The following is a 120842-nucleotide window of genomic DNA, read 5'->3' on the forward strand; positions in this document are numbered from 1 at the left end:
CAACCACAGATTTTCTGTTTAATTAATGAAGCTTTTACTGCGTCACCAGCATTTTTTGGCCTGCAGCAAACACACACACACATGAGACACTAAAATACTGGGCTTTGTGAGTGTGTGTGTGTCTTCAGGCTATCTGAATGGGTGAAGGGGTTTTGAAGAAATCAATGACACGGGTGTCATAAAAGGAGTGTTTCTTTTCGGGAAAAGGGTTGGGAGCATATGCTGCAGCCTGAGGTCTCGTTCCTAACCCTGGGACTCTTGTTAGGCAGAAAAGTAATGATTAAAACATCTGACCTGCACAGATGCACCACAAAAAAGCAAAAATCTTTTAGGCTTATGCTAAACTCCAGATACACATCTTTGAACAGCTGCACTCAGATGTGTGTGTGTGTGTGTGTGTGTGTGTGTGTGTGTGTGTGTGTGTGTGTGTGTGTGTGTGTGTGTGTGTGTGTGTGTGTGTGTGTGTGTGACAGAATGCAGAAATCTAACTTTGAACATATTCCAACCCCCCAAAAAAGACAAATTATAAAATTTTCTGCAACTGAATATTTCATTAATTTTGGTTGGTCTTCCTTGAGTTTGGCCTCATTGGCTCAGTGGGCATTATAACCTACAACTCTTGCACCAATTTTGAACATAACAATGAAGCTGAAAAAATGTAGTTGTGCACCAACATCGCAATTCCATTACTTTTTATCATGGCTTACCTTGGTGAGGTTTGCAGAGTGCTTCAGAAAGATGAGGAAATCTGTTTCTTGCACCCATCCTGATTTATTTCCACTACCAGTAAGTCCTACTGGTCCATCTCTGACACAGTGGTCTGCATAATGTATGTGTGGGAACACAAACAGTGAAGTAATTGTGTTGCCAATGGCATTAACCGCATATACAAATGCGACCAGTGAACCTCTCTCTGCTGATGTCGTTGCCCCAACTTGTTTAATATAAGTTAAAGTAATAGTGTGGTAACATCTGCATTATTGTTACAACTGACCCAGACTCCTATAGCCATGAACTAGCTAACATTACAGCCAACGGCTAAAACATTAGCACTAAAGACTTACACAGAATATATCCCCATAGACATACAAATAACATAATTTAGGTTTGATGAGTTTAACTGCAAAGCAGATAATGCTATTACAAATTGAAATAAAGTAGAAAAACTTACTTTTTGGCATACAAATTACTTTTTTTCGTGTTAAATTGTCTGTGTTTGACGAAATGTGCTGATTTTTCACATGTGATAGCAGAACTGAATTGGGCATGCACAGGATGAGTCACATCATTTGAAACTTAGCCCTGATTGGAGAAATTGGAAGTGTTACAACTGACCCACGTTACAACCATCCCCGGTCTCCCCTACATTTTCTCGTCCATCGAATGAATCACAATCAGAGGGCGTTATGAATCCAAAGCGTGAATCGTTTTGTTACAGACACTCACGTAAAATGTAAATATGAAACAAAGAACAAAGACCAAAAAGTGGAATCTTAATTACAAATAATAAAAGAATTCCCGATGTCCAGTGTTGGGGAGTAACGGAGTACATGTACCGCTGTTACGTATTTAAAATACAAAATATGAGTAACTGTATTCCGTTACAGTTAGTAGTATGTAGTATTTATTTATTGTCATTGTCAAGAACAATGAAATTGCGTTTGGGGCTTCCATACAACCCAAAAAAAGAAGAAAATAATAAATACCCCTTAAAACCCAAGTGTACATATTTAACCCAGTGTGACTCCAATGCAATAAGACAATCCTTAGCAATAATGTTCGTAGAAATTCAGACAAAGACCTGAGAAACATGACAAAATACAACAATGCAACCCATTCAATATTATTGTACTGTGAGATATGATATCAGATATGATAGTTATCTATTTAAGAAAGAGGGGGGGGGGCAGGAGGGGGAAGAGAATAAAGATATGATGCACCAATGCAGACCAGTTCATTGCTATTAAGAAGTTGGATATGGTTATTGTCCGTGAGAGGGGGGCAGAGAGTTCAGGAGCCTCACAGTCTGGATGTTCTGGCCTGTATAGACCTGTACCTTCTCGTTATAGCTCCTCATATATAAAGAGGAGCTATAGCCTGGAGTTTAACGGCCACAGGTACAATGATTTCCTGCAGCATTCGCTGATGCATCGTGGGTGAATGAGTCTTCTGAGATGGAGAGGCTGTGGGGGATTTTAAACTTGTTTATTTATTTATCTAAGTCCTCACTCTTCTCAGTAACCTGGTATTTCTTTCTGTATGTGTACTTTAAAAGTCGAGCACAGTCTGTCTGAGGAGAAGATGTTCCAAACATTTGTCGATCGCATCAGTAAATCTGTAAATGTGAGAGAACCAGACTGACTGTATGTCTGCACAATCAGAACACCGCCCATCATTTCTACAGCAACACAACATTTGATTTCTTTTTAAAGCAAACACACACCGCCCCCTCTTTATGCTCTCCCTCCCGCTTCCACTTCTCACATAAGGATCCTATAAAGTTACTGCGGCCCAAAGTAGACGCATGCGCGTTAGGTAGCGTGTGTAGTAGTATTATTATTATTGTGAATGGGGGGATGGAGGTGTGGGCATGGGGTAGAGTGGAAATGGGATGGGGGTGGGTGGCTGAGGGGGGCGGTATTTTCGGTGTACAGTCACAAGAGCGACTCGACGGAGCCAGGAAGTAGACTGTTGATGCCTTCAAGTACTTTCTAAACTGTCGTAAATGTGACCTTTGACAGCGGCGCTAACGACCTGCCAAAGCGTTACCACGAAGGAAAAAAGGAGAGAAAGAGAAAACAAGAGCTCTGTTATTTTATGAGAAACTGAAGGAAGGACTGTAACAAACGGCTGCTTGTACTCCCGACTTCCACAATGATACTGCAGGCTGTTAGTGATGAATTGTAGCTATTTCCTTTTTTAAAATTCATTTTAACTCCGGGCATACTGCATTTTGGAAGCATTTTGACCTTTTGCTAAATCATGCTGATACATGAATGAAAATGCAAATTATGCTACACACCAGACAAATATTTCCTGTGCTGCCAGAGCATAAAACAGCTTTGTTCCCTGGCATCCCTGCATTTATTCTAATAGCAACTTTACAGACTTAAGCGCCTTTGTTTGGTGCTTTAAGGTTATCTGTATCCCAAAAATCCCTCTTGACCCACGGGTAGTCGGTAGGCCCACTGAGAAGAAGCACTTGAAAGTTACAGGTAGACTTGAGACGCGCTCATTTGTTGCCACTTGCTTGAGATCAGACGCTCGTCGGGAGAGGGAGGGAGGGAGGGAGGGAGAGCTACACGGTCAAACTGAGCTTTATCTGTCGCTGTGGGTCACTTAATAAGAGCCATTTGGAGCTAGAGGCGACCCGGAGCGCGCAGGAGCCGCAGGCAGAGGCAGATCATCAGTGTGTCAGCAGCAGTCACAATCACAGAGATCAACAGCACAGAGCACATTGCTCCACACAGGGAAGGAAAAAAACACAGAGAGAGAGAGAGCGAGAGAGAGAGACGCGGAAGAGAAGTGAGTGAAAGAGAGACTGAGTGAGGGACGGACTGCAGCACACTCTTTAACTTGTACTCTGCGCTGCGGGATAATTACCAAAAAAAGAAAAAGAGGCGAATCTGAAGTGGCCGCAAAGTGTTGGTGAAGATGCCGCGGGTAGTCCCGGACCAGAGGAGCAAGTTTGAGAATGAGGAGTTTTTCCGCAAGTTGAGCAGGGAGTGTGAGGTGAGTCTGCTGCGCTTCTACACTCGGCGGAAATAAAGAGAGAAAGGAGGCTCGTTAGAGGAGAGAAGCGTGCTGTAACAAACTTCACACTGTTGGGTAAAACTAATAAAAACTGGTAGCGCACAGAGAGGCTTTGTTATCAGTTGCTTCGACATTGTTACTCTTTGTTATTTTGCTCTTTCCCTTTATGTCGTTATGGATTTATTTGTGGTAGTAGTCCTGGATGAACAAAAAAAAATTATGTATTTTTTGTTTTTTTGTTAAAGGTACAAACCCCAGAGTAGAAAGAAGGATCTGTTTCTGACATCAAAAATCTAAATTCCTGTCGCTTATCTTCAAATTGCAGCTTACTGAATATCAATCAGTCCCATTCAGTGCAGATGCCAAATCAAATTCAGCTTTATGAACATGTATGTGTTCTTTTCTCTGTAGATTAAATACACTGGCTTCAGAGACCGGCCCCACGAGGAGAGACAAGCTCGTTTCCAGAACGCCTGCAGAGATGGACGCTCAGAAGTGGTGAGCAAAACAAACATTTTTACTCCTTATAGAAAATAACTGGATGGGAGGGCAGTCCTGTGTACCCATAATGTGACACAAACAGTGGGAAAAGTGCACCAGAAACTTTTCATTTCTATAACAAGCACACTGATGTGGATATGATGTACAGTGGCTGGATGGTGTGTCTTATTCGCGCTGTTGTGAATGGCACTAGTATATATGAAATTACAAAGACACGATCGCGGCACTAATACGTGACACTATGAAAGCTTATTGTTAAACTGGCTTTGTGCGTGTGCGGATATTTTGATGCGTCCCTGCACCAGGAAGTAGACCTGTTATCAGACATGCAGACCCACCAGACTTTACTTCACTCGCGGGCTTCTTTCCTCTGTGTTCTGCAGCTGCAGTCGTCGCATGTTATCACGCAGGCTTCACGGTTCCAACGAACGCTGTGCAGGAGGCGCGATTTGGGGCCTGAAAGCTGCCACTTAAGCTAAACCTCACCTTGCTTGTCTAATGTTGTTGTACACAGGATCCAGACGACAGTAACGATACAAAAGAGTATTCACTCATTTTTTTCAATAATCATGTAACTGATTAATACCTGGTAATTAGATTACTATTTTAGTTTAGATACTCAGTTGTGCTGGGCGGTCCCGTGCTCTGCTGTCGCCTGCGTCACACTGATTTATGTAAAAGTTTTTTCTTTATTTTCACTTACGGAGGAGCAGCCTGTGGGGAGCTGCGGCAGCAGGAGGTAACAGTGAGCTGGCTCTGCCATTTACCCGTTCCCCCGCCTCGCTGCGCTCTTCCAGTGCATCCAGTCAAACGTCCAGTTTGAAATGGATGCCTCCTCACACGAGCTCACTGTCACAGGATCACAATGTCAATTATAGTGCAATGCAGGTAAAACTGCAGTATTCTCCGGGGGACAGCAGTGCGCTCTCTTTGTTGTGCCCAAACAGTGTGAGCAGCATTTAATGTTGCTGTGTTGTGTGAAGGCTTTAAAACAGCTCTGAGTGGGAGATGAATCTGTGAACTCCAAAGTGCAGCGTAGAAGTTGCTCAGTGTCGAACTTTAACAGTCACACAAAGCAACAGTGTAACAGAAACGTATCTGCATATTTTACTGTCTTCACTTCTGTGGAAACACGACAAAGCTTTCTCCTTACAGTAAGCGCAAACAAACCCACGTGACCCGCTTTTGTTTCCTTTCAAACACACAGGGCGCAGTGTTTGCGATCAGCACTTTACCGCGTCAGAGCAAGTCTGGACACATTAATATTCTAATGAGGCGATTAGCCACGTCTGTTTCAAACTTTCTATATCACGCCTCCAATAAAAGGTGAGGTCAGACGAGAAAGCCTTCGGGCTGCTGGCGCAAACACAGAGCAACTTCTGCCGTCTTAGTCATCCTCGTGGTATTTTTCACAAACACGCTGTCATCATCGGGCAGCGGCGGTGAGCCTGGAGGGTGCAGGCCATCTAGTTTTACCATCTTTTAGTGGGCCGCGTTGCGTCTGTCTGTCTGTCCGCACTGTATTTATAAGCCTCTTCTGCCGTGAGAATTGATGGCCACGGTTTTAATGGTTTGACGGCAGCTGTGACATCATGCCTCTGATTTATCTATCGGCCTGACGCCGCTAAAGACCTCCTGCTATTTTAACGGTGAGCGTGAACAACTATTAGACACAATGTGCTGTCGAGGTTGGCCTTTTATGGACGAGACAAAGTCTTTTTAATACTTCTGGATTTTAAAGTTTGACCTCCAACGGATTGGGATGTGTGTGTAGCGACGTCACAACACGTTAACGTGTAGCTTTTAATAAAAGCTGACGTGTGTCAGCTCTGGCGCAGTCAGTCGATTATTAACTTTTAAAAACGATTGGGAAAAAATGACATCAGACCTTTTTCCAAGCAAAGACTTTTAAATCTCTGGGACTTTAAATAAATAGATTTCCAGAACAAACACGTAACTCACGGGCTAACTGTAGAATTCATTAGTGTGAATGCTTGAAAAGCATTCACAGTATTGTTCTTCTAATCTTTATTAGTGTGAATGCTTGAAAAGCATTCACACTAATGAATTCTACAGTTAGCCCGTGAGTTACGTGTTTGTTCTGGAAATCTATTTATTTAAAGACAATAATTCAAAGTAAATGATCTTCAGCTCAGCTCATTAGAGATGAGTCCTTTTCTAAACTACTATCGATTTTCCTGCTGCGCTGCTCTCTCTGTCTCTCTGGATGTTCATCTCCTTTGACTTCATTTTTTTTGCTCCTCATACTTCTCTTCATCTCACTTCATGTCCTCCTCCACCTTTGCCTCAGTTTCTTGTCTCCTCTCCTCCACTTCTGTCTTCTTTTCTGCTCCTTTGTCTCCGTTTCCCTCCATCTCTCTTTTTGCCTCCCCTTCCCTCTTTTTTCTCTCCTGCAGTAGTAGGCAGCAAATTAGTATCAGATGGTTGTAATCCAATACTTCAAATACAGCAGAAATGATGACTCGGGTGTTCTCTGCTCCCCTCCGCGTCGTTCTGTCCTTCTTCTCTTTCATTCAGTTTTTGCTCCCTCTCTGATGAGGGACAGATTTGAAAGGGTGCATAATTCATATGCTTCCAGTTTCAGTCGCATCACTAATGCCCTTAGTATTGATCTGTCTCAGCAAACGCAACACATCACACGGACACACAAAGACAGTGGGCGCACACGCACAGATTCGCATTATAAAAACGACATTTTCTAACCCAATTTTCTGCCTCTCTGTTATTCGTTGCTTTCTGACTGCAACGGAGAAATGCATTTTATTGATTTTCATTTCATTTGTGCTTCTGTGCGTTTGTGTGGAGGTACGTGCGCATATTCCGAGCGGAGCACATCCCATTAGAGCGAGAAGCTGTTTTACAGAAATCCGAACAGAAGAAACACTAGAGCCTGGTGTGATTATATGTTTGTGAGGAGAGCAGGCCGCTGTTTCAGTTGGAGCTTTTGTTCTGAGAGGAGAGCGGTTAGACCACGAAGAAACTCAGAAAGGCAAAAGGGAAAGAGGAGGAGGGGGCTTTGATGCATCGAACTTTAACATTTGTCACTTATTTTCAGCATTTCAGGTTTCCTGCTGAATGTGCTGGGATTCTTCTCATTTCTGGACGTTTTAAGAAAAAGGCCATTAACATTGATTAATTACAATAATGCCACTGAACTTCTAAATGCCAGCTTCTGGTTTGTTATCCAGTTTCAAGGCCCAAGCTGAGATATAACAGTAAGGTCGAGTAGATAAAAATGCTCATCCAGAGCCACAGCTGTGCAATATCCCCTTATTATCACTTATCACTCTGAGGTCAATATTAGCCCTCTTTACACCCTTTTAGGATTATTTTTTAATGTGCAGCCTGATAAAGTTCAATAAAAGTCACAAAACAAATAAAGAGCAAGCGACACTGTTAAATGTAACTCAGTTAGTTTGTCTTGTAGCATGTAACACATGAAAGTCCATGTTTGAATTATTGAACCAACCCAAGTAGGTTTTTTTCTTTTTGCCTATCTAACCAAACAGTGACAGAAAAGGAAAAGTGGAAGTGTAAATGCAGCCGTCCCAAACGGGCCTTCAGCTCCTCTCTTTGCTTGGACGTCACTGGCTTCCTAATACAGAATTTTGACAGTTGTGCTGTACTGGCATGTACACTGATGCTAAAGCTGTGTTCATGTGTGACAGCAGTAACAGCATCACCATAACTTCACCCGCTGGATAGTGAAGACCTGTGGTACCAAAGTCCTGCATAAAATATATTGTTATTTTTCTCAGAAGCTAAATGAAAATGAGCATTTTGAAGTCAAAACACCAGTTGTCTAAAAAGTTATGTGTTGACATCTGTTTTCAAAACTTCATGCACATTTCAAATGATCTCGTTTCACCTCTGACCGACTCAATTGTGCATTTTCCATTTCTCCACAGGCCTTCGTAGCGACAGGTACCAACCTCTCTCTCCAGTTCTTCCCAGCCAACCTGCACGGAGATCAGAGGCAGGTTCCTACGAGGGAATACGTCGACTTCGAAAGAGAGTCGGGAAGGGTAGGATGAGTGAAAGATGCACCAGCTCCAGCAAACACATTTCTTTCATTTTGTAGTGTGAAGGGCAGCAGTCAGTGTCAAGCAGCGAGACACACTGTTTGCACCTTTAATCACGCAAACAGCAAAACCTCCACAGGTTTGAAAACAGATGTTTAGTCATGTGTGCTTGATTCATATGACGTTGACATTGTGAAACTTTTAACAAAAAAAATAGAGAAATGGCGTCTGCCCCTTTGCTTTCTGTTCCGCTTTTATTCAAGAAATGAAAATGACACCAAAGACCAAAAAAAGCCTCATGTGAATTTCTGAGTAGACGTGTATCAGGACACATTTGACTTCAACTTTTAGCCAATAACAGCTGACAGAAAACACACTGATTTGGGTGTCAGGGGTCGTACAGGTGCCCACGATGGACTTGAAGGATCAATGAGCGTGTGGACGCATTTTGTCTTTTTTGCAAAGATAAGCTTTTAAACCAGCGTGGGCTGATTGTGACGCTGTGAACAGGATCTTGTTCTCAGAGGTGAAATCGCTGCCGAGCTTCGTCTCTCACGACAGCAAATTGATGAAAACCTTGTTTGAGGCCTGAGCCTCTTCTAACTTCAAAGAAGTTAAACAACTTAGAGAGCTCAGAAGATGTTAGTTTGCTGCTGTTTCCAAAGTAATATCCACTGCTCGGGAAACCGGCGCTGCCCTGTTTATGTGTATGTTAATTGTGTCCCCTGGCGCCAAGCCTGGACTCTTCCTATGGTTGTGTGTGTGCGTGTGTCAGAAGACCCTCCACGGACACTGGCCAGCTGAAATGAATGCCGGCTGGCGGCTCATTAAAAATGCATTCTGGGGAATCGATGGACCTCCGTGCCCTGAGGCTGACGGGCTAATCTCACACTGTTAATTATTTAGCTCAAGTGCCCTGACGTTGGGAACTCGTGTGTGTGTGTGTGCATGCACTCGTGTTAATGGGTGATTAGCATTTTGCAGACTTTGTGTTTAGTGTCAGACAAAAGGATGCATGCGTATACGGCCGAGGCACAGTTTGCGTGTAAGACTCTCCTCTTCTCTGTCACCTTAATGGTGCTCACAGATCTATGAAGTTTTAATGAGGCCAGCACTTGTCAATGTAAAGCAGCTCAACAGTTGTTTCGTAGCACCAAAGTCGAGGCCTCGCTTTCTGTGTCTCCCTCGTGAGACGAACAATGCTGACGCTCGTGCTGACGCTCGTGCTGACAGCGTGGCGTTTGACTCCATATTCATGTTTTAAACTGAAACACAAACGAGTCCTTCTGCTCGCTGTCCGGCTCCTTTCATGCTTCTCCAACAAAAGACAGAACGATTTCGGTCTTTTCTTTGATGTAAGATTCATTTCCATTAAAAAATACAGGAGGGCGTGGTTTCCCGAGCGCAAACAATTCCACTCTGCCGTATCAGTGCAGAACCTTTGTTCGTGCACTCGGTGTACAGTTTCTGCAGCGTTACTCCACCAGTATCCCGTCTTTAGTTTCACGCACACAAACACACAAACACACACTCACAGCCTGCCTCGCTATCCCACTGGACCTTCCTGCAGAAGATGACTGTCAGGCCAGGCCAGAGATCTCGTGTACGTTGCAACTTCTTCTCTTAATTACTGTCACGGCTAACCCACACAGAGAAACCCGATGCTTGGGGATCGTTGGGGGTTTTAACTGCTTGCAAAACAATTGGTGCAGGCGAAAACTTTTCAAAATGAAATTACAGCACAGGGTAACTTTAGATATAAATGGGGTTATCGTTCTTGTAGTTCTCCTGATCCTTTCTCTGTTCGTTATTCTTTTGATTTTATGCCAACATCCATACTGCATCTCCTTTTTTCACTCTGCCAGCTGGACTTAGATCCAGATCCTTTGGGTCCCTAAGTTAGATAAATGGTAAAGAAAATGGGTCCACCCAACCCTCCGTCCACTCCCGGTATGTTTTGCACATATCCTCACTCCCACGCTGTGGGCTTCATCCCCCACTCCTTTACTCACTCTCATCCTCACTTCATTGCTCTACCCCTCCATTTCTCCCCTTTTCCCGCCTTCGTTTCCAAACACTGATGGTGCCAAACCAAAAGAGTGGCACAGCCAGGTTAAACTTGGCGACTGAGCATATGGTGTGTGTGTGTAAGAAAGAGGGAGAGAGGCAGGGAGTGTAGAAGTTACAGGCTCTCTGTTTTGCTGCAGGCTAATGGGAGCCAGCTGTGGAGGAGGTTAATTTTAGTGTTAGCTGCTAAGTTGCTAGCAAGCCTCTGAACAGGAACTGTAGCGCCGGCAGCAGCTTCGTCTGAAACAGACTACAGCACGGTTCTTATTTTAGAGTTTTGGAGCATTTAAAATGTCAAAACTTCCCCGGTCACTATGTTTCGGTTTGACTTTGCGTCGCGCTCAGCGTTGGATTGGTCTATCTGGGTCAGCCGTGCCTTGTTCAGAGGCAGGTGTGACCTGAAAATTAAACCCATTTCTAAATAAATGTTGGCTGATTAACGACAAAACAACTACACTATTATATAAGTTTCAAATACTGAGTGGTGCTTTCTTCTGTAATCAGAGTAGTACATCGTGTTTAAGCACATTACCTTTATCGTTATTCACATAAATATGTGATTTGTTAGATGCTTGTTAAGTCATTTTTTTGTTCATGAAAGTCCTTAAAAATCGCTTTTCCCCTTCGTTGATTCTTTCGTGGGAGTAACCACGTTTCTAAAATGGATATCTGCCTTTCTCGCCACATTCCCATCCTCCTCCTCTACTCCTCTACTCTGCAGCTTTTAACAGGACAGCTCGAGACACCGCCTTTTTCATTGACCCAAAAGAATCGAGGTGAAGAGGCCATAACACCGTTGGGTTGCTGTACTTGTTCGGACCCAAGGTGCTAAAGTAAAGGTGCTCTTTTGGATTGAGATGTGATGATTGTGCAGTCCACTTGTTGTCAGCAGTGTCACCAGTGTTGTGGCTTTCTGCTGCTGTAGTACATCTGTGTGAGGGTTTGGTGTATTGTTATTCAGAGATGCTCTTCTTGGTTGTTACAAGAGGTTTAATAGTGTGGATGCCCTCAAAGGCATCCACACTATTGAGTTCCTGTTTCTCTTTATTCTTTATTCCACTATAATCTAGTTGCTTCCGTATGTTTTTTGGCACTTAACTACTCCCTCAGTTTTCAGCCAATTTTCACCGTTCAAACTTTTAAAAATTCTGCTGTTTCTGCTAATGGGTACAATGACTTTTGGTGCTCATAACTTCTATACTTTTTGAGATATTGAATTTTTCTTTTTGCAATATTTTTGTCCATTTCTTCCGCATTATAAGTGGGGTCACTGATTTTCCTCACTGGGTTGACTGGTGTTTTAGCTCATTGAGATGAGCAGCTGTTCTCAGACTGGGAGGCCCGGGTTCAAATCCCGCTTATGGCAATATTTCTTTCAGTTAACAGTTTAACTTTTTTAACTCTTTTCAACACAAATTTCAGCTTTTTCACCAATTTATTTTCAGCTGTTTTCAGAAAAAAACTCTTTTGAGCAGAAATTCTGCTGATTCACCTCTTTTCTGCAAAGTTTTCAGCCTTTTCACCTCTTATCAGCACAATTCTCAGCCGCTTCTGCTCATTTCAGCAGAATTGTCAGTCTCTCCATCTCTTCGTTGTGAGAATAAGCTTGGCTCAGTGAGATGAGTAGCTGCCTTGAGACCAGGAGGGCCAGGTTCAAATCCTGCTCATGGCAACATTTTTTTTTTTCAGCAACAATTTTCTGCTTCTTCACCGCCATACAACTTTTTGCAAGTTTTCAACTTTTTCAGCTTTTTCAGCAGGCAACTTCAGCATTAAGGCATCCACACAGCATTTTCGCAGGAAATGCAAATTTTTCTAGTTGCAGTTGCCTTCTCCTCCTGACCTCAGCATCAGTAAGGTACTTTTGCCAAAGCTGCTGCTCACTGAATACTTTCTCCTTTCTTTACTTTTTATTGTGATACATTCGGATGCTCTTTTGCAGGATGTCCTGAGCATGTCTACGCGCCTAAATGCATTGATCTGCTGCCATGTGAGCGGCTGATTAAATATTAGCATTAAGCAGAAGTTGAACGGGTGTGCCTAATAGAGTGAATTTTTTGCGTGTGAAGACGCAGAAAAACTAACTGAAAACCTGTTCATGAACCAGGCCATTTTCAGTCATACGTGTATGAACTGTAAAGGTCTAGTTGTGTGAATGCTGTGTGATGGTTTTCAGCGCTGAGGCTCCGTCTCTGTTAAGTGTTCTGACTTTGATCCGGTACGACGAGCCTGCACTGACACTTTTTCTTCTGCTGTGAGAAGTAATCAGATCTGCAAAGTCGTCGAGCTTGCAACCCAAAAAACTTTAAAGGATCGTCAGTTGATAACTTACCGTTTGTCATGACAGCACAACTGATGGCAATTAACTCCACTTTTTATATTAATTCACACCACAAATATGTCGCACACCCAGTGGGCCTTACTTTCTCTTTGTTGGTGCCTCTCCGTGCCAAATGATTAGATACTATTATTGTGCCTGCAGATAAAAGTTGTTCCAGATCGATAGGAGTGAATAGAAAATATGGCAAATATGGACACAGCTGTTGATGTATGTTATTGCACCGTTGCAGCTCCACGCCAAGAGTAAACGGACAACTTTTGAGTCATCGACAGCTTTCAGAAGAAGAATGTTCGCAATCATAGTCACTCTGAAAATGTCGCTCTTTTTAGGTTAGATACACAACAGTGGTGCAAATCAGCTGCTGCAGAAAGTGGACATTTCAAATGAAGTCAATGTCAGAATTACACTGTACACTGTGATGGATGCAAAGTGCTTTGGCTTCTTTGATCAATGTGAGAAGACGCCAGCTGTGAACCTAAATGTGCATTTCAGTGTGTTTGTCTGCTTTGTGCTCCAACCTCAGAGTTGTTTTCAAAGATGGTGAAAAAGTTCTTCCAGATGGCAGCGATCTCTCTGACACACACAAGCCCTCGCAAATCATTTCTTATCTGACGCCTCTGCTGCCCTCTAATTTATTCATCGGCTTTAAGCCTCCAGGACTCTGTCACAGCAGCATCAAGTGTGCGTGCATGTGTGCGTGCGCGGTGTGCGGTGTTATGTTTCCCTCTGAACGGAAGCTGTGCCATCGGTGCGTGACTTGTCAGTGACATCATCAAAGCCAGACCACTAATTGGTTCCCTCTGCTACTGCTTCTCTTCATCCAAGCCTGTGTGTGTGTGTGTGTGTGTGTGTGTGTGTGTGTGTGTGTGTGTTACTTCTCAGACAGCCCGAGTGGCTTTTCCGTTCATTTTAATGAAGGTTGTTTGATTGAAATAAGTTAAAGTAAACTTTGATCTGAGCCCCACAGAGACACACATCCACACACACATCTACACACACATCCACACATCCACACACATCCACACACACATCCACACATCCACACACACATCCACACACACACATCCATGTGCTTCTCCTCCCACAGAGTATCATGTTTCCTGCTCAAGGGCTCAGATCAATGACCACACCCACTCCCACAATGCACTGTTCTGTCTAGTGTCCTCTGTTTGCATGCTCTTTGTGCGCGTCCCCGTGCTGCATGTTCACATCGTGTCTTTGTGTTTGAATGGAGCTCTCTTTCTGGACTCGGGCTTGAACAGAGCGCGAGCTCACTCTGGTGAGGAATCCAGCACGAGTGTGTCAGTCCCATTCCTCTGCTCTTAGTCCTTCTCTTCCAGTAAACGTGTGCTGAGCTGGAACAAAGTATGTGCAACAGTTCACCTGTGTGTTTCTGTCCCTGTGAGCCTCAGATGTCCTGACGCGATCGCACACTTTTCTCGTTCCCGTTGCTGTTTTTATTGTTTTCCTGCCTCTAAAGAAGGACAGCCAGTGTTCTGAGTGGAAATGTTTTATACGTTATGCAGTTTTATGTGTACTTTGTACCTCTGAGTTATTCTTCTTTTTTTAAGCTTAGGGTTCTCAAAATGTGGTCAGCGGGTGCACTGGCAGCATTTCACGTGCCCTGAAAGCACATCAAGGAAAGAATTCACTTCTGCTCATTTCATTCATTCATAATTCACGTTCAGAACGAGGACAAAGGTGAATGTGCTCTTTTGTTGCCGTCATCGCAGCTCCCTAAGCCTTCCTAACATTGACAAATACAGCTGGTTTTTCAGAAATCTCAGCATCAACAACAGTTAAAGTGTGAGCCAGCACAGAAATTTAGTGAGCAGTGTTGAACCACCATCCTCGTAAAAGACGCATTAACTAACTAAAGGCTTTTCGTGTGTTTGCTTTAGCTTCACACCCAAGCTCACAGAAAACCTTTAAAATGGTTTAAAGGGATATGTGTAGAAAACTCGCAGCACGTTGTGATGTGAACTACACTGTTTCCCCATTAACTTACTACACTTTGGTCTCCATCACCTTTGGTTTGCATGTAAGTCTACATGGGAAAAGGGAAACTGCTAAATACTGAGAAGATGCTGGATGAGCACAGATTGGAAGCTGAGCTTTGAAACACGCTGATGTTGGCTGAGCTGCTTCAAACCCGATGAACAGGATCAGCTGCAGTTTGTGGATCGGTGTAGCGGCAACAGCGCGTTTCTCCACAAGAGAACGACGTGCCAAACACAAAGCGATGTCTGCAACATCATTATTTCAAACCTACAAGATGCATCTGTTTTCCTGCATCACAGTAAACATGGCAACCTGTTGCTATTTGGAAAATGTTGCTGCTTTGCTGCGAAGTTTTTTTCTTTGCCTGATCAGATATAAATCATTTTCTTGTTTGGACATTAAGCTCCGCCCCCACCTCCCCATCCTTGACAAAATCAAGCATGATGAAAATAATAATGTAATGAGAATAGCGAGATACAAAAAACACAAATGATTTGATTCCTGCTCCAGTAGCTGAGTAAAGCAGACTTTCTCCAGGTCACATGACACGGGACGTAACCTTCATCTCCAGGGTTTCTGGCTTTGGACCTCCTCTGATGTCCTGCAGCTTCTCTTCAGTTGCTGGACTGAAAAAAAAACACAAACACAATGCTTTGGAAATCTGCAATCATATCAGGTAAACTGTGTCTGCAGAATATTTGGCAATGCAAAATGTGCTGGTTCGTGTCAGCACGTGTGAGTCTTTGGAAAAATATTTAGTACGAGCTCGTGCTCTCTCTTGTTTGTAAGTGCATCTCCAGCGTGTGGAAGGATTTGCATGATATTTCCATGAAAGCCATAGGAACATGCCACAGTTTCTGGCCCTCTGGTGCACACAGAAAGGACTTTGCATAGCAATGATGCACATTATGTGTCTCCGGGCAGTTAGAGATTCAGACTGGGGCAGGGCCAAGTCACTCACAATAGAGGCACCAACTGCCAGGAACAATTGTTTTGCAATACAAAGATATGACCTGAAAAAAGTTTCAACATTTTCGCTCTGTGAAAACTGAAAAGTGAGGCCTGTGAATCAGTTTGCACATAGAGAAAAGTTTCTTCTTCGTGGGTTCGTGTTTGTTTGTCTTCACCTTCCTCTCACATCTGTCTCAGATCATTTAGATGGAAGCTCAAAGTCCTATTTGACATCATCCAAGATGACCTGGCAGTTACTGTTTGTCATGTGGCGCGCGTGTGAGTGTGTGTGAGTGTGTGTGTGAGTGTGTGTGTGTGCGTGTGAGTGTGTGTGAGTGTGTGTGTGAGTGTGTGTGTGTGTGTGTGAGTGTGTGTGTGTGTGTGAGTGTGTGTGTGTGTGTGTGTGTGAGTGTGTGTGTGAGTGTGTGTGTGTGAGTGTGTGTGTGTGAGTGTGTGTGTGAGTGTGTGTGTGTGTGTGTGTGTGTGAGTGTGTGTGTGTGAGTGTGTGTGTGTGTGTGTGTGCGTGTGAGTGTGTGTGAGTGTGTGTGTGAGTGTGTGTGTGTGCGTGTGAGTGTGTGTGAGTGTGTGTGTGAGTGTGTGTGTGTGTGTGTGAGTGTGTGTGTGTGTGTGAGTGTGTGTGTGTGTGTGTGTGTGAGTGTGTGTGTGTGAGTGTGTGTGTGTGAGTGTGTGTGTGAGTGTGTGTGTGTGTGTGTGTGTGTGAGTGTGTGTGTGTGTGTGTGTGTGTGTGTGTGTGTGTGTGTGTGAGTGTGTGTGCGTGTGTGCGTGTGAGTGTGTGTGTGTGAGTGTGTGTGTGTGTGTGAGTGTGTGTGTGTGAGTGTGTGTGTGTGTGTGTGAGTGTGTGTGTGTGTGTGTGAGTGTGTGTGTGTGTGTGTGAGTGTGTGTGTGTGTGTGTGAGTGTGTGTGAGTGTGTGAGTGAGTGTGTGTGTGTGCGTGTGAGTGTGTGAGTGAGTGTGTGTGTGTGCGTGTGTGTGTGAGTGTGTGTGTGTGTGTGTGAGTGTGTGTGTGTGTGTGAGTGTGTGTGAGTGTGAGTGTGTGTGAGTGTGTGTGAGTGTGTGTGTGTGTGTGTGTGAGTGTGTGTGAGTGTGTGTGAGTGTGTGTGTGTGTGTGTGTGTGTGTGTGTGTGAGTGTGTGTGTGAGTGTGTGTGTGTGTGTGTGTGTGTGTCGCGTGTTGTTTTGCAGTCTTTATAATTACAGGGTGGAAAGGCAGAAGAAGAGAGAGTGGTCATACAGTAGAAGAGTACCCTGCTATTATACTTCTGTTGCTTTAGCAGGTGTGTGTGTGTGTGTGTGTGTGTGTGTGTGTGTGTGTGTGTGTGTGTAGGACAGACAGAGCAGGCTGTATTCAGCAGGGGATTAGAAACAGAAGGCCAGTAACGTGCTTTATCTACACCTGCTGCTGTCACACCTGGCACACACACACACACACACACACACACACACACACACACACACAGGTCTATGACTTTAATCTTTGAGGTGAAAACACTTATCGCAGTTTAACAGTTAAAGGCATGACAGTCAACCTGTACTTTATATGTAACATCATTACTGTCAGCTCTGAGTTTGAGCCTTTTCATAAGCACTGAGTTAGTCATTCATTTGCTTTACATTTTCCTCCATGTTTGAGCCAAAAGTGACCATATTTGGACATGAGGGTGGACTGTGCTAAGCTAGCTCTAGCTAGCTCAGAAAGTACACGTGAGCACATCACACAGTTTCCAGTTATTGCTATTAAAGGTTCATTCGCAGAGAAAAACTGCAGCACTCAGTTTTTACACAGGTTGTTAACAGTTAACCACACAGCAGCTGTATTATGTGTTATATTATTACATTAAAAGAGGTCTTAAAAAACACAAGACGCTTAGCTGAAACCAAGAACACAGCTAGAGGTCACAGCCAACTGCGTAAGCACCAGCCTCATTCGAAGTGGTCAAGCTCTTAATCACACATACTTTTAAGCCTTCGAAGCCTTTAAAGCAGGGGTGGGGAACTCCAGGCCTCGACGGCCGGTGTCCTGCAGGTTTTAGATGTGTCCTGATAAAATGGGTAAATGACCTCCTCAACATGTCCTGAAGTTCTCCAGAGGCCTGGTAATGAACTAATCATGTGATTCAGGTGTGTTGACCCAGGGTGCGATCTGAAACCTGCAGGACGAGGCCTGGAGTTCCCCACCCCTGCTTTAAAGTAAACCCCACAGAGTTGTCATGGAGCTGCAAGCTGGCTTTTTGTACCAGGCTGTAAGTTTGTCGATTTCTTTGTTAAAGTTGGAGGTCTTTAGGGACTGACTCAAGCATGAATCCAAGGACCTGCAGTTTTTGGCACGTCTGTGTAAAATGGTGTAGTTTTACACCTCTGGAGACGGGAAATTGGTTTTAAATCGTTTTGTAGTTAGAATCGATTTTAATGTTATTGCATGCATAACATGGCTGCAGGATCAGTCTGTGTGACTGTAACCATGAAGGTGAGCACAGCTGTTGTAGCGCTTTATGGTATTTTCCTTTGCATCATTATTAGCATAATGATTCTGAGTATATTTCAGTGGATTAACCATTTCTGTCTGGTTTCATTGACTGATCACTATGGTTTCAAAACGACCTACATCAGCGATATCACAGCGTGTTCATGTTGATAACCAGAGATGGGCAGTAGCGTTACTGTAATCCCATTACTTTTTTCAAGTAACGAGTAAAGTAAGGGATTACTATTGCAAAAACGGTAATTAGATTACCGTTACTTTCCCGTAGGAACGCTGCGTTACTGCGTTACTGAACCGTGATTTTTTGCGAGAGTGTCTCATGACAGTGACGTAAGCGAGTGCGCCGTTCGTGACAACAGCTGTGTGCAGATCAACAATGGATCATATATCGAGTGCGGGAGAGAGTATGAGCGTGCAGCGTTTACAGCGTGGAAGTACTGACCTTACTTTGAGTTTGATTCCATAAAAAGTGACAAAAACATTAGTGTCCGCTGTGCGTGGGAAGAAAACTTCTTTTTACAGCAAAAAAACCCCTAAACTTCCAAACAAGCACCGAGTAGCTACGACGTAATGGGAAACTCACAGAGAAACTCGCGGATTCTTCCACTGACCGCAGCACACCTGCACCAGGGTAAACCTCCGCCTGCTTTACAGGTGAAAATAGAGCAACAGGACCGCTGAGTCTTTGACTTTATTTATTTTCTGCTGTGTTTTACTTGCATCTATTTGAAAGACTGAGTGTAAACACAAAAAATATTTTATTTGATGAGCTGGAATGTGCAGAAAATAGGTTTAAATGTTAAACTAATTTCTTCCAGTCAGAGAATGGTGCATATAATAAAATGTTTGCTTGATGCATAAAGTTAAAAGATTAAAACTAATAAAACAAGTTTTAAAAAGAGACTTTTCCATCTGATTACATTTTGTATGATGGATTATGTAGAAAAAGTAGAATTGGGCTGAAAGATCTATCACTTTATCACCTACTCAGGTTGTAAATCGTGTTTTTAAAAAGTAACTAAGTAACTAATTACTTTTGAAAATCAGTAATCAGTAAAGTAACTGGATTACTTTTTGGGGGAGGTAATCAGTAATTAGTTACTGATTACTTTTTTCAAGTAACTTGACCAACACTGTTGATAACTATTGAGCTTCGATCCATCGATCTTTAGACTAAAATCCTAAATCTATATCTATATCACTAAAGCACTTCTGGATGGATGCAAACTGCATTTCGTTGCCCTGTACCTGTGCATGTGCAATGACAATAAAGTTGAATTCTATTCTATTCTATCCTAAACTCTTTCCAAACGTCTCCCTCAGCTTCTCTGCTTTAACTTCCAGAGATGAGAAAACGAGGTCTGCTGGCTGTGAAAAGGCCGTCGTGTGTGCTGTGGATGAATCAGGAATGATTCATGTGATGTGCACTTTATTATCCTCGCAGCTGTCCTGAGACTGTTTTACAAAATCCCTCCATTCTTCAGAGCAGTCCGCGGTCCTGTATCATACGAGGCGATCACATGGGTGATGAGATAAAAGGAGCGAACGGGGAAAGCAGGCAGAAAAGAAAGCATCTGGCTGCTGACTCAGACGCACACAAGGGCACGTGTTTATTGTGTGAATAACACACACACAGATTTCCACATAGTCACTACAGATTGTCTTTAATCTAAATCACACACACACACACACACACACACACACGCTGGTGTTTGAGTGACTCTTTGTAATCGACACATTCAACCCCCCAGACACTGATGTTACATTCTTCTGGATAATAACATAATTACTGCACTAAATCAGTCGGTGCCTCCAGCTTAGACAGTAGACACACACACACACACACACACACACACACACACACACACACACACTCACACACACACACACACACACACACACACACACACGCCTGAAAGCAAAAAAGTTATGCGCTGAATTGTGGCGGAGGAATTAAAGAAGGCACGTTTTTGTGTTACTCGAATGTGTTTGCGTGTGCATTGACATGTGTAGGAGAGACGCACTGCCACAACTCAAAGGGCTGAAACACAGATACCCATTGTGATCACACACACTTTGTGGGCACTGGTCTGTGTGTGTGTGCGCGCTGTAGTGGGTTGTTGTGCTGACTAGATGGTTGGCATCAGGCTGAATGAAGGGCAGTATGCCAACACATCTCCCTCCATCTGCGTCACGCAATGTCTGCCAACATATACTCTGCCTTTCTCTTTGTTACACACACACACACACACACACACACAATCTCAAAAGCACTTACAATAACCGGCGGCTCGGTGGATGTGTTAGCATGTGATACGTCTTTGCTTGGCTCAGTTTTTTCTGACAAAGTGGAAGAAAATACGATAATTAGATTTCTATTCTTTACACAAATGCAAATATTCACAGAAGAAATATAATTCACACTCATTCACAAACGAACTGGTTGTTCCTGTCACGTACAATCCTCATCAGCGGTCAATAACACATGAGGAGAATTAGTTTAAACCAGTCAGAGTAACATGTCACAGTGAGCAGAGATGATCCACAAACACACCTGTGAAGGTCACAACAGGTCAGTCAGGATATTTCACCAGCCATCCAATCACTGAGGCTACGTTCACACTGCAGGCGAAAGCGCATCAAATCCGACTTTTCTGACCCTCTGCGACCATCTGTCCGATCATGGTGTGACAGTGTGAACGGCACAAATCTGATATTTTCAAAGCCGATCTGGGTCACTTTGGTATGTGGTCCTGAATCCGATACATATCTGATGTTTCAGAAAGCGACTGCTGTTTGATGGTCATGTCGCATTAAATCCGTCTTTTATGTCACTGACACAAGACAGACGCCATTATCAGCGCCGGAGAAGACATCGCGAACGCTTCCTGGCCATCCAGCGTAGATGTCAGTGAAACTGTTGGGAAGACAACGTGAACATTTTATTTGTTGTGTATAATCTGCAGAGTCTGACAGAAATCTGCAGCTAGAAGCAGCGCTCCTCTCTTAAACAGCAATAAGGATCATTATTAGGTTATTTACATTATTATGTAAATATTATTATGTAAATTATTATGTAAACTGTCATTTACATTATTATGTAAATAACAAAATAATTTAAAGCAAAAAATTGGGAAACGTAAAGTCCGAAGTCTTTATATTAAAGGGCCATCATTCAAGCAATGCTGTTTGCTCTGGGTCTAAACAGAGCGCGTTTGCTGTCGCATTTTAGTTGTAGTGTGAACAAGCACACAAAAAAATCGGATTTGATCAAAAAATCGGAATTGAGCATTAAGACCTGCAGAGTGAACGCAGCCTAAGTGACCTCTTCGTGTCCATCATCAATCTAAGCTGTGTGAAGTACCAAGAGACAGACGAGAGCGAGCATGATGTCAACGTATGAGTGTGACAATGTTAGCCTCACTCATACGTCTGCATTTCTATGGATGGATAAGAAGCAGTACAAAAAAGATGCTGATTGTGACTCTATAATATCATCAGGAGAACCCCACCAAAGACCAACGCACACACGTGCACTCACACACTGGTTTAAAATAAGTCGTAATTACTTAGCAAGAACCACACGACACTGCACCTATTCAACCAAACGTTAAAAGCAATTTACAAAAACGGAAAGAAGACAAAATATTCACTTAAGAAATAAATATATATATATTCAGTGCAATGCTGCGAGATTCCTGTGTTGAGGATTTAATGTTAGAGTCCAAAGAGAAATCGATCTGATCGGAGAAAAAGACAAAAGAAGCATTTTGACCTCAATGGAAATAAATCCAACACATCTCAGATTGTCACAGGCTCCACTGGAGACTCGCTGGTATAAAATCTAACATTCGAATAATGAAAATGATGAATCATTTTACAACTACAGCTTTTACAGGCATCACAGCACAGATTTGCCTTTGCATTACAGCTCACAGAGATGATCCTATCAAAGAGATAGTACGATTTGAAAGGCCATGGACTCAAAATAGTGAATGATTTCTCTCACAAAATGCCCAAACTCCAAGTAAAAGAACAAAATCGAGCCAAGGAAACTGTTTTTCATGCTTAACATCACTTAATAGAAGTCTGTATGCACGCTCAGCCCTTTAACACAGAAACAGCAGCGGCGCCCTGGTAAATGCACGGTTATGGGAAACCATGTGAAATATATTTAACCTCAGTAAACTTCACGTGTGATGACGAAGCACATAGGCACATGTGGTTTTAGAGTCTGTTTGTTCTTACAAGTGAAAACGTGAAGTTTGCTTCAAATGTTGTTGTGAGGAAGACTCACAGTGGATGGTCGCACTTTATAAAGTATGTGTAACTCTTACCAGTTAAATCAGTACATACATAGTCTCTGAGACCAAGAATAAGGCAACGCTTCACTGAGTGGTTCGCATTTCCACTGGATTTCACTCTGCTTGTTTTTCATATTCACTGCAGTGTGTGAGTTCTCCTGTCTTCACGTGTGTGTCTCAGTAAATGGATGTGGGGGTTGACATGGTTCTCTCTCAAAAGGAAGTCTGTGGTCAGGCCGTTTCTACATATTTTCCCCTCTCACACACACACACACACACACACACACACACACACACACACACACACACACACACACACACACACACACAGACACACACACACACACACACACACACACAGACACACACACACACACACACACACACACAGACACACACACACACACAGACACACACACACACACGTGCGTTTTCCCTGTCAAGCTAAATGAAGCTTTCTTTTAAAAGCAATATGCAGCCCCACAGATGTGGAAGCCATTCCTCTTGCTCTCTCTTGCTTTCACACACACACACACACACACACACACACACACACACACACACACACACACACACACACACACACAGAAAAACATTCACTCGAATAAACACAAAAACCCACAGTCTCTTGGGGTGCGGTCTCCCCTGCAACCCCGGTGCAGTGTGGGTAGCTGTCGTAAAAGAGGTCCTGTGAGAGAGCGTCCAAAAATAGCCTGAGTAAAAATGCAGGACCATAAAGCTCACCCAGTGTCACTCAGAGAAATCCAGTCATCTGTGTGTCTGTGGATGTGTTTAAGTTTTGTTCATTCATACCAAAATACTTATTGATGTTGATAAAAATAGCCCCTCACAGCTTCCCACCCTGACAAATACACTCTCTGCATCTGTCAGAGGTGCTGCTTCATTGGGTTACAGACATCAGAGTAAAGAAAAGGACAAAGGCTGAGTGTCCTGCATCGTACATTATGAACTCTTTTGGCTGAAATAATTTCTTAAATCTTGTGAAATTCATTGTTTAGTCTGACTGTGTTTTAACTAACTGACTGTTTTTGGCTGCTTCTTCGGGGTTTTGCCTCAGTTCAGGGCGCTGCAAACAAGCTGATACTGATTTATTAGATATGGGTTTTTATTGATCTCTGAGGGCCTTTCTCAGGAGCACAAAGACTGGTAGAATGAGCCCAGTATGTTTTTGAGGAAGGGAGAAATGTGATCAAATATAAGCGTTTTTAAGGCATATTGAGGCAGAGGTATCTTTGGCCACAGCAGGCAGCTACACCCTGAATATGCTGCCTGCCCAGCAAGTCAAACAAAGTTAGACTAGACAGGAAATAAAGTGTAGCGTTTGAGCTATTGGTGTCGTGTGTTTTCTATTCCTCAAGTATTTTGATGGAACCCAAAAAAACTCTAATTATTTTTTTATGTATTGCCAAATACTGAGAAGTAGTTCAGTTTGCAGCTACTTGAACAGCAAATCCAAACAGAGAAATAGTTTTGTGATCCTACAGATGCGAACGTGGTCTAAACTCAGTTCGTGCATACATGCAGACTGTGGCATACGCACCCTGACCACAGCCTGATCCTCTCCCAACGCACTGTGCTGCTCAGCAAACAAGGGAGAGACGAGGGCTCATGAAATATAAGTGAGCGCTTCTAGTCCCTTTATTATCACAGCTATTTCACCTCTCTCACTGACGGAAAGACAAAACAGAGACAAAACAAGGTCAAAGAAGAGTGACGTGGACAGTCTACTATCGATCGGCTAATGTTGTTCCGTTTCTCTTTCTGACTTAACTGAAAACACGTGACATTTGAGGCAAGATTACATTTATTTTCAATGAATAATGAAAGGGATGAAAGCTGTGCAGTCTAATGTCTGAATGAGACCATTAAAGAAGCCGCAGACCTTTTCCAGAGGCTTTGAAATTCAAATGCCTCTAAAAACGAACACAAAGAAGATGTTTTTGATATGCGACACTCACGTTTGATCATTTTAGCTACACTGTATCAAAGGAGTGAAAGCATCACTCACACAAACATTCGTGTACATTCAACGACCTCGACCAGTCGCACGTGCACACATCTGTAATTGCAAGTGTGTGCGTGTGTGTGTCATTTAATAGTCCGACACTCAGAGTCTCTGGAGAGGCCTTGACGTACTTTGTGGTTTTTCTGTTTCACAGACGATGGAGCAGGAGGGGTCAGTGGCAGGAAGGCGTCCACGTCCCAAACTCGGAGCTTTAACAGCCGATAGATTCTGATTTAAAGCCGTCATTTCGAATGAACTCGTGTTCACATGAAGCTGCTGCTCCACCCCAGGGCCAAAGCACAATCCGTGCACGCCCAGTGTTTCTGTCGTGAGGAGCAGATAACACATCTTTGTGTGATTCTTACAGAAAGAACTGATGTACTTTTAATATGACTGACTGCCATCTGCCTTAACAGCTTAGATGTAACTGTGATTACATGAGAGGAGTTTGAACAACACCATAAGCGCCGCAAATACTTAACCAATGTCACAACACATATTGGTTGCTATTTAAAATGGCAAATGTGGACATTAATGTGGTTCTCGCGCTGTCCTTGCAGGTCTATTTAAAGGCCCCTATGATCTTGAACGGTGTGTGTGTGATCTGGAAAGGCTGGATCGACCTACAAAGGCTGGATGGGATGGGATATCTGGAATACGATGATGAAAGGGCACAGGTATCACCAGTTCTGCTTTTTACTCAAATGTCTTTTCCTCGTCAGGAAACCAACTACGATCTTTCTTTGTTGTCGTTTGTGCTCGCAGCACGAGGACGCTCTGGCTCAGGCCGCGTTCGAAGAGGCTCGACGCAGGACGAGAGACTTTGAGGACAGAGAGCGATCGCACAGAGAGGATCTAGAGGTGAGAGACGAGGGATCGCCGACTATTTATGTTGACTATTTATCTCAAATTTCTACTTTATCTTGAAATCTTTCTCAGTCTTGCAAAGCCGGTCCCAAATGATTCTGTTGTGGTGAACAAAACAAAAAAACCTCTCATATATGTAAAGGTTGGAAACGTGACTCGTGCAGTAGTGTTTCATGCTGGGCCTCTCAGTGATGGCTATAGTAGCTGTAAAGCAGTACAGTGAACACAAACTGCAGCTCTGGAGGTCGCAACAAAGCTTGACGTGTAATTATTTTTTACGGTGCATTTTAGTGTGAAAAAGAGAATTAAATGGCAAAAAGGCTCCTGCTCTTTTTGCCCTCTAACATATTTATGTCACAGACTGGCTTTGCAGGACTGGACAGAGCAAACAGCATCACCAACACAGCTTGCTTGTAGTGCAGTTTCTTGTTTGCAACTCTGAAAATAAATTGGCTCACTGAAAATGATTTTGATCCTCTGCTGAATTTTCTCACAGATGCTTTCAGACGCTGAAAGTAGAAAAGTATCAAAGTGAATTAAAAGTAGAAATGTATCAAGAGTGTAATATATATCTGCAGCATCAAATTTGTAGTATCGCTTTCCTTGCTTAGTGCTTGGGGTTGTGTGATGTGTGCTTGTGTTCTGTAGTTTGTTTTTAATTATTATTCTTTTTCTTTAAAGATTATTTCTGTAGTTTGAACCGTAGGTTTAGTGCATGATCAGTTTGGCGGTAATTCTAATCTGATAATTGATCTGACTTGATATTCATGAACTATTGAATGACTACAGTTTTGTCAGGTTTCCCAAAAGCCTCAGAAGGGAAAGTAGTTTGCTCATTCTGTGCATTCCTTTGAGAAGTTTAATTGATGCAAACTTGGCAAAACAAGGTGATGTGTTCATTTTAGTAGTTCAAATGTGACCTTTGAACTGCACGTAGATGCTATAAACTGATTTCTAAACTGAGATTCTGTAGGTTTGAAATTTGAAAGTGTCCCAAATGCATTTCATTGCTTGAGACAAACTCACTTTCCCAGCAAGGCTTTGGGGAGATCAGTGGCATCCTTCCTAAGCTGACGCCCTCCGAATGAACCCCAAATTGTTTATTTTTTAGGACCCTGTGGTTTCTAAAATCTGGGACTGATGACACACAGACAGCCAGCAGAAAAGAACAGGGTCTGTGTCCTTCATTTCTCACCATCTATCACACTGTCATGCACTAAACCACCTCGTGTGTGTGTGTGCATGTGTGTGTGTGTGTGTGTGTGTGTGTGTGTGTGTGTGTGTCCAGAGTTTCATTTGTGTATCTGCATTCTTGTTTTTGTCCATTAATGTCTGTGTGTGTCTCTCAGCACCTGCAGCATTTTCTATGTTTTTATTTCCACACCGTGTGTGTGTGTGTGTGTGTGTGTGTGTGTGTGTGTGTGTGTGTGTGTTCATGACTGTGCATGCTCTGCAATGAATTTTATTCCTATAATTTTACTGTGTTTGTTTAATGCTTGAATGGTGTGAGAGACTCGGTGAGCACAATGTGATGTTTCATAGCTAGTTTGCAAAAGGAGACACACAGCCGACTCAGGCACAGCTTTGTGGCACATGGTCCTGCAGAAATGAAAGAAAAGAGAGGCTGAATGTCATCGTGTGAAACAGAAAGAAAGATTTGATCCAGGTTGCCTTTTATGTGACTGAGCTCATGTGGCTTCCCCGAGGCTGCGGCAGAAAAAGGAAACCTTGTGTCTCTCACTAAATCAGTAGAAGCACCATCACTAGCTTCTTTAACACAATGTATAAACGTGTTGTTTCCATATTTAAAATGATTTTGGACACATCGGCAATCAGAGGATGGAAACTGTTCCACTGTGCAGTAAAGTAACCGCACGTGAAGGTCGTGTTACTAAAACGCATGTTTGAGATGGAGCACATGAGCACATTGTTGCTATCCTTATCAGTATATATGAATCATAACGTATAAAGCTTAGCTTCATACATATGGAGATCAAAATAATATAAATCAATAATAAAATGATAATAGCTCACGTGATTTTATATCAAAGAAAAAATGTGCACTGACCCTGAGGAAGAGTCATGGCTGTCTAAAAGCAACGGCCCCACAGATGATTTTACATTTCAATTCTTGTTTCATACCAAAAGAATCAGAGTTTGTAGAGTTGCTAGAAACAGCAGCCACAGCGGATCGCGCTATGAGCTTTTTGTTGTTTTCTCTGGGTGTGCCTGACGAGTGTTGCTGAATAGCTGCACAGATTCAGCCTCTGCATTTCTGTGGTCTGAACTCCACCTCTCCATCTGTCTCTCTTTCTCTGTAACTCTCTGTGTCTCGCTAGCTGGTGATCGAGTTATCTCTGTGTCCTGTCTGAGCTTCAAAGGCAAAGTTAATTTCTTCTTCTCTCCGACAGAAGAGAAAGAAAAAAATGAGCTGAGGCAAAATTCTCGTTTCTTTCCTCTTTTTCAAAATAGAAAGGGGAGGGAAATTTGATTGTTTCACCTGTACTGGAAAACACACATGACGATAAGAAGATTAGGCCGATTAGTAGGTTAAGAAAATTATGTTGCTCCAACTTTGGGTTGAGAAGTTTTCAAATAGATCAGCAGCAAAACGTTGACGTCTTTTTTCTCCTGTGAATGCTGATTGAATATAAAAGACCAGTCATTTTGGCAGACACAACATTTTTCATCCAAACGCAGCGATATTCCAGTTACTCAAGGTCAAAGGGTGCCTGTCACAATGATGGATGTATAAGCAATAGATGCATTTTTAATACTGCATGCATACACACACGTGGTGTGTTTAGCTATCCCTGTGAGTGCTCGCCCTTTGCTGCTCCTGCACAAATAATATTATTTTACACATGCGCCGTCCAAACACTCAGTGCTGACTTCTGTTTGAGTGAATCGATCGGAGCTCTGAAACTTTGGATGTACTGGACACTCTAATTGAACAGTGGGAATCGGGATCCTGTGAAATCCTGACGCACGCTGATCCATCTCCCAGTCCGGTTACATTATGTGATAAAATGAGCTAATGTACAGCAGACTAATGGGACAAGAGCAGGAGCGCCACAGAACTGACAAACATCCGGTTTTCTTCCGTGCACAAATGTGATTTTCCAAAATATAAACACGCTGCCAAAAACCCCACGCTTAGCTGATGCTGTCAGTCCAGGTGGTTGTGTGTTTGTGATTGTGTTTACTGATAAGAGGGACAGTTATTCTGCTGTTGTTTCAGATCAGTTCAAACAAGTAGAATTTAGTTTCAAAAGCAGAGTGAATCGAGCCAACCAAAAGCCTCTTTATGCAGTCGGCCTGTTTAGCCTTACGTACCGGGTGAGTGATAGCAAAACCTAAACATGCGATTTGCTCATGAGCACATCTGTTGCACCGGCCTCAGTGAAAGCCTAACCTCTATTCTCACTTTAAGGCAAACCTACACCCGACGTGTGAAAATGTGACGACTGGCCGAGGGTCCCCTTCGCTACGATGTCCTCACGTCAGCGGTTTAAAACTCAATCGGGTCCCCACTAGGATAGCTAGACAAGTGCATTCACACACAGTCACACGTGCACTCCAAGAGCAGAGAGATTTGGTGGTGAATGATGAGCTGCCACTAAAAGCATTAATATATCATTAGTATTGATTGCCATCAGACCCCCTGCTTTGACTTACACACACACACAAATACTGTACAGGCACACGTGCACAAACTCGCAGATACAGCACATTTGCTCCAAGTTTATCAAGACACACACACACAAACACGCACGTGTGCACACTTGACACACTATTGAGTTGTGGTTAAGCAGCCTATAGTGGTACAGAAGGCTCGCATCTTTACGTGGATCAATACAGAGAGCTCTTCTGGCCTTATGATTACTGAGGACCACTCCCTTCTGCAGAGACAAACACTCGCTCAAGCTCTCGCTGTCTGATTAAAATCTTGCTTGTTTCCTGAGATTTTGGATAAACGAAGGTGTGTTTAGTCACATAATTAACTGCTACGTGCTGTTAATGTTAGAGGGAACAGTTTGTTTGTTTTTCATTTTTCAATTTGACCACTGAGAACACAGAGCAGCAACATGTCCTCAGCCAAATAATGTGAGCACCAAAACAACACATTTCAAAAGTACAATTAGCAGTCTTCTTCCTTATCACACACACACACACGTAAACAAGCATCACGTCGTACCCGGTGCTCTTCTCAGAGCAGATTCAGTGAGAGAATTTCTGAAAATGACCTTTGCTTCATAGCAGTAACTATGATTGTAACTGGTTTTTAACTACCAACAAGCAGGTACTGGAAGCAAGTTGCATCACAACTCTGTAAGTAAACAGCTGGCCAAGTAAACGCAAAACACAAATACTTACATTATGTGCTCCGTTGTTAAAGGTGCTTATTATTCTTAATGTTTTACATCATCTTGCATCTAAAACACAAGACTGTCATAGTCACGATGGTTTATCTGTAATAGCTATCGAGTTCAACCCAAACCTTTTGCCTCAGTATCCCAGTTTTCTTTGGGTTTCTCCGATTGGCTCTGAAAAAAGCGACAGAATAATCCAATATGACATTTTCTGGGGAGTACATACGCACATGGCACAGATGGTGCTGTGTGATCAATTAACTCAGCTTTGATGCAAGTCAGTCTAAATGAGCCACGCATTAATATTTGATGGTTGCAGCATTGATAGAACAACAGAAAGCTTTCCAGAGGAGACTGACAGGGCCTGGAGTCAGTCTGGCTAAGAGGAGTTAAAATGGTAGCATGACATAGTGTGTGTGTGTGTGTGTGTGTGTGTGTGTGTGTGTGTGTGTGTGTGTGTGTGTGTGTGTGTGTGTGTGTGTGTGTGTGTGTGTGTGTGTGACTGCGTGTATGCTGCTATTATCGTGAGTCACTGAGATGACACAAACTACATTCCTCTTGAACTAAGCAACCCTTTACTATCTCTGTCTGCATTTCTGTCTGCTCTGCTCTCTGCTTCACCTCTCCCCCTTCTTGCTCTCAGTTGACCCCTGCTAAACTCCCCCAGCTATCACTTAAATGTAAACCTACAACCACAGGTTTTTTGGTTTTTACACCAAGAGACCATGCTACGGCGCAACAAACACGCGGACACTAAACCCACATATTTTTAAAGGCCTCGTCTCTCGACCCAATAATCTGCTTTGTTAGTGTGTTTGTCTGCGTCAGCCAGTTTATCTCTCTGCCTCTCCTGCCTGTCTGCCAGTTACCTCAACTAAAATATCAACATCGGTAAAGTGTATAAACAGCAGCACAGTCGTGCTGTAATGAAGCTCTCTGAGTACCTCTAATGGCAGTTTGGGGTATTGCAACTTTCTTTTGTAATTCTGTGTGTGTGTAGAGTCTTTTCAACATGAAAATCAGACTCTGTGTAAAGATTCTTACCTCAAGTGAAGCTTGGCATGTTTGCTGTTGCCATGGTGCTGGGGGCGGGTCAGAGGTGGCCATATTTGGATGAGAGCGGCTGAGTTATCAGATAATGTTAGCGAGCTGCAATCATAGACTGTATGGGTCCAGTATGCAGACACATGCCTTGTAATTAGTGCTACATAAAACACTATTATAAGTTAATTGGAGCCTCTGGCATGTCACTGCATTAGATGATTGCATAAATCACCAACAACACAAATGTTTACTGAGACGTCTCTGTGACTGGAATTAGCAGCGATGAAGGTGAACTCCTAACGTTAAGCCTTAATTAAGTGTTAAAGAAGATTTATAAAGAAAACTTTGCTCTCACAGTGGTCGTAGTGAAAGGCTGTAAATATGTTTACTTCTGTTTTAATTTGGGAGTCTGTGGGCATTGGCATTATTTTGAAGTTCGCCCCAGACTGGAGAAATCCTTACATTTGTTAACATGTGAAAATCTGTACTCAATTTATTGTCTTTTTTCTCTCTCATCCCTTCCTTGCCATCTCTTTCCTCCTGTCGTCTTAACATGCTCTTCTCTTTCCCCCTCTTCCATCCTTTTATCCCTCTCTCTCACCAGTCCAGACGACAGCAGGACCCCAGCCCTGGCTCAAACATGGCCAACGCTGACATGGAACACAAGATGCGCTGAGGAGGAGGAGGAAGTTATGCAAGGAGGAAGAGTAGAGAACCCGTGCCGGCTGTCCATTCACTTTCAATGCAATCAACTGAAAAAGAGTTGAATGAAACTGCAGTTGTAGATCAGTTGTTTCTAACGATGAAGGTTTCGCGTGATCATTTCTACATGCGACTCGTTTTGTTGTTTTCAATATTTGAATGTAGATGAAAATTGATTGAATTGAAAGTGAATAAAAACCCTCGAAAAAAGGGCCGAGGACACAAAGGACCTGGGCAAAAAGTAGTTATATGAATATTTAAATGTTGAACACGAGCAGTTAATGTTACAGGATATTGTAGATGTGACACGGCTTTCACGGATGTCATTCAGATTTAAAAGCTTTAATATTTTTTGTCCAGGTCTGAAAGAAAATCGATGGATAGGGCTAGTTTTGCATACCAAAATGTATTTTCTATTACTATTACTGTTAAAATAGAGCAAGAGTGGTTGTCAGAGGGCTTTAATGTCATTACGGGGGAGGGAGGGCAGAAGCTGAAAGAAGCAGTTAAAGAGAGTTTGTTGTGGCCTGAGGTCACAGCTTACCAGCATCAAAGGTGTTGGAAAAAATTCAAATAATTTTAAAAAAAGGTTTCTGCATTCTTCAGTGTTGTGTAACACTTAATATTTGTTAGCATGCCCTTGTTTACCCCTATTATACCTAGCTCACGTCCTAAAGCCTGCTGTTTTCTGAGACCAAAGTTCACTTTGCTGGAAAGGGGAGGGGGGGGGGGGGCGGAGGGGAGGGGGGAATAAAAGAAGAGGGAAACTTTACTTGCATTTACTTTTTTTTTTTTTAAGATAATTTTGCCAGGCTCTAGGGTTTAACAGCATTTGCTGTACTGTAATGGTAATTATCTATGAAAACATCACTATCATAAGATACCTGTGACGGTGAAATAACAGGTAATGTAGCAACAATCTGAAGGTAAGACAACAACAAATATGCTACAGTATCAGTGGCTCTGGAAGCAACTGGGAAAATTGTGTTTTTCTGGAGAGGGTTGGTCAGTCCGTGTGTCTTTTGTCTTCCAAGGGTTTCATTGATTGGGATACAATCAGTCTTGGCCTTTCTTTAGATGCATGAAACCAAACACAGGCCTGCCTACGCTCGTTGTTGTTCCCCACGTGGCCCGTCTATCATCAGAGCAATCGTTACAGTGCGTCGATTTGGAATAACAGGGTGATTCAAAACCATGTCATCATAGTGCTCCTGCTGCGGACCCCAGCAGGAGCACACAAAGGATCTGTGTCCTCATAGGACTTTTCAGATTTTCAAACCAAATGTCGCCTGTATGAACGATTTTTTTAAAAAGAGGTCGCCGTCTAATGAATCAGATGTATCTCCGAAACCTGGGATTTTTTCTTCTTCTCTTGGTTCATAAAAGATATATTCTATATATTGGAGATATGTGGTTTTCATCGGACAGTGAGCATCTGTCTGATCCATAACAGTTATATAACCCATCCATCCAGATCTGTCACCCAGATATTCCTTATCAGAAAAGGACAATAAAACCTAAATGCAGTCTAGCATCCCGTGTCCTGTTACTGCGTGATGAAATGGTATGTTTTTTGTTTGTTTTGTTATCATTTTTGTTTGTGTGAAAGTCATGATGTTTACTTTTTATATTACTTCTCACTTCTGTATATGTACTCGCTTTTGTTCAGCTTTCAGCTTTCTTATGAAGCAGCAGCGGCTGCTGTGCTTTTCTAGAGTTTAAAAGTACAAAATGTGTCCAGAAATTTGGGATGTTTGAGGACTTTGATGGATTTATTTTCCACATGTTCTTTTATTAATGTTATTATTTTTATTGCATTTGTTGTTATTTTATTTTAGTTTTTTTTTAAAAATCCACTTCCTGGGTTAAATACATTGACTGTGGATTAACTTATGTCCTGTTACCAGGCAACATATTTTTTTTATTTTTTGCAGCTGAAAGTTTATTTCAGTTTCCAATGTATTTTAAAGTTAGTACAGTCAACGTTTTCATTATAATTATTATAACCAAGAAAACTCTTTGTTCCTGCCTTTCTTTCTTCTCATTGTTAGCAGTTGTGTCGAGATTGACATAAAATTAGAAAACTCTTCTTTTTGTACATTGAAAGCCACGAGTTTGTAACATTTTACATGATGTTTTGAAGTAATGTTGTTGCTAAGAAATAATAGTTTAAATTAAAATAAAAAGAACAAAAACTTAAACTCAAACAACGAAAAGAGACTTGAGGAAGTCGTACGTTATTTTTAAGTTAAGGCCTCGGGATCCAAATGATGCCTTAACTTAAAATGATGAAGGACTCATTTTTAACCAAAACTTCACAGAGAGTCCATCCTCTGTTTCCCCTTGCTTCAGGTAAAACAAAATAATACATTCTGGTTTTCAGATATACATGAAAGGATTTAATAACGTTAACCTAAGGTTTTTTGTCTTCTCTCCCCCATTGGAGAATATTGAGAGCACAGAGAAATGCTTACCTTAGTCTCCTCATACCCTCCAAAGTCAGCTGGCCTTGTGACTCAGTGCTTGATAAGTTCAAGAACGTGGAAAATATATGATCTGTCTGAGGTTACCTTCAGTGGGATAAGTGGTGGATTATGTTGTCTGGGTTTAGCTCGGTGTTATGTTGAAAAGTTGAGACATAGCAATCAGATGCCACTGAAGACTTTGAATAGGGTGAGTGGACGAAGGGACAGAGTGAATGTGCATATAAAGCAGGTTATACCATAAGATGGGGTTAAAGTGATGCTGGTTTGAAGTTTTCATACTTTTACATGAATGCTAGCTGAGGTTTTAATGGGGCTGTAGCCAGTCTTGAAATTTTCAGGATTAAGGAATTTGATTTCATTCAGTGTCAGTGATGGTAAAAATGGCATTTTCACCATTTTTTGGTGGAAATTGAGCATTAATGAACCATTAATGAACCGGTACAGCACAATGAAGGGGTAAGAAGTAGGTGTTAAAAGCAGAATGGTATGAGGCATTTTCAACTAGGTTGTGTTTTTGTAAATTGATAGCATGTGTACCAAATTTGGATAAAGCATTCTGTGATAAATGTGGGATTTCTTCCACATGGTCAAATCTGAAATTATATATCTATGGATTTTAACAGCGTCCTCAGGTAAAGAAAAATTAGCCAGATAAGACTGGAACTTCATAACCAAGTCAAAGATTTAGGTTGTATTTAGTGAACATGCAGCCCTCATCAAATTATAAGCACGCCTCAGGTAGAGTCCATCCCTCAGTTTTCTTAATGCAGGCATTAAGGCAAACCATAAAACATTTTTTCTTCTTCTTCTTCTTTTTTTTTTTTACCTAAACTGTTTATGTTCTTAAGTGTTTAACTTATTTATACTTACAACAGCTCTGTGATATTTAACAGCTTGGGCATACTTTCAGTTTCTCCTGCCTGCTTGTGGTCTATGTTTCCCTCTCTTTTAGGGTTGAGCTTGTCCTCCCAAAGAAAATATGAGATACTCAATTTAAAATGTTGGATGTTTTTCAGAATAAACCTGTATTAATTCTTTGATTTGTTTATGTCTTTTTTTCAAACTAAATATAGCAGTTGAATGTCTTTGAATCAATGAAACTGGCATGTCAGTTTTTCCCTAGACTATATATGTATATCCAATTCAAATCAATTTTATTTACACAGCGCCAAATCATGACAGCAGTCAAGGCACTAAGGTCGACCCTACAATAATACAGACAGAGAAAAACCCAACAATCACATGACCCCCTATGAGCAAGCACTTTGGCGACAGTGGGAAGGAAAAACTCCCTTTTAACAGGAAGAAACCTCCAACAGAACCAGGCTAAGGGAGGGGCGGGGCCATCTGCTGTGATTGGTTGGGTCTCCTTTACCATGAGCAGTCAGATTACCTTGTAAAATAAACTAAAGTAGGACCTTTTCACTCCACACTTAGCACAGTGCAAAAACACAGTTATTACTAATAATATTAATAATATCCCAATTAGCCAAGACAGTATAAAAGGAATTACGGAGTTTAACCTTAAATTAGTTTTGTGACAAGTTGTGCAGCTTTTTTGCATTTATTCCTTTTGAAACAAAATGTCGGAAACTTTGATTAAAAGGGCTGTAATCTCTCTACTGTGTGGATCTGCCCTAGAACATCTTCCTGGTTGGACATCGCTGGAACACCTCACCCAGGAGGCATCTTAGTAAGATGCCTAAACCACTTCAGCTAGCTCCCTTCAATGGGGAGAAGTTACAGCTCTACACTGTGCCCCTCCTGAGTTACTGAAGCCTTTTTTCCATTAGTACCTGCTCAGATCGGCTTAATGCGACTCGAGGCGGTCAGACTCGGCATGACCTGTTTTCCATTACACTAATGTCTGTGGGGCCGTTTTGAATTTCTTGAAGGAGAAAAAAATCCATAGAAAGACAAAAAATGTCCTCGTAATTTTCTGCCAGTACATTTTGGGGGTTTTTACGGAGGTTTGACGGAGTTTTCTGTAAATGATAAAACGGAGAATTCTGTAGATTTACAGTATACTCTCTGTACTATTTACAGACGTTTCCTTCAGCTATAAAACAGAAAATTCCGTTCACAGTATATTTTCTGTATCATTAACTGATATTTTCCATTCATAGAAAAATTGAAATTTCTGTTTATATTACTATTTCATAGCACTTCTTTTCACTGTAACTCATTAAATATGGTTTTTATATCCTTACACGTACATTTTTATGCAATTACAACCAAGTGCACCATGTGCTCAAAAATTCATAAATTAAAACTTTTTAAATTAATCTGTGCTTAGTACACAACAACATTGGTACAATTAATGTTAGATACTCTTTTATCCTCCTCAACTCAAAAACTATACTAAGATAGAACAACAGAATCCATCTCGTCATAAAACACTAAACAGCTGATACATGAGCAAAGTAACTCACAAGCTTTCAAATTTGAGCATTTTTATTTCCTTGAAATCTGTTTGCCCTCATGTAAATGTGTTTACATACATTCATTCAGCTTTGGATTACTTAATATATTATCATGCTGTTTACAGCTACATGAATGTCCTATTGCTGTGTGATTTATTAGTATTACTGAAGGTCCGCGGCTCCGAACCATAGTAAAGGGACCTCTGGCTAATACGTCGGGTTCGTGTCGGGCTTGTAGCTGAAAAATAGCTTTACTTTGTTGTGTGGGTCGACTTTGCTAGTGAGAGACAGAGAGAGGCGTTGAAAGGCTGCTCCAACGGAACTTGTTGTTTTTGGAGGAAAACACGAACACGGTGTACAGTCGAGTCTTAATAGCTTACTTACAGCTGGGCTCGTCAGGCTCTCTTCTTGGCTGCAGTGGTTATTATTATATTTACATGCTTCCAGCTCCCGTTTCTGATCGGTGACAACTCGTAATTTTCCTTTCTCTCCCTCCTCGCGCTCACAGACACATAACAGGTATAGCAGTCCATTCTCCCTGCAGCACGGACTACACTGCTCATCAGGCTGCATGCTTTAGGGCAATGCCTGTAGCATTCTGCCTGTTAGCTTAGCACAACAACAAAAAGGCGCTCTCTCACCAGGAAACACACAGTCGCAGAGAGAGCGTCATGTATGTATGTACATGTACTCCGTTACTCCCCAACACTGAGTATACACATGTAGTCAGTTATAGCCAAACACATTTGTGTGAACATTTGTCCGAGATTAACTCTTTGGGGTCTTTACCTTACAACATGACATACTTTGAATCAAAATTTGTTGACTGTTTAAGTGGTGCCACATGAATAAAACTGAACAGATCTAAAGGTGTTCCTGAAATTTGGGTTTATTAGAACAGGACGGATGGATAACCACAGGACTTTTCCCCATATGAAAACTAAAACACAAAATAGATTAAGACAGATTACTGTTCCAAACTTAAAGATAAAAGTGCATTTACTGGAATTGTTTTGACAGCTCTTGCTTTTCAAAGACAGTGAGGAGCAAAGTACAAGTAGAAGTGCTTTTCCTGATGAAGAGTTAAACTGTAAACAGCAGCGTAGTGAATAAGGATCTGTGTCCACGAATCTTCAGCAGTGACAACACTTAAACATCATAGTTCAAAATCCTTAATGCACACCTTTTTCTCCACTGAGTTCAAATGCTCTTAGCTGTTTAAGTAGAGGAAAAAGTCATATTTCATGACAATTAAATGTTAGACAAGGCTCTGAAAACGAGGTCACGGTTACTTCCCAAGCAAAAACCTCTGCTTGTACGCACAGAACCTAAATTGCATCAAATAAGACAATAATAAAACAAATGACTGCAAAGTGACACCAGAAGCTGGAGAAGAGCAAGCATAAAGTGACATGTTATGTGTGCACAATTTCTCTTGGTACCACGCTTCATATACCAGTGTGACAAAGCCCTGAATGCAGCCTGCAGGTTAGTTCATCAAGTTCCAGCTGAGCTTTTTTTGTTTTTTTTTTGCCTGTCCCGTTTGGCTCTTTTGCATCAGAATTATTGTCTAAAGGCAAAGAAAGATGCCCAACGGATTTACTTTACCAAACTGACCATCCCAGCCTTGCCGTAATGGTCCATTTGATTCACCTTTTATTGTTTATTTTATTTTCACTTAATGAATACGGGACAGACTTGACTGGGGGAAAGAAGGGGAGAAAGAAAGAGGGAAAGAGAAACAGCTGAGAAGAGGGACGGGGGAGAAGGGCAAAAGACAAAAACCAACAGAACGGGCAGAAAAAAAAATGCATATATCAATCACCTGGATCACCTGCTGAGAAAGAAAAAAGAAAGCAAGCAGAAGAGAACAAGAGTAATAGAATAAACAACATCACAATGATATATGGGAATATGACAGTAAATACTAAATGTTAAACATTATTGTGCAGCACATAAGATCAACAGAACACAGTGTGCTTTGAGGTAGGAGCCAAAAAGGGTGTAGTTTGTGGGTGTGATCACCCATATGTACACCTGTGAGCATGGACGCGCTTGTTTTTTGTTTTTTACTCCGTGTATCGTGCCCACCCCCAAGATCCTATATGTATGTGTAATGAGAGTGTGAGTAATGTGAATGTCTAAGTTGTGGGATAAAATTGAGGCAGAGGCAGCCAGAAGGGGACAGAGGGGGGGGTAGCCTCCTCTGCACCCTGGTGACATACCCCTACTCCAAGGCCCTGCATGTGTGGGTGGTTGTGGTGGAGCGGGAAGAGGGAGGCAGCTGGAGATGGGGAGGGAAGGACGGGAGGGGCAAGTGACCCCTCCCTGGGGCCAGCTCCCCCGCTGACCCCAGTAGGCACCCCCATACTCCGCGACCCGCCAGGGAAAGGGGGCCCAGGCCCATCCAGACCGGGCCCAGTGCAGCAGCGCCGCCCGGCCCCACAGAGCCCGGGACAGTCCACCCGACCCCACCACAGAGAAAACTGCACCCACCCCACCATCCACTCATCTTCCAGACTACATAAGACAATAAACACCCAGGCTGAGATCTTCCTCCACCTCTCCTGTATCTCCCCCTCCTGCAGAGGGAGCTCCTGAGGAGAGGAAAGCTCCTGCAAGATGTGACAATCTCCCCCACCAGTTGAAGAGCCCCCCAGGTGGCTCGACGCACCGGCGGCACCCTGCTCCAGGGCTGGGCCCCCATGCACCCACCCGCCCACAACCCCGGCAACACACCAACCAGGACCCAAGCCCCCGAGGCCCGGTCCGGGTCCCAGCCCAGAGACGGAGCGCCCCCAGAACCTCACGCCCATCCCGGACCCACCCAGGGGCAGCCAGGCTACCAGGTCAGTAACCCACGTCCGTCAGCACAGACCCTCCCCTAGCCCCGCTGCACGCAGCCGCGAGGAAACAGTCACCGGAGAGCCAACAGAGCCCCTAACCGGACATGACCGCTACCCCGGGTTGAGCCCCCCAAGGAAGATGCCTCCGGGGAACCCCCCGACGCCCTAAGCCTGTCCCTACCCCCACACCAATCACAACAGTGAAGGCGGGACCAAACTATGACCCCCCACCCCCACTAGGTGATGGAGCTGATCAAAGGAGCCCAGAGCAATTGATCTGATGTGGTGGCAGAGGCTGTGTCAAGACTAATGTAATCTAATAGATAATTTCTATATTGGTTAGAATTAAGATTGTTTTTATTTTTCCAGTTCATGAGGACTGTTTTCTTGGCTATGCATAGGGCAGTGAAGATCATATGGGCGATATTCTTTTCTGAAGTGACATTATCTAAGCTGCCCAACAAACACACTAAGGGGGAAGTTGGAATGTTACATTTCAGACACTTCGATAAGTCTTCACATATCTCGCGCCAAAACTTCTGAACTGGTGGACAGAACCAAAGAGCGTGGATATAATTGTCCGGTGAATTGGTTTGGCAGTGTGAGCAGTTGTTGGTAGACGTAAAGCCCATCTTGAACATCCGATGACCTGTATAGTGCACTCTATGTAATATTTTGTATTGAATTAATTGAAGACTGGGATTTCTAATTAGATGAAAGGTTTTTAAGCAACTCTGAGACCAGAAGTTTTGGTCTAAGTTAACTGATAAATCCGCTTCCCATTTTGCAATAGGAAGTGATATTGATTCATCTGTTTTAGAAAGCATTCTGTATATTTTGGATAGTAATTTGGGGGTTTTAAGAGTAAGAAATTGAACCACACTTGGTGGTGTTTGTAGTTCAACTTGACCCGGTTTAAATTTCTTTTTTACTATGAATTTAATTTGTTGATATTCTAAAAATCTTTTCTTGTTGATCCCATATTGTGTAACTAGTCCGTCAAATGAAATAAATTCTGTTCCTTCTAGTATATGTTCTAAATATTTGATTCCTTTACCACTCCAATCTGAAAAGTTTATCATATTATTGTTTTGTAATATGTCAGGGTTGTTCCAGATAGGTGTACGTTTGCATGGGATTAATGAAGACTCCGTCAATTTTAGAAACTCCCACCATGCTGTCAGAGAAGAGCTGATGTTGATGCTTTTAAAGCATTCATGTCGTTGGATGTTTGAGCTGATAAATGGTAGGTCTGAGATCTCTAGATTATTGCAGAGTGCTTGTTCTACATCTAGCCAAGGTTCATCTAAGAGGGTGTGTTTTAGCCATCCTGAGATAAACTGAAGCCTGTTGGCTAAGAAGTAGTGCTGAAAGTTAGGCAGTTCTAGTCCTCCTTTATCCTTGGTCTTTTGTAGTGTTTTTAAGCTTATACGTGGGGGTTTATTTTTCCAAAGGAATTTGGACATACATGAATCTAGAGATCTGAACCAATCTTGTGGCGGTTTAGTTGGGATCATTGAGAATAAATAATTTATTTTTGGTAAGACCATCATTTTTATAGCGGCAACCCTTCCCATGAGTGATATGGGTAGACATTTCCATCTAGCCAGATCATCTTCTACCTTCTTTAAAAGTGGGATATGGTTTAATTTAGTTAGATCTGCAAGCTTGGGAGAAACATTAATACCTAAATATTTTATATTTCCCGATTGCAGTGGTGTAGAAGAGGAATTATGGAAGGAGCAATTAATCGGTAGGACTGTAGATTTTGACCAGTTAATTGAGTAATCTGATATTCTTGCAAAAGAGTTTATCAATTCAATCACCCCACAGATATTGGTTTGTGAATTTTGGAGAAAGAGTAACACATCATCCGCATAAAGGCTGATTTTATGTTCCACGTTCTTGCATTTTATGCCCTTAATTACTGAATTCTGTCTAATTGCTGCTGCTAGTGGTTCAATAAAAATTGCAAATAGTGAAGGGGAGAGTGGGCATCCCTGCCTGGTGCCCCTCAAGAGACAGAAGCTGGAGGATGTCTGGTCATTTGTTCTAACACAAGCTGTTGGGGAATTATATAATATTTTTAACCAGTTTATGAAAGAGGATCCAAAACCAAATTTGTGTAAAGTTGCAAATAGAAATTTCCAGTTAACTCTGTCAAATGCTTTTTCTGCGTCTAAAGAGAATATTGTAGTTTCTAGGTTTTTACTGTATGAGTAGTCTATCAAATTAAGTAATCTACGTGTATTTGTTGATGAGTGCCGACCTTTTATGAAACCAGTTTGGTCAGGATGAATTAAGAGGGGGGTTATTTTCTCCAGTCTCTTTGAGAGAGCTTTGCAGATTATTTTAAGGTCTACGTTTATAAGGGATATTGGACGATAGCTTGAGGGATATACAGGGTCTTTGCCTGGTTTTAGCAGGAGATTAATGTTTGCAGAATTCATATTTGATGGAAGTCTGCCCTTTTCTTTAATTTCCAACAACGTTCTGTAGAAAACTGGTGCTAGAATCGTCCAGAATTCTTTGTAGAATTCTACAGGAAAGCCGTCTGGACCTGGAGCCTTATTATTGGGCATACTTATCAGGGCTTCCTGGAGTTCACCTGGTGTCAGTGGTGAATCCAGTTCCATTGCTTGAGTGTCCAATAATTTTGGAAGAGTTATGTTGTCCAAAAACTGATCAATTTCTTTTTTAGATGGGTTTATTTGTGGTGAATACAACGTTTTATAGAAATCCCTGAAAATGTTGTTTATTTGTATCGGTTCATATATTGTGTTCCCAGATGAATCTTGAACAGCACATATAGTTGTTTTTTCTTTATTTATTTTTAGCTGGTTTGCTAGAAATTGACCGGATTTATTACCATGTTCATAATTTTGTAGGCGTAGTCTTTGTACTAAGAATTTTGTTTTTTTATCAATTATCTCATTTAATTCTAGTTTTGTTTTGCGTATTTTGTTCAGTGTTTCCTGATCTTGGTGGGACGCGTAGGCTTCTTCTAGTGATTTGATGTTTTTTTTCTAATTCCTGAATATTTTTGTTTTCTTTTTTCTTTTTATGTGATGAGAAAGAAATTATTTTACCTCTCATCACAGCTTTCCCTGCTTCCCATAGAACAGAAGCTGATGTTTCGGGAGTGTCATTATAGTTCAAATATGAAGTCCACTCTTTTTTAAAATATTTAATAAAGTCTTCATCTTTAAGTAGTGATATATTAAATCTCCAGTTTTTTCTTGGCGTAGTATTATTCTTGTGCATTAGTGTTAAAGATACAGGAGCATGATCGCTGACAGCTATAGGATGAATCTCAGTGTCTGAAATGTCGTTCAGCAGTGAGCTGCTGACCAAAAAATAATCCAGACGAGAGTAGGAGTGATGGACATGCGAGAAAAAAGTATATTCCTTACTGGTGGGGTGAAGGGAGCGCCATGCATCGCAAAGACCAAAGTCGCTCATATACTGTTTGATTATATTTGTGGACTGCCAATTACGCTGAGTTCCCGCTGTATTGAGCCTATCCATGTCTTCATTTAGTCCAAGGTTGAGGTCACCTCCAAGAACAAGTGTGCCATCTAAGTGTTCAGAGAGTGCACTGAAAAAACCGTGAAAGAATGAGGGATCATCAACATTTGGACCATATACACTTGCAATACATAGCTTTTTATCACGTATAGATAGTTTAATGATTAAGAATCTGCCCTTAATGATTAAGAATCTGCCCAGCTGAGCTTTAAATAAAGTACACTCAGCTTTTCCTTGGATTTTCAGAGTTGCTCAGTTCATACAGGAACTGCAGCAGTCGGGGTTAACGTGTCACTGTGTTGCTCCTCCATCTCAGTCATTGAGACTAGTCGCAATTTATTCTGAGGAAAAAAAGAGGAACAAAAAGATATTTTTAAAAAGTTTGTATATTTATTCTTTTTTTTTACCTTAAAATGTCTATCGTTTCATATTATACCCTATCGTTTGTTGCAAAATAAACTGTTTACAGCAATATTTTTTCATGGTTGTGATGGTCACTGTAGTGGCTATATTACTTTCTTAAAGTTCTCTCCTTCTCTTATACTTAAAATAACCAGACTATGGACGGACAAGCGACTGTTTCTATGCATACTATCGTTACCAACAATGACAGTAAAACCATCGTGTGGCTCCGCCGTCCGCTTGTTTATTTTCTACATAAACCTTTCACAATAAAGCTCAAGATCCTGTTGAGACTTTTCAAAATAAACTGACATGATATACATTATTCTCAAACATAAAATTTCAGAATATGCATCAAACAAATGACCTCAAATAAAAACATCAAGTAAATATAAATGGCGCTTACAGTCACCACGCGGATGCAGGCACAGAGAATACCAGCATGACCAGCGAGGATGAGGCAGAACCAGCTAGCTCCAAACTGAAGGACCAGTCAAAACAAATCGAGGGCCTTATTGCTAAACGAGGGGCTACCTCTGTAGCATGGACATGGTTTGGTTATGAAAAGTTTGACACGCCCCAGAAAACTGTACTATGCAAATTATGCCACAAACTGGTCCCCACCACCACTCAAACATGACAAACCTCTTTAACCACCTACACAAGAATCACATGAAAGAGTTTCAAGAGAGTTTACGAATGAAAAGCAAAAAAAGAGTCATCAGGTGCTCAAAATAAACCTTAGACTCAAACGTTAGAACAGGCTTTTCCTCGCAGCACGCCGTGTAATAAATACTCACAAAGAATGGCGGCCGTTTAAACTCATGTCTAAAAGTGTATAGTTTCATGCATCGGTCAAAACACTCGACTCCAGGTACACGACGCCCAGCTGGAAACACTTCACACAAGTTGAATTGCCCGAGATTCATAGAATTTACAGAAATGGCACTATTTTGTGATATATATCGTTATCAGGAGAGATATGTCTTATATTGGGATGACATATCACACAGCCCTACAAAGAATAATAATTCACGTGGAATTGCATACACATAGCAGCATTCTGTTGCAACATATGCAGTTTATAATCAAAGTGACATAAATACCTTGAAAAACTAATTCAACCACAACATTGAACTCACCTTGTTTCTGTAGAGAAGGTGATCAGGGTTTTTCTTCATTTCCTGAGACCAGCTGCTCTGGATCATCACCACCTTGTATCTTCATCTTTTTTTCACTGGGGGAAGTCTTTCCTTTTCATTGCTCTGCACTGGAAAACCAAAGTGTGTGATCACAGGTGAAATAAGTGATATTTTTACACTGCAGGATTTAGAGTGCTTCAAGTAGTGAAGCAAGTAGCTCTTGATCCATTTCTCAAAAAATCTCTAAGGATCTGAATTTTTAAGAAAGATACAAATATCTCTGCTTATATTTGGCTAAAAGCTTGATATAGACATAACAGTTTATAATATGTCAGCATCCCCCAAAAGACATAAAGCTCCTGCACACCAGCATTGCGCTTACAATATACTTCAGTCAAGATATAGTTATTATTGATTTATTATTGAATTTTTTTAGTAATAATTATTAGTATTTAATCACATTAGCACAGTGGGGTGACAAAAATATTCCACATACTAGAAATGCTGCTCAGCATTTCATAAATTACATTTTCAACAAATGTTGGAGTAAAAACACAGTTACAGGGGAAATGTGTCTGTCTGCAAATATTAACTAAACATTTTTATGTGCTACAAAATAGACATAATTGTAAATGTGCTGAGGTGAAACTATACTTTCAATAATATTACCACTACAGTCTGTTAACCACCAAATTAATCTATGCTGGTCAGCTAGCTAAAACTCTTTACTTTAGCAGCCCAAAACAGAGGCTAACATTAGCATTTGTTAGCGTCAGCCAGGAAGGTCTGAGACAAACTAGGGTTAGTGTAACTTTGCCTGAAACCCTTTAAAGTGTACAGTAGAGCCAATTGTAAAACACAGGTGATATAGTACTTATTAGAATCCTAAAATAATTTCTTCCTCTCTGTACATTAGTAGAACCATGAAGTTCTCCCTTTTCTGTGTTTGACTTAAGAAAGCTTAAGTCATGTTAAACTTAAACAACGATTATTTTAAAAAATGAGTCAGCAAAATGTTCCTGACTTGTCTGGAGACAGCAGAAACCAGTTAACAAATAAATTAACAATTCTTTCTAAATAAAAACACGGAGTCTTTTGAAAAACATTATTTTAATAAAAGAACATATGAGTTTAAATATTTACCACAGAAATGTGAAGGCAGTTTCTCCAACTCCAGAGTCCAAAATCCAGATGAAGTCTAAAAGAAGTGTAATGGCTGCTCTTACTCTGACTTTTCCCTCCTTTTGGGGTTCTTTTTCCCAAAATGCATTGCAGTAGTTGAGAAATTCAGAAAAATACCTGTAAATGACTAATACGGAAAATTCCTTTACATTTATACTGTAGATTGTACTGTACTTTTGAATTTTTTTTACAGTGCAAGTGATGCCACTAATTAGCCAATCAGTGGCATGTTGATATCACATTTTCAGTTCACTTGGAAAACCAGTCAAGTAGGTACTAAAGAAGTAACTGGTACCAGGTACTGTCACCTAATGGAAAATCCTAAAAACCATGTCGAGCCTATAAACTATAAACTACTCACCCTGTCTCTAAGGGAGAGATCAGCAACACTTCAAAAACAGCTAATTTTTCATTCTTTTAGTCACTACCCAAATTCTATAACCATAGATGAGACTAGAAACATGGATCAATTGGTAAATTGGCACCGCAGGGTCCCAATCCATCTGCCAATTTCCCGCTGCCCCTCACCTCATTTGTGAACGAGATCCCTCCACTTGGGGCATTCTGCCCTTTTCCAGCTGAGAACCATGGCCTCAGACTTAGGGGTGCTAATTCTCAGTCCTGATGCTTCACACTTGGCTGTGAATCCTCTGGTGTGAACTGGAGGCCTTCACATGACAAAGCCACATCATCCACAAAAAGCAGCGATTAGATTCTGAGACCACCACAATGGAAGCTTTTTGGACCACTCATCATCAGGCTGTGATCAGTTGAAAGTTTGGCTCCTCTCTTCAGTTTGACACCATTTCTCCCGTTCCCGTTTCCCCAGCTCTCTCTTGCTGCCCACATGACTGTTGAAGTGCCTCGCCCCATAGGGGTTTTTGAATCCCTCTTCATCTTGCCACTGAACCACAGCCTTGGGAAAGCCCATCTGTGGATTTTGCTCCTGGCAACATAGCCCCTAGGATCCTGGGACACACAAACTCCTCCATCACAATACGTTTGCAATCCACGGAGGGGAAGTATAAAATTATTTTAAAAATAAAGAGCTTTAACCTCCTAAGACCTGAACTCTTCCACAGCATGCATTTTTAATTTCTCTTTGATATTTGGGCAGATTGGGACCTGATGAATGTAAAAACAAAGAATTATCAGAATTTTCTTTTATTCATATGAGGATATTCGTTTAAAATTTCGATAGAACAGTAGCAGTATAATGTCTTCGTATGCGGATACCAGGCTCTTGTAGAGCAAAATTGAGTATTTTGGTCTAAACAACCCAAAATGTGATGTCCACATATGTGAACGCCAGGTCCTAGGTTAAGTCAAATCATGTTATTGTCTGTGAAGGTTCTCAGTCATCTTATTATCTTATTATTATAATATGATTAAATAAATGTAATTTATGATTAATAAAGTATGCTGATTCTGATTCTGAAAAATGACATGGCTACACTTTGCTGACCAGTTAAAGCATTTAGGAAAGTTTGAAGTTAGAGTTGGTCAGTTTCTTAAAAAAACTGTAATAATTTAGCACATGATTGTCTCATAAAGGCACAGTATGCATTCATTTTCAGGGTTTTACTCCTTGAAAATAAAGAAGAAGCTGGATGAAAACTTGCACCAACTTTATTTCCTCTTTGTTCTGAGTAGACCACTAGCTTTCAAATGTAGCATCTACGGGGAACATGAGCATCAGAAGAGTGTTAAATGTTGCTTAGTTTAGTTCTGGTATATTTTAAAAATGTGAAAATTGTTTAAATTCAAGTGGCTGATAGGATTAAAAAAACAAAACATTCACAGCTCTGGAGGGACAAACAAACGAATGTTTGTGCTTTTATCCACTTTTGATAGTGGTGCACGAATCATGAATACTCAATACTCAAGAATCACTTTACTGACTCTGAATCATGATTCACAAGCCCAACTGACTCACTGTAGAAAGCTCACATCAAGACAATAGCTCCTCAGTTCACACTAGCATCGCTCTGCTAACATGCTAACAGCACATCTGAGTTACTCCCCTCCCGTGCTGAATCGTAGCATGAACGAATCACTCCCTTCCTGTGCTGAATCGTAGCATGAACGAATCTCACCCCCTCCCTCCTGGCTCACAGCTTCTTCTTCTTCTTCTTGGTTGGCAACCAATGTCAAGGAGCATTACCGACCCGGGGCACACAGCTCAGCGGACATTTAGATGAGAAAATATATATTTGACACATTTGAGGAAAAAACTAATAAAATAACATAAAAATAAATAAAATAAATGTTCTCTTTAGAAAACTTTTTTTTGCTCTTTTTTGCTCTATAAAAATAGTTGTTTTTCTTTTTCAATCACTCATCTTAGCAGTAGGATTTACATGAAAAGAGAAACAAATTAAGTTTGAGTGAAAATGTACATTTTTTCCACTCTCTGGTCAACTGACTCAGTGACTCAAATGACTCAAGAAATCCGATTCACTTTGGTGAGTGACTCATTCAAACTCGATTCAGTAAAAAGAATCAAATTTACCATCACTAACTTTTGAAAAACTTGCAGGAGAGTTTTTTTTTAAACTTTATTTAACAAACAATGAGTATACAACATACGAACAGATGAAGTATACAAAACAACAGAACATGAACACACAAAGCCAAGGGTAAAAGAAAAAGGTAACAATTATAAGAATACACGCAAAAATTCACATACATACATTGTTTTGAGCCTTTTTGTTGGTGGAGTCTGATATTGATTGTATGTACATTTTCACATCCTTAAAATAATGACAGAAACATGGTGTTTTGTTAGTAAACTTACATTTATGGATAAAAAATTTAGCTAAAAGTATTAACAAATTTATCATAAAAAACATTTATCATACTTCTTGGGAAACTTAAAGAAACAGAATAAAACATTTTCCCATCGTAAAGAAAACTCCCTTAAAATATGGACAATAACAAACCTGCTAAATTCCTTCCAGAATCTCTGTGTAAAAGAACAGTACCAAAAATGATGTGTCACAGTTTCTGGATGATCCCCACAGAAAGTACAATTAGTATTAATGTCCCTTTTAAATTTTACCATGAAGTGACTGGCTGGATAACATTTATGTAGAATTTTAAATGAGACTTCTTTCACCTTATTTACAATCAAGTATTTATGGGGGACCATCCAGACTGTCTTCCACTTGATATCTGGAACATATCGGTTTCAATAAGATATTATATATGGGAGAGAGACGATATCTTCTTGGAAGCAGGAGAGAACTTAAAACGTCTCTAGCTGTCACCTGACCATGACGTCATGACGTCGACCTCGAATGTGCGCCGAAGACAGGAAGTTGAATTATCAGCTGATCCTACTGGCTGTTGTTGATGCCTGAAGTTGCTGTTGTTTGGACGCCGTGTCGCTCTTATCAGGTCCTGACATTGAAGACACGTTAAAGCGCAGAAAGGGACACGGTGGGCATTTACCGGCCGGCGAGCTTATGAGTGACACGGAAAGCGTTTCCGCGCGAGTACTTGGGAATTTGCGCACGAGCGACGAAGAGCTAGCGCTCGAGCTTAAAGCTTCGCTGAAACGAAAAAAGAAAAACAGCAGAGACAGCCGACGGCTCGGCGTGCTGTCTTTTGTTTATGTCGTGTCAGTTTGAACCGTGATATTCATCATTTCTGTCTTGACTTTGAGAGTCTTTTACGTTATTTATATTTATACTTGATTGAAAATAAGCCAACAGGGCAGCTAGCTCGTCCGCTAATGTTAGCTCGTAGCGCGAAGAAAAACAGTCTTGTTGACAAGATTTGATGCTTTCGTAACCGCCCAACTGTGACAGATGATAAACATAACGGGCGGAAACAGCTGAGTTTGAAAGCGCTATTTTCGTGCCTCCGTATTAGTTTGTTGTGTTTTAACCTGTCTGCCACTGGATCCGGTGCTCTGTTAGGAAACACGGCACCACAGAAATTCATGTTTAGTTACTGAATCGAAGCCTGTTGGAGACATTTGTGGCTGTCGGACAAGTTTCTGATTAAACTCAGTGGATTCGTTTTTTAATCCTCATCGATTTATTTAAAAACACACAAACAAGCAGTCAGCTAGTTGACAGCTGGCCTTGTGCGTTTTAGGTTTGCTAAACGTTGCGTAATTTATGTTCAAGCTGGCAGCCAATGTTGGACAACTTGTTAAATTCCAAGTTAAAACTTGTGCGTTTTAGGAAAGTTTGTGTGCTTTGTATGTGATTTTAAGGCCCGTTTACTTTCTCTTCTTTGGTACCATTTTAATGTCAAGGACGTATGACATGAGATAAAAAAAAAGGACACGTTTACAGTAACGCGCAGACTGAGTGGCTGTTCTGATTCTCATGAATTTGATAGCTTTGGAAAAATAATAAGAGTTATGATTTAAAGTAGCCGTCGGAAATCCTGTGGGAAAGTACTGTGTTCAGCAGCGAGAGAGAGAGAGGGTCCCTCACAGGATCCCATCGTGTCTTGAGGTGAGGTGAGCTGCCCCCCACTACTTGCCAATGCTGGATCTGGAAGTGGTGCCTGAGAGATCACTAGGAAATGAGCAATGGGAATTCGCCTTAGGTGAGCATTAAACATCTTCGGTGAATTGAAAAGATACTTTTCAACTACCTTACATATGCACTTGTTTAGACTCAATAACAAATTGTGTGTCTTGCGTTCACTGTGTGGGTGTTCAGGGATGCCATTTTCCCAGGCCATCTCTATCCTTCAGAAACACTGCCGCATCATCAAAAATGTCCAGGTGCTATACAGTGAACAGGTAAGACGCACAAATATCTGTTGTTTAAAAATATAAACTTGTGCTTGCTCACAATCCACAAACAGTCATAATCAGGTTGCAGAAGAGTTCTGGGCAGCAATTCGAGTTGTTCAGGCGTTCCCGTGCAGTTGAAGTAAATCAAATTGGTTTCTAATTATTTTTCACTGAAATTACTGTAGACCACTGTAACACAGATAAAGCCATATTTATAAGTTTATCAGTTGATGATAAACAAATGCTTAACAATCTGTTTGTTGAATAAAATGTCGAAACTTTGTTGTCAGTAGGTCGTTTGTTCACCATAGTGCTGAAAAGTTCAAATTTCTATCTGCTATTGTCTTTGTCACGATAGTACGAGAAGCTTGTTTCTCCCATTTATTTAAAAAAAAAAAACACCCCCAAGCTCTTAATCACCACAAATTGTAATCTGTTGCAAAATGTAAATATATATATTCATTTTGCAACAGATTACAATTTGTGGTGACTAAGTAGTTGCTCAGAGCTTGGGGATGTTGCACTTTCGATTGCAAAGCACAGGTTGCCTGACGGGGGGCATCCTTTCTGCAAACATTTACAGTTGGACTGACTGCAGTCACTCTCAGAGACTGTTGGAACAGATAATTGCTGTCTAATTTATAAATGCAGACAGATTGCTCACGTTGCCATCAGTCTGAATCTTTGTCAGTGAGCACAAACTGACTTGACAGATTGACTCAACTGGCTGCCAGCTTGTTGTATTATGGTGATATTCCTGTAGAACGGGAAAGTTGCTGAGTGGAAGTGCAATAACGAATTAAAATTAAAAGAAAAATAACTGAGGTGAGATAAGTTTATTTTTACCTCTTAAACCTTGTCAATATCTGTTTTAACTCTGAGGACATGCTGTGCAGGTGAAAAAATGTGATAAACCACAATGACAATAATATTGTATCGTGGGATGTCTGATAATTCCCACCTCTGTTATCTTATATATTGTTAATGTTTTGTTTTCACTCATCTGCACAAATCTTCTAATAATCACCCAGTATTAACTTTTTAAAATCATGTCAAAAATAAATCGAGGTGGTTGTTTCTCAGGTTTCAATGAATTCAAGGTCCGTTTGCCTGTGCGTGACAGCATCTGCTCCTGCCTCTTAATGTTAATTTATCGGTTTTAACTCCCTGCCTCTGTAGACACCACTCAGCCATGACCTCATACTGAACTTGACTCAGGATGGGATTAAACTGCTGTTTGATGCCACAAATCAGAGACTCAAGGTAAGAATTTAAGATAATTAGCAGAGCTCCAACAGTCTCCTCCAAACACTCTTGGCATCCGTGCGCTGATGTTTCTGACTTTCTGCGTGATAGGTGATTGAAGTGTATGACCTGAGCAAAGTCAAGTTGAAATACTGGTAAGTAAAAACGTAAATCTATTAAATAGCAGCTGATGTAGCTGCTTTGAGAGTCATGTTAGCTTCTCAGCGACATTTAATGGCATAAATCCTGGATTGTTCTGCATACATGGCACGCCTGGTTCTCTTTATATTAACACGAACACCACTTTCAACTTTAAGTCACAGGTAGGCTTACAGCTTACTTGAGTCTGCCTGCATTAATGTGTTTCTTATTCAACGTTATCTGTTGACAAGCATAATCCATTTCCCATCTTTGCCATTAACTCTTGAAATAATGCAGCACAGGCGCTTTGTTAATGGGTTTAATACTGACACCGTGTATGTATGGATTGTGTTTCAGTGGAGTCCATTTCAACTCTCAGACCATTGCCCCCACGATAGAGCAAATAGACCAGTCATTTGGCGCTACACACCCTGGAGGTACTTTCTAAAGGACCAGCACACTTGGAATGTTTTCACTTACAACTAATTTGGGGTTTTGGTTGTTACCCTGTATAAAATGCTCTCCTCTTCACGTGTCTCTCCCTAGTTTACAATGCTGCAGAGCAGTTGTTCCATCTCAACTTCCGGGGACTGTCCTTCTCTTTTCAACTGGACTCATGGAATGAAGCTCCAAAATATGAGGTGAGAGCGTTTTAGTCCATTTGCCTGTGAGCCAATTAAAGAAGAGCTGAGTGCTCGCTATTTCCAGTCCCAGGACAGCCAGGCCAGCCTTGGGATTTGAGTGGTTTCCAGTCATGTAGACACTCAAAGGTCAAGCTGTATTTTTTGCCTTGTCACAGATTTACATGAAACCAAATCGGTGTGTGTCTTGGATTCTGACAGTGTTTTTGTCTTTCAGTGGATTTTGTCATGAAGTTTGAGGCACACAATGACAAAATTCATGTATTTTCTAAATTAACCCGTGGTAGTCTTAGTGTATAAGAAGACTTTATTCTTCTTACTGCAGATTAATGACTTTTTAAATGGGTAGTGGGTACGAGATGTGGCTGTTTTTAATTAAAATCAAATGTCATCCCACGGGAAGGACTCCTGCAGTGATAGCTGCATAAGAATAAGTCAGAAGTGCTGAGTCACAGTGAGTCTCGATTTGATGTTGGACCAGATTACGCCGAAGATCCAAGACGAATGAAAGTACAAAGAACAGTGTCATCAATCAGTGAAAACACTGGTGCTTTCTTTTTTTTGAAAGCAGTGTTTAGTCAGTGCTTCATGAGACATTTCACTCCCTTGATCACATGTTGTCACTCCTCTGTACTGTCACAGCTCTGTTTTTTAGTCTTCTGAATGTGTTTATTCATGTGGACGCAGAGACCTTTAGTATCTACCAGTCCTGTACTACTTCCAGCTGTTTTGCCTTGGCAGCCTAACTTTGCCATGGGTTTGGCCTCCCTGCAGATTCCACATGGGGCAATGGTCAAGAGGATGCACATCTACACTGGCAACAACCTGCAGGAAACAAGGTACGTAATAATGGCAATGCTGCCAGAGGAAACGGTTACTTTTAGTCCTTACTTCACATATTGATATGAGTTTGTTTCAACTGTTTTAAATGTTGGAAATCAATCACAGAGACGGCAAGAACAAAAAGTTACAGAAAAAATAGCTAAACTTATTTCACTGTTCTCAGAGCTCCTGCAATGCCGTTGGCTTGTTTCCTCGGTAATATTTATGCAGAGTGTGTGGATGTCCTGAGGGATCGGGCGGGCCCTCTGGGACTCAGGCTCCGCCTTCTCACTGCAGGTAACACACAGCTCAGTACCGTGTGTGTGTGTGTGTGTGTGTGTGTGTGTGTCTTGAAGGCTGCAAGTGATTATTTGTAAGTTTGACACCTTTGTTTTCCCCATAATGTTAACCCTTTCACGCATAGTGGTCACTACAGTGGACAGCTATTCAAAGGCTGTTTTCTTGTATTTGTATCAGTGTTGATGGTGTACTTGCACATAAACCATACCTGCCACCCACTGGTCGTTTAATGTTACTATAGATGGATGACTTGTTTCATGCATGAATTATCACAACCTCAATCTGGATTTTTTCTTATTCATCTTTTCTTGCATAAAAATGAATAAAAATACTTAAGAAAAAAATCCTGATTGAGGTTGTGATAATTCATGCATGACAGGGTTAATATGGGACTACATAAATGAGCACATATACACAGTAATACCAATTTTTACTGTTGTTATTAACAGTGGTGTGAACTTGAGCTTCTTTTCTTTTTAATGTCAAAAATCACTTTTAATGTCACATCACATGTGCAGGTACACTGGTACAGCACATCAGAATGAAATTCTTGTGTGCGAGCTTCACAAGCAACAGAGGTGTGCAAAATACAATAACATAAGAAGTAGGCAAAATATGAGAATGGAAATCTGTGAATTATAAGAAAAAATAAATGTACAAATAAAAAAATAAAAAATAAATATATATACACACACACACACACACACACACACACACACACACACACACACACACACACACACACACACACACACACACATACATAGGTCAGCAGTGCAGTGACGTGGAGCTTTACTGACTTGTTGTCTAAACTGCAGGTTGTGGTCTCGGTGTGATGACTGATAGTAAAGTCAAGTCCCTAGAGAGGAGCATCTACTTTGGAGATTCCTGTCAGGATGTGCTCGGTGCTCTGGGCTCCCCACATAAAGTTTTCTACAAATCTGAGGACAAGGTAGCAATTCAGTTTAACTCCATCTTTGCTTCTTGTGTTATTGCTATTATGTTAAGTCTGTAAAGTGGTGTTTAACCTGTTGGATGTCATCCATTTATCAAACCTGCTCTCTTGTCATATTTTCACCATCTTAAGAAGTTGTATTAAATATTATTTGTATTAATTTAATTAAAGACAAAAAGTCAGAAGACTATTTTCCCAAATTCTTTTTGTGTTTCAGATGAAGATCCACTCTCCGTCACCACATAAGCAGGTCCCATCTAAATGTAACGACTACTTCTTCAACTATTTTACCCTGGGAGTGGTACGTAAGCGAAGCCGTGCTTGTGTGTGTAAATCTTGGTGTCAGTGTCTGTGCCGAGTTATTTTTAAGAGCTTTGTCTGCCTCTGAGCTGTGTTTGAGTTTTCGTTTCCTTTTAATGGGGACTCAATGTTGTCTGAAAGTACTGTATGCGTCATTCAGAACCATTGGACGTCATACTGGAGCGCCCATATCAGCAGCACCTCCCCCTCCTTTCATATTTATGTAAGTCAGAGCCACGCCAAAAAGAAAAGTCCAGCTGCAACCGTTGGTCAAATCTAGCAGTGTACAGTTATAATGGTCGTAGTGTATGTACCCCATCTCCTCCTCATTGGGTGGGCCAATCTTACTGAAACCTTGGATGAACATTGTCACACCTACAGTGATTATTAGTCTGTTTCTCAGAACGATTTGTAATGAATCCCATTTTTACCATCACCTGCAAATGTGATGTTACATTCACTCTTTACGCTTGTTTCACGTGTCACATTCGACACACATCATCATCGTGTAACTTAAAGGTCACCAAAATTTGTATCTGCGATGATTTTGTTGACTCACCACTAAATACGTAATGAAGAACCAGCAGGAGCCTGGCTAGTATATTCAGTGACCGTGGTATGCTAAAAGTCAACGCATCCCCCGTGACCCCCCGTTAGGATAAGTCCCTGCGGCCGGGCGGCGTGGACGCCCAGAACCTGCGAGCGAGGCAACGCCGATGAGTTTGAATATTGTTGACCTTGACCACTCCTACCTGCTCGCTGTGAATTAATGGGACATTTACCTGCACTGCAGCTTGTTTCTACAATGGATGAGATGCAGGCTAAAACCGTGATAGGCGCTCAGTCTAACACAGCTTTAACTCAGTCATGTCAAGATTCATGTCTTTGGACTGTGAGAAAACTCCTGGTCCAAAGACATGAAGGTTGAAGTTTGTGCAATAATAAAAAACAAAAACTGCAGTTTGCAACCTGCAACCATCTTGTGATGCAAACCACATGCACCTGCATAAATCACTGCATGCAGAGGTGTAGTTCTACTTTTCTTGATTTGCTCACATCTACTGTTTGCAGTAGATGGGTGTCTACTGCAAACACTAAAGTAACCTCAATGACTGTATTTTCGTATTTTTCAGGATATTCTGTTTGACTCGACAACTCACCTGGTTAAGAAGTTTGTTCTCCATACCAACTACCCTGGACATTACAACTTTAATATGTGATTATCCTTCTTATAATATAAACCAAATGTTTATTATATTTTTACACTTGTTTTTGTTGTTGCACTTATTGTAATCTCTCTGTCATCACAGATATCATCGATGTGACTTTAAGATTCCACTTGTCATCAAAAAAGGTAAAAGTTATTCAGTCGACAGCAATAACTCCATAATCATGCTTTAATGTCTAGTACTTGACTCTCCTCTGTTCTAATGTCTGTTCATTTATGTCGGCGCTTTAGAGGGAGCAGACTCTGAGGACTGCATCTTAACTACATACAGCAAGGTCAGTTCTGGAACTGTTCAATTTAGCCACAGGGTGGCGCTGTGGTAGGCAGTAGAAATCTAACAGGACTTGTAGTTTTCGGTTCGATGTTCTGACTCTGCACCTTTAGCGGATTACAAGGTTGTGACTTTGCATCACTGACATAGGCTTACAAATTTGGTGACTGATCATAAGATGCTTTCTGTTGCACCACAGATCCATTAACAAATCAACAGTCCTGTGATATGAAACATTCATAACTGAATATCTTAGTCCTTTCTGCCGCTGGAAATGGCGTTGAGTCAGGTGTGACATAAACAGCTGTCAGCAGTCGAGAAACAGACCGACTCCTGGAAATGTGTTTGTTATAATTGTCTGTTAACCTTTTGACTCTTCCTCAGTGGGATCAAATCCAAGAACTGCTCGGCCATCCAATGGAAAAACCTGTAGTGCTGCACAGGTAACATATAGTCTACATATATGCATTTAATATAGACAACACAGCTGTTTCAGACACCACCCACATATGTGACATCAAGTCTTGTGACCTTGTTTGCGTTTACAGGTCTTCATCGGCCAATAACACAAATCCTTTCGGCTCTACGTTCTGCTTCGGACTGCAGAGGATGATCTTTGAGGTCAGCACATTTTATGATTCAGCTGGGATTACAACATAAAACTATATGGCAGCATGCATTTTATCTGAACCACCTGGCTACATGGATTGTTCCATTTAGAGCACATGTGTTACGTAAAATGCTGCACAAGACTGACACGTTCAGCAGTGTTATTATAGCAAAGCTGCTGAACCCGTTTAAAGCTGACAGGAATGTGAATTATTCTCTCTGAAAGGACATTTGTAGAGATTTGCTCGCAAAAGTATTAGAAATGCAAAGGTGATCAAGAAACAGCTCAACCCCTAATCTTTGAAATATGTGTTGTAGTTTCGAGCCCGTGTGTTTCAGGAGTCCTCACTGTCTTGTGTTCCTCCTCCCCAGGTGATGCAGAATAACCACATAGCATCGGTAACCCTCTACGGTGCTCCACGCACGACCAGTCACGCCCGACCCGAGTCCAGCAGTAGTTCCCACTAAACAAGTAACCGCAACCACATCCCGTTTTGGCCTGTCGTGAATCCAGTACTTCTACTGACTGACTTTCTAATCCAGAGCCAGATTCTTAACCAAGCAGACCTAACCGAACAAAGTTACTCTTACCCAGCTCAGATGCTAACAGAGAAACAACTAAAATCAGACACGGCATTTACCAACTCTTCCTGTTGGATACTAAGACTCATTCTTCCAATCCGGCACACCCACCTAGCACAGCTAAACCAACTCTGTCTATCCCGGGACATCCGAGATCCAGTCACACAGTCTCTGTGCTGGAGCATGGAGCGTTTTATCTTGGTTAGTCCAACGGTCCCAGTGGTGCTGCGTTGTGGTAGAGCTCGACTGTTTCCTTTCCATCCTTAAATTGCTTTCACCCCGGACCACAGGGGGAAAAAGCTTGTGCAGACTCTAAGCTGGCGCCAGTTTATTTATCAGCAGCCTCCGTACCGCTGTGGTGGGACAGTTGGCGTTTGAATTCATCTGCTGCAAATCTCAAGTTGTTTAACATCAGTGTAATAATATCGCAGCTGGAAGCTGCTGTGGCCAGAGTCTGGAAACAAAGTGTATCACGTCAAACAACCAGCAAACCAGTACCGCCAGTCTTCCTGCCTCAGCTTCAGAACGGCATCCAAACTACAAAAAAACCAAACCAGTTCAGTCCAACCGAGAGCCATCAGAGCCAAAATGCAGTGAAAGCTGCAGAGGACTTGAACCAAAAACACCAGAATCCCAATTTTGTCACACAAGAGAAGAAGCGCTCGCTCTCAGGGTTCGGACGGAGATGTTCTCCTGAACATAACCCGCTTGATGTCCCGCCCAGTTGAACCAGATGTGACCAGAAAGAAAATCCTCCCTGTTGTCTCCTTATTCTTCCTTCAACTTTGCTCCGCGGCGCCCGCCAACACACACAGACACACACACAGGCAAACAAAGCACACTCAACAGCACGGCTGCTGTTACGTCTCCCTGCACGGACACGGTGACAGAAATGAGCATCTGCATGTGGTGTGAGGCTAATTTTTAAAAATGACGTTTGAATTTATGTTATTTTAAGCTTGCACAAACACACACAGCATCCTTTCATTACTAAACTCATGTATTCCTGATACATGAAAGCTGGTTTTATCCGTTTTATCGTGAAGCAGACTGACATGCAGGAATGACACGAGAATCTTTGCATGGACTCTTGTGCAGCGAGAGGAGACTTACTACAAGCACAAACTGACAGCCCGTTTTCTCTGATTGGTTGCATCTTCTTGCATGTTGTGAGGGGTGTAGAGTCGCCACAGAGTTTCTTCATTTTACCGCGGCCGCCCTTTTCACTCGTTCGCCTCGAGACCATTTCCATCGTGTACTGTTTTAAATCCGTCCGTACATTTGCACTAATACTCACCTTTTTACTTGACTGTTTGATTGATCTTCAGATATGGATATTTTTTTTTCGTACATTGGATGAGAGAGTGTGTGTGTGTGTGTGTCCTGTATACATATGGAAAGAAAGAAGAGGCCCTTACGTGGTGCTCAGTGTTCGCAGTGCCGTCCTCTTTGTCGCTCCATCTTCTGCTCCTCCTTCACGTCACTGACACATGGCACAGTCTGCATTTGTTTCCTTGTTGAATTGCCAAACTGCGATAGCCAAAGAGGTTTCAGGATGTTGTTATTTGATGTGCTGACATTATCACTGTGTTACTGTCTGAACATTTCATACAGAGAGAGTCGGGCGTTGGCCGTCTCTGTTCTTTTGGATCTTTTTGTGTCTGACTTGCACATGTTCGTCGTTGCTGTAGTAAAACCTCAGCTCCTGGTTTCTCTGACGGCTGACGGTAATTATACGACACGAAGAGCTGACTCTGAAAGCGCTCAGTCCATCTGTCGTCTGGATTCGGTTCCACAGATTCACAGTAGTGTGTGTATGCTGAGAAGTGTCAGAGTGGTCACTGTTGTCACTGAGCTGTCATTCAAAGATCTGCCACCATTTCTCTGGGTTTAGTTCATTTGAACCTATTTTGGAAACGGGGAGAGAAAACCAGTCATTCCTCCATCGTGTGACGTGCAGCTTTGCATCAAACTCCCATTTTATAAATTTACATTATTTTTACTTCCAAGCAGATTAATAAACTGTGTATTAATTTTAATACACATTTTCTTGTCTTGTTCTTCAGTACAAACAATTCCTTTAATTTTCTCTCTGTTGCTGAATTTGTGATCAGTGACTCAATCGGTTAGCATCCCTGTCTGTTAGCCTGTGACCAGCATTAGCCAACAAGTACAAACCTGTGCTAACTCTACTTTAATAAGCAAAAAACAAACAAAAAGACCAATACTGCGATGTTTTCATTAGAAGGAAACTAATTAATTTTACCTGTCTATGTTCCTAATTCCTTATAATTCCTAAGCATTTGCTATTTTTATGTATTCAGGCCTTTATGCGTAATGTTGTTGTATGAATGCTGTATATAAATGCGTGCTCTTATTCTGGTGTCTTCTTATTTACAGTGTTAGTGGCTTGGCACCTCAACATTTCTGCATTGATTTTTATTAGAGTTAAGCTCAGGTGGAGTCACCTGCTCACAGCTCATTATTGTTTTTATTCTAGACCACTCAGTATTCATATTTTTGCATGTGCAATGCTAACACTGCAAGTATGCTGACATGTCAGCAGTTAGTAAAGCCCTGCTTAAACTGCTTGTTCACAGTTGGCCTGGAAGAGAGCTCTGTCTTTAATCCAGTGGACAAAAATGGATTTTTAGTCTGGCTTTGGTGTGCTGCGAGATTTAACATCTGCATCCTGAAAGTTGATGCTGTTCATCTGGACGTTTTCAGTGGGAGAAACGTTTCGTCATCATCAGGTGACCTCTTCAGTCTCAGCTGACTGCAGGTTTCCAACCTTATAAACATCTGCACAATGACAGAAACTAGCACCACCGAATGAACAATGGGCTGGGAGGCCAGTTTATGATCATTAATATGCAAACTGTTATGATCATTGATCAAAGCCCATGAGTCCCATTCACAGAGAGTTGAGGACTGGCTGCAATCACAGCATTGTGAGATGGTTACAGATGCATCTACATCTACTTGTTTACAAAGAAAAATATCAGTTTTCCAAGCTTTCCTGTAGCCAGATGAGCATGGCGTTCCATTACTCGTTTTCCAAAACTGGGACACCACAAGCTACAGTAATATTTTAAAATTTAAATCCAAAAAACACCTATTTTCTTATTGGACTCCCAGGGTCAGATATTTAAGAGCGACGGCTGTCCGCTTTGTCTCTGATGAAATTGGAAAGACTGTTCCCTACTCTCCTCCCGTTTGTCCACAGCTTCAGTCAAATAGGGGAAAGGTGTAACTCTAGTGAATGCTATATACCATTTGCTACCACTTGCTTTTGTGTAAGCAAATATAAATGTAAAAAAGAAGATACAACACTGTTGGATATCGTGCCTCATCTCCCACCGAGCCTGTCTTTGACTTCTTTCTCTATCGACCCTGTAAAAAGGAATCTCCTTGTATATAAAATCGAATGCATTTGAGCTGCAGCGTTGTACAGTATGTATGTGTGTCACTGAGCTCCAGCAACAAGGTAACATGGTATTATGGCTGACTCGTTTTAAATTTACCTGCACAGTTTGGCAGGCTGGGTTTCCCCAAAATGAGGAATGTGCTAGTTAGTTATTTTTGTTTGAGTTTCTTGTACTGGCTTCCATTTCTGTTGGGGGTGTGGAGGGTGGGGTCTCATGTGTGTTCATAACCACCCGAAACACCCAGATCAGTGTTAACATGGTGTGGAATACATGAGTGTAGCAAATGCAGGTCCAGAAAATCAGGCCTTAGTTCTCCACGAGTGACAGAAACTGAAAAAACCTGTAGATTTCAGATACAAATCAACATCTGAAGCAAAACGTCTCCTCCCTCCAAGCTCTGCTGTAACTGTTTGTCTTTATCCTTTTTTTCTTGTTTTAAACACAGTAATGTGAGAATCTGAGACCCGCATTACATCAGTCAGCCACAGCACTGCCTAATTTTGTCTCGTTGAGCCGAATGTGACCCCTCACGGCATGAAGCACCTCTGAGGGTGTCCCGTTGTTCCTCCAGAGAAAGGGGAATTTGCCTGTGGCCCCAGTTTTGGTAAACCCAGCCCAGTTTCGTGCACGGTCATTGCTGTGATGAAGCATTGTCACTCAGAGATGGAGAGGGGAGCTGTAAGGTGCTGGGTAGGTGATCTCACCCTAACTCAGGTGGACATATCACATCCTGGTTTTTCCAAAGTTTTTAGGGAAGAAAAACAAGAGAAACTTTGATCTGTGTGGCTTTTAAGTTACACCTTTTTTTTTTTTTCTTGCTTTTTACAAATGTTTATTTTACTGAATGGGCAGATGTGTGATTATCAAACTGAGATTGTTGTAATTTATAATTGTCATCTTCAGTGTAATGATAATCTCATCTTAATGCTTTGTATCGTCTGTCCTTGGTATCATTTGTTCTGTTGCCCCCCCCCTCTTTACTCCCTGCTGTGTGTGTGTGTGTGTGTGTGGGTGGGTGTGTGGGTGGCCCATTTCTGGAAATGGAGCTGGTATACTTAATTAAACATGTAAAATTCATGGCAATGTGGCATTTTATATTTTGAATACTATAACTTTGTGTATGAAGAAACCGGTAGATTAACAAAGCATGTCCACAGGAAAAAAGGCAATAACGTAGCGAGTTACCGAGAAGGACTGCAAGCTTCGCTCTGGCACTTTGATGCTGTTTCGCGATGATGAGATGCGCCGTCTCCTAAGACTCCAACGCACCGTTTGGACTTGAATGAAAGTGAATGTTCACTGCTGACTGACATCAAAGTTCATTTTCTGTTTGTGCAACCAGGATATGAAAAAAAAAATAAAAAAAATATGGATGTGGAAAATAGCAAGAGGTTTTTTACTTTTTTTTTCTCCCCAAGTTTAAACTCAAAGATGGATTACGAATAAGAATTTTGTCCTCTTCATTGCACATGACACATCATTCAAAAGTTTGTGTGTCCCACAGAAAACCAGTTGGCCAGTGGAAGTCCTAATTTAAATTCCTGTCTTCTTTTATCCGTCTGTATAGATGGATAGAGATATTAGAAAATGCTAAATTCATCACTCATCCTCGGTATGCCATTTATAAATACAGATATATTTTTATAACTATGTTTGATTGTTACTAGTAGTGATGTGGTAGCAGTGATATCTGTACATGCTGTGACAGATGGATAAACATATCTGTGTTTATAAAAGACGTACTAGTCATGAGGTGATGAATTAAACACTCACTAACACCATACTAATGCTTAATAATGTACCATTATGAAGTGCTGCTGATGACTGAAATAAAACCTTTGAAGAAGGTTGAAAATAATGAAAATAATTCTAGGAGTCTCGGCATTTCCAAGAGAGCGGGATTTATCGCTGTGATGGCACGATGACTCGCACACCAGGTTTGGAACTTGAACTCAGCCTGTATTCATGCATTTTCACCCGTATTGGATCTCCCCTACAAACCCCTTTCAGGTGAGCTGTCTATCCTTTATCCATTTCTTTATTATCAGGTGTGTTTCCAGAACCACTAAAAACTGCTGTAATTAAACCTATACTGAAAAAGGACAATCTTGACAAGACACAAATGAACAACTACAGGCCGATCTCAAATCTCCCATTTTTAAGTAAGATCATTGAAAAAGCAGTTTCTCAACAGCTCAGTTACTTCTTAAAACAGAATAACTGCTACGATGCCTTCCAGTCAGGTTTTAGGCAGAACCACAGCACTGAAACCGCTCTGACCAAAGTGTTTAATGACATATGTCTGAATACAGACAGTGGAAAAATGTCAGTCTTAGTTTTGCTGGATCTCAGTGCAGCATTTGATACAGTTGACCACAACATATTACTCAAACGACTGGAGAACTGGGCAGGTCTTTCAGGAACTGTACTAAACTGGTTCAAAACATACTTAGAAAACAGGAAATACTTTGTATCAATAGGTAACTTCACATCTGAGCAGACAAGTATCACATGTGGAGTTCCCCAAGGTTCCATCTTGGGACCCCTTCTGTTTAACATCTACATGCTCCCACTGGCACAGATTATAAAGAACAACAAAATAAACTATCACAGCTATGCAGATGACACACAAATATATATCACAATGTCACCAGGAGCCCGAGGCTCTGTACAGGCTCTTGGTAAATGCATTGAGGAAATCAATGACTGGTTGTGCCACAATTTTCTCCAGCTAAACAAAAACAAAACTGAGGTAATAGTCTTTGGCGCCAAAGAAAAACGATTACAGGTCACCAGAGAACTTCAATCTATACATCTAAAAACCACAAACCAGGCGAGAAATTTGGGTGTAGTGATGGATGCAGACCTAAACTTAGAAAAACACATTAAGACAATAACAAAGTCAGCTTACTATCACCTCAAGAATATTTCAAGGATCAAAGATCTGATGTCTCAACAGGACCTGGAAAAACTAGTCCATGCATTCATCTTTAGTAGGCTTGATTACTGTAACAGCATCTTTACAGGTCTACCTAAAAAATCAGTCAGACAACTACAGCTCATTCAGAACTCTGCTGCTCGAGTCCTCACTAAGACCAAAACAGTGGACCACATCAGTCCAGCTCTGAGGTCTTTACACTGGCTGCCTGTCCTTCAGAGGATAGACTTTAAAGTTCTGATGCTGGTCTATAAAGCTCTGAATGGTTTAGGACCAAAATACATCAATGACCTCCTGACCCAGTATGAACCTTCCAGATCCCTCAGGTCATCTGGATCCGGTCTTTTATCAGTTCCCAGAGTCAGAACCAGACACGGAGAAGCTGCATTCAGCTTTTATGCTCCTTATATCTGGAACAAACTCCCAGAAAGCCTCAGATCAGCTGAAACACTCAGTTTATTTAAATCCAGGTTGAAGACTCACCTATTCTCAGCTGCATTTGAATAAAGCACCAAATCCACACTTTTAAGCTTAAATTTCAAAACCTACATTTTAACTACTGATTTTATCGACTCGACCGGACTCGTTCCCGGTGGGTGATGGGCTCCGCCAGGGCTGCCCTTTGTCTCCGGTTCTGTTCATAATTTTTATGGACAGGATTTCTAGGCGCAGCCAAGTGGCGGAGGGCTTTCGCTTTGGTGGCCTCAGAATCTCATCTCTGATTTTTGCAGATGATGTGGTTCTGTTGGCTTCATCGGGTGAGGGCCTCCAGCTCGCACTGGAACAGTTCGCAGCCGAGTGTGAAGCAGCGGGAATGAGGATCAGCACCTCCAAATCTGAGGCCATGGTTCTCAGCCGGAAAAGGGTGGAGTGCCCACTCCGGGTCGGGGATGAGTTCCTGCCCCAAGTGGAGGAGTTCAAGTATCTCGGGGTCTTGTTCTCGAGTGATGGGAGAAGGGAGCCGGAGATCGACAGACGGATTGGGGCTGCAGCTGCAGTAATGTGGATGCTGCACCGGTCCGTCGTGGTGAAGAGGGAGCTGAGTGTAAAAGCGAAGCTCTCAATTTACCGGTCGATCTACGTCCCTACCCTCACCTATGGCCACGAGCTGTGGGTAGTGACCGAAAGAACGAGATCGCGGATACAAGCGGCAGAAATGAGCTTCCTCCGAAGGGTGGCTGGCCTCTCCCTTAGAGATAGGGTGAGAAGTTCGGCCATCCGGGAGGGGCTCAGAGTAGAGCAGCTGCTGCTCCACATCGAAAGGAGCCAGCTGAGGTGGTTCGGGCATCTGACAAGGATGCCCCCTGGGCGCCTCCTGGGTGAGGTGTTCCAGGCATGTCCCACCGGGAGGAGGTCCCGGGGCAGACCCAGGACACGCTGGAGAGATTATATCTCTCGGCTGGCCTGGAAACGCCTTGGTGTTCCCCCCGATAAGCTGGAGGAGGTGGCTGGGGAGAGGGAGGTCTGGGCCTCTTTGCTTAGGCTGCTGCCCCCGCGACCCGGCCTCGGATAAAGCGGATGAAGAAGGATGGATTTTATCGACTGTTTTTTGCTTTGCTTTTTTTTTAATCAATTTTAAATCATGCTTTTTATTTGTTTTTGTTTTTTAATGTCTCTGTAAAGCACTTTGAATCACCTTGTTGTTGAATTGTGCTATAGAAATAAACCTGCCTTGCCTATCCATGCATTCAGGTTGACCTATCAGAGAGAGGGACAGATCAGCCGATGTTATATTTACATATTGTTCTGTAATTATCTGTGTTGTGTGTTTATCAATCGCTGTAAGTATCTGATGAAGCTGGTTGAACATTTGGTTTTGTTTGTCTTATCTCGACCCATTGAAATGTCAAACAAGTAATGACAGGGTTACAATATGCCTCCAAAACAAAACCCACTTTGCTGAAGTCTGCCACACTAAATACTGAACCTCAGTGCTGTCCCGTCCATGTTTGCTTTGTCTGTCTTTATGAGGACCATATCAGCCATAATATTCTAGACTAATCTTACACAACATGGCAAAAACAGGCAAATTCTACTAAAGTCCAGAGAACACGAGATTGTTTATTTTGTTTTAACGGACATAAATGTGATCTGTATACATGTGTGAACTTTGGCAGATTACTCTGAGATTCAGGAAACGGGATACGTCCAAACTGCGGCAGAGGTTTAGTTAGTGTGCATGTTTCAGTGAGCCTTGGTGCCATTTGGTTTGCATCATGCAGGTGGTTTCTATTTAGACTTGATTTGCTGCTCCTCCGGGGAACAGATAATGCGACCTTCCATTGGCGCCTCTGGGCAGCGTTACAAAGAAGAGAGGGGCATCTCTAAAAATCCCTGCTCCCTTCCCACTACACAAAGTCATTTCCAGTCTTGTCCACAGTCTGAATGTTAACAACGTGACAGCTTCGAGCAAATGGGGTTAAACCAGCTAACCGCACTTTCTTTGGTTGTTCTCGTGGAACTGTATGGACGTAAACAATGTAAATACATTAAGGTTTAAAAGTCCCAACTGTTCACAGCCACAGTGTGAAAAGACAAATGGGGCTCTGATGTCAAACTAAAATCCCCTCGGGGCTTTCTTCTCAATAATCTGGAACACATTTGGCCTTCGTCAGTTCATTTCCCCCACGACTGCCAGCCAGCTTGTATAAAGTCTCATATGACTCAGCTGCGCTTTTGAACGCCTCACGAGCCTTTCCAGTCTCGTGCTATGACCATTTTGTAGGGTCACTAATGTGAGACGAACACCCGTTTCTCATCGTAGTCCGTCTCCTCCCCCACCATCGAGCCCAGCCCCCCCCTCCATTTAAAAGGCCGGGGCGTCCGGCTGGTCCTGTTGTGGCAGCTCAGTTTGGGGTCGTGCAGGAGGTTCCACATGAGCCAGATTTGGGGGACGCTGAGGCTGTGAACAACCATGAGTTCTCTGTAAAAACAAGGGTCGAACGTCTGAAGGTGAGGAGCTGCTGACGGTCGGGGAATTCCAAAGGTCCGAAAGCCCTGATGTCGCGATGGTTTGATGCCGATCAGCTGGAGGCACATTCCCAGAAAGACATCGTCGATGGGGAACAATTCCACCTGGAAAAAAAAGTCATTCGAAATCATAGCATTTTTGATAGATGTGTGAAAATGCTCACTTTCTAATTTGAAGTACCTGTCGACAGGCGGAGCTCAGTCTCTGAGCTGTGTGTCCCGACATAACGAACCCTCCTCCGCCAGCATAATCGGGGTACAGACCCCCTCCGTACAAAAACTCTGGCACATAGTATTTGGAAGTGCGCCGGCGAATGGGTTTAGCACGGATAATAATATCACCGATAAACAGATCCTCGTTTGGCTGTTGGCCTCGTAGCATTTCCAGTATGTTTTCCACATTAACATACACATCAGCATCACCTTTGAAGATGAACCTGGATAAGACGAGATAAACGTAAGCTGAGCACCGGAAAACAAACTTAAGTCGGCTCGATTAATCGACACTGACTTGACACGAGGACAGCTGCTGTTGATCCAGTTCAGAAAGTGTGTTTCTTTTAGCGTCAGGTTGAAAAAGGTGTCTTCGAAATCCCACAGCAGGACGTCCTTATAGGTTTGACTCTCGTAGGACAGGAGCTGATCCCACAGAGGCAGAGCGGTTCGATTCTTGGGAACACCCAAGAGGAAAACTGTGCGGATGGACACGTCATTTTCAAAATGTCCCTCCTTACCCCACGTCCGGCGTACTACCTAAGAAAAAATGAAGCACAAAGGTTGTTTAACTCGACTAAGAGAGTAAAGGTTTTCCTAACACGCTGCCCAGACACTTTATAGACTAGGAGCGGTAATACTCTTCATTAGGAATCATGTTTATGTCGATAAATTGAGTTGCGTCCCACATTCAGTCACTTTCTTTGCTCAGTTTTGTTCCTTAATCCACTCCTGCCTTAAAGATGCGCTTGATCCGTATCGACCGGTGCTGGAAAACCAGATTACGTAAGTAGTGATGCCGTGGCATGGAAAAGGAACTAAATTGGTTATTAGAGCCTCAAGTTTAGTAAGACGCAGAAAATACTGAGAAATACACTCAACAAAAATATAAACGCAACACCTTTGTTACTGCTCCCATTCCCCATGGGATGGACGTAGAGACCTAAAATTCATTCCAGATACACAATATAACCATCCCTCCCAAACAGTGGTCACAAATCAGTCCAAATGTGTGGTAGTGGGCACATCTGCTATATTGAGATAATCCATCCCACCTCACAGGTGTGCCACATCAGGATGCTGATCTGACATCATGAGTAGTGCACAGGTGTACCTCAGACTGCCCACAACAAAAGGCCACCCTGGAATGTGCAGTTTTTTGCGCTATTGGGGGTCTGGGGACCCAGAACCGGTCAGTATCTGGTGTGACCACCATTTGCCTCGTGCAGTGCAACACATCGTCGCATGGAGTCTATCAGATTGTCAATTGTGGCCTGTGGAATGTTGGTCCACTCCACTTCAATGGCTGTGCGAGGTTGTTGGATATTCGTGGGAACTGGTACACGCTGTCGTATACGCCGGTCAAGCACATCCCGAACCTGCTCAATGGGTGACATGTCCGGTGAGTATCCTGGCCATGCAAGAACTGGGACATTCTCAGCTGCCATCTGCCCTGAACAATGTGAACCATGATTCATCCGTGAAGCGCACACCTCTCCAACGTGCCAGACGCCATCGAATGTGAGCATTTGCCCACACAAGTCTGTTACGGCGACGAGCTGGAGTCAGGTCAAGACCCCGATGAGGACGACGGGCATGCAGTTGAGCGTCCCTGAGACGGTTTCTGACAGTTTGTGCAGAAATTGTTTGGTTGTGCAAACCAATTGTTCCAGCAGCTGTCTGGGTGGCTGGTCTCAGACGATCTTGGAGGTGAACCTGCTGGATGTGGAGGTCCTGGGCTGGTGTGGTTACACGAGGTCTGCGGTTGTGAGGCCGGTTGGATGTGTTGCCATATTCTCTGAAACGCCTGTGGAGACGGCTTATGGTTGAGAAATGAACATTCAATGCACGGGCGACAGATCTGGTTGACATTCCTGCTGTCAGCATGCCAATTGCACGCGTCCTCATTGCTTGTGGCATCTGTGGCATTTTGCTGTGAGACAAAACTGCACATTCCAGGGTGGCCTTTTGTTGTGGGCAGTCTGAGGTACACCTGTGCACTACTCATGATGTCAGATCAGCATCCTGATGTGGCACACCTGTGAGGTGGGATGGATTATCTCAATATAGCAGATGTGCCCACTACCACACATTTGGACTGATTTGTGACCACTGTTTGGGAGGGATGGTTATATTGTGTATCTGGAATGAATTTTAGGTCTCTACGTCCATCCCATGGGGAATGGGAGCAGTAACAAAGGTGTTGCGTTTATATTTTTGTTGAGTGTATGTCCTTGCAGAATATTTTACCTGACGTTTATCAAAATCTGCTGCTATGGATTTCACTGCAATGAGCATATAAGGGGCATTGTTAGACCCTCCTCCTTGTTCCTCTGCTCCTCTGATATGACATTTTTCTGGCTGGTCTATGAGCAGCTTGAAGTTTCTGTTGTCCTTTTCTCTCAGATAAGCCTCAAAGTCAAACTGTGGCATCGTGGGTAGGGGATTGGCCGCAGTCTTGGTCGGCACAGCGTTCTTCCTTCGTGGCTTGGATTTGCCCTTAGACTTGGATTTGTGTTGGGGAGGTTTCGACCTGGACTGGGATTTACATGGAGGTGGCTGGACCCCTGAAGCCCTGGACGGGAACGCCTATTAGGGGAAAATGTGTAAAGAAGACAATATCATTCATTAGCGGCACGTAATCTTAACAGCCATATAATACTCACACAGTGTCCTGCATAATGTTTGTTTGTGACTCTGTATTTCATACTAATGTTGTAAATAAGGACTGAGCTAAGAAATGAATATCATGGTGCAACAACTTCATGACTTTGTGTCACAATCTGATCCACTCCTCCACTTTTATTTAAATCTCAGTTTCTATTGAATATCTCAAAAAACAGATTTTTTGTATATATCGCTGGCAATATAGACCCTTAAACAATATCTGTTTTAATAAAGCCATTAGGCTCGCTGCTATAATACCAACACCTTCATATCAGCAAGTGTAACCTATATCGGGTCATACCCCTTGAAAGTCCTGGCCCACTTTAGCTCCAGTGGCTCCCAGCAGGGTCCGACTGGGGCTGGTGGAGCCGTGGATGTGCAGCTTCCACACAGGTCTATCCCATCCAGTGGAGAGCACAACCTGGAAACACAAGTGTTGTTTGAAAACTGAGTTGGATTTTTCTTTTAATCCAAAAAGCAACAGTGAAACAACGTGAACAGCAAAAAGAGCAACTTCCATCCTTACGTGTCGGGCATACAGCAGGAAACAGAACAGCACCAGCAGCAGAACTGTGCACATCACGTCTCCCTTCACATGGAGGAGCCTCCTCGTCACCAACATCCTTCTCAGCATCGTTTGAAGACGCTGACTGTAGTGAAGTATCAAGCAGGGATGCATTGGTCAGTCCTGCAGCAGCCTGGCAGACTGACTGGTACTTGGAGCTGGAAGACTCGATTTGGTTTTGCTGACTAGTCTGTTAAACTTGTGACGTGAGAACATCCTGGAGCAAAAGCAACAGACAGCATCAAAGAAAAAACAAAGAATCATTTAACGACCGCCCCGTTATTCTTCCCTTTGGGTTAAACTGTCCCAGATATTTATTTCAGCTCTGACCCGCGGTCATCTGATGCAATCGCTTCTTCCACTGTGGAAGGAATCAGTTCAGCAGATTTCCCGGGGCAAACAAATAAGCTGCAGTCTAGATGCCACGGCCAATCCTCTGTTTCACCCACTTTTTACTGTATCACCGATAAACATCCACGCAACAATATCACTCGTGCTTTTTATGAGCTGATGCGACTGTTTTTCCCTCTCACACCAAATTCTTCACTGGGTTCAGGAGTGGGAGTGTCTGGGTCTTGTGTAAGGGAACACGAAGGTACCGAGAACTATTTTCTAAGAACGCTGTGTCCCTGAAGCAGACATAACGGCATAAATTAGAACAAGAACACAGAAGATTATCAGCTATATTACAAATATAGAAACACGCATCTGCTTATTTCTTTCATATTTAAATATATCGAGTGTTTTCTTGTTAAAGCAATTCATTCAGACTTACCCGCGGAGGCAGACAGAGGGTCAAACTAAAAACATCTGGGCTCCAGCGTGGGCTCCTTCTGTTCTAACAAAGTAAACCGACTTCCAGAGTTCGTAGAAAACCGCGAGGGGAAGTAAAATAGCGCACTTCTGTCCGTGTGCTGTTTTCATGAGTACGAAAGATGCTCAAAGACGAGATGAAAACCCTGAAGGTGTTTCTCTGACCTGGCGCAGGACGGCTCTCCTCATGCTGCGTTAAGGTGCTGTAGGAAATAACACGTGTTCATTGTGTACCGTGGCAAACGCTAGCCTGTCTTACTTTTGGAGCGCTAATGGTTAAAGTGTGAGTTACTGACTCGATGTGGGCGTGGCTGAACGAGCTCAAAAGTAGAGTATCGCTCTACGGATACTTTTCAAACGCAGTTAAAGTAGACGATCAACGCGAACAGCCTTTGGGAGGAGATGTATAGAAATATGTCAATAAACCGGGCAAAAGCAAAGGGCATATGCAAAGACATCAGGCTAGTGATGCAAGTTTTTTGGGGGGTTTTGCCTAAAAAACTCTGTAAAAATGTCGCTATAATACAGGACAGCGTGGGCAGTGGCTCTGGTCGGCAGTAGGGAGGAGTTAACCACTGATTCAAACCAGGGACTGCATAAAACATTTAAAAATGCAGTAAAACTTGGAGTGTTGTTCATGGTTTTGGTCTTGTTTGTTTCTACCAGGGATTTTAGAGATGAGCTCCAACTACAGAGCAGACTCAAGGAGACGTTCAGTGGCATCAAGTTTGATGGTGTCCAGCTTTTGATGCAGGTTTGCCACCACACCGTGAAGCAGAGGAAATACAAGAGAAGGTGATGATATAAAACGGTATAGAAGGAAATGTAAAAGTCATCCTGCAGTGCGTGTACAGCATTCAGACTCCCAACTGCATTTAAAGCTACGTGACCCACTGTTGGCAGAACCGTGATGATGTTTTCTGTACACAGTCCGTGGCTTTGTTGGCCCAGGATGGGAGTGGGGTAACTACGGCTGTATCCCAATTCAGGGTCTGCAGCCTCAACGATCCTCAAGCGCCGCGTACTCAAAGACCGCTAAGGCCGGAAGTGAGAGGCTTGTGAAATGGGCGGTCTAGCCTCCGTCGCGCTGCCCAGGTTGCCTAGCAACCATGATACTAACAGCTGGAAACGTGTCATACAGCTTTGTTTGACAGAAATGAAGGAGAAAATCTTTTGTTCATGCGTTTGTTTGTTTCTACATGAGCTTTGATCATTCTCTGTGAGATTAAGCTCAGCTATTGGACGGCGTATATTTTAAAGTAAAGGCTTTAAAACCAAGTAGAGCTGGGCGATAGAACGATAACGATATGTATCGCGATATAACTTTTACTCGATAGAGAAATTAAGCTATCGCGATAAACTTCGCCGCGCTTGTCCTCTTAAAATAATTTTTTTTTTTTTAAAAAGGTCAGCCAATCCAAATTAAGTAGCGCAGAGCCGAACCAATCACAGCCGCAGCGTCACGTCGCGTGACTTGTAACTTACAGCACAAGTGCCAAGCCGCAAGTGTGTTTGTTTGGGAAGCAGCCAGCAGGTAATGGAGGAAATGAGTGTGCCGACTAGAAAAATCAACCGAGCGTGACCGAAGAGAAAACAGATGATGGTTCCAATGCCGGAGAGATTGTCGAACGGAAGAGCCATAGAAGTTCCGTAGTGTGAAGGTATTTCGGCTATTTCAAGTCTGACAAAAAACAGAGCAGCGTGCACTGTAAACTGTGCCGAAAGCAAGTCTGGAAATACAATAAACTGGTGCATGCGTCACACTGTGCGCCACGTTATTGTTTCGGTGAAATGAATTTCTACAATACTGTTACTGTTAATTCTACTCTCTGCAGTGTTTAAATGCTTACATATACACAGTTACTGTCCCTCCACACATACGACTCGGTTCTGCTTCTATGCCCCAGCTTTGTTTACTTTTTCCCACCGAGGCTTCTAGACTTCTGATTGGCCAACATTTCTGCACGGTTAGGAATCTAGCGCCACCTGCTGCTTTGGCATGTTCATAGCAGCGTTTTCCTTCATTTCTGCCTTTATGTGTGGACGGGATTATTTTTTAAAACGAAAACGGAAAATCTCCGTTTTCAAAAATACCCGTGTACGTGTGGACGTAGCCTCAGTCTCTGACTGGAAGCGCTAATTCGTCATTCGGCTTTTGTCAGACTAAAGTAACTGTTAAAACTGTTTGAAAATCTAAGCTATACAACAAGGAGAGATTGAGAATTTCCTTTTAGTTCTCAGTTTATTTGATACTGACAAAAGTTAGTCAGTTTTGTCTGTTCTTCTGTAAAACAAACTAAGATTTATTTTTAGAATTAATATTTTGTTTCTAAGTGGAATTGACAGTTTAGTCTGTTTCGTTTGTTCTATTTTGAAACTTAAACGCTTTAGCGGCTGCCTTTTGTGTAGTTTGCAATATTTGCCTTTATTTATCTGAAAAAGTCTCATGTTCCTTAAGTACATCTACCCTGTTGAACTTATTATGGGAAATAAATATTTAAATAAAAACAAGCTGCTGATTATTTCACATTTTACTTGTGAGCAACGGCACATTTAAATCTTACAAATATAGTTATTTGGCTGATATCGTGATAGATATCGTTATCGCCTGAAATGAAAAAAACATATCGTGATATGAAAAAATCTCATATCGCCCAGCTCTAAAACCAAGTTAGTACAAACGTCACTAATGTCACATAACTTTGCCGACATGTGGCCAACAGGAATGTTTAATGTTCTTTGTTATTAAACATTCGCACATAAATAAGTGACATAATATTCAGTATGTCTGTGAAGGTTCTCAGTCATCCAGGTCATCGTAGTCAAAGGAGCTTGCAAAGAAAAGCGTCTGGACTTCTTTAAGTTGCTTGAAGACGTTTCACCTCTCATCCGAGAAGCTTCTTCAGTTCTAAGGTCAAATGGTGGAGAGTCCCAGATATAAACCTAGTGGGAGTAACCCCCACAGAGGGACAAAGGACCCCCTGATGATCCTCTAATCGCCTGAGCCAAGGTGTGAAACTGGGTGTGGGTCCCAATCAGCCAGGGTTTCGGGTGTGTTCATTGTGAAACCTGGTCCCACCTTATCATGCGAATTCCTGAGGTCAGATGGCCCAGGATGTGAGTGGGACACATCCAGGCTGTGTCCCCTGAATTGGGACACAGCCAGGGTCTGCACGCTTGAAGTACGCGCACTACGCGTACTACGTACGGTGCGTACTATAAGTACGAGAAGTGCAGAAGTGAGAGGCTTGTGAAATGGGACGGTATACGCTTCGTCGTGCTGTTCAGGTTGCCTAGCAACCATGATACTAACCGCGAGACACGTTACATACGCTTTGTGTGACAGAAATGAAGGAGAAAAAAAATGTTTTGTTGGTCATTCATTTCTGTCATGACATCACTTTGATTAGTTGAATATCAGAGGCTGAGACCACGGGACTGTAAAACATGATTGTTGGGCTTCATTTCTGTGCTGAACAGTCATTTAAGATTAGCTAGTAAATAACAATTAGCTAATGTTGTTCATGAGACTAAAGTCATCTCACTGTGGTAATGTAAATATAATATGGCCAATATATATATATATATATATATATATATATATATATATATATATATATATATATATATATATATATATATATATATATATATATATATATATATATATATATGTAAAAAAAAAAAAACACCCAGCACGCCCCTGCGGGCGGTTTATCCTTCAAGCTCGGGTCCTCTACCAGAGGCCTGGGAGCTTGAGGGTCCTGCGCAGTATCTTAGCTGTTCCCAGGACTGCGCTCTTCTGGACAGAGATCTCCGATGTTGTTCCTGGGATCTGCTGGAGCCACTCGCCTAGCTTGGGAGTCACCGCACCTAGTGCTCCGATTACCACGGGGACCACCGTTACCTTCACCCTCCACATCCTCTCGAGCTCTTCTCTGAGCCCTTGGTATTTCTCCAGCTTCTCGTGTTCCTTCTTCCTGATATTGCTGTCATTCGGAACCGCTACATCGATCACTACGGCCATCTTCTTCTGTTTGTCTACCACCACTATGTCCGGTTGGTTAGCCACCACCATTTTGTCCGTCTGTATCTGGAAGTCCCACAGGATCTTAGCTCGGTCATTCTCCACCACCCTTGGGGGCATCTCCCATTTTGACCTCGGGACTTCCAGGTTATACTCGGCACAGATGTTCCTGTACACTATGCCGGCCACTTGGTTATGGCGTTCCATGTATGCCTTGCCTGCTAGCATCTTGCACCCTGCTGTTATGTGCTGGATTGTCTCTGGGGCATCTTTACACAGCCTGCACCTGGGGTCTTGCCTGGTGTGATAGACCCCAGCCTCTATGGATCTTGTGCTCAGAGCTTGTTCTTGTGCTGCCATGATTAGTGCCTCTGTGCTGTCTTTCAGTCCAGCTTTGTCCAGCCACTGGTAGGATTTCTGGATATCAGCCACCTCCTCTATCTGCCGGTGGTACATACCGTGCAGGGGCCTGTCCTTCCATGATGGTTCCTCGTCTCCCTCCTCTTTCTTGGGTTTCTGCTGCCTGAGGTATTCACTGAGCACTCGGTCAGTTGGGGCCATCTTCCTAATGTATTCTTGGATGTTCGTTGTCTCATCCTGGACTGTGGTGCTGACACTCACCAGTCCCCGGCCCCCTTCCTTCCGCTTAGCGTACAGCCTCAGGGTGCTGGATTTGGGGTGAAACCCTCCATGCATGGTAAGGAGCTTTCTTGTCTTTATGTCAGTGGCTTCTATCTCCTCCTTTGGCCAGCCTATTACCCCAGCAGGGTACCTGATCACGTGTTGATGGCCCGGATCTTGTTCTTACCATTCAGCTGAGTCCTCAGGACTTGCCTGACCCTCTGCAGGTACTTGGTGGTTGCAGCTTTTCTAGCGGCCTCTTCATGGTTCCCATTCGCCTGTGGGATCCCCAAGTACTTGTAACTGTCCTCTATGTCTGCAATGTTGCCTTCTGGTAGTTCAATCCCCTCAGTTCTGACTACCTTCCCTCTCTTTGTTACCATCCGACTACACTTCTCCAGTCCGAACGACATTCCAATGTCATTGCTGTATAGCCTGGTAGTGTGGATCAGTGAATCGATGTCTCGTTCACTCTTGGCATACAGCTTGATGTCATCCATGTACAGGAGGTGGCTGACAACTGCTCCGTTCTGTAGTCGGTATCCGTAGCCAGTCTTGTTAATGATCTCACTGAGGGGGTTCAGGCCTATGCAGAACAGCAGTGGGGACAGAGCATCTCCTTGGTAGATCCCGCACTTGATGGTGACTTGTGCTATGGGCTTGGAGTTGGCCTCTAGTGTTGTACGCCACATCCCCATTGAGTTCCTGATGAAGGCTCTTAGGGTCCCATTGATCTTGTACAATTCTAGGCATTCCAGTATCCAGCTGTGGGGCATTGAGTCATAGGCCTTCTTGTAATCAATCCAGGCAGTGCACAGGTTGGTCAGTCTGGTCTTGCAGTCTCGGCTGATTGTTCTGTCTACCAGTAGCTGGTGTTTTGCGCCTCTGGTATTCTTGCCAATTCCTTTCTGTGTCCCGCTCATGTATTGACCCATGTGCCTGTTCATCTTAGCCGATATGATGCCTGACAGGAGCTTCCATGTAGTACTGAGGCAGGTTATTGGTCGGTAGTTGGAGGGGACCGGTCCCTTCTTGGGGTCCTTGGGGATCAGGACCGTCCGGCCTTCAGTTAGCCATTCCGGGTGTCTCTCGTTAACTAGCAGCTGGTTCATTTGTGCTGCCAGACGCTCGTGGAGTGCAGTCAGCTTCTTCAGCCAGTAGGCGTGAACCATGTCGGGCCCTGGTGCTGTCCAACTCTTCATACTGGAGACCCTTTCTTGGATATCTGCCACTGTGATGGTTACTGGACCCTGTTCAGGGAGGTCGCTGTGGTCAGCCCTCAGATCCTCTAGCCACTGAGCATTGCCGTTATGGGTTGCATCCTTCTCCCATATGCTCTTCCAGTATTGCTCCGTCTCCAGCCTTGGTGGTGCTGTCCTCTTATTGTTCCCTTGCCACTGAGAGTACACCTTTGCTGGTTCTGTGGAGAACAGCTGGTTTATTCTCCTGCCTTCTATCTCTCTGGTGTACCTCCTCAAGCGGCTGGCCAAGGCTGTGAGTCTTTGCTTGGCAGTTTCCAAGGCCTCAGGTATGGACAGCTTGCTGTATTTCTTAGGCACCTTATTTGTCGCACCTTTCTGCAACTCCGTTAGTTGGCTAACCTCCCTCCGTGCTACTTTGATCTTGCCCTCTAGCCTCCTTCTCCATGGAGGGTACTGCCCCTTGTCGCTGTTCAACTTGTAGCCAAGCATCTCACTGATCACTGTTGCTGTATTGTAGATCAGCTTGTTAGTGTCGGTAATCGTGGTTGTAGGTATTGCCCGTAGTGCTGCATTAACATCATCTAGCAGACCTTCTGAGGGAACTTCACGTAATCTTGGTAACCGGCTACGCGGGATCCAGGTTTCAAGCTTGGCCATGATCCTATTTTTCAGGTCAGTTCCTCTCGCACTCAACGATCCTTCTCCTATCGCACTTGGGGCTATGTACCCAATCTCGGGTGGGGGTGATGATATCGCCCCCCTGACCTGGCGTCCTGACTCCTCCTTGCCGTAGCATTTGTGTTGTACCTCGTCAATCTCTAGCTGTGAGAGCAGTCCCTTCTTTCGAATGTTGGAACACTGAGCTACTAGTTGTTTCGCCGTCATTGTGGATGTTGGGTATCGAAGAATCCATAGGTCCCTCATCCTATTCATGTAGCCACTGACTTTCAGCTTGTTGTGTTTGTGGATATATGACTGACTTTAATTATTAAACATTCGCACATAAATAAGTGACGTCATATTCAGTACTTTTGACAGTTCACTCTTCGGCCGCTCCATCTTATTAGGGAAATTCTACAAACATAAATGTAAATTTCAAAACTCAACCCCATCATTTAATGTGTTTTTGATTGAAATTGAATATTACTTAAACTCTCTTAAATTAACTTCCAATAAAAAAGGTTTATCATTGATTGAAATTCATTCAGAAATGTTTAACGAATGAGCTGTCACAACTTTCAAGTACAAAGTTGTTGTGAAGTCTGTCACATTCCCCCTCCCCCCCCCCTTTTTTTTTCTTTTTTCTTTTCTATCCTTTATTTATTTCTCCTTCTTATTTCATTGTACTGTATATTGTTACTCTTATTTGCCTTGTATGTCTACTGTACAAACTGAACTGGAATGACTGACTGTTCGCTTTGTAATTTCAATAAAGTTTTGAATAATAAAAAAAATAAAAAAACTCTTCGGCCGCTCCCTTCTGTCGTATTTTGCGGCAAAATTATCCACACCCACCGCCGCGCTATGAATTGTGGGATATATGGGACCACGAAGCATGCACCGGACCACGCTTGATATTTGGGGAAATCGACGGCGCATTTGGAGTACACTTCAAATTGGGACACATTTCTGGATATGATCACTATGTTATACACTGATATTAATAGTTGTGTTTCTCTTTCAGAAGGCACAAGTCCCAGGTTCAGGGTGGAGAGAGGTATCAGGCAGGGCTGCAGCATCTCACCTCTTTTATTCATTGTAGCCACTGAATTACTTGCTATTACTGTCATAAACTCAAACATAAAAGGATTAGACATAAATAATCACAAATTAATAATAAGTCAGCTTGCCGATGATACAACAGTCTTTCTAAAAAATAAAGAACAAATTCCATTGGCCTTAGATACAATAAAGATCTTTTCTGATGCTTCTGGACTACGGCTGAACCTGGACAAATGTGAACTCATGAGTATCCACAATTGTTCTCACTCTTCTTTGTATGATATACCTGTCAAAAATGAAATCAAATATCTTGGAATCTGGATAACTAAATGCATGGCTGATAGTGAAGAAAAGAATATTCAGAATACAACTGACAAATGCAAAAAAACTCTGAACCATTGGCTACAGAGAGATTTAACGTTGTTCGGCAGGATAATGTTGACCAAGGTTGAATCTTTGTCCAGATTAATCTATCCAGCTTATTCCCTAGCCATCCCACCAAGAATTATAAAAGACATCAATAAGGTGAATTTTAATTTCATATGGAAAAATAAACATCATTATATCAGTAACAGGGACGTGATAAAAGATTATGAAGAGGGGGGTTTAAAAGCAATCGATTTTGAAATAATGAATGGCATTTTAAAGATTAATTGGCTACGATCTTTCTTGAAAAATGATAATGAGATCTGGTTCTTGATACCATCTCTTATTTTCAACAAAGTTGGGGGGATCCAATTCCTTTTAGTATGTGATTTTGAAATTTCTAAACTACCCATAAAACTTTCCAAATTTCATCAACAAGTTTTGTTAAATTGGAAATTAATGTTTAAACATAACTTTAGTCCCCACAATGTTCCATTGTGGAATAATAGGGTGATATTGAATCGGGGGAAATCTATATTTGTGGAAGAATGGATGACAAAACAAATTTGGTCTGTGACACATATAATGGATGAAAATGGAGATATACTTGAATTAAACAGGCTTAATGAGAAATATGACATGAGTTGCTCGTCCGAGCTCTATAAAAAGGTCTCACAGAATATCCCAACAGTCCTTGTAAATACGATAAAGAACAATTTTTCAAATATACAGACTCCAAATTTGCATAAAGTTAAACTAGATGGTCTTGAATTGGTTAATGGAAAATGCAATAATCAGTTTTTGAGGAGGTATTTGGTTAACACCTTATATCCAGGTAGGACAAAACATTCACCCGTCTTTAAAGATTATAACAAATCTGAGATCTCGTTGATCAGAACCAAATATTTAAAATTTCCAATTCCCCCCAAATTTAAAGAAGTCCATTTTAGAACTACAAAAAATATTTACCCCTCCAATGAATTTATGAGAGAAAGATTTAAATTTGTGTTAGACAACTGTTATATTTGTAAAACAACTTCGGAAACAACAGAGCACATGTTCTATGGATGTGTGACAATCCAGAATTTATGGAAATCTCTCCATGTCCTAATATTGTCCCAGTATGGATATATTGATTTTTGGTCTTTTCAAAATATTCAAATTGGAGTAATCCTTAAGGACAAAAATAGTGAGTTTTTAATTAACAATCTCATTATTATAACAAAGTATTACATACATAAATGCCGATATGCTAAATCCCCCCCTTCATGGCCTGCTCCTAAAAACGACCTCTCCCTGTTCCGTAAATCTCTTAAGTTAATAAATAAGCCCCAAGCAATCAAATTGCATAGATTTTTAGAAGAGTTTGATTTTTCTTAGCCCCTTATTTAAGTTATGAGTCTTGTTTATGGAACCTCACTTTTAGAGATTTTATGATCCCCCTTGTCTTCTTTATTTCTGTTCCTTGTTTTTCTTTTTTTTTAATTCTTATTTATGTTTGTATTGGTTATTCATCTTTTTATATTATTATTATGTAGATGTGTGAATATGGATGTGTATGTATGCATATGTATATGCATATATATGTGTGTGTATGTATGTATGTTTACTCTCAGTTACTGTCGATTTCATTGTGGTGTATAGGAGATGTGATTCTGTTCTGATTGATTTAATATGTCGCTTGTCTCTTTGAGATTGTCATTGTTATTGCTCTAAATAAAGTTCATATAAAAAAAAAAAAAATTGGGACAGCCGTCGTCGCGTGGCGGTGACGTAACCGCACTTAAAATGCGTACTTCAAGCGTGCGGACTCTTAATTGGGACACAGCCCCTGAGTTGGGATACAGCCTACGTCCACTGTGAGCGACCATCTTTGAACAGAGGGCGGGGCTTACCACACCATGTTTATTTATTCATGTTTTTGGAAACTTGCCTGTAAAGCAGACTAAATAATGTTGGAGCATTTGTCTAAACACATCAGTATTTAAAATGTTTACCTGCTCTCTTTTGATTTGATATAAACGTCTCAAATCCATCTAGAAATAAACCCTCCCTTTATAGGTACTGTAAAAAAAATCAGCCAAAAGTTATAAATGTTTAAAATGTAATTTAATAACAATTTTTCCACAAACACAAAGTTACATGTGCACTTTCTAAATACAGTCTACAAAAAGTAAACAAGTTAGACAGTTTTCTTTGGCTACAAATGCCACACGAACACGCAGCAGCTGAGAGCCGAGGCCGAGCGTGAAGGTCCATGCCACCGGTGACTTTACGGTCAGCTGAATGAAACCGGCACACTCGTTTTCTCAGACTGTCTGGGACAGGTCACCACAAATGCATGAAATTGGCGTCATACTCGAATCCTTCTGTTTGTCTTAACTTCTGACTAAAGTGAGTAAATGGCTGCTCACGCAGGTTAGTGATTTAGGTAAACTCCAGCGCACTAGCTGAAGCCCTTCCAATCAGCCCGACAATTTTGCACAAAGTCTGAGGTCACCATTATATTTGTGTTGGCTGAATTCCAATTTCAAGAAGCTGGTGCCAAATGTTGCTTAAAACTGAGTCGTGGATTAAGGCCGCTTCAGTGTCTCTGCCTATCTCCTGCTGTTCTTGCTCCAAACGTACTCGCTGGCCTCATTACAGTTATTACACGTGCTGACTGTAAACTTCTCTAGTCCGCTCCCGCGTCCCTCATCCTTCCACTCTCAGGAGGATGCGGTGCCAGCCCTCATGATCCTGAAAAGCGCGTTGACGTTATTGCTTTTGATGGCGTCTCGACAGGCAGAGATCACTTGGTTCTTGGGCTTACCCACTGCAGAGAAGCATACACAGAGGCAGATACGCTTAATATATCATCTTCTCCCCTGGTTCAATTGGAGGTAGTTAACAAACAGTGCTGCTATGTTAAGAAGTAGTGCTTGTCAGACTTACCTCGAAGCCTGCCGGCTCGCTGTATGGCTTGGTTGACAGACTTGAGACAAGCCAGAAGAGCATTGTGGTTGTTTGAGCGGATCTTGTACTCATTGATTAGATCCCGGTTTAGATCATACAGCTCTCTGTAGCGCTTCTTCATAGTTGTCCTACGGTGGAAACGAACAAAGATGTGAGGAAAAGAAGGAAGTTTTTGCAGTTTCATGATAGAAGAACTGACATGAATGAAATGATACTGTAACAGGTTTTATTCTTCTGCGTTAAATCTATGCTGTAGGTATGTCAAGACTGCAAACCCCTGTGCAACCCTACGCCATAACCTATGCCGTTATCTGACGTGCACGTCCCTGGAAATGTAACGCTGCCTCGGTGCAGCGCTTGACTACCGCCATCGTCTCGGTCAGTGCCGTCAGTCCTCTGATCCATTTATGGATTTCTGTTTGCCGCGCTTTTTGAACGCATCAGTGAGAGAATAATAACTATCACCTTAATAAAGGACTCGTATCATTAGTAAATTCCTGAAGCTAGATCACCAAAACTATTAGATATGTTTACCTGTAGGGGAATAAAAACACGAATAAATAAATTAAACTGCTCACAACAAAGAGAGAGAACCCAGGATTTTATTTCTACCATGGCTGCAGTGAATGAAACACACGCCTTTCAGGGCACATACATCCATTCGCTTCCGCTTATCCTTTTAAGGGTTGCTGGAGCCTATCCCAGCTGTCATCAGGCTAACATACAGAGACAGACAACAATTCACACTCACATTCAATTAAGTAAGCCGGAGTACCCGGAGAGAACCCACGCAAACACGAGGAGAACATGCGAACTCTACACAGGTGGTGGAGACGGTGGAATTGAACTCAGGACCTTCTTGCTGTGCAGCAACAGTGCTAACCACCGCGCCACTGTGCTGCACATACAAGTCCAGATAATTCAACAATAATGTAGCAATATGGCTGCAAGTATTACGAAGTAAAATACTGAGATAACTCACATGTCACCCATTAGGCGCGCGTCCTCTGCTTGCACCAGCATGTTTCTAATGTAGTTGGAGTGGTCAGCCATAGCTGCAGTTAGTTTCTGGTGGACAGAATGGAACTCGTCCACCTAGGAAACACATTTAAACGTACAGGTCACCTTAAATTCAGCTGACCTATTTTTGGCCTGTAGTTTAGGAGATAGACTACAGGGACTAAAGTTTTGGTCCACACCTTCTAATCTCAAGAATTTGGACTTTTATTGCTACTGACCCAGGCTGTCCTGAACGTTTGACAGAGAGCAGATGAAACCTGAGCCAAACCTCAGTGAGCGTAGTGTGTAGCTCCTCAAAATATGTGGGGAAGTCTGCTTCTGCTGACAGGTCCTCAATTGCCAGGAAGGAGGCTAATGATTGGATCAGATCTCCTGCTAGGTCAATATCATCAGTTCTTATGGTGATCTGATTGGACACATTACAAATTATTATTGTTCTTAAAATACATATAAACTAATGACAGAGCAAGTCTCTAAGTTCATATAAGAAACAAATGAGTGCTGTGGATATTTTATTGTATTGTATATTTTTCACACAGCAGTGTTGATGTGTACCTGTCCACTGCTGGCCATGCTGAAGGACAACAGCCCCCCACCTCTTAGTGAACTGAAGGTAACATCGGGACTCTCCTCTCCCTCTGGAAGCAGGAAATTCTGATTCAGCCACATCACCACCTACACAAGAACACAATGACACAGAGCCGAGGATTAAACAGGAGACACATTTATAATCATTCAATATACAGCAAGTGTACAAGGAAGGACATTTCACTGCAGCTGGCTCAAAACAGGATAAAAAAAGTGCAACATTAAACATGTATTAACATACGGAGCAGAATTAGATTTTATAAATGCAGATGATCGTGCGACAGCCTACCCTCTGCTGTCGATCGTTGATGCTGAAGGCGACCCTCCCTGTGGGCTGTGCAGCCGACGAGTCGACAGCGAGGTCGTACATGGAGAAACGAGGCAGCTGACGAGTGATTTCAAACACGTGGAACTGAGTGCTAACGAGGACGAAAAGAACAGGATGACGTGAGAATGAGAGCGGCGTTGTTAACTGCATTAGAAAAAGACTCATTACTCGCAGAGCTTACCTAGTTCTCCCTCCAACAAAGGCTTTGATGTGCAGATCCACTGGTATATCCTTTGGGGGCACAATGGGGACTCTGACACAACCAGACAGGCTTTGAGCACTGGGGTGGACAACGTGACTCTCACCCTCAAATATGCCTTCTGCAAAGATGAGCACTGCACGGATAACAGTCTCTGTAAAAGATCAAGGAGAGACTCAGCAACTTATACGCAAACACTCAATAAACGGTGAGACGCGCTAACCAACTCTACCATTTGGTGTTGAAATGCTGAGCTCCACATGAGCCTTCTGGGTCTCTGTAGCAGCTTTCACTGACAGTGCTGTCTGGAGCTGAGTGTTGGCTGGTATGACTCCCATCCCACTGTGTGTCTCTGACACACCCTGAAATAAGAGCAGAGTTTATGACTCCTCACACAGGCTGAGCCCAGAAATTCTTTCAGAACACACAGTTGTGACTACATTCGATCAGAAACGTTGCTTCCACAGATCAGACTTTTTATTAACATGGATAAATCAATAACAAAAACTCTTTAACACAATTACAAACAGCTGCCTCAAAGGTGCATGTTAAACTGTAGTGGCGCCTGTCTGCAAAGCAGTGTGCTCCAGTTCTAGGGTTTTTATAAAGATCTTTCGTTAACGTTTAAGAAGAGCTTTTTAAATTATTGGTACCATAAATGTAAAGCCACTGTGTGCCTGCTGAAATGTAGAACCCACAAACATCCCCAGATGCGTGCCTCTTAAATCCCCGTCAGTTTATTGTGACTGAATAAATCACCTTGGCATTCTCCTCGTAGTTGCGAAGCTCCAGCAGCAGATTCTGTCTGCGCTGGCTGAGCTCTCGAACAAGGTCCTGCTCGGCACTCGTATCCATGAGATTCCCTTTTAGGTCTTTACTGGCTGGCAGATAACCACGAACTACAAACACATTGACAAGTATAGCAACATCCTCTTATGAGCTCACAGTGTCAGTCTTTGAAATTATACCTGGCTTGTCCGTGTTCACAGAAAACACACAAGGAAATGTACAAATGTCCATTTTCAACCAGTTCTCACACACAGACTTACCTTCTCCTTCTGTAGAGGTGCAGATGAGTTGTTTCTGTCCATCCAGCCTGTAGTCTCCCTCCACTACTCCAGCCACAGAAGAAGAGAAGTTGTCTTTGAAAATGACCTCACCAGTGCGGTCGCTGCGAGCATCAATCTGACATAAAAAGCACACCGAATCCTTGCCAGTTGTCCCACAAAATCATTTTGAAAAAATCCCATGTTAAAACAGTAAGAAGTAGTTTGTGGATAACAGTTGTGTACTCACCTTTCCATTGGACCAACCAGTGATGAGCTCCACAACCCCATCGGCATTCAAGTCAAATGCAAAGATGCTCATTGCATGATTCTTGGACTAAGTGAGGAGAAAAGAGCACATTACACAGTAGAGAACTGAATTATTTACATTTAATCCCAGCCAAAACTGTCTTTACTCATCAGGTTCAAACTGCAGGTGAGCAATGCACTACTGTCCCTAAATCTTCATGCTGTGAAAGGTAACACTGAGAGGGTTCCATCGTTCATGGACGTCCTACAAATGACTATTAGTCATGTTACAAGTAGTATTTGTTACTACTACACTAATCCCCGTCAGAGACATTTATACTGGCAGACTTGAGCGGAGAGTCAGTATCATCATGGCACTCTGGACCCCCCAGTAAAGGCTACAGGTCGATCAGGTCAAAGACAAACAGACTCAATAAAGGGTTTTACCCGCACGCTGTCAAACATGCCCCACCTCCACCCTGACTCAAGGTCAACTGTGCTGCTAACATTTATTTACATTTTCACTGTAGTTATAAATAACATTCCTACCTGTATTTATAAAGCAGACTTATTATAGTATAATGCAACCGACATTCCTACCTCTTACTCAATGTGCACCACCAACTGTATATATCTGTGCATCTTTTATTCTGAAGTAACTTTAATGTAACAAATCTACATATTGCTAATGGAGAGATGCCAAACTGCCGTCCATTGTTCTTGTAACAGTGACAATAAAGATCTATCTCATCTAAACCACATTCACAGAACAGATACAGTTTGACATTATCTGGTTATAAATGAATTGAAAAAAACAAGAACATTTGGATTAATTAAATGTTTATTGCAGAATAATCTCAAAGTTTTGAACTTTTAGGAAACATAAAAAGTACAAAAACAAAATGAAAAGAAGGAGAGACGCCAAAGAAATGAAGAACGTATGAAGATGATTACGGTACCTTGATTCTCCAGTAGCGGGCAGCGCGGTCATACACACCGACAGTGCCATTAGCCAGAGCATAACCAAACCTGCTGCCGTGCATATGGCACAAAGATGTTACTGTCTGTTGGAGCAAGACACACAGATAAGAAATTGTACAACACATTAGTGCTACAAGTGCAAAGTGTTTTATTATTGCTTCTTGTGCACAAAGCACATTAAAAACATGTAACACAACATGATCAAGCTAGCAGTTACCAAGCTACGCATTGCACCCTCATTTTACCTCATTCTCAGTCATCTCTGACACAAGTTCATCCTCTTTGAACACTCTGATGTCAAAATCCTCAGACCCCACCAGGAGCTGTGAGTACAACAGCAACAACAGCCAGCTTTATTTATATGGCACCAAATGACAACAACAGTCACCTCAGGGCAGTTTGTATTGTAAGTTAAAGACCCTCCAGTCATATTTGTATGAATTAATTTCATACCTATATTTATAACAGAACTGTAAGATGCTCTGTTACTGAAATTGTAGTGTGTTAAGTGGAAAGCTCCCCGACTACTGGGCAGTCAAGACTTACCTCGTTTTTTCCATCTCCAGTGAAGTCACAGAGCACCAGAGACCTGACATTATCTCCAGTGACCTAAGAAGATGTAGTTTAAGATCAAGTGGAGCACAATTCTTTTATAAATATGTGAAAAATATGTAAACATTCATGATTTTAGACCAAGAAAACCAGATTTTCTTACCGTCCAAAAGTGGTCATTGCCCTGATAGTCAAAGCCTTGCAAGGCACAGTTCCCTCCAATGATAGCAAGAGGAGAGGGGATGTCCCCAAGTTTCCCCAACGTGATGGCATTAGCTCCATCTGTCACCTGCACACAGAGAAGAAGCACGTTTAAATACAAGCCAGCTTCACATCGTTTTGGGCAAAGCATTTATAATCGAGCCACTTTTCATTTTGTGACTGTTACTATGAAGTAGCGGTGGGGGAAAAAATCGATACTGTGTAGTATCGTGATATTTTGTTTGCTAATAATGTATCGATACAGGAACAGCAGAAATCGATATTTTGTTACAAAAAGGTTTTTGTGCTCTGACTTCAGAGCATGTTGACCTTTTTCTGAGCAAGAATCCTGACATTCCTTCACTGTCCAAATGTGTTTAACTTGTTTTTTTTGCAGCAATAAACATGACCGTTTACTTATTTTAATTTAAGACATGTTTTATTTTAATTAAGTGTAAAACTTTTTTATTTAATGCAAAATTATATTTTGTTTTAATTTACTTTCAAATTCTTCAGTTGCTGAAGGGGCTGCATAGTTTTCATATTGCATAGTGCAGAATAGCTATAATTGTACCAGATGGTTGCATTCAGTTAAGTTGGACTAGACTGTAATACAAACCGTTCAGTTTGTCAACAATAAAACTGAAACGAGAGAAAGACTGAGTGCGAGACTTTGATATTAGATAAAATTAATATTGATGAAGTTTACCTTCATGTACAGAATCTGAATATCACAAATTTTTTAAAAAAATTGCAATAATATCGTATCGTGCGTTAAGTATTGTGATAATATCGTATCGTGGCATGTTTGGTGATTCCCACCTCTACTATGAAGCAGAGATTTTTACTTGTCACAACTGTATAATTAGCTGAGTCAGTCAGGTTGTGGCGTCAGCTGGATTAATCAGTAATTCTGTCACTTTTTAAACCAAATTACATATAAAAAAGCTGAAATCAACAGAACTAATTAAGAATTGTTTGAATCCTGATTTAAATATAGAATAACACAAGTCACAACACCCAGTTCCAATGTCTTGATGCATCTCAATCATCCAGGAAAGTAAATCTCCAAAAGTTGATTCTGTTCATCTGGACGCAGCGTTTTGTGGGAGAAACGTTTCGTCATCATCAGGTGACGTCTTCAGTCTCAGCTGACTGCAGGTCTCCCCAATCTTATAAACAGGACATTTGCATAATGACTGAAACCTCCTGATTCGAGGAGGGGGCCTAAGGGTACATCTGTCACCATCTTACAATGCTGTGATTGCAGCCATTCCCCAACTCTCTGTGAATGGTACTCATGGCCATTGATCAGTGGTTATTGATCAGTGGTTGTTGATCAATGGTCATGAGAATTTGCATAATTAAGATTAAGGAACTGACCTCCCAGCCCATTGTTCCTTCAGTGGGCTGGTTTCAGTCATTATGCAAATGTCCTGTTTATGAGATTGACACCTGCAGTCAGCTGAGACTGAAGAAGTCGCCTGGATGAGTGACGAAACGTTTCTCCCACAAAACGCTGCGTCCAGATGAACAGAATCAACTTTTGGAGACCCAGTTCCAATATTTTTCCTGACTTTACTCACCTCTCTGTAAAATATGTCAGCATTGTCATGGACATCATAAGCCAACAGGTTTGTCTGGGATCCCACCAACAGTGTGTCCCCAGTAGTATTTGGTCCCAGTCTTCCTGCAGCCAAACAGGTGACTGCCTGATTGATGTTGAGCAGAGAAATGTCAGAGTCTTGGGCACTCTGGCTCAGTCGGTGAGCCACAGGTCTCTGGCCACGGGTGTGGGGGTTGTGAATGAAAACCTTTTAATGAGAAAGACAACAAGAGAGTAGGGAACTGCCAAATGCTCCAGAGAGTCAGCAGTTCTTTTCCACACAGAGCCAGATAAGTTTGGGTAAATGAAATCATCATTTGAAAAATGCATTTTGTATTTACTGAGGTTCTAATTGTCTAACATTAAAATTAGCTATTAGCGTGAACCAGGTAACTGTGACAAGTACGATCAAAAAAGAAATCATGAAGAGGGCAAATACTTGGCTGTTTTCACTCTCATCGGGTCACAAAAACATGATAGTAATTTTCCTACAGCATGGATGATATTTATCACATAACTGTGAGGATTTTGCAAACATTTATTTCCCTCACCTTTCCAGCCTGCGTGGCGGCAGTAAGGCATGGATGAACCCCATCAAACTGCCCAATAGTCACCATGCGAGGGTTAATCTTGTGGTTCAGCTTCAGAGTGAATATGGGGACCAGCATGATGCTTACTCTGGTCTTAATATAGAGATGAGAACTTACTGAGAATCAAATATCTCACACACAAGACGAGAAGGTTGCCTAAAAATAAGCAAAAGGTGATGAGTAACTTTGCCACACTAATGTAATTACAGGCTTTAGCTCAGCCAGCCACAGGCGACTTCCGTTGCCTAGCAACAAGGAGTCGCAAGCTAAAGCTTTTCATCTGGCTAATCTCCCCGTCGTTTGCTCCAGAAGAATGGCATTTAACCAACCATAAGACACCACACCCGACACCTTCACACGTCGTAAGCCCTGCATAAACACCAAGTACGGCATGGTGCTTTCTGCTGAAAGAAATATTGGACTTAAACGCATGGAAAGCTAGCACAACTAGCTGACATTAACGTCGATGTCTTGGAACTCGCAGGAAACAAGTCCAAACTACTGACGGCCCAACAACAAAAGACATCACTAATTTGTGACAAACGTACCAGGCCCACGCGTTAGCAGCAAAACTTCGATTTTTGTTCCAAAGAATCCAGTCGCAAATGAGCTACCTGGATAAAATGATAACACGGCCACAGGAAGTCGACTAGCTGCCAACATCCGGTCTGCTGTTTTCAAAATAAATTACACAACTCAGAGTTGCAGTGGGCTAATGTTGCTATACATGGAAGAAAAATGCATTTCTTCTTCTTCTTTCAACAGATCACCTTCCTTCATCTTAACCTCTTCCTAATATTGTGTCACCTCAACCCACTTCATGTCCTTCTTCAATATATCCACGAACCTGCTTTGCTATCTTCCTCTATTCCTTCAGTTTGGGAGCTCCATCTTCAAGATCCTTGTGCAGAGGCGGGACTGTGGATGTATTGGACCTCTAATATACTCATTTTTAATCTTGTCTTGTCACTCCCACTCATAATCTTACTATCTCAATTCTGCCACCTCCAACTCATCCGCCTGTCTTTTTTCATATTTCTACTGCCACATATCACAACAAGTCTCACTACCATCTTGCAAACGGTCTATTTCACTACTGTTACCAATCACCCCTGACGCTCATCTTAACACACTCTACCTGCCTCACACACGTGTGTGTTCTGTTTCGTTTCTACTGACTTTGATTCCACGGCACACCTCTACCCCTCCAGACTATCACTACAGATAACAATGTTGTCTGTGAACATCATGGTCCACAGAGACTTCTGCCTAACCTCTTCTACCAGCCTGTCAGTCAAAACTATCTCATCACCTGTCCAAATGGGGATCAGATCAGAATTCTGTGCTCCTAAGGACTACCACATGATCGGCCCACGGTGTCTCTACGTTTATTTTATTAGTAGTTTAAAAAATAAAATAAAATCCCACCACCAACAACAACAACAACAACAACAGGCGTTTTAGTAAATAAATAAATACATTCTGACAACTAAGGATTCAATTCAGTGGGACAATCTCAGATTTTTCATTGAAAAGGTGTAGGCGGAAACTTAAGCTTGTTACATCTGCACTTTTTACATACATAATATCATAAATGAATTACACTAACACACGTAAAACAAAACACAACCATGAAAAAACATCTATAATAACTTTGCCACTTGGTTTTTGAACTTTAAAAATTGAAGAAAAACTTAATAACTTAACTCCTCATCAAATTTTCCACTCAAAATTTGTAAGCAATATACATATTTTTTAACCACTTACTTCTAAATTTCTATTTTCTAAATTTCTAATTTAGAAGTACTGATAAGTTCTGTGTGGTTAGAGAATAATTAAATATGTTAAATAACTCTCTTCACAGTCACAAAAGTCAAGTCCAACTGCATGAGAAAAGTAATGATTTCTGTTGTTGTGTGTTTTCATAAAGTGATTATCAACAGTCTGTCTTTGTAAAAAAGAAAAAGAAAGAAGAAAAACTAAGGGCTCGTCCGGGATTTGAACCCGGGACCTCTCGCACCCAAAGCGAGAATCATACCCCTAGACCAACGAGCCAGTTGAGAACCACACCTGCACCTGGAATTTTTAACTATAAAGACGTGCTGTTGAATTCTTCAAAACTTGTGATGTGGCACTTTGGCCTCGTCATTTTAATCCGGTCAAACATTACCCTCTGGTGGTGGACAACAGTATAGCTTCAACTTGTTCCAATCCCGTCCAACCATCCAGTTCGGGGGGGTGGGCACGTGAAACAGAGTCAGAGTCATCCGGTCGTTAAGTCTGACGTCACTAGCCGTGTCTGGGCCTAAACTCTGCTGCAGGTCCATATATCAAACGATCACTGTGGCATTACTGAGAGTTGAAAAACTGTCTAAAGTCTTTCATCTTTAATAAAATGATCAGCGTTCTGCTCTACCAGGTATAACAATTGAGTTTAACATCCAGGCATCCATGAAAACGGAATTTATGACATTTAACGGAGTTAGAAGTTAGCAGGGAGTTAGCTCGCTAGCTTCTATCTAAATACAATATAGCATGTCCTGACTGCGGGGTTTTGGAAACAAATTAAAACGTATAGCTCTAATTAGACTAATTAGTTTTGATAAAATGAAAGATAAATATTCATTAGAAACACAGGATTTTTATAGATATCTACAGATGAGGCATTTTGTCAATAAAAAGCTAAAAGCTAAGGCTGGATTAAGTAAACAGCTGCTAGACGTATTTAAAAGGGCAGTTCAAATAAAAATAGAGGTATTATAGGTGACCTCTATAAAGGATTAACAAATATGAAATTACACTCAACCTTATATAGCAAAGCAAATTGGGAAATGGAGGGAGGACTAAAGGAGGAAGAATGGACAACAATATGGGCATATCAATGGAAATGTAGCAGCTCACAGAGCTGGAGGGAATTTGGGTGGAAAAGCCTGATAAGATATTTTATTACACCTCACCAAAAATCTCACTATGAAGGTAAGCCTCCCACTTGCTGGAGAAATTGTGGAAATACAAATGCAAATCACTATCATATTTTCTGGGACTGTCATGTTATTAAAACTTGTTGGAAGGGAATACATGCAGCAATACAAGAGACATTTGGAAGATATTTACCTTTGGAAAGTAAAACTATGTTTTTGGACTTATGCCAGAAGGATGGACAAAGAACAATAAATACTTGTTTAATATTTTACTGGCAGCAGGCAAAAAAGCCATCACAAAAAAATGGCTTTCTTCAGAGAGCCCAACTATGAACATGTGGATGAACATCACAATGGGCATTTACAGAATGGAGAAAATGACAGCAGATGTGAACTACAAGAGGGACCTGTTTGTATCACGATGGAAGAAATGGATGGACTACATTAAAAAACGCAGGCCAGTTTTTGCTTTTGCTTTAGATTTTGACTTTGTTAACTACTAGAAGACTAGACGAAATATTAGTTACATTAATGGAAACAAAAACACACTCCCTACATTTATTTATTTATTTTTCTTTCCTTTTTCCTTATGTATTTTTTATTTATTTATTGTTTCCTGTTTTGCTTCTTTTTCTTTTCTTTTCTTTCTCTTCTTCTTCTTTCATTCTTATTTTAGTTGTTTAAATATAGGGAAAAAAATATATATATGTACTGAAAAATTGCTGAAGTTGATGGTATTGTATAGTGATTCCAAAATGTCAATTAAATAAAAATTAAAAAAACCATACAGCTCTGCTATCACTTCCAACATAAATGAAGACAGAAAACTAAACAGCAGTGACGTTTGTAGGGTTACTGAAGTTGGGCTAGCTGGTATATAATGATGTGCTACATGACCGCTAGCGACACAGCTATGTTAGCATAATATAAACAAGCTAACTTTTTTCCACTCGATAAAAGTTAACGTGAGTGTTCTCGGTGGTCAGGAACAAATGTAATCGCATGGCAGGATGCTGTAAAAGGACCAAACTTCAGCCAGGAGAACATCCCCCCCCCCCCCCCCCCCCCCCCCCTGTCCCCTTCTGGCTGCCTCTGCCTCAATTTTATCCCACAACTTAGACATTCACATTACTCACACTCTCATTACACATACATATAGGATCTTGGGGGTGGGCACGATACACGGAATCCAAAGTACCATCAGGGTGTACACCCCACCCCTGGCATCGTTGCCCACCTCTCAAGGTTAAATACACGTAGACATTGAGGGCTAGCAGGAGGGACCATGCGCTTACCTGCTGCTCTCTGGCAGGTAGCTCCAAGCCCTCCTGGGTTTTAAATGCACCTTAGAACACACATGCATCAACACTACAATGAGCGGGTGGAGGGAGGTTTGGAGTCTTCTCCCACCCGCATTCTCTGCGACCTGCTGGAGCGGGGGGGCTAGGAGGAGGAGTTGGCCGTCCGACTGCGGTCTGGAGTGTGGGGCCTCCCTGCTGCTGCGGAGTCGGGGCGGTCTGCCTCCCCCCACCGCAGGGAAAAGGGTAACACCACCTGGGTCTGGGTGCAGTTCCCCCTCCAGGGGCAAGGGTACCTAGACCCGGTTTGTAGAGTACGCTTGGGGAGTGTGATCGTGTGTACAACGTCTCTTTATGTCTGTCTCCACGTTGGTTGAGTGTGGAGTAAGTGCATATGAGAGCATGAGGGTGGGAATGGATGTTTGTGTCTGTGTGTGCCTGTATGTCTGTGTCTATATGTCAGGTTGGGTGTCAGGCGCCACCTCTCTGGGGACATCTCGGGCCCTCCAAGGTTTGGAGGCCTATCTCCCCCTACCACCACTTCCCCTGCCAGTGGCGGACCCCCTCAGACATCGGTGCGTTGGTGGTTCTTTGTGTCCGGGGATGGGCGTCCGGGTACACACCGGCTCACTCCTTGGCGGCCGCTTATCGGGGCCTGGAGCCTGGGGCTCGCTCGAGCCACTTCGGAGGTGGGGTGCCCCCGGCCTCTCGGCCTGGGGCTCGGTCACTCAGGCACGGCTGGCTGCCGGCGGAGCTCACGGGCGCGTCACTGCAACCCCCCCTGGCTTCTGCTCCGCGGCTGCTGAGTGAGCCCTCATCTGGGACTCTCCTCAGCTCTTTCTGGGACAGTGGCGCAGCTGCCCCTCTGTTGGTCTTCCTTGGTCTCTTGTGTTCTGGGGGCCTCTGGATGTCTGGAGTTTTGATCTCCTCCATACCTGCTTCATGCCCTGGAGGACGGGGCTGTGGCCCCCCCACACCCTCTAGCAGATCATTACATGAAGGAACCTTTTAAAAACAAGCGCGTCCATGCTCACAGGTGTACACACGGGTGATCACACCCACAAACTACACCCATATTCCCATATATCATTGTGATGTTGTTTATTCTATTACTCTTGTTCTCTTCTGCTTGTTTTCTTTTTTCTTTCTCAGCAGGTGATCCAGGTGATTGATATATGCATTTTTTTTCTTTTTTTTTTTTCTGCTCATTCTGTTGGTTTTTGTCTTTTGCCCTTCTCCCCCGTCCCTCTTCTCAGCTGTTTCTCTTTCCCTCTTTCTTTCTCCCCTTCTTTCCCCCAGTCAAGTCTGTCCCGTATTCATTAAGTGAAAATAAAATAAACAATAAAAGGTGAATCAAATGGACCATTACGGCAAGGCTGGGATGGTCAATTTGGTAAAGTAAATCCGTTGGGCATCTTTCTTTGCCTTTAGACAATAATTCTGATGCAAAAGAGCCAAACGGGACAGGCAAAAAAAAAAAAGAAAAAGGAGAACAACTGAGATAATCCATCCACAATACAAGGTTAGTCATTCATATACTGCTGCATGGGCTGGGCTGTAGTTACATCCTAAGGTTTTAAAAACTGAGCTTAAATAAATGATTAGCGGTAATAAAAGCCGAGGGAGGTCAACAGTGATCACTGACTGTTTTAGGAGCTTTTTGAGATCAAATAGAAGAAAATACATAACATTAAACATGTTAACAACACAAAAGCCATATTAAACGCAGACTACTTTAGACCCGGAAGTAGGATTCATCACTTAACGACCGGATAGCTGGACTGGCCATAGGCGCTAGTGATGAGATTTCCGGCTCTTTTTAGAGAACCGGCTCTTTCTGAATGAGTTGAAGTTATGAACTGTTTCTGAGAGACAAATAACACCAGGATCCTTTTCTATGTAGCTGACAGCTGGTAACTGTGCAGGGGCGGATCTAGCAAAGTTTTTGCCAGGGGGGCAGGTAGGGCATTAACAGGAAAAGGGGGCACAAAGACATACTTTTCTTTCTTATTCTCATTTAAAACGTTTCACTTTTATTAAATAATCATCTGAATCTTGCAACCAAAGTTTTTATCTGACATACAATGTATATAAATCATACATATACCAACAAGACAGTGTACATCACTGTCACAACAGCGTTTGTTTTCATTCAAAGGCTTTATGGCTTTTCCTATAATACCTGGTGGGCCGGTCTCTAGTCAAAATGCCCGGGCCCATTTTTTGTCCCAGTCCAGCCCTGGTCAAAGTAACAGGTAACAATTTAGAAACACCAGCTGACCTAACACCACAAATTTAAACTTAATAGCATTTTAATATATTTGCAAAAGATGCTCACTGCAAATGTATTCTAGTTAAACTGTTGCACCGACACAAATGGTCTACTATATCAGCAATCATATCAATAGTCCAATGAATCACAACAGAAAAGTTTTGACCTCTGAACTTTGGCTTCATAGAGACCCACTGTTGGGCTTCTAAATTTGTGATATATGATACTCTGGCCTCAGCACTTCATCCAGTCCCCTACCACCCCCTGTTGGTGGACAACATTATAGCTTCAACTTCTCCAATGTTTCTATACCACAGAATTATAAACATTCTTAATAAATCAATCAATAAATAAATGGAAACAAAACTTAGGTTTTGGTAGATTTGTCACACTTAAATGTCAATAAAATTCTAATAATAGCCAAAGAAAACCGAATGAACTACAAAATGCTTTTAAAAAAATATGATTTGAGTGAAACAGCAAAGAAACAAGGTCAGTGACGTCTGTCAGTCTCCAAAGAGCTAACGGTGCGTTCACACCGAACGCGATAGACGCGACCAGAGTGTCAGGTTTACATGTAAAGTCAATGGAGAAGCGTAATGAAGCGCGACTGGGGTTCCCACGAAAACGTGGTGGTCGCGTGTCCTAGTAGCGCAACTGACGCGTTTAACGCGCGAATAAAAATACACACGTCAGTTTGTGTGGTGCATTTTGTGCATTCGCGCATATCGTGTCAACCGCTCGAGTTGGAAAAATCTGAACTCCAGCGTGAAGTCGCGCCGCGACAACCAATCAGGAGCCTGGTGATGTGGCTCTGACCTAGGTCAAAGGGGCAGGTCCAGCCAAAGCCCTTCATTCTTCATTCAATATGTGCCGCACCCACAGCTATGTAATTGTAGCATCAGATGTACCGCAGCACTGATAACTTTTTACTCGCCCCTTGTGATCACCTGGCCATCCTGGTGTCCCTGAAGAGGCCACACCAGTCTCCAACGGAGCATTTCCTCCTCAGCCTTGTTCCTGCTCTGGAGAGCATGCCGCCTCAGATACGAGTATTAGTGAAATTTCAAATTTAGAAATTAGTTTTTGAAAACAGCTAAGCTGTGTTAAATTTGGAAACATTGGACCCGAGCGATCAGTAGTTTTCTGATGAGGCAGCAGCTCTGCAGGGCAGAAACAATGTTCGTAGTTTTCTCCTCCTTCTCCCTGAAGCTCTAACACTTTAAGCTGGGTCCTTTTTATTCCTGTCTCTCTGTAAATACTTATATTTGATATATTTATGTTTAATGTGTTTCTGTTTGAGAATTTTAATATTATTTCAAATAAAAAATTTTAATGACTAATGTCTCAGTTCAACTACACAGCAAATATTGGCACACAGCTTGAAACATGTAGAATTTATCTCATGTTATACTAATGAAAAAATATACTGCTATATAGGAACATAGTGAAGACCAATTATTTAAAAGAATAAAGAGAGGTTAGTTTATTTTGGAGTCAACCTCCATTTATTAAGAATATTTAAAAACAGGCAGGAACGCTCTTCAGAGGTTTGTGGGTGGCTCAGAGCCGTTGTGGGGAAGTTGCTGGGACTTCAAACGGGCTTCTTTTGGCTGCCAAGACGCTGCCCCCTCCACCGAGAAGTGGGCCCTGAACCTCTCCCTCACCAGGACGGCCTCTCTGGAGGAGTTGTTGGCTGCTACACGACCCAGGCCTGTTTTGAAAAATTAACCTGTGATAAGACAGCATATCAAGATATATTATCATATAACTAAAGATGAACTGTTCACAGTTTTATCTAGCTCTCAGTTTTAAAAAAGGCTGGTGACCCCTACTATAGAGTCTGACAGCTGCAGGGATTATATACAAATATTCAACTGAATCTATACCAGAATTAAACCAGGTCTAAATTAAAAAAAGGACTTTATAAGATAGACCTGAGTATCACTAGCAATCAGAGGTGGAAAGAGTACTCACTCAAGTACAAGTACTGTTACACTGGTTAAGTTGTACTCAATTACAAGTAAAAGTACTGGTGTTAAAAAAATACTTGAGTAAAAGTACAAAGTACTCTTCTCAAAAACTACTGTAAGTATTAATAACTTTTTAACAGACTGATGTTTTATTCTGTCGTCAATAGCAGGCATTCGACTCGATTCACCAGTATAAATATTTATGTTCAAAGCACATTTTTCAGATGAACAAGGTATAGAAAGGTAACTTGTTTTGTAAATAAATGTAGATATAAAAGGAGGAATTTTGTTTGTTAAAACAATGACAAAAATGTTTCTGAACATGCGTAGAACCATTTAAACTTTTCCCCATACACTGAACAACAGGCAGGAGTGTCTTAAAGTCTTAGCGTTTCTGTCACACTTTACTTTCTGAACCTTTTGTTCAGTTTCAGCACGAGCTGGTTTTCTAAATTAACAGAGGCAATCCGACTTCGTTTGGCTGTGAAGAGTAAACCAGCACAGCTAAAAAGTCGTTCACACGCAGCAGAAGCAGGCAGAGCTGTGTTCAGTTTAAGAGAGAGGCTTTTGATGGCTGAGGAGTGCAGCAGCTCCATGGTGTCTGTGGCACAAGCAAGATAACCATCAAGCTCAACTGCACTTTGCAGCCTTCTGGAGATTGGTCTGGAGAAGAATTCATCTTCATCAGATGACTCTCTTTGCTGATCCTCACTCTCATGCTCTGTCGTTTCAAGATGTTGTTTGATGTATGTCAAGGCTGTAATTGCAAGTAGATAACACAATTTTGTTATTTAAATTTCAGTGATTATTCCTGAACACAAATTTAAAATCGGCAAATTCTCAAAAAGGATTGTTTAGTATTCAGGACAGACCATCAATAACTTACAACGTATTAGGTGAAATACTCACTTAAGCATGTGTTCAAATGTAAGATTACACAAAAGTGGGATCACATGAATCCTTACCAGCCTCTGTTACATCTGCTCTGTCAGTCCAGGAAGTCTTGAACTTGGGTAAGAGGACTGCAGCTGCAGCCAACTCTGGATCCTCCATCATCGTCCAAAACGCTTTTGAAGGCCATTTTGCAGGGCTCTGATGAGTGGCACGCATGTCGTGCTTGATGTCTCCAGCCTGCTAAGTTTGGACAGTAGTTGTTGGATTACTGGCAGGAGCCATCCCATAAAGGAAGTGGACTCAGACTGAAGGATGTTTGCAGCTTTCACCAGTGGCTTCATGGTGGTACAGTACTCCCTTAGGAATGCAACTTCTGCAGGACTCAACCTGTAAGACACAACAACAAAACCTACCATGACTATAATAGGGATCTTCTGATTTAATATTAAGAGTCTGCTCACGTTTTTAACCATCCATTAAGGAAAATTCACAAAATTTGCAACCATATTGGTAGGTGTCCAATTTTACTCACATTTTCACCTTGAACTCACAAATGCTCCTGATGGCATCTTCCCCCTTCTCATCAATGATGCGTATTATCCTGTCAATGGCAAGGTAGGTTGAATTCCACCGTGTTGCATTGGGACGAATGATCTGTAGCTCACACTTGTCCTCTACCACTTCATTAGCCAAATGAGACCGGCCAGTTTTGTTCCAAATGGCCTGGCATTTTGCAAAGCTTGCACGGGAGAGCCTCTTGTAGGTGTCATTCATGCTCTCTGCTAGGGCAGCGTCAGATGTTGCCACAAGGTTTAGCAGGTGACATGCACATCGCTGATGAGGCGGGAGTTGATACTCCAAACCAGAGTCTTCATCAAGAATTGCACTTGCCTCATGGTAGTCAATATGGTCAGTCAGGTCAAGAGTTTCTGGGTCTGCTTCATCTTCAGCTTCATCTGCATCATTTTGTGCCCCAAACATGTGGAAGGCCTTGACAGAGTTGGATCCATTATCAGTTGTGGTTCTTACAACTTTGCCTCTAATCTTGTATTGACAATGGATATCATCAAGCGCACCAGCAAGCAAGTCAAATGTGTGAGACCCTCTCAATCTTTTGCATGCTGATGCTGCAGACTCTTCCTCTATCCAATGGCATGTGACTCCAAGGTAACTTTTCTGATGAGCTGACCAACAATCAGTAGTGGTAGCAACAAATTTGACTTTATCGAATGCTGCAACCAAAGTCATCTTCATGTGATCAGCAGCTTCACAGATTCTGGCACGGACAGCGGGTCTGGAGATGACTTGAGGTTGTAATGTGGTTGAAAGATGGCTGTTCTACCACTGCAAATGGCTGTAGACCCTCACATATGAAATTGATGACAAGCTGTCAACAGTTACTTGTGGAACATGTTTGTTTGCAGCTCTCAACATCAGGTCTGGTAACTTGGCTTGTGTATTTGCTGAGAGCTTGTTTGGTGTGGCTGTGGTCTTTCGCTGATGAGATGTTGATGCCACAGTGATATTGTACTGCTCAATCTTCGATGGATGTTTCCTCTGTAGAGATAAATATTATCATACGTCAGGTTCATACATTACTTCATAACCTCACTGTGATTAAAAATAAAGGAAAACACATTTTTAAAACATCATTCAACTAGAGTCGGGGTGGGCAACTCCAGGCCTCAAGGGCCGGTGTCCCTGCAGGTTTTAGATGTGTCCGTGATCCAACACAGCTGATTCAAATGGCTAAATCACCTCCTCAACATGTCTTGTAGTCTTCAGAGGCCTGGTAATGAACTAATCATTTGATTCAGGTGTGTTGAGCCAGGGTGAGATCTAAAACCTGCAGGACACTGGCCCTGTGGATTCTTTCTTTATAACTTCAGGTCATTCAGGTAAACTAGTTATGTTATGTGCAACGCTGTCATGTGCCACTCTGGTTTTATGTTTCAAATTCATGTAAGACATCCAGAGTACTCTGATGACATTGACAAGGACATCTCCAGTTTACATGGGAAACTATTATTTCGTGTTCTTGAGATTACTTATTTACATCACTTTTCACAAAACGTACATACAGGTCTGATTCAAAACTGCATTTCTATTTTTTTAATGCATGTTGAAAGGGCAAAAATATTCCTGAAATACTGTTAACATTATTAAATTTGAAGGTTATTATACAGTGGTATTACTTTAAACTGAGTAAGACGGTATTTTGATAAAAGTTAAGGTCTCCGTTTGTTTCAGAAAAAGCATACTGTCATTTATTTGCTTTTATTATTTATTTATATGCCCTCCGCGGACCATCTCTGCACTGCGATGGTGATTAGTGGCTCCCTGCACACTAAGGGCTGCACACACAGGGACAAGACGCACTCGGTTACGATCGGATCTTCCCTGGGCAGGGGGAGGTGATGAACTGTATGCCACTTTGTCATTGGCATACATTAAGTACAATGTTTTATTGCCTACGGTGGGGCAGGTCACATACTGGGTGAAGGTGGGCAGTGTGGAGTCCAGCGAGACATGATTAAAGTCCCCTGATATTAGAAGAAGAGCTCTCGGAGATTGCGTTTGCAGTCTGCGGACCACAGAGAGTCACAGGCTGCCTCCACGGATGCTAACGGCTAATAGCTCAATGTCTCTGCTGCAGAGTTGTTCTTTTCACAGCGATGTGCCCAGGGATACCACAACAAACACTGCCAGTCCCCCTCCTTTCCTCTCACCGCTGTCTCTCGTCTTGTCTGCCCGCAGCTGGAAGCCGGGCAGCCTACTCACAGAGGGAGTACCGGGCAGTGCCGGGATACTGCCACTGTGACCGGGTTAGCGTCATTAGCTCCTCAATCATATCAGGGAGCGATCTCACATTTACAGTGATTACAGGAAGGAGAGATGGTGTGTAAGGTGTCCTTCTCGGGAGACATCACCCCCGTCTCTTCCCTCACCGGGGTTGTCGGGTCTGTCTGCCGGTAGCGCAGCTGCAGGGCGCAGCACTAACAGCTGATCCCTAACGTAAACAAAGGAGCCATGCGCTGAGTGTCCAAATACGGGTGAAAAAAGAGGAGACAAAAGAAGAGAAGAGTCAACATAACTAGCACAAAGCGGTAATGCATGATGGCAGAATCTGATTGCTAAGACATAAGTTAAAGGTTAAGAGAAGTAAAGAGGAAAATAAGAAAGAAGCTCAGAAATGAGCAGAGCTGCCATAACAGGTAACACAGTTAAGGTTTCAGAAAAAGCATTCTGTCGTTTGTTTGCTCGATCATGCTTTAAACACATCAAAATGCATAGTGGGATTATAATACAAGTGAATACTGTGACAAGCACTGGTATTGAATAGGCAATCACTTAGCAGCAAGGTGAATCGGTGATGCATTAGTGTGGTCTGCACTTCCTCTTCTTTGATTGGGTGAAATGAGTTGAAAGTAATTGGATGAGGCAACCATGGGGAGTGCTCTGCATAATTTCAATAAAACGCCGTTTTTATGCATCTTTGAACGGTGTTTTCTGCCGAGTGACGTAAAAAGCGGCGTTCAAAGATAGACGAAAACACAGTTTTTTCCGCCACTTGGATGGTGCATTCGCTGGGTTTTTTGCGTTTTAAATAATTAAACTGCGTTTTTTACGCCATTTCTTAACCAAACGGGTTAGAAAAGGGGCGATATTTGGCACTAATGGCTTGCCATACCTGATGGACCCAGGTACGGCGAGGACGTCCTTTACGCCGCTGATCTGCTCTCCACAGTAAACAGAGAAGGGAGACTCTCTCTTCAAACGCTAGATTGACAGCTGCCATCTTGCAAACATACCGTCTGGCACTACTTCCTCCCACATTTCTGCTTCACGCGTGATCAATTCGCGTTGGATGTGCGTCAAGGTGCGAATGTGCACACGACCAGCTAGGGGCGTCTGGCGCGTTTTGGTTGTGTCTATCGTGTTCGGTGTGAATGCACCGTAAGAAACAATTTCAAAGGCTTTGGGACTCCACTGGTACCAAATGCACAAACCTTTGAACAGTTTGAACAGTTGCTATTTGAAACAGCCCGTTCTCCCCCTGTACTGTGCACAATACTATACAGGGCCCCAAAATACAGTACGGACTTTATAAAGGAATTTCTGACTGAAGTCACGATAAAATGTGACTCCTTTCTTATTGTCACGGATTTTAATATTCATGTGAGCTGTCCAGAAAAGCCCATGGTTAAAGACTTTTTCAATCTTACTGATTCTTTTAATTTAGTTTGATGTGTGTCTGCACCCACACAAAGGTGTGGCCACACTCTCGATCTGGTTTTAGCGCACACATTGCCTGTTTTTAATCTGAAAGTCTCTGACCCTGTTTTCTGTCCCTGTTGTTAAATTCTTTCACAGCACCACGGTTCTCCACCTACTATAATCAATTCTCCTGAGACACTCAAACGTAGAGGAACTCAGTTCTAGGTTTCATACCACTTGTCAGACTGCCTTGGATATTGTTGCCCTTCTAAAAATCAGGCATGTTAAGACAAAGCTTGAACCCCGGTTGAACGATGAAGCCCGCGCTGCGAGGCGTGAATGTCGTAGGGCTGAGCGGAGATGGAAAAAAGATAACTTACAGGTCTCTTTGCAAAATGAGAGCGCTGGGCCTTATATAAGTTCACAGTAAAAGAAGCAAAGCGGAAATACTTCGCTAACATTATTTTGATAAATTATCGGAAACCACATATATTGTTTAAGTCAATTGAGACCATTTTAATCACTTTTCAGTTTTGAGCCTTCACATGAAATGTGTGAAAAGTTTCTGCACTTCTTTATAAACAAGGTAGCCTCGGCTAGGGCGCAGATTATTTTGCCCACATCTGACGCCTCTGATCCTCCAATTTGCTCGGCTGTCTTTCAACAGTTTGAGTCGGTTACTCTTGCTCAGCTACAGGAGGTGGTGGATCATCTAAAGCCTGTAGGCTCGCCCTACGATGCCACCCCTCCCCGTTTTCTGAAAGAAGTAGTTTTCTACCACAGGTTCAACTGTTTTAACCATTTTAAATAGCAGCCTTACCTCAGGTGTGGTTCCAAAGAATTTCAAAGATACAATTGTGCAACCACTTCTTAAGAAACCTGGGCTAGATACAAATCCGGTTTTGAAAACTTTAGACCAATATCTAAGCTGCCCTTTTTATCTAAAGTCTTGGAAAAAGTAGCATATAACCAATTGATCCTGTACTTGAATGCACAAAATGTTCAGGAGATTTTCCAGTCCGGTTTTAAAGCAATGCATAGCACTGAATCATCACTCTTAAGAACTTTTAATGATATATTTTTATCATGTGATTCTGGTGAAAGTGTCATTCGTATTTTACACGATTTAACTGCTGCATTTGACACTGTAGACCATGAAATTTTAATCTCGTGTTTGGAGCAGTGTCGGTATAACAGGTGTGGCTCTGAAATGGTTCAGGTCTTACTTAACAGATCGATCCTTGTCAGTTCGCCTAGGAAAGTGCTCCGCTGTCTCATGGAGTACCACAGGGTTCCATTCTGGGCCCTATCCTGCTTTCGCTTTATTTACTTCCCTTGGGCTCAGTTTTTAGGAGACACAGAATATATTTTCACTGGTATGCAGATGACTGCCAGATTTATGTTCCAGAAAAGCCAGATCGGGTCGGTTGTAACCAATGTTCCCTCTAATGTTTCACGTGTCTGAGTGAACACACAAACTCTCTGAGCGTCCCTTGGACCACTGTGAGCGACAGCAGACGTGTGCACTGTGGTCACGCCAGCATCCAATCCATCCAAGTTACATGTTTATTAAAATAATCAAATTACAGCATTTATGTTAGACTACTTTTAATTAACTGCTTCAGCCCACTTACAATGAAAATTAAAAATAAAATCTTGTTCATGACCTGTAGTATGTTAACACTATTGGAAGTAAAAATAACTTGAACTCCAATTGTTGCAACTTTCATACATAAATAAATTTGATCGCCTCTGTCAGTGCGCCCCAGGGTGGCTGTGGCTACAATGTAGCTTGCCATCACCAGTGTGTGAATGTGTGTGTGAATGGGTGGATGACTGGATATGTAAAGTGCTTTGGGGTCCTTAGGGACTAGTAAAGCGCTATATAAATACAGGCCATTTACCATTTAAAGCCGCGGCCGGCTGAGTTGGTTGTGTCCCTGTGACGCGCCTCCAATAATCCATAATGAGTCGTACTTGTACTTTGCACATTTATTTTAGGAACAAAACAAAAACAAGCGTTTGCGCTTTCAATCAATTTACAAATAGCGCATGGATTACAAGGTGTGCCAAAAAATGACGGTCAACAGAAAAGTTTGCCCACAAACCACTCACCCAACACACCTGCCGCGAACACCGAGATTAGGTACAGTAAATAGACTGTGACCACACCCACATGCTATCTCCTGAGATGCAGGTAAAGCTATACACCTGTGCCACCATAACAAATAAACAAAACATAAACATTGACTTTGGCTCTTACACCAATTTTGAAAACAAAACTTTCTTTTTTTATTTGTTATACAGGGAGTGCAGAATTATTAGGCAAATGAGTATTTTGTCCACATCATCCTCTTCATGCATGTTGTCTTACTCCAAGCTGTATAGGCTCGAAAGCCTACTACCAATTAAGCATATTAGGTGATGTGCATCTCTGTAATGAGAAGGGGTGTGGTCTAATGACATCAACACCCTATATCAGGTGTGCATAATTATTAGGCAACGTCCTTTCCTTTGGCAAAATGGGTCAAAAGAAGGACTTGACAGGCTCAGAAAAGTCAAAAACAGTGAGATATCTTGCAGAGGGATGCAGCAGTCTCAAAATTGCAAAGCTTCTGAAGCGTGATCATCGAACAATCAAGCGTTTCATTCAAAATAGTCAACAGGGTCGCAAGAAGCGTGTGGAAAAACCAAGGCGCAAAATAACTGCCCATGAACTGAGAAAAGTCAAGCGTGCAGCTGCCAAGATGCCACTTGCCACCAGTTTGGCCATATTTCAGAGCTGCAACATCACTGGAGTGCCCAAAAGCACAAGGTGTGCAATACTCAGAGACATGGCCAAGGTAAGAAAGGCTGAAAGACGACCACCACTGAACAAGACACACAAGCTGAAACGTCAAGACTGGGCCAAGAAATATCTCAAGACTGGTTTTTCTAAGGTTTTATGGACTGATGAAATGAGAGTGAGTCTTGATGGGCCAGATGGATGGGCCCGTGGCTGGATTGGTAAAGGGCAGAGAGCTCCAGTCCCACTCAGACGCCAGCAAGGTGGAGGTGGAGTACTGGTTTGGGCTGGTATCATCAAAGATGAGCTTGTGGGGCCTTTTCGGGTCGAGGATGGAGTCAAGCTCAACTCCCAGTCCTACTGCCAGTTTCTGGAAGACACCTTCTTCAAGCAGTGGTACAGGAAGAAGTCTGCATCCTTCAAGAAAAACATGATTTTCATGCAGGACAATGCTCCATCACACGCGTCCAAGTACTCCACAGCGTGGCTGCAAGAAAGGGTATAAAAGAAGAAAAACTAATGACATGGCCTCCTTGTTCACCTGATCTGAACCCCATTGAGAACCTGTGGTCCATCATCAAATGTGAGATTTACAAGGAGGGAAAACAGTACACCTCTCTGAACAGTGTCTGGGAGGCTGTGGTTGCTGCTGCACGCAATGTTGATGGTGAACAGATCAAAACACTGACAGAATCCATGGATGGCAGGCTTTTGAGTGTCCTTGCAAAGAAAGGTGGCTATATTGGTCGCTGATTTGTTTTTGTTTTGTTTTTGAATGTCAGAAACGTATATTTGTGAATGTGGAGATGTTATATTGGTGTCACTGGTAAAAATAAATAATTGAAATGGGTATATATTTGTTTTTTGTTAAGTTGCCTAATAATTCTGCACAGTAATAGTCACCTGCACACACAGATATCCCCCTAAAATAGCTCAAACTAAAAACAAACTAAAAACTACTTCCAAAAACATTCAGCTTTGATATTAATGAGTTTTTTGGGTTCATTGAGAACATGGTTGTTGTTCAATAATAACATTATTCCTCAAAAATATAACTTGCCTAATAATTCTGCACTCCCTATAAAGCTCTGACTTGTATTATGAGTCTGAGTCTGTGGTCTGGGAGAGAGTCTGTAACTCGGTCTGCAGAATACAGTAAATAATGACCAATGTTGGGCAATTAATTATATAGTTACTTCTTCAAAAAAGTAACGTTGTTGTTTGTTATACAAACAACAAAGTTTTTTGCAGCTGTTTACCTAAAAATGCAGCCAAGGCGTTTTTTAAACAAACATTTCAAACTATTTACAGAACAATCAGCTGTTCTGCATCAAATCTGATGCCACACAAATTATTTGTGCCACTCCAAAAATAATTTGTGTCCACTATGAGATGAAGGAGAACAACAGCCTGATACCTGCAGGCCTGACAACAGGAGATGTATCACTGCTGTAACACCTGTAACACTCAGCAGTCGCCTCATTGTTCTGACACACAAGCAAGGGCTCGTCCTTGACAGTTGACAGATGACTTGACAGTTCATGTGCAGTCACTTACTATACTTGCTTTGATAGCGTTTGTCTTCAAACATCTCATTTTGAGTACAGCTTTTTACAGGAGTTCAGTTCACAGGCAGCAGACTCTTTTGTGTCTTTGTCCATTTGAAAAGTTGCAAGAAAGTCATGTTTCTATTCTCAAATAATCCATTTTAACTGAATTGATTAAAACTTAGGGCTCGTCCGGGATTTGAACCCGGGACCTCTCGCACCCTAAGCGAGAATCATACCCCTAGACCAACGAGCCACAGGACACAATAGCTCACATCTGGACTTCTGACATATACTTGTGTGTGAATCCTGCAAAGTTGTGATGTGGCATTTGGTCCTCACTGCTTCATCCAGTACAACACCACCCTCTGCTGGTGGAAAACGTTATAAGTCTTCATCTCGTTAACAGACGCCCCCACTATATGCTGTAGCATTTTTATGGTATCTATGTACCTTTTTCACTAGAGATGTGTAAAAACAGCATTTATTTCTTCAGTTGCACAAACGTAATTATACAAAAAACATTAAAAAGTTTTTAAGGGACAGGAATACACCCCTGTGGATGTGTCGGACTCCCTGTAAATGACTTTTCAGAATTTCTAGCTGGGATTATACCCAACTACGATCATGTTCTTATTGTGGGAGATTTTAATATCCAATTCTCATGTTTGTTTTTAAATGTTTAAACGGTCTTGCCCCAATTTACCTCTCTGAGCTTCTTCATCCTTACTCACCCCCAGGTCTCTCAAGTCAGCTGACAAGCTGCTCCTGGAGGTACCCAGGTCCAAGAGGAAGCTCGGAGGGGGCGGGGCCTTCTCTGCCCCAGCACATTAGAGAGGCCCCCTCACTGTCCACTTTTAAAACACGTCTTAAAACCCATTTTTACTCCTTGGCTTATGACACAGTCTGACCCTGATTTTATTGTTTTAATCTAATGCCATGATTTTTATTGTTTTAAATGCAATTCTAATTATCATTTTATTCAATTTTATTATTGTTTTTGCTATTTGTGCCAATTTTATTACTTTAAATGTTATTTTAATTGTCATCTTATTTTTTAAAAATATTTCTCTATTTTATTATTTTTTTTTTTTTAACTTGTTTAATGTATCATGTTTGGCATGTCAAGTGTACAGCACTTTGTGTTCAGCTTGGGGCTGATCTGAAAGTGCTATATAAATAAATTGCTTGCTTGCTATTTAAACAAAACACTTATTTACCGAGTAAAGAGAAATTTCTTGATGCATTCTGATTAACGCACTGTCACAAGACAAGCTGTCAGTTTGATAGTACGGTAATTCTTGACTTGACAGTTCATGTGCAGTCACTTACTATACTTGCTTTGATAGCGTTTGTCTTCAAACATCTCATTTTGAGTACAGCTTTTTACAGGAGTTCAGTTCACAGGCAGCAGACTCTTTTGTGTCTTTGTCCATTTGAAAAGTTGCAAGAAAGTCATGTTTCTATTCTCAAATAATCCACTTTAACTGAATTGATTAAAACTTAGGGCTCGTCCGGGATTTGAACCCGGGACCTCTCGCACCCTAAGCGAGAATCATACCCCTAGACCAACAAGCCACAGAAAGCAGCGGCTCACATCTGGACTTCTGACATATACTTGTGTGCAAAGTTGTGGCATTTTGTCCTCACTGCTTCATCCAGTGCAGCACCGCCCTCTGGTGGTGAAAAATGTGATATCTTCAACTTGAACTTTTAAACGTTCTTTTTTTTTTTTTTTTTTCTTTCTTTTGTGTGTCCCGTTTGGATCTTTAGCATCAGAATTGTTGTCTTAAGGCCAAGAAAGATGCCAAGCGGATTTATTTTACCAAGTGGATCATCATGGCCTTGCCATATTGGCCCATTGGATTGACCTTTATTATAATTATGAATTTATTTTATTTTCAGTTGCTACAAACGGGACAGACATGACTGGGGGATAGGACAGGGAGAAAGAATGAAAGAAAGAGAGGGAGAGAAAGAAAACCAAAGGGGAGAAGAGACGGTGAGAAAGGGGGGAAGAAAGAAAGAAAAAAACAAACAAAAAAAACAAAACACCTGGGTCACCTGTATGGAGAAAAAAAACAGAAGAGAAAGCAAACAACAAAGAGCAACATAATAAAAAAAACAGCACCATCACAATAAACTAGCTAGCAGTAGATATCAGTAGATACTAAATAATAAACGATATTGTGCAGCACGCAAGATAGACAGCGCACAATGTGCTTTGAGGCAGCAGCCAAGAAAGCTGTAGTCCGCGTCTGTGAATACCCGTGTGTACACCTGTGAGCATACCTGTGTGGATCAGCATGCTTGCATTCCAAAGGTTTCCCCATGTAACGATCTGCTAGAGGGTGTGGGGGGGCCACAGCCCCGTCCTCCAGGGCATGAAGCAGGTATGGAGGAGATCAAAACTCCAGACATCCAGAGGCCCCCAGAACACAAGAGACCAAGGAAGACCAACAGAGGGGCAGCTGCGCCACTGTCCCAGAAAGAGCTGAGGAGAGTCCCAGATGAGGGGTCACTCAGCAGCCGCGGAGCAGAAGCCAGGGGGGGTTGCAGTGACGCGCCCGTGAGCTCCGCCGGCAGCCAGCCGTGCCTGAGTGACCGAGCCCCAGGCCGAGAGGCCGGGGGCACCCCACCTCCGAAGTGGCCCGAGCGAGCCCCAGGCTCCAGGCCCCGATAAGCGGCCGCCAAGGAGTGAGCCGGTGTGTACCCGGACGCCCATCCCCGGACACAAAGAACCACCAACGCACCGACACCTGAGGGAGTCCGCCACTGGCAGGGGAAGTGGTGGTGGGTGGAGATAGGCCTCCAAACCTTGGAGGGCCTGAGATGTCCCCAGAGAGGTGGCGTCTGATACCCAACCTGACATATAGACACAGACATACAGGCACACACAGACACAAACATCCATTCCCACCCTCATGCTCTCATATGCACTTACTCCACACTCAACCAACGTGGAGACAGACATAAAGAGACGCTGTACACACGATCACACTCCCCAAGCATACTCTACAAACCGGGTCTAGGTGCCCCCGCCCCTGGAGGGGGGAACTGCACCCAGACCCAGGTGGTGTTACCCTTTTCCCTGCAGTGGGGGGAGGCAGACCGCCCCGACTCCGCAGCAGCAGGGAGGCCCCACACTCCAGACCACAGCTGGACGGCCAACTCCTCCTCCTAGCCCCCCCGCTCCAGCAGATCGCAGAGAACGGGGGTGAGAGAAGACTCCAAACTTTTAAACGTTCTTAACAAAAGAAGTCAAAGACTTTATCTTTGATGTGCATGGTATCCATTATTGCAGATCATATATTATATATCCTGTAGTGTTTGTTTTTCACAATAGTACATGTGGAAGTATTAGTAAAACTGACTATGATGTTAACAAAAGGTAGAAAGAATAAACAGGAAGTGGTCAACGTTCCTGCAAGACCATGGTGCTACATATTACATATAGCAGACAATCAAAACAGGACCACATGTGCAATGTGCAAAAAATGCAAAAAATGCATAAACAAAAATGGTGCAGCACCGGACAGAACAGAACGAGACAGACACAAGACAGTGCAGGAACAAGAGTACAATAGAAATTTGCAAAAGACTTTGTATTGTGCAAAAAGTCACATGTTGTATGAAGGTTTGTGTGTGAGAGAGAAAGAAGAGTGAAGAAGTGATGTCATGTTCTCAGCTTTTTAGGAAACAAACATTTGTTCCACATGACTTTTCCGGTAATTTGTGCCCCACCAGTGAGGCATGCCACACACTTTGAGAATTGCTGCCCTATAGCCCAACAAGCAAAATGAAACCTTTATGGTGCTGTGACATGAGAATCTATTCCAACATAATCTTCTGCTGGTAAAGTTTTTCTTTATTGTTTTTTAATTTCTTAAGACATTGGAGACCTACATAAAGAACGATTCAATAAGTCGCTGAGTGGATTTCCCACTGTATAGACTATGTGCACCTTAGCATATGCTACTTCCGGTGGGGAAACTCCTGTAGGGCTTCGTTTCCAGTGTGATATTCGCGTCTTGTTTACGGTCGGGTTTTCCAAAAAAAAGGTCAACCAAATGAACGAATCAAGCGGCGATTTACATTTCTCAAGATGTCTTGGGCATTTACCGAATATGTCTGTAGATGATGTTCATCAACTTATCGATATTTTTCCCTCGCACCTCAGAGCAAAAGAGAGAAAGGGTTGAAATTTCTCAGTATTTGTATATAGAGTTCCCTTGTCTTGATGCATGCGCAGTCATCCAGGTAAGTAAATCTCCAAAGGTTGATTCTGTTCATCTGGACGTAGCGTTTTGTGGGAGAAACGTTTCATCCCTCATCCAAGTGACGTCTTCAGTCTCAGCTGACTGCTGGTTTCAATCTTATAAACAGGACATTTGCATAATGACTGGTCAGTTCCTTAATCTTAATTATGCAAATTCTCATGACCATTGATCAACAACCACGCCCAAAACCCACTGATCAAAGACCACTGATCAAAGGCCATGAGTACCTACCCTGGAACACCACCAAGTCATTGGTTCAGATATGTGGATGACACCTGGGTGAAAATCAAATCTCAGGACGTTCCACATTTCACGGATCACATTAACTCATCAAATTCACCAGGAAGGATATGAACAGTGGCAGGTTAGCCTTCTTAGACTGTGAGATTTCCATCAGTAATGGGGGACATCTAAAAGCTGACGTGTACCGTAAACCTGCACATACGGATCAGTATTTAAGGTTTGACTCTCATCATCCACTGGAGCACAAACTGGGCGTCATCAGGACGCTACAACACAGAGCGAACACCATCCCCACTGACACAGCAGCCAGGGAAGCAGAAGAACATCAAGAAGGCCCTGAGTAAATGTGGTTATCCCCACAAAGCTGGGAAGGCTCCTAAAGAAAGCTCCAGCCGATCCAGGAGAGAAGAACAACCGCTGCCTAAGTGAAAACCTGTAGTGATCCCGTACGTGTCAGGAGTATCGGAGCAGCTGAGACGCATTTTTTCTAAACATCAGGTCTCTGTGGCTTTTAAACCCCAAAACACGCTGCGCCACAAACTGGTCCACCCCAAGGATCGGGTCCCCGACACAAACAGAGTAACATAGTGTACACTGTTAAATGCAGGAGGATTGGCAGGATTCATACATCGGGGAAACCAAACAACCTCAGTATTAATCATCAGTATTAATTTTAATTTCAATTCAGGTTAGATTTTTTTTGTGGGCAACGCAGATTTTCTGTGCGCAGAGACCGTGCCAGCAGTGCGCAATTGCGCACGTGGCAGCTTAGGGAACATTGGTGGTGAGTGTTCCCAGACTACAGCCAGATCAACTATGCTATGTGATAGTCAGTAGATGGGTTCCAAATTGAAGATCATATGCAAGTTTTGGAGACTGTTTATTACTAATCACTGTGTAACTGCTGTAAATTCACAGTAACTGCCATCTCCTTACAAATGTTTTTTGGATTAACCACACTTATACAGACTGTATAGAACTACCACCTCTAAAATGTTCGTTTGCAGAGAAAAGAGACAGGCAGACTATGCTTACAGGATGTGATGTGACAACACTAATGAAATATTGATGTGTCATATTTGTTCAAGACGTTTTTCTTATGGGCAAAAATATTAAAATCATAATGAACAGGGGTGGTGATTCCTATGACTTTGTGTATATAATTTGGAATTTTTTACAAATGTGGGCCAAAAATAGACACATGATATCATTTCATTCATTTCAAAGGTTTATTTGCATGACGCACAAACAGACACAATTGAAAGGTACAAATGTGTTGTGCCTGAAACGAATTCAAACGTGGTGCAGATGTGTGTCACAGGTTGATCTGGCTGTAGGCTGTGGCACTTGGCCAGAGGTGGCGCTGGTTGACTCGAGTCCATGTTAGTGCACAAAGTAAACTGCTCGCTTTAGTTGTGAAGCAAAAACGCTGAAATCGGAGAAATAAAACATGCGAGGGAACGACTCGTTTACTCTTTCTGTCCTGTGAACAACATCGGCGTGGTGTTAATTGTTTGCTGTTTTCGCCATCGCGTCGTGCATGAGACAATCACCAGGTAAACTCGCGACAGTTTTAAACATTTTGTTGTTCAACAGCATCAAGACTGACGGAGTGTGTTTGAGACAACCTCACAAGTGTCACAGATGACACATTTGGCGTTTTTTTGCTGGTTTGTCGGTAGCAGCTCCTGAAACGCAAGTCTGCCGCACACCTGTTCGACCAAATCCAGTTAATCCAAGAGCGTCTGGAACACCGGAAATGTACAACCCTACAGCCGGTCTTAAAACAGGAAGTTAGCATTTTGTCGTGCACAGGGGCTGTATCCCAATTCGGGGTCTGCAGCCTTAAAGGCCGCACTTTAAGGCCGATTACGTCGAAGCGACAAAGGCTGTCCCAATTCGAAGGCTCCTCGAAATGCGGCCCTCAAATGCATCCTTCATTTCCCTGAATTTTAAGGACGTGGCGGTGTAGACTTCGTGGCCCAACATATCCCAGAATGCATAGCGCGGCGGTGGGTGTGGATTAGTGATGTTCGATTTGTGAACGAATCATTCAATACTCAAGAATCACTTTACTGACTCGTGAATCATGATTCACAAGCCCAACTGACTCACTGACTCAACCCTGTTGCTGTTAGCAAACTAATTCCATTAGTAGAAATATATCTAGCTTATAATTAAAATTATGGGGGGGGGGGGGAAACAACAGCCAGTTTCGTAACAAAAGCATTTCCGCTCTGAACTGGAAGAAAAAACCCTGAGTAGAAGCTCACATCAAGAAAATAGCTCTTCGGTTCAGAGTAGCATCGCGCTGCTAACATGCTAACAACACATTTGAGCTACTCACCCCCTCCCTTCCTGTGCTGAATCGTAAGCATAAGCGAATCACTCAGGACTCGCTCACCCCCTCCCTCCTGTGCTGAATCGTAAGCGTAAGCGAATCACTCAGGACTCACTAACCCCCTCCCTCCTGTGCTGAATCGTAAGCGTAAGCGAATCACTCAGGACTCGCTCACCCCCTCCCTCCTGTGCTGAATCATAGAGCGAGCGAACGAATCACTCACTCACCCCCTCCCTCCTGGCTCACAGCTTCTTCTTCTTCTTGGTTGGCAACCAATGTTAAGGCGCATTACAGCCCCCTGGCTGAACGCACAGTGGACATTTAGATGAGAAAATATATATTTGACACACTTAAGGAAAATACTAATAAAATACAAATAAACAAAATAAATGTTTATTACGGAATTTTGATAGGAAATTGCTTAATTTTAGAAATGTTTTTGCTCTTTTTTTCTCTATAAAATAGTAGTTGTTTTTTTTTTTAAATCATTCATCTTAGCAGTGGGATTTACATGAAAAGGGAAACAAATTAAGTTTGAGTGAAAATGTAAAATTTTTGCACTCTCTGATCAACTGACTCAGTGACTCAAAACACCCGATTCACTTCGGTGAGTGACTCATTAACACTCGACTCAGTAAAAAGAATCAAATTTACCATCACTAGTCTGGATAACTTTGCCGGAAAAAAACGGTGGATGAGTTGCGCCCGAAGAGTAAACTTTAAGTAAGTACTGAATATTATGTCACTTATTTATGTGCAAATGTTTAATAACGAAGAACATTAAAACATTACTGTTGGCCACATGTCGGCCGAAGTGTGCTCTTCGGCCGCCTCTCATCCGCCGTTTTTTTTTGCAAATTTATCCACACCCATCGCTGCGCTATGCATTCTGGGATATGTTGGGCCACGAAGTCTACACTGCCACAGCCTTAAAATTCAGGGAAATGAAGGATGCATTTCAGGGCCGCATTTCGAGCAGCTGTCACTACCCGATCCGTACCAGAAACCCGATCGGTACCCCGCATGCGCAAATCTTACGTCACTTCCTCTCTTTGCCAACATTGCGACATTCAATATATTTGAATGATACGGTTAGCCCCCAGTTAGCTCCTAGCATTTCTCAACAGCCCTGCCTCCTTTTCGACTGCCCGGGACATTTAAACAATGGATAATCCGTATACAAAGAAATTCATGCTTTTCTCCTCAACAGAGAGCATCCCCCGATTGAGCAACAGCGCCGTAAAATAAGAAGAATGGCGCCTAATTACAGAGTTAATAATGCAGACTTCGTAATATCTCACGTGTAGATTCATCAGCCAGATGAAGTGTTAACTGACAATTGACATCATCATCACTATTCCAACAATCCTCTCCTCACAGACAAGCATAAGCACACTCGGCTATCGCTAAATCAGATTTAACACACGTTTGTAATGACGCTAATTCAGTTTATAATAGGGTTTATTCGCTCGGTCAGCAGGTGGCGGTATCCTCGTACACTGGGGAGTACACTGCCATTAAACGAACAGAAGAAGAAGAAAACATCTGCACATGCGCGGTACGGATCGGGTAGACCCGATTTGTACGGTCAGACTTTACACATGCGCAGTAAGGATCGGAGAGTCCTGATTCGTAACTTTCTTCTTATTTTTCGTTTTTGTCCACATTGTACTGAAATGCTTCATTGTTGCAAACATTTTAAGATATACTTGTTATTCTTAACATCTTAACAGATACTCTGACCTGTAACTATCGTAAAACGCTACGACCGGAAGTAGAAACCTTTCGCGCATGCGGGGTACCGATCGGGTTTCCGGTACGGATCGGGTAGTGATAGTGACAGCAGCCTTTGGATTGGGACAGCCTTCGGCGCGCCGCTGTGACATAATCGGCCTTGAAATGCGTACTTTAAGGCTGCAGACCCTGAATTGGGAGACAGCCACTGTTACACTAGGCAACCTGGGCAGCGCGGGGGAAAGAAAGATGGCGGAATAAGCGGTTGTACAATCTGCGGGTCTGATTAAGAAACGTGATTTTGATGTCCTGTAAAATACTTTACTGACAAACTGTTACTCCAAAGGAAGTAGAACGCAAGCGAAACCCCCTGGAAGTTGCTTTGACAGACCTTCAGGCAGACACAAAGATAAACTTAGAGCGATAAAAATGGCTAACCCCAAGCTAACAGGTAGCCTCTCCGACCATGATTACAACCTTGCTGCTATGCGAGAAGCATGTGAGGATGAAGATATAGAAGAGATGGAACTTCAGAAAGAGATCGGAAGACCCATAGGTGACCACACTCCGTTACCAAGTCCCAATCCCAAAAAAATGAAAAGCAAAATAACTGAGAAGCAGGTGAGCATCAAGAATGTATATGAAGTTTTACTTGGCTTCACAAAGAGATGCGAGGAAAGGTTTGATTCGCTTGAAAAGAAGTTGGAAGCCTTCGAACAACGCATTGAAGTAAATACACAGGCGACCCAAAAAAACAGAGAGGAAATTGACAAGCTGACGACGAAGGTGGAGTCGCTGGTGAAGGAAAACAAAGAATTAAAGGAGAGCTGTCGGGAGAGTGCACGTTACCGCAGAAGATGGGACCTCAGAATTTTGGGTCTGACAGAGAAGGACAACGAGAATACACGTGAAACAGTGATCGGCATTCTAACAAGAATGGTTCCTGTATCAGTGGAAAAACTGCAGCTCATGGTTGATACAGTACACCGACTGGGGAAGAAAGACAATGCAGTGAGCAACAAGGTGCCAAGACCAATCATCATACAGTTCAGCATGAGGACGGCAAGGGATGAAGTATGGAGGAAATCCAAAGAGGCCAGGGTCTGCAAAGAACTGAACATAAAATTTAAAGAAGACTTCTCCAAAGAAGACCGTGAAGCTCGGATCAAGCTGTGGCCCAAGGTGCAGGAAGCTCGAAACAACGGCAAAAGAGCATTCCTAAAGGAGGGTTATGCAATAATAGACGGTAAAAGGATCGATCTGTGAGATGCACTTGAAGAAGTCACTACAAGTTAACCATAAAATGTGGGTATGTGTGTGTGTATATATGTTTATATATACATATCTGTTAAAAATACACAAATAAAAAATAGGAGAGGGTCAAAAAGCAAAGCCGTAGTTAAACGTGGGCTATCCAGAGCTAAAATTGCCACATATAGAAAGAGGTAGTACTGTGATAGGGTCGGAGTACTGTTATGATTACATAGGTAGGACACTAGGCTTATTCCTGCTTCAAGCACTTTTTTTTTTCTTCTAGTAAGTGCCAAGGAAGCCGTTACTGTTCTTGTTTTGTATTTTGTTCTTGCGTTTTTGTTTTTTCTTTATCTTATAGATGGCTGTTCTATTAAGTTCCTTAAATGTTCGAGGCTTAAAAAACAATGTCAAACGTAAGGCCATGTTCTTATTCTGCAAGGAACTTAAGGCAAACATTTTGTTTTTACAAGAAACACATTCTGGTAAGGAAGAGGAAACATTTTGGAAACATCAATGGGGAGATAGTATTCTTTATTCACATGGTACTACTCACTCAGCAGGAGTTATGATCTTATTCAACAAATTTGCAGGGAGAGTTATTGATCATAAAAGCGACGGAATGGGGCATTGGATCATGGTGTTGGTAGAAGTCTGTGAACAGAAAATTATTCTTATTAACGTGTATGGATACAATAACAGGTCGCTAAATAGAAATATGATGTCTAACTTAAGTAAATTAATTGCAAAGTGGAGTACTACATATGGTTCTACCCAGGTGATAACTGGAGGCGATTTTAACCTGGCTCCTAACTCATGGCTTGACAGACAACCACAAAGAGGAAATCAACCAGAACACGATAGCATTATTTGTGACTTTTGTACGACAACCAATATGATCGATTATTGGAGGATGACAAACCCAAATACGAAGAAATATACTTGGTTTAGTCCATCAAATAAAAACGTATGTTCAAGATTAGATTATTGGCTTGTCTCCCAAACAGTATCATCATATGTTACGAAATGTGAGACCCAGTCAACCCCACTTACTGATCATTGTCTGATAAGTCTCTTATTATCTCTACGTAAACAACAAAGATCTGACAACATATGGAAATTTAACAATAGTTTATTACAAAACGAAGACTTCTGTAAACAAGTTAAAGAACTTAAATCAGAAATTAACAATATGAGCATGACTAATGTCAGTAAATGGGAATGGTTTAAATATAGTGTGAAACAATTAGCTATAGAAACGGGAAAGAAAGTGTCTGCCCTACGCGTATGTGAACAGAAAAATCTAATTGAACAAATTCATTTATTATGTGGTAAACCCTGTATGACTGCGGAAGAGTCAGAACGCTTACAAACTTTACAAAATAAGCTAGATGAGGTGTACTTGATTAAAGCTAAAGGAGCATATGTAAGGTCTAGAGCCAAGTGGATTGAGCATGGAGAAAAAAATTCATCTTATTTCTATAGTCTAGTTGGGGCGATCGTGGCTCAAGAGTTGGGAGTTTGCCTTGTAATCGGAAGGTTGCCGGTTCGAGCCCCGGCTTGGACAGTCTCGGTCGTTGTGTCCTTGGGCAAGACACTTCACCCGTTGCCTACTGGTGGTGGTCAGAGGGCCCGGTGGCGCCAGTGTCCGGCAGCCTCGCCTCTGTCAGTGCGCCCCAGGGTGGCTGTGGCTACAATGTAGCTGCCATCACCAGTGTGTGAATGTGTGCGTGAATGGGTGGATGACTGGATATGTAAAGCGCTTTGGGGTCCTTAGGGACTAGTAAAGCGCTATATAAATACAGGCCATTTACCATTTACCATAGAGAAGTGTAGACAAACAAAGAAAAAAAATAACTAAATTGAGTAAGGATGGTACTATAATTGAGGAACCAAACAAAATAAGTGAGGAAATTAACATGTTCTATAGTAATCTGTATAAATCAAGAACTGAAAAAGAAAATGCAGATATGTTTTTGATATGATTAAAGATCAGGTTAAAAAATTGGAAGAGGATGATAAAACATGGTTAGAAGAAGATTTGAATATATCCGAATTAGATACAGCTCTAAAACAAATGAAAAATGGAAAATCACCTGGAATTGATGGTTTAACGATTGAATTTTATAAAACCTTTTGGCAAGACATTAAAGATTTGTTATTTAATGGCTTTTTGGATTGTTTAAAAAATGAAGAACTATCCCCAACAATGAAAACAGGATTAATAACCTTATTACCCAAACCAAACAAAGATTTACAAATGCTAGACAATTGGAGACCCATAACACTTTTATGTAACGACTACAAATTATTAGCCTTAGTATATGCGAATAGGCTTAAAAGCGTCTTAACCAAATTGATTGATGAGTGCCAATCAGCGTTTATTAAAGGAAGGCAGATTCATAATAACATAAGATTAATATTAGATATGATTGACTATCGATCCTTTATTAATTCAGAAAGTTTAATACTATTTATTGACTTTTTTAAGGCATTTGATTCAATAGACCATAATTTTTTATTTAGATCTTTAGAACTTTTTGGATTTGGAAACAAATTTTGCAAAGTGATCAAACTGTTCTACAAACAAATTTATAGTTATGTTTCACTCAATCCAGGCATAACATCTAGGATAGACATATTCTGTGGAATTCGACAGGGTTGCCCAATTTCTCCAAAATTATTTATTCTTTGCACTCAATTAATGGCTTACCTCATTGTGAACCATTCAGACATCGAAGGAATAAACATTTTTGATATTGAACTGAAAATAAGTCAGTTTGCAGACGACACAGTAATATTTTTAAAGGATAAATCAATACTCGAGAAAGCATTGAATGTCATTTCAATTTTTTCTAAAGCTTCAGGCTTGTGTCTGAACCTAAATGGTAAATGGACTAGTTCTTATATAGCGCTTTTCCACTCTTCTGAGCACTCAAAGCACTTTACACAACTTGTGCATTCACCCATTCGCACAAGCACAACTGACATTCACACACATTCATACTCCAATGGATGCATCGGAGAGCAATTTCGGGTTAGTATCTTGCCCAAGGATATTTGGCATGCAGACTAGGGGAAGCCGGGAATCGAACCACCAACCTTCCGATCAGTAGATGACCTGCTCTACCATCTGAGCTACAGCCTCCCAGAAGTGTGAACTTTTGCCACTTTATGATTGTTTGGAAAATAGCATGAGGACGATTCCAGTGAAAAATGAAGTTAAGTATCTAGGCATCTATTTAGACAAAGACATCAACACTAGAGAATCAAAAAACCTAAAAGACAAAATTGATGGCATGTCCAAAACACTAAATCATTGGTTGACGAGAGATATTACAATTTTTGGACGCAATCTATTATCCAAATCAGAGGGCGTCTCAAAGATGGTTTATCCAGCATACTCACTATACATTACCCCGAAAAGCATTAAAAAGATTAACTCTATAATCTATCAATTCATTTGGCGCAATAAAACACATTACATTAAAAAATCACAACTTGTCAAAGATTACGCTAAAGGTGGTATAAAGTCAATTGATTTTCAATCAATGGTTGGAGTATTTAAAATAAACTGGATAAAAGCCTTCCTCTTGAAACCTGACTCCATATGGTTCCATATCCCAAAAAATATTTTCAAAAAGGTGGGAGGGTTGGATTTTCTCCTGAAATGTGATTTTGATATATTGAAGTTGCCTGTGAAACTGTCAGAATATCATAAGCAGGTCTTGTCTTATTGGAAGATAGTGTTTGCCCATAACTTTTCACCACATTGCTCCACCTTGTGGAATAACAGAACAATTACAATTAATAAGAAGTCATTGTTTATTAAAGAGTGGTTTGAAAAAAACATAATCTTTATAACAGACTTACTTGATGAAAGGGGTCAGTTTCTCTCAGTGGGTG

The 120842-nt window shown here is 42.1% G+C and overlaps 4 protein-coding genes and 3 non-coding genes across 16 annotated transcripts; 2 read left to right on the plus strand and 5 right to left on the minus strand.

Moving 5' to 3' along the window:
* The first annotated feature begins 3259 nt into the window (after window positions 1-3259).
* On the plus strand, window positions 3260-32124 carry cbfb (core-binding factor subunit beta). Of its 4 annotated transcripts, none has more exons than XM_026176793.2 (7): window positions 3260-3732; window positions 4165-4251; window positions 8184-8300; window positions 25045-25161; window positions 25250-25345; window positions 26463-26524; window positions 31378-32124. In XM_026176793.2, exons 1-6 carry the CDS (start codon window positions 3655-3657, stop codon window positions 26490-26492), a joined length of 525 nt encoding a protein of 174 aa, XP_026032578.1. In that variant the 5' UTR covers window positions 3260-3654; the 3' UTR covers window positions 26493-26524; window positions 31378-32124. The 4 variants fall into 4 exon arrangements, with proteins under 4 accessions (XP_026032578.1, XP_026032577.1, XP_026032575.1 ...); XM_026176792.2 differs by having other exon boundaries at window positions 31373-31699; XM_026176790.2 differs by lacking the exon at window positions 26463-26524 and having other exon boundaries at window positions 31373-31699.
* Window positions 32125-48778: 16654 nt separating this feature from the next.
* On the plus strand, window positions 48779-62144 carry phaf1 (phagosome assembly factor 1). Of its 2 annotated transcripts, none has more exons than XM_026176794.2 (16): window positions 48779-50045; window positions 50162-50244; window positions 51418-51501; window positions 51595-51638; window positions 51982-52061; window positions 52171-52265; window positions 53007-53104; window positions 53272-53384; window positions 54206-54339; window positions 54560-54643; window positions 55776-55858; window positions 55953-55996; window positions 56102-56145; window positions 56526-56584; window positions 56690-56762; window positions 57123-62144. In XM_026176794.2, the coding sequence occupies exons 1-16, from the start codon at window positions 49982-49984 to the stop codon at window positions 57216-57218; spliced, it is 1278 nt and encodes a 425-aa protein (XP_026032579.1). In that variant the 5' UTR covers window positions 48779-49981; the 3' UTR covers window positions 57219-62144. The 2 variants fall into 2 exon arrangements, with proteins under 2 accessions (XP_026032579.1, XP_026032580.1); XM_026176795.2 differs by having other exon boundaries at window positions 48781-50045; window positions 53040-53104.
* Window positions 62145-65739: 3595 nt separating this feature from the next.
* Window positions 65740-71245, minus strand: b3gnt9 (UDP-GlcNAc:betaGal beta-1,3-N-acetylglucosaminyltransferase 9). Of its 3 annotated transcripts, none has more exons than XM_026176798.2 (7): window positions 70889-71245; window positions 70075-70198; window positions 69850-69969; window positions 69132-69470; window positions 67180-67421; window positions 66850-67105; window positions 65740-66773 (listed from the first exon to the last, which is right to left on the minus strand). In XM_026176798.2, the coding sequence occupies exons 2-7, from the start codon at window positions 70180-70182 to the stop codon at window positions 66429-66431; spliced, it is 1410 nt and encodes a 469-aa protein (XP_026032583.2). In that variant the 5' UTR covers window positions 70183-70198; window positions 70889-71245; the 3' UTR covers window positions 65740-66428. The 3 variants fall into 3 exon arrangements, with proteins under 3 accessions (XP_026032583.2, XP_026032581.2, XP_080160124.1); XM_026176796.2 differs by having other exon boundaries at window positions 70075-70330; XM_080303998.1 differs by having other exon boundaries at window positions 70075-70742.
* A 9711-nt stretch (window positions 71246-80956) lies between these two features.
* On the minus strand, window positions 80957-90045 carry bbs2 (Bardet-Biedl syndrome 2). Of its 4 annotated transcripts, none has more exons than XM_026176802.2 (18): window positions 90027-90045; window positions 89141-89272; window positions 88570-88797; window positions 86946-87071; window positions 86777-86839; window positions 86476-86553; window positions 86209-86313; window positions 85251-85337; window positions 85004-85139; window positions 84714-84853; window positions 84187-84316; window positions 83937-84108; window positions 83717-83846; window positions 83395-83514; window positions 83108-83245; window positions 82802-82914; window positions 81799-81947; window positions 80957-81679 (listed from the first exon to the last, which is right to left on the minus strand). In XM_026176802.2, exons 2-18 carry the CDS (start codon window positions 89255-89257, stop codon window positions 81573-81575), a joined length of 2139 nt encoding a protein of 712 aa, XP_026032587.2. In that variant the 5' UTR covers window positions 89258-89272; window positions 90027-90045; the 3' UTR covers window positions 80957-81572. The 4 variants fall into 4 exon arrangements, 3 of the variants coding, with proteins under 3 accessions (XP_026032587.2, XP_026032586.2, XP_026032585.2); XM_026176801.2 differs by lacking the exon at window positions 90027-90045 and adding an exon at window positions 89728-89867 and having other exon boundaries at window positions 89141-89335; XM_026176800.2 differs by lacking the exon at window positions 90027-90045 and adding an exon at window positions 89728-89856.
* A 1117-nt stretch (window positions 90046-91162) lies between these two features.
* trnap-ugg (transfer RNA proline (anticodon UGG)) lies at window positions 91163-91234 on the minus strand. Its single transcript has one exon. It is a non-coding gene; the product is annotated as a tRNA-Pro (tRNA).
* Window positions 91235-107271: 16037 nt separating this feature from the next.
* On the minus strand, window positions 107272-107343 carry trnap-agg (transfer RNA proline (anticodon AGG)). Its single transcript has one exon. It is a non-coding gene; the product is annotated as a tRNA-Pro (tRNA).
* Window positions 107344-108593: 1250 nt separating this feature from the next.
* On the minus strand, window positions 108594-108665 carry trnap-agg (transfer RNA proline (anticodon AGG)). The gene has a single exon. It is a non-coding gene; the product is annotated as a tRNA-Pro (tRNA).
* Between the last annotated feature and the right edge of the window lie 12177 nt (window positions 108666-120842).

This window comes from Astatotilapia calliptera, chromosome 7 (genome assembly GCF_964374335.1).
Source record: "Astatotilapia calliptera chromosome 7, fAstCal68.1, whole genome shotgun sequence".
In the NCBI taxonomy this organism is placed as follows: domain Eukaryota; kingdom Metazoa; phylum Chordata; class Actinopteri; order Cichliformes; family Cichlidae; genus Astatotilapia; species Astatotilapia calliptera.

Coding starts and splice junctions, on each gene's coding strand:
- cbfb (XM_026176790.2), top strand. CDS start 3,655: ATGCCGCGGGTAGTCCCGGACCAGAGGAGCAAGTTTGAGAATGAGGAG. Junction 25,162..25,249: donor ACGATGATGAAAGGGCACAG/GTATCACCAGTT, acceptor TTGTGCTCGCAG/CACGAGGACGCTCTGGCTCA. Junction 25,346..31,372: donor CGCACAGAGAGGATCTAGAG/GTGAGAGACGAG, acceptor CTCTCTCACCAG/TCCAGACGACAGCAGGACCC.
- phaf1 (XM_026176794.2), top strand. CDS start 49,982: ATGCTGGATCTGGAAGTGGTGCCTGAGAGATCACTAGGAAATGAGCAA. Junction 50,046..50,161: donor GCAATGGGAATTCGCCTTAG/GTGAGCATTAAA, acceptor GTGGGTGTTCAG/GGATGCCATTTTCCCAGGCC. Junction 52,062..52,170: donor TGGCGCTACACACCCTGGAG/GTACTTTCTAAA, acceptor GTCTCTCCCTAG/TTTACAATGCTGCAGAGCAG.
- b3gnt9 (XM_026176796.2), bottom strand. CDS start 70,227: ATGCATCCCTGCTTGATACTTCACTACAGTCAGCGTCTTCAAACGATG. Junction 67,422..69,131: donor CAGATTTTGATAAACGTCAG/GTAAAATATTCT, acceptor ATTTTTTCTTAG/GTAGTACGCCGGACGTGGGG. Junction 66,774..66,849: donor TGAGCTCCGCCTGTCGACAG/GTACTTCAAATT, acceptor TTTTTTTTCCAG/GTGGAATTGTTCCCCATCGA.
- bbs2 (XM_026176802.2), bottom strand. CDS start 89,257: ATGCTGGTCCCCATATTCACTCTGAAGCTGAACCACAAGATTAACCCT. Junction 86,840..86,945: donor GCAATGACCACTTTTGGACG/GTAAGAAAATCT, acceptor ACATCTTCTTAG/GTCACTGGAGATAATGTCAG. Junction 85,140..85,250: donor CTGGTTGGTCCAATGGAAAG/GTGAGTACACAA, acceptor TTTTTATGTCAG/ATTGATGCTCGCAGCGACCG.